The following is a 122844-nucleotide window of genomic DNA, read 5'->3' as shown; positions in this document are numbered from 1 at the left end:
TGTTATGTGCATTCACATTCAGGCGCTTGAGACAGATCTGCAGTGCTGATTTAACAGGAAAAGTATAAAAGCCTCCTTCATCATGCTGTCCACCATTGCCTAACCCCTTTCCAGGTTTGGAATGCCCCAAATGTTGCACTGGCATGTCTATGATGTAGTTACCCAGATGGTCATACAACTCTGCAGCCACCAGAGAGTGGGTTGGGTGACTTAAGTTTTGAAGATGGTCTCCAGTCTTGGTCTTCTACCTCCCTGTAATTGAGACAATCTTGATTTAGGGGCCCAGCCATCAGGTGGAGATGGGCAACATACTGACAGGATTTTTCTGAAAACTTGCCCCAGGAGTCTCCTGCTGCCTCGGAGTGATTTTCTATATCGTGATGAGACAACCTGAAACACTTAGTGATCTGAGAAGGCTTTGAGAAGTGTTTGTTTAACTTTGCTTAGAAGAAACCCACTCACTTGGAAGAAAAGATTCAGAGATGTTTTCAACATCCATAAACAAAGCCAAATATTTTGACTGTGGCAATGTAGTGACTGCCATGCATTCATGCAGACTCAGAAGCACTTTCTGCTAAGCACATGATCAGGCTGGGGGATATTTGGTCTGCCTGCTGTTTGTTGCTTCATTCAGAATAAAGTACCAGTGCTCTGAATCTAAATTGTGAATACATTATACTATTTTGAGCACAGGAAATGTTTTAATCTTTTCTGATTTTTAGCATACTTGAGAAGGACCATGTGCAGACATTCTTGCCTGTATTATTTATTGAGGAAAGAAACCATTAGCTGCAGCAAGAACTGTGTCTCGGCTATGCAGTTACACTTCTGGCCTGTCATCTGCCACTAATGCCTAGGGGAAAAAGAGCTTCTATTGCAGAATTATGCTGAAAAAGAAACAAAGCACCTGTCTGCCAGGGAAATCCTGACTTGGCTTGCTCAGCAATAGTGGCCAGGTCTACTGGCTCCATCTCTTGTTAAACATTCTTGTTATGGGCTAGTTCTGGTTTGTGGCTCTCTGCTCAGGTTTCTATAGCTCACCTGTGAATAAATTCTGTGAATGTTGATGCTTGCAGCCTAGCACACTGCTTCTCTGCATGACTTGCAAGAGCCCTGGCCCCAGATTTACAACCTGATCAGCACCAGCTCTCTCTTCTCAAAAGCAGAGTATAGAGTGAGTTCAGCAGTTTCCATCCAGGCCAGAAGTGTCCCCACCTTGCCTTTTATATCATCCACTCTCTGCATTAAAATTCCATGCTGAGTATCCATAAAGAGTATAAACATATTTTGGAAATATATGTGAGACCATAAAATCTCAGGTGATGCTCTGCACTTTTTAGTTCTCTGCTTTAAAGGGGTCTCACAAGATACTTTACTGGCTAAGTTACTGGATAGGGAACGGCTTGTGGATGGAGCTAAGATCTTCCTGGAAATTTTTTCCAAAGCAGGCAAGTCTTCTCTGAGCCCCTTTGATCTTCAGGAAGAAAACCTCCCAGGAGACCTACAGCTCTTCCTGTCTACTTCCAGGCTAAACAGAACAGTATTTTTTTTCTCCCTTTTTTCTCTTATTGAAGCATTTTGCCTTATGGGCACAGCTTCCCTCCACAACAACCTGATTTTAATTGTCTTTTAAAAGAAGGGAGAGATGGACTGGATTAAAAAAAAAAACAAAAAAAACCCCAAAAAACCAAAACAAAACAGCAAAAACTGAGTCCAGCCAAATCTTTGTCAGAGCAGAACCAACCTGAAGGGAGATTAAGGTTGTGTCACGTCCTGCTCAGAAAAGGGAGACAAGTGTCTTAGGTTTGTAAACCCTCAACAGAGTTGACAACTGTGAGGCAAGTCTCAAAGTCCATACATAAGCATTTATTAATTTCCCACAATGTATTAATTGGATACATAATAATTGACTAAGTATATGATGAATTATGGCAGGTGGTATGATATGCATGCATTACTTAATGATAACAAGGGGGAAAAGAGAAGAGAGATAGAAATGGAGATGGGGACAAAAATAGAGATTGCTGGTCTGGGTTTCTGCACTGGTCCCTGCCAATAAGTGTTCAAGAATGCATTCATCTTCTTCGCTTCACTTCTGTTATTCTTGCCCCCCCCTCAATTTATACATACTTTCCTTGGGTTGCTCCCCTAGGTCGACCTACATATCTATGTATCGCATGTATGGGGAGGAGTAAGGTGCTTCATGGGATGATGTAACTAGCATGATCTTGTTAATTTCATTAGCATATGCAAGGACATCTGTTTTAATATGAATTTCATGGATAATGAAGCAAAGGTCATTCACCAGACAGATGGCGCTTGAAACTTTACAAGATGCATCAGAGCAAAACCATCCTGTGTCCACAGGGCCCCCTCCTCCCACTGTATCCTGTGCTTTACAGGCAACCTTATCAGCTCCAGCCTCCACATTATCCACCCTGTGACTATAGTTTCATTACTTGCAAGTGCTTGAGACATTCCTTGGCTTGGAGGGACTTTGCTCCCCCCCCACCCCTTATCTTTCTCTCATCCTTGTTCATGCTTCTCTCAGGCTGATTTTCTCAATCCTTGTTTTCGGGGAGTTCCAAGTCATCCCTTAAGTGATGAGAAGGTGTCCCTAATTAGCCACGTGCAGAGAGGAAGAGCCAGGGAGAGGCAGAGTGGCTGTGCACCCCACTGTGCAGCATGAGCCAGCACCTATATGCACAATACAGGGCTCCTAAATCCACAACACATGCCCCTGACTGGGAGCACAACACCTACAGCATCAAACAAGCTATCAGACCTGCCGCAGCACGTCCAACTTCAATAACTGTGTTACACTAAGTTGTGTGTGTGTAGGCTCACAAACAAAGGTGGCCTTTTCTGCAAAGCTGATTTTGCAGCTACATGTAAGACAAACTCTTGACGGTGTTCTCTGCAAAACCAGGGGCAGCATTAAACTTGTGCATGTTGTGCCAGCACGGGTTGTATCTTCTCTGTATCCACAGCCTGCTCCCTTGCTTCTGCCTGCCCAGCAATATAGACTTCAGTGCTTGTAGAGAAGAGGCCTTCCCTTGGCATAAACGAGCCAAACAGTGCTGAGGTTCTTTTTTCCAAGATCACTCAGGCTAGTGTTTAACCTGTGGCAAGTAAGAAACTGGACGTTGTCGTTGTTTTCAAAGTATTTGTTTTGTACATACGGAATTGGGTATTTAAGGCATTGCAGAATTCGGTGGGACATCAGTTAGGTTCCTGCAAGCTACTTTGGCCTGTGCATCCAATGCAGAGCAAATCAACTGCAACCCTGAGAGCTGGGAGAAACTGCTTGAAGCAGAACTAGAGGAAAAAGAAGCAGCAATATCAAGGCAAGAAAACTCCCAAGCAGAGGGGTGAGGTACTTGTCTGCTTTGGAAAGGACACTTTCAGGCACTGCACTGTATACCTTATAAGATCTCGATAGCAGGACTATTGTATGACGATAATATGACTTTATTGACAAACCATTTAATCAATGGAACGATATAACTCAACTCCCATCAGCTGTTTTCCACGAGAGAAAGCAGAAAAGCTGCAGTGATTCTGTTCTGAATGCAGCACAGGCAGCTCTGGCATCCCTTGGAGTGATGCTGGGCCAAATGGGAGCTCTTCATCTTGCTTTCCTGCTTTCTTCCAGAGCTGTTACTAAGCAGACAACAGACACCCACGATAAGCACAGAAGCATGGACTGCCCTGTCCCCCACCAGCCATGATCCTTCTAGCCCATATAAGCCCAGGGCATCGATTTCCATGGCACTCATGAACTGACCAAGAGTACACAGCTCCACAAAGCAACAACAAGTTGCCATGCCCAAAGCAGAGGTCTTGTTTACTTTGCTTTGCTCTTGGCTCACAGAAGTTTTCTCCCAACCCTGGCCAAATTCTAACTTCCAAGCCAGGGCACAGCTTGTGGCAAATAATTTTGAATTAAGTTTCAGCTCACTACGTATTGCCAACATAAATCAGCCTCTGCACAGAGAGGCTTATAAAGGCTCATGCGAAGCGTGATTTGAAGTTGTGTGTTAGTTTTAGCTTGTACAGAAAGTAATTTGTGTCAGTGTTCAGGGAAAAAGAAAGGCCCGTGTTTTGACAGAGAAGGGAGAAAATACTTAAGCATTGCAAGGGCCAATATTTTGTTTTACAGGATTTTTTTTAGACACTGTAACTGCTAGTTTGGCTGCCGTCCTTACGACTCTACGTAGTAATGCTCACTCGGATTGCTAACCCAAAGCATATTGCTGATGTGAGCTTCCCGAGAGTCTAAGTGAACAATTATCCTGTTTCTCTTAGTGGTTAGCCAGACCCGTAGTGACTGAATAATACTGCTGTCTTAATCTGTAGTTTTTGATTGACATTTCAGACCTTGAATTTTTTGAAGAAATCTGGTCCTTTAATACGTGAAGCCATTCATGATAGCTGCAAGAGGTGTCTTGCAGCTGGCTGGCTGTCTCCCAGGCCAGCTGATGTCCAGCCACCCAGTTTGGGTCAGGTGAGTGCCTATGAGGGAATCAAGGGGGAAATACATCCATCTTGCCTGACAGGGCTGTAGAGGCCACAAGACGTGGTAACCTGATGTTCCCATTATTTGCGAGTTGCACTGAGCTGCAGGTGTTGGCTTTAGTCAGCAGAAGTGATAGTACTCTTAGATCCAAACTAGGGAGTTTGACGGGGAACAGCCCTGATAGGCCTGTCTCTAGAGACCCGTCTATAAATTCTGTGCCACAGATACGCGCAAGGAAGCGTGCAGGCCGTGCTGGTCATGCACAACACAAAGCATCTTTGCCTCAGACCCCCCGTGGCCCCCGTCGGTGTCTCCGAGCGTTGGGCTCAGTGCAGCAGCTGACGACGGGGGGGTCTCACTGGGATGCGAGCTGTTGCAAACATCAGCTGGCTGCACCAGACATGATCACCTGCTCCCAAGGAAGTGGGCTGTGGTAAACAATTACTGCTGCCAGCTCCAGTACAGCCGGCACGTCGTCCCGTAACTTCATGAATTACTTGCTGCTGTTCTGTGCAGTGCACTCGCTGTAATTAGTTAACTGCTTTACGCTTTTTATTCATCAGAATGATCGCCATCCTCGCTTCAGAGAGGGGGCAGGTGCCAGAAAGTCTGAATTACGCCCATATCGGAAGATCCTTCCTAGAGTTCAAAGGCAGCTGGCTGCAGAGAGAGCCAGGCCTTACCATTTGCCTTCGTCGGCCTTGAAATGCAGGTGAATTTCTCTTTGACGTGAGAATTACATCCCTTGGTCAACTTAAAATGGGATTTCTCTTCCCTAGGAGGCAGTGATTTAGGAAATTAAGCTTGAAATGTACAGAAATAACTAAGAAAAAAGGAAATGGCGGTAACTTGTGCGTGGACCTGATACATCCCCCCAACAGTGAGGGCTCACCTCTATTTCTCGTTCATTGAATGTCTTTCTTACATCTCATCTCAAGATTTCTTGAACGCCGTGTGATTTTCTTCCTTAGTTTATTTATGTTCATATTTTAAATTGGGTATCTTAACAGGTTGCTGGGTTTGGTGGATCGTCCTGTCCCTTCATGTTCTGCAGCACAGGGTGGTAGCTGGCAGTCACCATTGTTACAAAAGAATTCTTCAAGAGCACCAGAGTTCAATTTGCTACAGACTCCTCTTGTGGTTAAGGTTTGTATTTGGAAAAACAGTAAGAACCGACCAAACAAATGGCCTGTAAACTTTGTTTAAAATGAAACCACCAGAATGTTTGACACAAACACTGCTGGATTCAAACTGTGTCAAATTTTCAGAGCATGTGGGGTGGTAGTACATACAGTCCTTTTGGAAGCAGGAAGTTGGGAAAAGCCTTGAAGAGGGCAAGTTTAGTTCTAAGCTAATTGCAGTAGGCACGTTGTCCCATAACTTCATGAATTGTGCAGAGCAAAGGAAGTTAAAATTGGGCTTTTCAATATGCTTAGACCCTTAAAGATGCAGTTTGTGGCTTAACCGTCTCGTTATGCAAGCGCTCAGCAGCTCTGCCCAGTTTGACTTGCATAGCCACCAGCAAGAACGTGCATGCTTCAGTTTCTTAATCCGGTGAAGTGAGTGACAGCTAAGTGATGTCTGTTAAGGGATGTCAGTCTCTGTCCAACTCAGTGATGGCTTTTGGCAGTAATTGTACTGGTTAATTGTTTGCGCTAAACTGTGTGTCCATTCAGTGCCTTCAAACTCTTCTCCTGTAAGGAAGTAACAACATTTGACCTGTCTTCTTGGTGCGGGTCTCTTTGCCTTTGCCTGCCTGAACAAAGTAGTTGTGATCTCTCTGAATGACAGCCTTTTTCTTCTCATTGAATATCGTCTCTCTCATTGAGCTAGTTTCCTTCTCCCCCTTTCAAGCCCTTTCCATACTGTAAATTCTTCTTCCAAGCCGAGGTAAGAAGACCTGGATGCTTCTAGGTGAAGATGGGTAGGTATTTGTACAGCAGCCCCTTAATTTGGCGTAGCGTGCGAATGGATTCATCAGTGAAGCAATAAGCTCTCGCTGTTGTTTTGCTGATTGCCATTTTGCATGGCAGTGTGTTCAGTGGCAGTAGCTGGGGTAACATTTGAAGTGGTACGCCTTTTAGAGAGCAGAGTAGGAATTGCAAAAATTACTGGGAAGGGAGAGAACAATGCAGAAATCAAGACGCCATATCCTTGTTTCCTCAGGAAATTAATTTGAAAAATCACATTTTAGTTGATGTTGGTGGGAAAAACCAACCAACCAACCAACATACCAAAAGAAAACCAAAAATCCACAAGATCCTGGGGGGTTTTATCGTTAAGATTTTCATACCTTTGGAGAAAGAGCAGTGCAGAGGTTAACTTTGTCCTCCCTGCCTCTGCAACCTCAGTTTGTAATGGAAACTAATGCTTTGGAGAAGTGGAGTCTTCCGTTTTGAAGGTACGAATTGGTTTTCAATTAAATATTTTTCTTTCTTTTCATAGAAAGCTGAAGTTTTGGCCACATCTGCTTCTGGTTTTCCCGGCTTTACTCCTCGGTCTATCCTCAGATCCAGCGTTCGCAGCACACCCCAGGCAACTCCCTCTGCGTTTCCAGGAGAATCAGTTACTCCTCCTCCCAGAGCAAACAAACACAGAGTGTCTTTCAAGGAAGGGAACTCAGATGAGAAATGGACTGTTGGGGTAAGCTGGGCTGTAGTTAGTGGATTTTACAGTCAAAGGCTTTCTAGTCTGTTATTTGGTTTAGAATTTTGGACAGTTTACCAGAACTCCTTATATTGAGACCTGGACCTGCGATCCGGAATGGCAGACTTGAATTTGGTCAAAAAAGGTTCCGCTAGACCTTCTGTAACATCACCCGTCGGCAGGCAGATATTCAAAATGCATGTCGGTGTCCTTGGCGGTTTCGCTCAAGCGTTGTTAGGAGCTGTGGTTGTTCCAAATTGTTAGCTCAGCTTCCCGCGATGCCTTTTCAAGCGGTGGTATGGCAGGAAGGTGAGGAATACAGCTTGAGCCATTGTTTGGGCTTGTTAAGGTTTGTGCATCTGAAAGCAGCAGAAGTCATGAGCTGCATTTACTTTTGATCTCTCTTTCTGCGAGGCTGAGTTTGCTTAAGTTACGGTAAAAACAGACTCGGGATGAAGAGAGCTGGTCTGTCGCCTGTTCTCTAGCCCCAAAGTTCTGGGGTTTGCTTCTTGCCTCGCACTGGGCGTAGCATTCATACTGCTGTCAAACGAAGTTGGTCCACCTGCTAGTTGCCCCCTTCTACTCGGCCTTTGGTCCCGTCGGTTGGATTCTCTGACCCAGCTCATCAGGCAGTTGCGGAAGGACCGTGCCAAGACCAGGGGCAGAACAGGGCCGTGTGCTCGTGTCTACATGTCGGAGCTCTCTGCAGGGTACAAACAAGTTGTCAGGATCTGGTTTTGTTACACCTCTTACTGCCTGTTGTAAAGGGCTCCTCAAAGGTAACAAGAGGTGTATCGGAATAAGGTTCTGCTGAGTGCCAGAACTGTTTTAACTGACAGTTGTCGGTTCTGTTACTGATCTAGTCTGCCTTCCACTTTGCTAAAATTACCGGGTGAAGTTGGCGTGTGCTGATGGGTAGAACTTGCTGCTGTTCTGTGCAGTGCACTCGCTGTAATTAGTTAACTGCTTTACGCTTTTTATTCATCAGAATGATCGCCATCCTCACTTCAGAAAGACTGAATTATACCCATGTCGGAAGATCCGTTCTAGAGTTCAAAGGCAGCTGGCTGCAGAGAGAGCCAGGCCTTACCATTTGCCTTCGTCGGCCTTAAGAGGAGGTAATTTTTAGCGCGGGGAATACAGCGGTCAAGAAACGCTCACTTTGATAACACAAGGCTGATAGGTTTTCCCTTGTGCTTTACAGTTGCGAGACCAAAGCCATTATCAGGAGCAACAAAACCAGCCAATTCAGGATATTTGGGTGTCATAGCAACTTTCATGAGTAATGTGTTATCCAGAATTGGAGCAGCTTTGGGCAGGAAATGAGCAGAAAACCATTTCCTCATGATATGATAGGTAAGCAGCCTTTTAACAAAGTTCAGTTTTGAGCTACGTGTGTGGAGAGGAATAGTGAAAAATCAATTTGGATTATGTTAGTTTTCTGGAAGGAAGGTGTACCTGAATAAATTTTGATTGGTGCCGCGATTGAGAGACGGAGACCCAGCTCGATGCAAGGCAGGATCCACTTTATTGAACACAACAACCGCTTTTATATTCCAAACAGACAAAGAGAGACGTGTGTTTTAAGCTGATTGGCACAATGGTTAATCACCTAATACATATTGCAAAAATTGAGCTCATAATTGGCTAATGTCTAAGGTCAGCTTGACTTTTTCTGCAGTTAATTTTCTGCTAGCTCACAGCATTCTTCCTCTTGTTTAACTTCTACTCCTACATCTTGTTTCTATAGCACAAGCTTATCTTTAGTTACGAAACCAGCCCTCCAGGAATAAATCGTCCTTGGCTTCAGGGTTGTGACAGTCTGTTTACAGATTGTGCAAGTTACGAGATGCCAAGTTGAGCACGTCCTTCCTAATCAGCTCTGTCTCGCTGCAAGAAGGAGAGACCAGGCTGCCCCCAACAGATTGGCTTTTTTGTAATCAGTTCATCCAAAGTAATATTTGGAGAGAGAGTTTTTCTGCTATGATAATCTTATTTATGCCAAGACCTATACTGACACGATGGTAAATGTGTTTTCAAGAATTTAAGACAGCTGAAACTAGAACTGTGGTTGCCACCAAGCTCTTGGTGTACTGCTTTTGAGACACTTGGTTATGTGGCCAAACAGGGATCTTTGACCACTTCCTGCCCAGTGTCTGCTTCGTTTCTGCCTTTCCTTCTTAACATCGGGTGGAATTGTAACGAGCGGAAAAGAGGCTGGTGGTTGTCAGATGATTTTCCTTCAGGGGCGATGGTCAAATAAACCTGAATTCCGGTATGTTTGGACTTCAGGGGAGTGAAAGTCAGTTACCTTTCCCTGTTTGTTCTAGTCCTAGAGTTGCAGAGCCACCAGCTGTACCTCGTCCTCCACCTGAGGCAGAGTTGCACAGTGTGGTTTTTGGGACACCAGGGACACAAATATCAGTATATGTTGGGGGGGTTTTTTGTCTTCCCTTTACAAAAACCACCTGCATGTTATTGACTGTGAGGTTTTGTTGGCTTTTTTTTTGTATTTTAATAAAGGTAACCGACGATGATATAGCACTGCCTGGGGATTCATGGGAGCATCATCATGGAATGGTGGAGGATGCATCGTCTGAGACTAGAGATAAGGCAACTCTGTTTACTCTGAGCAATCCTGAGGAGGATCGTGCTGAAGTGGAAGCGTTTTCAAAAAGCATACCTGGAGATGGTTTGGAGAAAATGGATGTCAGCAAAGAAAACAGCAACTTCTCTGCCCGTTCAGACCAAACTACTTTGGAGTATCACGATGCAAAATCACCTGGCGGTTTTTCATCTGTTCCCATGTGCCGAATCGCAAATAGCTTAGCTGTTGATTTCTGGTGGCGAAAAAACAAGCTACAGGCAGCAGCCAGCCCGTGTTTTCTCATGAGTTGATAGGCAGTGCTTTTCACCTCTTAGTCTAGGCCAATCTGAAAATACTATGAAATTGTAGACTCTCAAGTAAGAAGGTAGCAGTTTTTTCTTATTTTGTTGGTACTTTTGTCTTCTGTGCAAAACTTGCAGGTTTCCAATCCAGGAATGCTTTTTTTTTTCTCGGCAAAGTAGTCCAGGTAACGAGTCTCTTGGATGTGCTTGGAGATAAATGTTCTGTGGTTCCTGTTGAATTCAAGCCGTTCCTAAAATAAAATGTGTTTTTCAAAGCCCTCTGCCGTGTGGATGACCAGTATGCGAGGGAGAGGGAAAAATGCAAGTTACAGTTACCGACGTGTCCGTTGGTTCAGGTCGCTTACTCCTTGGCTGTGTATCCCCTGGCATAGTTTAAGAGCAGGCTTATCCCACAGCAGTCCTTGCTGTGGTGTGCCTTGCTGTTCAACTTGGCTTAAATGCAGACAAAAGCAGGAGCTATCGCTGCGTGACCGATCGCTTGCCTTTTGGTGCTACAACCGTATTTTCAGTACACAGAGAAGGGTGCAGGGAAGTAGTGTGTGATTTCTGTGAGCACCAACAGCACAAGCATATGTGGCCCTCAGAATCCAGGGCGCTGGAAGGCCTTTACGTTTCATCTAGCCTAGTGATCTCGTAGTGGCTTCCGAAAGGGCGAGAACGGTATGCTCGTCTCAGCCGGATCCAACAGCTATGCAGGCCAGGTAAGATTTTACTCAAAGAACCAACTACAAGCAGTTGTAGCTAATACACGGTCGTAGACTGCTCATTTAGTTTATCTCCCATTATTAACGTTCATGTAAGCGTACTGCAGGTGACTGGCACGGGTCGGTTTACTGGTTGGAAGCCTTACCTAGCTTTTGCCTACGCTCCCGTCATCCCGGAACTCGGTATTACTTTCAAGCACGTTTGCAAATCTTGATTCAACCTGTTAGTGGGGGCACGCGTCCCGGGCAGCAGTGCTTGTGTATGCGTTTGCTTGCTCATCTGTGAAGAGGATGCACTCGATCGTCGTTTAGAGCGAGGTGTTGTGTGATCTGGCCCAAGGAGCGCTGGAGAACGCCTGGCAAGGTTATAACGCTGCTCTGCTGGCGTACGGGCAGGCCGGCTCGGGAAGAGCTGTTGGACGATCGGCTGCGCTGCAAACAGAGGCCCGGTGCCCGTTGTGTGCAAAGAGCTCTTCAAAGCCACCCAGCATTGGGAAAAGTACAAGCAGTGCCAGGTGGGATTAGCGCAAAGTGTCACTTCTTTCCAACACCTTTCCAGGCGGTACTTTAAAAGGCTGGGTTACTCTCAAATCGGAAAAATGGGAACCGTGACTCTGGAGCAGCTTCCGGTACAAGACAGAGTGGATCCTCTAAAATACTGTGGGAAACAAAGTTGAGGTAGTACAGCTGGATTTACAGATGGGTATGCATGAGAAAGTCTTCCCAGCACCTCGGTAAGGCAAATTAATGCCGCCTTCTGTACAGCTTCATAGGGTACAGAAGCTTTACAGTGCTGCGCCTCTCCGCTACAGCAGGAGCCAAGTTTTCAGCCATGCAGTACAGCTTTTGTAGCTGCTGGATGCTCCCACTCCATCAGCATCCTGCGCTGGTTGTCCAGCGGATTCGAGCACTGCTGGAAGCAGAAAGCTTCACGCCCGTGCAGCAGGGCCGTCTGTCTGTGAGAGTACTGCCCTGGTTACTGAGGGCTGCTTGCGATTTACTCCTGTGTTCCTTCCCCTTCAGAAAGTGCTTTGTCCTCCCAAACCAGCCTCCCCCGCTGTGTGCCAGCAGGAACGACGCAGGGATGCCGTTTGTGAACGTGTTTCTGTGGAAACTCATTCCTTCCCATCTCGCTTGCCGTACCAATGTGGAAATGAAATCCCTATCTGTAGTCGAGTGTTGGAGAATGGCTCAGAGACAAGGGTCCTGAGCCCACCGAGCAATTGTATGATCAGAGCCTGCTCTAGCTGCTGATGCTGGGCCTCACTAGGGTTTGCTTGCAGCTGCTCGCAGCTGCTGATACCTGAGGAATGTCAAGGACACTTCAGCCTTGTGTACCGTGGTGTGTCGAAAACAGGTTGAGAGGAATTAGGAATAGTGGTCTAAGAAACCTAGTGTTATGATAACGGTGGTCTGAGAAACATTGTGTTACGGTACTGTTGTGTATCGAAAACAAGTAAACAGGAATCAGAAATAGTAGCATGAGAAACTTAGTGTTATGAGAAACTTGTGCTGTAAGCTAACTGCAAGTAGGTGGACCGTGAGAATACGACCCTTAGAGCTTAAGCCAATCAGCTAGTGACTAGTAGGCATAATTAGTAGAAGGATTATAAAAGGCTGTAATGAAAATCAATAAACTGAAGCACACTTTATCACTCATACTGAGTCGGCTACGTTCTTCCTCCTTGGCCTGAGTCCTCGGCTCGCCCAGCCCGGCAGTCGAGTTACTCCTATTACGCACAGTTCTTGGACAGAGATAAAAAAGCATGTCGTGGCTCTTTATTTTTACGTTTGATTTTGAACCATAGCCTTGCTGCTACTGACTGACCAGATTTTGTTTTGAAGTCAGCAGATTGAGGCCTCCTCTGCGGCTTGTTGCGATTCAAGCTCGCGAGTGACACCGCGGGCGTGCTGTCACTCCGGGGGTTCCCACGCACGCCCTTCGTTTACAGAGCCCCAGAAGGTCAGCATGGCCTCAAGCCCAGCTATCTTCTGTGCCCCCACCCTGGGCTCCCTCCCTCACCGCTGGCTGAGACACCCGGTCTTCCCAGAGACGGGTTTTCCTCCTGCTCACTGGCTAGCCCACCCTCGAGTCTGCCAGCAGTTTAGTCCCCGCTGTACTAAAAAGATGTGGGCAGGCTGGAGAGGGTCCAGAAAAGGGCCACAAAGATGATCAAAGGACTGGGAAGCCTGCCAAGTGAGGAAGGGCCGAGAGAAGGGACTGACAAGTACAAATGCAAAATAACAAAGGTGTTAATTTTCAGATACATTCCTTGAGGATTTCAACGGGTGGCTTTAACTACTTGACCGGAATCGGGCGGGTTGGTCTTCCTCTGCTCGGTACTTTTACTGAAGGAAAGGGCGGTGACTGTGACTTCTCGGCAGTTTTCAGTCTTCTGCTGGACCTTTGCTTAAGTCCTCTTGCGTTTCTCTTCCAGGGAGCCATGGCCTGGCGTGGCAGGCGTGTGGTCCTCAACTCGAGGCGGTGAGCTCTGTGACAGGAGCGCGGCTCCCTGCGTACCGTTTCCAGGGAGCAAATAAACAGCCTCCCACTGTGCGTGTGGTAAAGGAGTTTTCCTGGCAGAAGAGAACTGGGCTGCTGGTTGGCTTGGAAGAAGCAGAGGGAAGCGTTCTCTGTCTGTACGACCTGTGGATTTGTGGTCAGTCCAGAAAGTTCTGCAGCGTGACGATTGCTGCCGGTCGTGTGTGCAGCTTGTGTTGTAAAACTGCTCACGTTGTTCACGGGTGGTGGCAAATCGTTATCCAGGAACAGAAAGAGCAGAAATGGAGCGTGTCATTGCATAAATGGAATAGTCTGTTCTCTGTCCCTTAAACGCATGAACTGTTATCTGTAGCAGGGAGTAGATTGTATGTTTCCCACTTTAAACGTGGTGGTGGTCTGAAAGGAAAAGCAGCATTTCACTGTCCTCAGTTTCACCAAGCTCAGCTTGAAGTTAGTCTGTCTGGTAATTAAGAATGCATTAACAGACATTTTTTACCTTCAGGTTATTGAAGATAGTGTGGGTACGGCAGAAACCTCAGAAGCAGCTCCTGAAACATCGCCGTGTAGTGAGCTCCATCCACCAGGCAATCTTCAACACAGCTGTGCTGCTTCAGAGCAACAGATTGAACGTGAATTGCCAGCTAGTGACGATGGTGAATGTGATGCAGCTGAGGGACACCGAGAGCTCTTTATATCTCAGAGTCATTTTCAGAGCTTCAAAAACCTGGGAAACTGTTTTGTGAAACTGCTTAACAGCCTTCTCCTCACGTATCTTTTTCTGTTTTACTGATCACTTCTGAAATCAAACCCGAAAGTTTGCCCTGTCACTTCAAGGCTCTTAGAACAAGTTAACCTTGAGACTCAGTGAGTGCTGGGACATGTTCTTTTTTCAGTAACATAGGAACGAATCGGTAAAGCTGAACTTGTCTTCCATTCCACTAGACGAGCAGCTCTCTGTTCACATCATACTGACGTGCTAAATACATCTTTTCAGGGTTTAAGAAGCGGTTAACAACCACGCAGCCGCTCGGCCTCCCTCCCCCACCTGGGAACGGGGGAGGGAATTGGAGGGGCAAAGGGAGACTTGCAGGTTGAGATAGAAACAGTTTACTAATGGTAATAAAATAAAACGGTGACAGTAATAGAAATTAGAAACGGGCAATGCACCGTGCAGTTGCTCACCACCCGCTGACCGACACCCAGCCCCTTCCCGGCTAGTGATCCCGAAATACTAAGACCCCGCGATTGCAATCCCGGAAGCGAGAGAGAGCCCCTTCCCGCCCACCCCTCCTTTACATAGCGAGCGTGATGTTACATGACGTGGAATAGCCCGTTGGCCAGTCCGGGCCCGGTGCTTCAGCCGTGTCCCATCCCTGCTTCTTTTGTGCCTGCGCAAAGGCAGGACATAGGGATTTGGAGAGTCCTTGAAAGCTCAGTGTGCTGGCAGCATTCTTCTCGCTCCCGAAAAGGAACATGAACTCAATTCCAGCCCGAACCAGGACAAAGGTCACTAGATTCCAGAAGGCAAAGGCTCCCTTAATCACCTGTGACGGGAGTGGAAGATGAAACCAGGAGGCATCAAGTAGAGTATGGCATCACTGCTAGAACACACACAAGGGGACAACTGAGTGGAAGTCCAGGCATTCCCTCGGAAGGCACTCATCAACTGCTGCAGACAGACAGACCGGTTCTGTTTGAATGTCTCCTGGGAGAAGTACCAAGCGAACAAAAGGAGCACCTGAGACTTGTAGACTTGAAACGGGAGGAAATACTCGAGATGAGCAAATACCTGTGATGCCTGTTCCTCCTAGGAGAGGTAGGAAGCCTAAACTGACTAATTCAGAAAAAGTAGAAAGCAGCCATTCTGATGGACAAGCGTTGTCCGTCAGCAGGCTGCCCATAGCTGTTACTCCAAGAGGAGGATTAAGGAGAGCAGAGGAAGCTGCTTCTGAAGTCTCGCAAGAGGCTAGCGAGGAAAGTTCTCCTGCTGAAGGTAGCGTTATTGCTTCTGCTCCTTCCAAAAGGACTAGAGGAAGAAAAAGTTCAGCAGGAGGTCAAGAAGCTGGCCAGAGTGCCACCGATCAGAAGATTAAACAGGCAGTCAGTCCCAGCAGAAGTGCAAGAAAACCGAAACTCATTGATTGACAATTTACTGGCAGTATTGTCAAGGATCAGGAGGGGCTGCCTAGTGACCAACTCCTCTTACCTGTGCCAACTAAAAGAGGCAGAAGGAGGAAGATGAGTTCATCAGAAGTTTTGGAAAATTCTGCCCTTGATCTGTCTAAATCATCGCTTCCTCGGGCAGGATTTAAACTTCCTGTCACTCCTAGAAGACGCGCGAGGAAGGGGGCACAAATTTTCTTGGCAGGCAAAGAATCTGCCTGTACTCAGGAAGGCATACGTGCAGGTGGGAGAGTGGAAATCCTTGGTTCTCCTAGGGGCAGAAGAAGAGTTCCACATGCCAAGCGAGAAAAAACGGATACTCGTGAGCAAGAACTTCCACAGGCAAATGAGGAATCAGCCACACCCGGGAGTCTGGTTTGCCAATTGACGGGGTTAACACAAAGGACACAGACACCAAGCTAAAGAAATAGGCTTATTTTACCTTAAAGCAGCAGAAAGAATAAGCAAGGTAATGCACCTAGACATTACTGTTTAAAGCAGCAGAAAGAATAAGCAAGGTAATGCACCTAGTCGTTACTACATAAAGCTGGCTATAGTGATTAAGAAAGATCCATCACCAATTGCCCTCATACTTTACCATCACCCCGACCCGTGCATCAGCTGGGGAGCCCCGTCACAGCGAAGGATCAGAGAGCCTTTCCCAGAAATTGGGAAGTCCTACGCAGTGTGTCCACTCGTAGGTGAGGTCTCCGTCTGTGCTGTGAGAGGGTCTGGCTTTTATACAGTTTAACAAACAAGTCTAAACGAAATGCACAGGAGATACCTGGTAGATTGACATGCCTCACTCAGGCGTGTCCGGATCTGGCCAGGATCCGGGCACGTCTGAGGAGTTTCTGTTTTTCTTTACATTTGGGATTTATAGTTACTTCCTATTGTTTACTTACAGTTCCCAGGGATTGTTCCCAGGGTTGCATTTTCATGCTGATAAGATGCTGGTTGCTTCATTCTGCTGCTAAGATGCTGATTGCTGGTGGGGGAATGCACTCAGAAGTCAACTTTGGTTTGAGGCCTGTTGTTTGGGCCTTTTCTGTTTCAGAGTCCAGTAAGGAGAGCCCGTCGGGGCAGAAAGAGACGATCGTTATTGAAGGAGAGCACAGGGGAGGAGGCCTTCTGCCGAGGACCTGATGGCAGTCCTTTGCTGCTTGAAGACATAAACCTGTCAGGACGTGATGAAGGATCAAGAACTTCAACAGATCCTGTTTCAAGAACCAGATCCTGCAGAACTGCCATGCATCAGAAACGGCCTGTTGAGGAAAAGGAGTCCTTCCTTTTCTCTCCTCCTCTCACAAAGCTGACAAAGAAATTTAAAGGTGGGTGCGCTACGATTATACCCAAAACAGGGCGTATTTATTGCTGTTTTGCAAACCAGAGAAGACAGACCGTGAGGACGGCTTTAGGTATTGTAAGGAATGTAACCGTGCAAAATCAAAAATCCTGCAAGAGGCCATTCATCTTTTTTCTGAACTCTGTATGAGTGGGTGGCTAGTTGAGGTGGAAACAGATGAGGGGACTGCTCTGAGTAGAGTGAAATGAAATTTACGCTGAATTTTTGTTAGGAGCTCATTTTCTCTCAGTTTCAAAGCCCAAAGGGTATCTGTTATATGTATGTTTATGATATGTGCTTATATATGTTTTATAGATATGTATTTTATATATATATATGTATATGATAGCCATCCTTTCCCCCCAGTGGGGAAACAGAGGAGACACGCTTCCAAGTTCCGTTCAGTTTTTAACTTAAAATGAGCTGCATCTTGCCACAAACTACACAGCTGTTTAATTAATTAGGTGATAGTTTCTCATGGGCATATACTTTGCTAGGGAGGTTATTGTGCATAGGCTTCTTTTGATTAGAGTGCGTGGTAAAAAAAAGTTAGGCTTTGCTGGTGTGGCGTTGTTTCCCTCGCGTGGGGAGAACATACTTAAATCTGTAGGAGAGAGTCACCAAAAACCCAGGCCTGTTGCCCATGTTGCAGATGTCCCCGCAGTTCAGCTTGTCAGGTTGCTGTTTGTAAAAGTATGTTTCAGCATTCGGGATTGAACAGCTGTCTGGCCAGGGTGCTGGGCAGCCTGCCCTGGGGGACCCTGCTTGAGCAGGGGGGCTGGGCCGGGTGACCTCCAGAGATTCTGGAAGGCCTTTGTCTTCAGTGTGATGCTGTGATTCTGGAATCTGTGATGCGAGGGGCAAGCGGTGAGATGTCACTGGGGGGTGGCGCGCTGGAGGTGTCCTGCTGACTACGGTCTCCCTCTGCCAGGAAGGCTGCGTGTGTGTTCTGTGCTGAGGCACTCAGCACCTACGTCCGTCTGTCCAGGTACACCAAGCGGTGTGAAAAAGAGCATCATTTCAGAACTGACGTCGGGAGCTTTTGCAAACTCTGCCGCGTTAGGCAGGGACTGCACCCCTTGGATGACAGCGGAGTTTTGTCAGGGAATAGCCACAGGAGGTAGCTGGGTAAACTGGCTCTAGCGTCAAGTTCTGGGGTGGTTTGGCTTGTTTTTTCATTTAAAGGGAAGTCAAAGCTGTGGGCTGCATCAGCTCCGGGATCTTCTCTGCTGGGGGTTGTTGGGCTAGAGAGCTGAAACTCTTTCTTCTTCTCACCTGCTGCTGTAGATTCGTGCTTATGGAGCAGCCGCACAGACTCTGCAGGAGAATCTGTAGGCTGCGCTTGAGTGAGATAAGCCTGATTGTAGAATTCCGAGGCAGACGGTCTCCGATATGCTCGTGGCCTTTTAGAGTAAAACTCCTGTTTTGGTCTGAGTGGAGAGGTGATACCCCGGTGGGTCACGCTGCCACGCGGAGGGACTTTGACAGGCTGGAGAAATGGGCTGACGGGAACCTCAGGCAGTTCAACAAGGGGAAAGGCCAAGTCCTGCACCTGGGGAGGAACAACCCCATGCACCAGCATGTGTTGGGGGCTGCCCAGCTGGAAAGAGGCTTGGCAGAGAGACCCTGGGAGCCTGCTGGGCACCAAGCTGACCGTGAGGCAGAAGTGGCCCCCGTGCAGAGAAGGCTCTTGGTGTCCTGGGCTGCGTAAGGCGGAGCTTTGCCAGCGGGTGGAGGGAGGTGAGGGCTTTTGACTCTCTGGAGCCCCCGGATGCAGTGCAAAAGGCTGTCCCGCTGTTTACTTTGAAACGCTGACAAGCACCAAAAAGCAAATGCAGCAAAACTGCTGCAAAGAAGTTGTCCCAGTTGGAACTTGATCTGTGCTAGCTGTGAATGCTGGCAGAGTGGTCAGGCTGGCTGGCTGCAGCAGCGTCCTGCGATACTGGCTTTGCCATTGGCAACGCTTTTTTCAACGTGTTGACTTGTGCTTAGTGCAGGCCCCTGACTTACACTTCCTGCCTTTCCCACACTGCTTGGTTTTGCGCTGGCAGAAGATACTGGACATATTCTCAACCCAAGTGCTTGTGACTGGACATGTAGTGGATTCCAGTGCACAGGCTTCAGAGCATGAACTTTCTTACGGTGCCATTTTCAATAGCGCAGAGAACTTGCAGAACGTAGTAACTTGAAGTAGTTTGCATTCCCATGTGTATGGAATATCTCTTGTTTAGCCACCTATTTAACCCTGTAAATCAGTTCAGCTCTCAAGTTTTGCCACCAGCACCTCTGTTTTGACATAGTGAAATACGAACTCCTTGTGGAGCACCTGTAGAAGTGTGGACACCGTCTGAAGGGCCTAGAAATTTCTGTAGTAGACTGCAGGGATGTGATGAGGGCAGGCAGTAGGAAGGAAGGGACTGGAATAAGGAATACGAGGATCTCAGAACAGGAAAATATCAGTGTTTTAAAGTGCTGTATTCTGTTTCCATCGTAAGTGTATGGGAAACTACTTTCTGAATGATGAACTGTGGAAGTCTGTATTGCTTGCAATGTGAAATACGATTTTTCTCAGCTCGCATCTTATTAGCCTATGTGAGCAGACGTGAACTCAGGGTATTGGGTTTTTTCCTGTTATTTATCTTGTCCATACGTCTGTGTCACTTTTTGTTTGTGATCCCACAGGCATCAGAGAAGGGAAAGGATTCTCGCTTTGCTCTGCTGTGAGATTGAAAACTGTCCCGAGTGCCGCTTTTTTAAGGGAAAGAACTACAGGTGATGTACAGGAGATGATTCGCTGCATCCCGATGGAACTTGTGTCAATCTCAAAAATAGTTAGGGCTGACGTGGGTCATTTTTTTTTTTTTTTTTCTTTACAGTGAAGAGTGCGAGACCTGATGGCTCGGGTAACGAGCAGTCTGCTGCAGTTTCCCGAGGTGACTGTTCAGGCACTTGGGGAAGATGAGACAACCCTAGATTCTGTGCTGAGCGGGAAGTTTTCTGGAGGTGAGCATTTTCCTTTAAATTTGGTCTTGGTGCAAAGATGTTATTGCCTGGAGGTTACCTGAAGCACCGGGGCACCGTAGCAACTGTGTCAGGTTGGTGCTGTTAAGATGAGTCGGGTTTGCCGAGAACAGAAAGGATGTTTTAACTATTAAACGTGTTCATATTAAAACGTTAGTGTAGCTCAGCTTTGAAACTACAGCAGCCTGCACCCATCTTGTGCCATCAGAACAATTTCCGTAAGCGTTGCTGGGTCGGTGGCCCTCCTCAAATTCTAATTCAGTAAGAGGCAGTTTTCCAAAAAGTAATAGTGTTGTTTGGGGCCGTATTGATTTGTACCAGCTCAATCTCTGTGACCGTCACATGCCGAAATGTTACAGAGGCAAACCCCCCTGGTTTTACTTTTCTAGTGTGAATAAAAACAGAAGGAGGGGGAGAAGGCTGTTGAGCGCTGCATCCGTATTTCCCAAGAATCTGACAGGACGCAGATGAGTACCCAGTGAGAGTTGCTGAAAGTGGCTGAGCAGATTAGGTCATTGACTTTCTAGGTGATCTGAAAGTAGAGCTGGGTGCCTGCCCGGATGCCTGGGCTTCTGTTTAGACCAGCTAGAGTCCACCTGCCTGACTGGAAGTGCAGTGGTTGAGTTGAGTTACTCCTTGCTTTGAGTTTGAGGAAGTTCAGTGAAACAGCACGTGTTAAATTCTTCCTGTGCTCAGCACGTGTAACAGTTTGAAGTTTACTCATGTGGTGCCCATTTTAAGATAAATTCTTGCTGAAGTCTAAATCCCTGCCCAAAGTAGGCATGTGGCAAGTAAAATGAATACACTAGAAACGAATTGGTTTAGATTTGCTCTACTCAAAGTAGGCTTTAGGACTTGTATTCCCCTATGTATTTAGAAGGATTCTAGCAAAACCTAGCTGAATATGGTAAACAGACTAGAGATCAATATCTCGTAATCTTTATCCCAAACAATCAGAACTCTTCAGTGCGGGAGTGACAAGTACAAATGCAAAATAACAAAGGTGTTAATTTTCAGATACATTCCTTGAGGATTTCAACGGGTGGCTTTAACTACTTGACCGGAATCGGGCGGGTTGGTCTTCCTCTGCTCGGTACTTTTACTGAAGGAAAGGGCGGTGACTGTGACTTCTCGGCAGTTTTCAGTCTTCTGCTGGACCTTTGCTTAAGTCCTCTTGCGTTTCTCTTCCAGGGAGCCATGGCCTGGCGTGGCAGGCGTGTGGTCCTCAACTCCGAGGTGGTGAGCTCTGTGACAGGAGCGCGGCTCTCTGCGTACCGTTTCCAGGGAGCAAATAAACAGCCTCCCACTGTGCGTGTGGTAAAGGAGTTTTCCTGGCAGAAGAGAACTGGGCTGCTGGTTGGCTTGGAAGAAGCAGAGGGAAGCGTTCTCTGTCTGTACGACCTTGGAATATCAAGAGTGGTTAAAGGCGTGGCTCTTCCAGGAAGGGTACGTGCTTTTTAATTGGAGAAACGAAGCTTTTATGTTGTTAGGTGCTGCACGATCCTGTTTCCGGAAAAGCTTTGGAGCGTCTCTTTGCAGGAGGTATTTTTTCTGTATTGCGTTAGCATTCTGTCGCTTCAGAGTATCCAGTCAAGGCAGCCTTGATCCTGGGCCTAACGGTACCATTATCTTTGGAGTTGACTGATCGTAAGGTAAGTTTTGTGGTTTTACTGCAGAGCACATAGTTACCTAACTCTCCGCTTCCACAAAAAAGGGCATTGAAAACTATGCTTTTTGGGGCAGAGTGAAAAGGGAAACCCCCCCAGTCTTTAAAGTCTCTGTAGCATACATTTCCTGAATGGTTTATTCTGTCAGAAATACTGTCTTTAACATATCTCAGAGGTCTGTAGTTGTGCTGTAAATGACTTAGACCCAGTCCCATGAGTCTCAGACAAGCAAGCCGGTGACTTCAGAGCAGAACAGATTCTTTCTGTTGCCTTAGGTTAGAAAAAAGAGCCTTTAGTAAGTTATCTGACAGACTGTTGAAAGATCAACTTTCCGTGTGTGGCCCTTGAACCTCTGATTATTGAAATTGTGTTTGTGTGGAGGGGATACAGTGTTGTGATGTTGCCAATTTTTTCTGTCTTGTATAAGCCCTGGGCTCAAATGATGTGATGACCCCTAGTCTCATTGTCTTAATGCAAACAAGAATCAGCGTAAGTTAATTGAACATCAAGGTGCATTCTGGTTTTATCCTCCCAGAATCTGCAACAAGTAAATACTTCTTTATTACCCAGCTTTCCGTAAAGTGATTTGGCTTGACTTGCTAGAACACGGGTGGCATTTTGCTTGTTTGTTTGTAATGCTACAGTGTGATTACTAGTAGTAAGCATTTGTACTGTGGTAATTTCAGAAGATAGGAGTTGGGTTGCCGCTCCACTGTGTTAGTTTGCCTATCACCTTGAGAAATCCCGGAGTTTCAGACGGAAGGGCATGCTGTGTGCTGACATCAGCATATAATCAGTAAGCAAATGACATTTGTGGAAAATGACATTGCTTTTTATAGTTTTATTTGTTAAATCTAAGTGAACTGGGAATAGGAGAAGGAAAGGTTAAGAAGGACCATGTCACCTACCGCCTCTGTGTCTACAGAAGTGACTTGAGGTCGAATGTAGTTCTCGGTTGTATTAGGGAGTTTTTCTATAGCACGAAGAAATGCCTCAGGAGAAAATGTGAAGAAACGTTGTGGGGGAAAAGTTGGCTGTTGTGTGATGAAGGTTGTGGATTTCGGAATAAAGTCACAGCTTATTTGAGTGTTTGCTCTTACACCCTAGTGCTCTGGATTATAAGCATGTTTGGTCTGTTGCTTTCATTTTGCTTCCTATCTTTTTGCGACTAGATGAGGCAGACGGGCATAGACAGGGCAGAGGTATTGCCAGTTGGACTGTTAGCTTTGAAGTTGTGAGTGTGGGAGTAAGGGTAAGCAAAACCAAGTAGATAAAACTTGTACTTGGCCACGGTCCATAGGTTTTGAATTTCTTCGGTAACTCGTACTTCCAAATTATAAGTTACGTCATACGCGTTTTGAGTCTGCTGGAATGTTTCTCTGGTCTTCACGCTGATGATCTTTAAACGTAAAATGCAGATCTGTTCTTAACATCACTTTCCACAGTACTAACAGTCGTTACTGTTTTAAGGCTTTAATGAGCACCTTTGTTTCTGGACTCTTTTCCACGTGGGTATATCTTCTGTGGACAGCTAAGCTGTAGAGTTTAACACTAGCTTAGAGTAACTGTGGTCCAAGGTGTGAAGCCCTTAGTGTTTTAATACAGGGTATTTATAGTGACCGTATAACTGCCTTCTAGAGTAAGAGTAGGTGTGTAGTCACTCAGAGAATTAAAAAAACAAACTCTCAGCTTCGACAGAATATTGGTGTAATTCTGTGTGTGTGTGTGTGAGCATCTCTCACTGCCCTCTGGATATACACGTGAAGCACAGCAGAAAACTCAGAGTGTCAGTGGAGTATTATTTGAATGGGATTCTTGGAAAAGCGAATCTGAATGTAAGGCATTAATTATCTAAAATTGGTTTATAATGGTTGCATGTTTCAGAACTATTGAACGGTATTTTGACAAATGTTCCTGGTCTATAGGCTTCTTCCGTAGTTGGAGTTAGCTTTTTATCCCACAAGCTGCTGTTCTTTTTGCTGCTGTTTTAGTCTGGCCTTTCAAATTTTTGTTCCCATTCACAAAAGTGCTGGTGTGCATGGAAAACTTTTTAGTTTATCTGGTTGTTACCTTTACCCTCCATGAGGACGAGCGTAAATTTTACTGAGCCAGTATCTCCCTTGAACACTGTGTAAAAATGTGTAATTCCCATGCAGATGGTGCGTCTACCATGCGACTTGACCGCTGCCTCGTGTGACTTACAGCCATGATTTATCGTAATACCTGTTTGGCAAAGGAGGCGTAGCCGGTGTCCCAGTGCCGATGGGCTGTGAGCAGTGGGAGAAGGCGATTTAGTTTTGTCTGTCTTCCTTCGGTCCCTTAATTACGGTCAAGTTTCTTGCATACGTCTGATTTTCTGTGTTTTCTTAGACTTAATTATTTCCAGGTAGCAAAGGGAGGTTGGTGAGCTGTAATAACAGAATGCGCCATGTGAGCGGAAGGTAATTCCGTTAAGTAACTGCGGGAGATCTAGTGAATGGGAAGAAGTACCAGGTGTTTGTAGAGGGCTTTATTTTATTATTTTTTCTTGATAAAATTGGATATTGTCTGTAAGCCTAATGATCCTGTATTTACCTTCTTGTTTCTGATGTGCTAATTCTGGTTTCACCTTCGAATGATTTCCGTTTAGCTTGTCAAGCAGCTTAAATACTGACTTGCACTCTCCCTGTAGGTAACTGCTGTAGAGCTCATAACTAATCACGGAGGCATCACCAGTGCGAGCGCTCGGCACCTACATCCGAGCCTGCAATGGCTCTTTGGCGTGGCAGCAGTGGCTACAGATGTTGGCCACCTACTTCTGGTTGACCTTTGCTTGGATAATTTATCTTGCAGTCAGAATGAAAGAGAAGCATCGGGTAAGCGTGCGCTTTTTAAACTTGAATTTAAAAGGAAGAAACCTGGTGTCTTTTTAACAAACAGTATGCGTGCCACTTTGCAGATACTCGTGTGCAGACATTGATGAGTGCTGATTACAGGTGGCAGTTTGACATCACCTAGTCCTGAACTGATGAAAAATGGGAGTGGCCCAGTGCTCCCGCTAATGCTGTAAACGCCCCCCTCCCACCACGATCCCCATGTCCCCGTGATTCTTGCCGGTGAGCTGTAGGGATTTCACCGTCTGAGTCGGTGCAGCTGCCTGGCAGGAAGTTGTGCCGGAGGTGCCCTATTTCTTGGGAACGTTGTTCTGCTTCTCTTAGCTGACTTGGGGCAGATCTTAAGCTTGCTTTTTGAAACAAATCCGACTTTCCAAAATTCATGCATGTGGGTGAATGAGATCTCCGGTTGGTGTATTCAGATGGCATACGCTGTTCCAGCTAATACAGCAGTGGCTTTGGGAGTTGATGGCACTTCAGATAGCTTCACCGTGAAGCCCCAACTCCTGATTTCCAAAGTCCAAGCCGAATTTGTCGCTGAAGGTTACGCTTTTACCTGGTTTTGCCATACGAGGGAGAATACCCGTCCGATCGGAGAGTTCTTATGTTCTCTGAATACACAGAAGACGGCAGTAGCAAAAGAAGCGTTGCATAAATGGGTATTTTGCCTGGGCTGGTAGAATTAGGTTACCCGTGTAGTCACGTCAGTGTTGAAAATGCAACGTGAATGGCATAACACATTCATTCCTTGTGTGGTTTTGTGTGTGTAGATCTGGAAGTTGCCAGTGGAATTCCTGTGGGAGTTCCAAAGAGAAGAAAAACTGTGGCCAGAGAAGGGAGACATCTCTGTTTTCAATTACAAAATCCTTCGGGAACAGCAGTATCAACCCTGAGCTACATAAGCAGAAGCAATCATCTCGTCGTGGGTTTTTCCGATGGCTACCTGTCACTGTGGAACATGAAAACGTTGAAGAGGGAGTAAGTAGGCCTTTACACTTGGCTGTGCCTGGCGGTGCACCGGTCTCCATGTTTTGCCTAAGGAAGGACGTTAATTACAAGAGAACTGTTTCCGGGACTGAAATTTTGCATGTAATCTTGGAAGAATGCTCAGAAATCCTCTTCTGACAGAGCTGTGAAGTCACACAAGGCCCGAGCGGACCGCCTTCTCCCCAGTGGACCGGGATTGTTTTCCTTACTGTGCCTGTGGATTGAGGCATTGTGGAAAGCGTGCTTCTTTGGGTTATGGCAAGCAGTTAGGACGTGATAGAGCTGATTTTTATCAGACAGTTTCTTCTTTCGGTGGCATTTGGTGAAACCAGGAAATGTGTGTATTTCGATGAAACAGATCTTAGAAATGCTTTTTCTGAAGAAGTTACTGCAATTAGGGCATGCATTGAAAGGCATAATTATGTTGCTAGTGTGATTTTGGTGGTGATATTCTTTAAAGTGTCCCGGATGATACTAGTGAGACATGAAGAATCAATAGCTGGTCTGTGCCTGAAAACATATTCTTTCTTACGTGTCAGCCTCGACCGAAACAGGGGAGTGAGCCATTCTGAGGCAGCAATGCACGTGAATGAGAGTTTGCGTGGAACACTTGGAGATGAGAATAAGGGACATGTGAACTCACGAGGAATAGAAAAATTAAGAGATGATTTTAAATCTGCCAGAGAGCAATCTCGCTCGAAATATTTGTCCAAATTCGGGTAGGGATTCACTTCAGCAAATCTGCAGTGCCTCTCCGGAAACTGTTGGATGCCTAAATAGACAGTGGAGGGATAATTAGACGGCAAGAAGCGACTGTGAAGGTACAGATAAGGTTCAGAAGTCTGGAAGAAAGGGGCTTTACGTAGTCCAAGTAAAGAAACGAGGAACTACTTCTGTTTGGCACTGGTTTACATTTGTTCAGAAGATACGCTGCGTTTTAAGTTCAATCTTGAAGTAGGCTACAGCAGCCAGAACAGTCATTTGCCTGGCAGCTGCAGTAATCGTCTGTGTTCCTCCCCCTCAGGCAGAGAAGGGCATAAACCCAGGCTGTTCCATTGGATGGACAGTAATTTCCTCACCCTTTGACAGTTGCATAAAAAGTAGTTGCTTCCTTGACTCACTTGTTTGAGAGGGAATTATGACCTCTGTACTTTGAGGATAAGCACAGAAGGTGCTCTTTTCTCAGGAGATGCTTCTAGCCCTCTACAAACTGTTAGGGCCAGTAGGATCACCTCTTAATTTCTTTTCTTTTCTTTTTCTTTTAAATTTCTTTAAACCTGTAGGGACCACTCTCAGCTTGCAGGAGGAAGGATTCCTGTCTATGCTGTCACTTTTCAAGAGCCTGAAAAGGATCCTCGCAACTGTTGCTACTTGTGGGCTGTTCAGTCTACCCAAGAAAGGTGAATAAACACTTACTATAAGCCACTGATTATTATTATTTTTTTTCAATATTTGTCCGCATACAGTTGATATATACGTGCATATATGTTTCGTTTGTTCAGCTGTGCAGACGATTCTCTCAGGTACGGAAGCCGTTAAGCTTATAATGCAACCTTGTCAGGATTTAGCAGAAGTGAAGAGGGACCTACTGGTTCCTGCCTCCCGAAAGGAGGCAAAGCAACAGCGGCTGTATTGTTGTGCTCGCTTTCTTAAACGCTTGCTTTGTTTCTTGATGACTGCTTCATGATTTCTTTGATATTCGCACCGTGGTATGAAACTGCCGCTGAAAGGAGCCGAGGCTGCAGACCTGGAACACTAAACGTGCCGCTACCGCAGCCTGCTGCCCCGGAAGGAGGGAGGTGACAGTATTGCCTGTCACCTCGTGCCAGCTTCAGCAGCCTCTGGAGCCTTCACGAGCCGGTTCAGCTCACCTGGCACAAAACGCTCACTGTTGAGCAGAGAGGGCGATGGTTTCCTGCCGGGCTAATGAATCAGATCAGAAGGTGGAAGGGTGCAGCGTATGCAAGAGAGGGACGGGAAGTTTGGTGGGGAGGGGAGGGGAGGGGAGAAAGAAAGACCTCTCTCTTTCAGCATCAGCAAGCTACTTGATCAGCCCAGCTGTCCAGAGAGTGTCAATCTTTTTGGGTGTGACTGTAAAGCAGTTTTGCTGGAGAACGCTTCACGGTGAAGAACCGTTTCCAAGAAACGTTAGTCCATACAGCATATTAAAGCTTTCAGACTGCATGGTTGGCATTTGTCCCCAAAGCTGTTAGTGCCAGCATTTCCTCCTTTGTGTTTTAGCCGCTAAATGTGACCGGTTGTCATGTTTTGGGCAGTGGGTTTTTCTTTTCAGCAAGAGCATGCTATTAAGAAGGCTTTGGTCTAGCTCTGATGAGGTGATGACAAGGACTATAAAGCAGCTTTGTAATCACATGTCATAATTTGTACCTTTTTCAGTGAAGGTGACGCTGTGAGTTTACATCTGTTGCAGTTACTATTTCATGAGAGAAAACGCCTGGCATCAGGACAGGTCATGTACGAGGTAAGACGTGCACGTATGTCAAAAGCTGAAAACAGTAATTTCCTCTTCGTGAGTAGCAGTTGAGTTGGCTGGGCTAATACTTGCCGTCAAAACTCAGAGCTGACTAAAAAAAAAATGTTTTGCCGAGTCTTCTTGGGCGTGGCCTTTGTCCGTACTTCTTGAGAACAAGTCATACAACTTCACACTGCAGTGTCGTGTGTTCCAACTAGATTCGTCTGCAAAGAGCCCATATACATGCAACTCCCGAAGAGGCAGCAGCTTTTCCAAATAAAATTCTTCTTAACTGAAGATGTGAGTAGCACCAGATTTCACCTCAGAGAGCTGAGGTCCTTCAGCAGCCTTTAAGAATGGGTCTACTAGAAATTCTGCTTGGCACCGTTTTTAAAAAAGCACACCAAAGGATTGAATAATGTTGTTGTGTTTGTGACCTGAGAAAGCTGTGGTGTAATTACTGTAAGACTTCCTGACCCTCTGCAGACTGTCCAATCAGTAGTACATTCACAGGCTTCCAGCAGGTGTCAGGCACCAGTCTCTGGGTTTGAGATATTTTACTCCCTCTGCTTCCCTGTGCTGAGTGCTGTGGAAGATTGAAACAGGAACCAATCTCGGGAGGGAGTTGAAGAAGGAACTAAACAGCTGGAGCCTCCGGGGAGAAAAGATGGGTTCTTCAGCTCGCTTCCAGATGAGCCGTGTAGCTTCGTACTGAGACCTGATGATACCTACTGCCCCCCAAAACAACTCCCAAGCCCCCCTCCCCAAACCCCAAAGATGCATTAAGCCAGGCCCTGTGCTCGACGGTGGACACTTTCAGTCTCAGAATACTTCCTTGTAGTCAGAGATTGGTCAGTACCACATGGCTCTCTGCCTATATGACTGGCTGAGTCAAGATCCTTGTCCATCTTCCATGGCAGAAAGTGTAAGAGTTGTTCCCGATTGCCAGGCCAAGTTTGAGTAAACAAAGAGGAAGCTAGCGTTGACCCTCGTTCATTGAATAGAATTCAGAGGAAGTTGAAAGACTTGTGTCTACTACAGCAGTGCTTTACTTTCCAGGAATCAGACTTGAGGCTATGAGACAGTGCAACTGACTTCTTACCATGGTAAAAAGTCACAAATAGGAGTTTTGGAACATGTGGCACTGTAGTTTTGTAAATAAGCATCAGAGTTGTGTCTCCACTGCCTTCAGGGCTGGTTTAAGCCTGTGCTCAAGCAATTAATGTAACGGAATGTTGAAGTTATGCTTACAAAGATCATTTTTATGCCATCTCGGGAGTTGGTAAATCTAGTGCCCCCAGGCGTGGCCATGCAGCACATCTTGGCCCTTGTCCTACACAGTGCCTGCGGCTGGACAGAGTATAGAGGCTCTGCTTTCATATCCGAGTCTGACCAGCGCATCTCGTTTGAAAACTGTCCTTGTAGTTTACTGGTCCACAAAGTAATTACTTAACACCTTCCATACAGCGGAGTTGCTCAGCTTAGATTTGCTTGCCCCAGTGGAAAATGTAAAATACAGTGGTTTGCTTCAGAAGGTGTCTCAGGCAGGAACTGGTATCTTCTTTCCCTTCCCCTCTGCCCCAACTCTGTGGCTGTTCATAGATGAATAAGAGAGGAAATTGATAGCCGTTCAAATTAATCTCCAAAAGGCTTATGGAGTTTGAGGACTTTATCTGATGCAACGGTCTTTTGGAATGATGGACTTCTCATTCTGGACAACATCATTTATTATAAACTGGTTTTAGTGATCGTTCCTTCTGTAATGAAAACGGGATCGGTTGCTTGGGCTTCATGCTAGTTTTTCAAAGAGGTGGTTTTGGCTTCTCTACTCTGCACGTGTCTGGTGGTGTCTGTTATTGCAGAAGTTACTTGATAAAATAGAATGAACTGTGCGTGCTTCAGAGCATAATTCAGCATTTTTCTTTTCAGTAATGAAAGACCCTTTTTTTTTTTTTTTTTTAAAGCCAGCCTTGATACTTATTAGTAGTATTTCCTAGAACGGTTAAGAGGAGGTTTGTCTCTTCTCAGATTAGGTGATTTAGGTGTATCATATCAAATCCTATGGGAGTGTACTGTGTCGTACCAGTTCATTTTAGAGCTCTGAAAGTTTAGGAAACTTCGGTAGAGTGTGGTACAATTGATTGTTGTGTTGGTTTTTCCTTGGTGGTAGTATTTTGTGTGTTAGGTGGGAGGGGGTGTTGGTGAGTTGTTTTTTTGTTTTTGTTTTTGTTTTTGTTTTAAATTGTAGAGCTGCTATTTGTCAATACACACAATGATGTGTTGCATGGTAGACAGCCTGAACAAATTCTGTATTTGGAAAGACAGTATTTCAATTAATGCTTCCCTAGGAAAAGGTGGTATCAGAGGTTCAGCACAATCCTGCTGGGGTTTCGGTATATCTCAAAGTAGTTTGCTGGCTCTGTAGTAATTCATGATCCTAAACGCCTTGGCCGCGTGCCTCCCACATCCTCTCTGCTTCCCCTTTTGCTGGTGGCCGTGCTTGATGAAGGAACCGGGGGATATTTCACCCATTAGTGTGACAAGATTAGAGGAGGAGCTGGTAAAAGCTTATGTGGTTTGAAAGGAGACGGTTACTCGGTAAGAAGTCCTCACAGCTACTACAGAGGGATGTGTTTTCGCTCTGGTGGTGTGCCAGTAGATAACACCTCTTGACAGAGCTTCAGCTGCTGTAGTGCCAAGACTTCTCTAACATCCTCAGTCCTGTAATCAAGAGCAAAGAGCTTTGCATGCGTATGTATCGCCTGATTTCAGATACCTCTTTGTAGATCTGTCCTCCGGTTTGTAAAGAAACCCTGGTGTTGCAAGGATTTCTGCAAAACATGATTAGAACCGAATAATGATAGGGGAATGCTAAATTTTGAAAACGTGCAAAGCCTTTACAGCCAAAGATACCCCTTAGGATTTGACGCTTGATTCTCTTGCGTGCCAGATGTTGTTTCTGTTTGCCATCAGAAAGAAGCTCATGGGAAATACACAGTATAAGGTGCATATTATGTTACATTCTGGTACATAGATTCTTTCATATTTAGGAATAAGGCATGTTTTTACGCCAAAGTGACCTTTTGTCTCTCCTTTTTTCCCCAGGGTTTGGAATACTGTGACGAAAGGTTCAGTTTAGATCTCACGTGTGGAGTCTTTCCCTGGAGAGGGCCGACCGGCAATACCAAATTTCTGAGCTGCCAGACTGTAGAAAAATTTCCCAAGCCGGTTGACGGAGAGGATAGCGTTAATGAAGGTTTGTTCTGATGTCCGTGCTTGGTTATTCTAAAAAAGTAGTTTGGGAATCTAAGCAGTGAATGTTGTTCTGTACCCACAGAAAGTCAGAAAGTCTTGAGTATCTGTAGAGACGAGCTTGTTGGGCTTATTTAAATAGACAAAAGGGTTGCTTGAGTTTTGTGGGACTTCCTTAAGGGGGAAATTGGGGTTTATTTTGTGCTTGCTGACATGCTATAGCACTGTATAGTAGGGCCATCTCTGCAACGTTTGTCAGTCATTTTATTCCTCCAGCTGTCTTCTTGGAAAAAGAAGATCATTCTCTGCGTTGCTTAGGAATGTGATCTGAATATTTTTTTTTTTCCCTGTTCACACCTATGTCTGTATCTGCACCCAGCTGGCGGCCACTCACAAGTGGTGTTCCCCAGGCCTCAGCATTGGGGCCAGTTCTGTTTAAGATCTGTATCAGCGATCTGGATGAGGGGATCGAGTGCACTTGGGTCACAACAACCCCACGCAACGCTACAGGCTTGGGGCAGAGTGGCTGGAGAGCTGCCCAGCGGGAAAGGACCTGGGGGTGTCGGTCGGCAGCCGGCTGAATGTGAGCCAGAGGTGTGCCCAGGTGGCCAAGGCGGCCAAGAGCATCCTGGCTTGTATCAGCAATAGTGTGGCCAGCAGGACTGGGGCAGTGACCGTCCCCCGGTACGCAGCCCCGGTGAGGCCGCACCTTGAAGTTGAAGGTTCTGGAGAACAAGTCTTAGGAGGAGCGACTGAGGGAGCAGGGGTTGTTTAGCCAGGAGAAAAGGAGGCTGAGGGGAGAGCTTGTCGCTCTCTACAGCTACTTGAAAGGAGGTGGGAGCAGGGTCGGGGTTGGTCTCTTCTCCCAGGTGTCATGGATGGGTATACTAACACGGTAATAGTTTGGCAGCAAATTGAGATTTATTAATGAGTAGCAGCACTTAATCATTAACCACTTGAATGATTTACAAAATAATTCAGTAAAATACGTTATGATTAAAATAGTGACTTAACTGTACAGATTCAAAAATGACAAGAATCGCAATGACTTACTGTGTGGTATCCTAAATCTATCTCTCCATCTCTCTATCTCTCTCTCTCTATCTCTCTCTCTCTCTATCTGTCTATCTATCTGTCTGTCTATCTGTCTGTCTGTCTATCGATCTATCTACGTATCTATCTATCTATCTAAGTACATATGTTTATTCATAAACACAAGATGTACAAACACACAGACAGACAAAAATATTTGGATCCAGTGAAATATGTATGTACCCACACTCGTAAAAACAGCTGTGTATACCCAAACACATAGATAAGTAGAGAGGCGGGTGAAGAAAAGCTAGCCTACGGTTAAAATTTCCCTCTTCTCAAGCTTAGAGCAAATACTTGCAAAGCATCATCATTCCTCAACAGCCAATAACTGAGACCCGAGGGGGGCGACTTTGCCCAGCCCATCATTGGCTTCGACAGCAGACGGTGCCTCGAGGAGTTGATAGCTGAGAGGCGTCCCAACTCAGGGGAGATGCTGGTCACAGGCCCACTGCGATCCAGGAGAAGAGCTCAGAGGGTCTCACCTGGGGTCACTGTTTATGGGCTCCAGGATAACTGACTTTCGTTAGGGACTTTTCCACTCTGGCCCAGCTCCCGTGATGAGCTATTTGGGTGTTTTCCACCAGTTGCGCAGGCCCAGAACTTGCTGGATGCGCAGTGCTGTTATTGCCCTCCCTCGGCCACTTGCCAGGTACAGAGGTACTAGTCTGTCAGGAGGTGATGGACTGTTACTCCTGCTCCCAGGTGATAGGGAGAGCAGGATCCAGGATGCAGCGGTAGCTTTCCTTGACCATGTACACAGTTAAAACTCTTATGGTGTCTTTCATTATCTTGCAGTAATTAAATATACCTCTCTGGGTTTACAAATCCAGTTACGCTCTGACCATATCTTCGAGCCTGCTGCAGTGATAACTTGCATAGCCGTTTGTTTTGACTGCGTTAGTCACCTTCCCCCGCTTCTTACGGGCCTTGACTTCTGTCTGGTGTCACAAAGACACTTGCATGACCTTTCTAGGCTATTTCTGCTGATTGTCTTTGACTTAGTCCTGAAGCGGCAACTTCCGTGTCTTTTGTGATGCCATCCTCGAGCAACGGTGTGTCAAAATCTAATCAAAGCACCTTTGGATTTTCTCCACTTGTGCCATGTTTCTGAGAGGAGTGCCTTCTAAAAACCTGTTGGAAACAAAAAAGAACACCACTCCCCCAACACCCCCAAGAAAACCAAAAAAAACCCAAACGGCAACAAAAAAACCCCTTTCTGCCTCCTTTTTCTGAAGTATGAGGCATGGAAAAAATACCTGTAACTTTTGTTTCTGTATTTGTTTTGTGTGATAATTGTGTTCTTTCGGTGCGGACATGCAGGAGAGGAGCTGTTCTGAAAATGTGTGGTTGAGACAAAGCTGGAAATTAGTAATGCTGGCTAAGTGATACAAGTGTATACGATGACTATTTGTGTGCTTTCTAAAAGAAGCAGTGTCTGTGTTCCTAGCATATTTTTTTTTTGCTCAGCTGTTCATCTAGCTAAATGTCTTGTTCAACTCTTAATGCGTGGAAAACTTAATAAGCTACTAATTATGTATCTGATTTGGCTTGGAACGGATACAATCCGAACAAGAAAAAGGGGCAGGATGCCTGGAACCTGTCACAGAGGTGTTTGCTACTCCGTGAATTGTTTTTCTTATTCTTAGTCAGTGTTGTTTTTGCATGAGTGGTAGAACAGAATTAAACCAAACTAGGAAGCGGTGCTTTAAAAATATCGGATACGGCATGTTTTCTACAAATAAGAAACAACGTCTTGTCTTTTACAGTAATATCTCCTGAGACCAGTGTATCAGTCTTCAGCTGGCAAGTGAATACGTATGGTGAGGGAAAGCCATCTACTTACTTGGGTGTATTTGACATTAACCGCTGGTATCACGCTCAAATGCCAGATTCACTGAGGTAGATTTTTCTTAGCTTCTTTTCAGTGTCCCCCCAGATAATTCATCTGAAAGTTGGCATTTAGCTTATGCACTTGTTTTCTTTAAGGCCGGAAGAACTCCTTCACGACTGCCCCTATTTTGCGCTGTGGTCACTGGATACTGGACTAAGTATGACTTCTCCAAGCCTCGTTTTGGATATTCGAGTACGTGAGCAGAGTCTCTGTCGCGGAGTGCCTCCTTCCTATCCACCACCTGATCAGTTTTTTAATCCAAGCTCCTATAATTTTGGTAGGTATTTCACTGCTTTTTATAGTGATAAGCTCAAACTGAGGTCAGATGACATGAAATAGTTCTCTTGTTCTCTGTCACTCGAAAACCAAACCCAAACCCCCAAACCCCCAGCTCCCACAAACCCAACTCAAATTACGTTGCACTAAGGTGGGATTTAAAATTGTGAAACACATCCGAGAGTGTGCTGAGTTTTGGGGTTTGGTGCTTTTATGATAGAGCCTGCGAAGAGGTGATGGTTATAAAATGAAATGACTTTGAACTGAAGCTCAAAGCACAGCACCTCGATTGCGCTAGAGATGAAAGTTCTAGACGCAGTAATTATTTTTTTAAAAAGTCTGTAAGTGATCTGGTGAGGAAGATGGGCACTGAGATCTGTCTTTCCAGATACTGCTGTTTAAAAACTGTAAACTGGTCATAACGTAACTGTGAGCGTATGGAAGCTTGTCAAATGTTGGTTGTTTCTGCAGATGGTACGTGCTTGCTGAACTCCGGAGTTGTCCATATGACTTGCACCAGCTTCCAGAAGGAGGTGATCATTTACCGAATCTTTATTGAGAATGTGAAGAGATGGACCTTTTCCAAGTTTTCTCCTGCACTGCTTTCACTGTCAGAGATGGGTTTATGCTCGTCCTGCCCATCCACACGCATAATTGCAGTTGTACCCTGCCAGTTTTATGCAAATGAGAATGTTTTCAGTCTGCTCTTGGAACTGTAAAGTGAGCACTGCCTCCTGATGAAGCGCGATCCGAGACTGAACGTCTAGAAGGGAATACAACGTTGCTCTAGGAGCAAGAACAAAAGCGTTCCTAAGAAGAAAGCTGTTTCTTCTCTATTACCCTTCAGTCGCACTGCCTGTGTAGTCTTGAGTTAGGGTTTTGATCCCTGGTCTGCTTGAAAAAGGAGGACAGAATGGAGAAAGTGAAAAACTGTGTTTGAGAAGTATTTGAGAAGAAATTTTTTTTTTTTTTTTCCCGACCCTGGCCAAATTCTAACTTCCAAGCCAGGGCACAGCTTGTGGCAAATAATTTTGAATTAAGTTTCAGCTCACTACGTATTGCCAACATAAATCAGCCTCTGCACAGAGAGGCTTATAAAGGCTCATGCAAAGCGTGATTTGAAGTTGTGTGTTAGTTTTAGCTTGTACAGAAAGTAATTTGTGTCAGTGTTCAGGGAAAAAGAAAGGCCCGTGTTTTGACAGAGAAGGGAGAAAATACTTAAGCATTGCAAGGGCCAATATTTTGTTTTACAGGATTTTTTTTTAGAAACTGTAACTGCTAGTTTGGCTGCCGTCCTTACGACTCTACGTAGTAATGCTTACTCGGATTGCTAACGCAAAGCATATTGCTGATGTGAGCTTCCCGAGAGTCTAAGTGAACAATTATCCTATTTCTCTTAGTGGTTAGCCAGACCCTTAGTGACTGAATAATACTGCTGTCTTAATCTGTAGTTTTTGATTGACGTTTCAGACCTTGAATTTTTTGAAGAAATCTGGTCCTTTAATACGTGAAGCCATTCATGATAGCTGCAAGAGGTGTCTTGCAGCTGGCTGTCTGTCTCCCAGGCCAGCTGATGTCCAGCCACCCAGTTTGGGTCAGGTGTCTGCCTATGAGGGAATCAAGGGGGAAATACATCCATCTTGCCTGACAGGGCTGTAGAGGCTACAAGACGTGGTAACCTGATGTTCCCATTATTTGCGAGTTGCACTGAGCTGCAGGTGTTGGCTTTAGTCAGCAGAAGTGATAGTACTCTTAGATCCAAACTAGGGAGTTTGACGGGGAACAGCCCTGATAGGCCTGTCTCTAGAGACCCGTCTATAAATTCTGTGCCACAGATACGCGCAAGGAAGCGTGCAGGCCGTGCTGGTCATGCGCAACACAAAGCATCTTTGCCTCAGACCCCCCGTGGCCCCCGTCGGTGTCTCCGAGCGTTGGGCTCAGTGCAGCAGCTGACGACGGGGGGGTCTCACTGGGATGCGAGCTGTTGCAAACATCAGCTGGCTGCACCAGACATGATCACCTGCTCCCAAGGAAGTGGGCTGTGGTAAACAATTACTGCTGCCAGCTCCAGTACAGCCGGCACGTCGTCCCGTAACTTCATGAATGACTTGCTGCTGTTCTGTGCAGTGCACTCGCTGTAATTAGTTAACTGCTTTACGCTTTTTATTCATCAGAATGATCGCCATCCTCGCTTCAGAGAGGGGGCATGTGCCAGAAAGTCTGAATTACGCCCATATCGGAAGATCCTTCCTAGAGTTCAAAGGCAGCTGGCTGCAGAGAGAGCCAGGCCTTACCATTTGCCTTCGTCGGCCTTAAGAGGAGGTAATTTTTAGCGCGGGGAATACAGCGGTCAAGAAACGCTCACTTTGATAACACAAGGCTGATAGGTTTTCCCTTGTGCTTTACAGTTGCGAGACCAAAGCCAGTATCAAGAGCAAGAAAACCAGCCAATTCAGGATATCTGGATATCATAGCAACTTTCATGAGTAATGTGTTATCCAGAATTGGAGCAGCATGGGCAGGAAATGAGCAGAAAACCTTTTCCTCACGATATGATAGGTAAGCAGCCTTTTCACAAAGTTCAGTTTTGAGCTACGTGTGTGGAGAGGAATAGCGAAAAATCCATTTGGATTATGTTAGTATTCTGGAAGGAAGGTGTACCTGAATAAACTTTGATTGGCTTTTTTGTAATCAGTTCATCCAAAGTAATATTTGGAGAGAGAGTTTTTCGGCTATGATAATCTTATTTAGGCCAAGACCTATACTGACACGATGGTAAATGTGTTTTCAAGAATTTAAGACAGCTGAAACTAGAACTGTGGCTGCCACCAAGCTCTCGGTGTACTGCTTTTGAGACACTTGGTTATGTGGCCAAACAGGGATCTTTGACCGCTTCCTGCCCAGTGTCTGCTTCGTTTCTGCCTTTCCTTCTTAACATCGGGCGGAATTGTAACGAGCGGAAAAGAGGCTGGTGGTTGTCAGATGATTTTCCTTCAGGGGCGATGGTCAAATAAACCTGAATTCCGGTATGTTTGGACTTCAGGGGAGTGAAAGTCAGTTACCTTTCCCTGTTTGTTCTAGTGCTAGAGTTGCAGAGCCACCAGCCGTACCTCGTCCTCTCCCTGAGGCAGAGTTGCGCAGTGCGGTTGTTGGGACACTGGTCACAAGATTTTCACAAAAATCTTCCAGGTATAGTAGATCTAGAGAGTGAATATTTCAAAATGGTGTTGCTTTTCTTATGTCTGTGTATATGTATGTGTGTGTGTGCGTGTGTGTATATACTTTCTGTGTTTGCAAAGTGCTCTGTTTGCATTTAGTTTTGTATCTGGTAAAGAAAAGGGCAATTTAAGGACACAACTCGGTGGAGAATTTGAAGTGGTCCCAGCATTGAAATGCAGGTGAATTTCTCTTTGACGTGAGAATTACATCCCTTGGTCAACTTAAAATGGGATTTCTCTTCCCTAAGAGGCAGTGATTTAGGAAATCAAGCTTGAAATGTACAGAAGTAACTAAGAAAAAAGGAAAAGGCGGTAACTTGTGCGTGGACCTGATACATCCCCCCAACAGTGAGGGCTCACCTCTATTTCTCGTTCCTTGAATGTCTTTCTTACATCTCATCTCAAGATTTCTTGAACGCCGCGTGATTTTCTTCCTTAGTTTATTTATGTTCATATTTTAAATTGGGTATCTTAACAGGTTGCTGGGTTTGGTGGATCGTCCTGTCCCTTCATGTTCTGCAGCACAGGGTGGTAGCTGGCAGTCACCATTGTTACAAAAGAATTCTTCAAGAGCACCAGAGTTCAATTTGCTACAGACTCCTCTTGTGGTTAAGGTTTGTATTTGGAAAAACAGTAAGAACCGACCAAACAAATGGCCTGTAAACTTTGTTTAAAATGAAACCACCAAAATGTTTGACACAAACACTGCTGGATTCAAATTGTGTCAAATTTTCAGAGCATGTGGGGTGGTTGTACATACAGTCCTTTTGGAAGCAGGAAGTTGGGAAAAGCCTTGAAGAGGGCAAGTTTAGTTCTAAGCTAATTGCAGTAGGCACGTTGTCCCATAACTTCATGAACTGTGCAGAACAAAGGAAGTTAAAATTGGGCTTTTCAATATGCTTAGACCCTTAAAGATGCAGTTTGTGGCTTAACCATCTCGTTATGCAAGCGCTCAGCAGCTCTGCACAGTTTGACTTGCATAGCCACCAGCAAGAACGTGCATGCTTCAGTTTCTTAATCCGGTGAAGTGAGTGACAGCTAAGTGATGTCCGTTAAGGGATGTCAGTCTCTGTCCAACTCAGTGATGGCTTTTGGCAGCAATTGTACTGGTTAATTGTTTGCGCTAAACTGTGTGTCCATTCAGTGCCTTCAAACTCTTCTCCTGTAAGGAAGTAACAACATTTGACCTGTCTTCTTGGTGCGGGTCTCTTTGCCTTTGCCTGCCTGAACAAAGTAGTTGTGATCTCTCTGAATGACAGCCTTTTTCTTCTCATTGAATATCGTCCCTCTCATTGAGCTAGTTTCCTTCTCCCCCTTTCAAACCCTTTCCATACTGTAAATTCTTCTTCCGAGCCGAGGTAAGAAGACCTGGATGCTTCTAGGTGAAGATGTGTAGGTATTTGTACAGCAGCCCCTTAATTTGGTGTAGCGCGCGGATGGATTCATCAGTGAAGCAATAAGCTCTCGCTGTTGCTTTGCTGATTGCCATTTTGCATGGCAGTGTGTTCAGTGGCAGTAGCTGGGGTAACATTTGAAGTGGTACGCCTTTTAGAGAGCAGAGTAGGAATTGCAAAAATTACTGGGAAGGGAGAGAACAATGCAGAAATCAAGACGCCATATCCTTGTTTCCTCAGGAAATTAATTTGAAAAATCACATTTTAGTTGGTGTTGGTGGGAAAAACCAACCAACCAACCAACCAACCAACCAACCAACATACCAAAAGAAAACCAAAAATCCACAAGATCCTGGGGGGTTTTATCGTTAAGATTTTCATACCTTTGGAGAAAGAGCAGTGCAGAGGTTAACTTTGTCCTCCCTGCCTCTGCAACCTCAGTCTGTAATTGAAACTAATGCTTTGGAGAAGTGGAGTCTTCCGTTTTGAAGGTACGAATTGGTTTTCAATTAAATATTTTTCTTTCTTTTCATAGAAAGCTGAAGTTTTGGCCACATCTGCTTCTGGTTTTCCCGGCTTTACTCCTCAGTCTATTCTCAGATCCAGCGTTCGCAGCACACCCCAGGCAACTCCCTCTGCGTTTCCAGGAGAATCAGTTACTCCTCCTCCCAGAGCAAACAAACACAGAGTGTCTTTCAAGGAAGGGAACTCAGATGAGAAATGGACTGTTGGGGTAAGCTGGGCTGTAGTTAGTGGATTTTACAGTCAAAGGCTTTCTAGTCTGTTATTTGGTTTAGAATTTTGGACAGTTTGCCAGAACTCCTTATATTGAGACCTGGACCTGCGATCAAGAATGGCAGGCTTGAATTTGGTCCAAAAAGGTTCCGCTAGACCTTCTGTAACATCACCCGTCGGCAGGCAGATATTCAAAATGCATGTCGGTGTCCTTGGCGGTTTCGCTCAAGCGTTGTTAGGAGCTGTGGTTGTTCCAAATTGCTAGCTCAGCTTCCCGCGATGCCTTTTCAAGCGGTGGTATGGCAGGAAGGTGAGGAATACAGCTCGAGCCATTGTTTGGGCTTGTTAAGGTTTGTGCATCTGAAAGCAGCAGAAGTCATGAGCTGCATTTACTTTTGATCTCTCTTTCTGCGAGGCTGAGTTTGCTTAACTTACGGTAAAAACAGACTCGGGATGAAGAGAGCTGGTCTGTCGCCTGTTCTCTAGCCCCAAAGTTCTGGGGTTTGCTTCTTGCCTCGCACCGGGCGTAGCATTCATACTGCTGTCAAACGAAGTTGGTCCACCTGCTAGTTGCCCCCTTCTACTCGGCCTTTGGTCCCGTCGGTTGGATTCCCTGACCCAGCTCGTTAGGCAGTTGCGGAAGGACCGTGCCAAGACCAGGGGCAGAACAGGGCCGTGTGCTCGTGTCTACATGTCGGAGCTCTCCGCAGGGTACAAACAAGTTGTCAGGATCTGGTTTTGTTACACCTCTTACTGCCTGTTGTAAGGGGTTCCTCAAAGGTAACAAGAGGCGTATCGGAATAAGGTTCTGCTGAGTGCCAGAACTGTTTTAACTGACAGTTGTCGGTTCTGTTACTGATCTAGTCTGCCTTCCACTTTGCTAAAATTACCGGGTGAAGTTGGCGTGTGCTGATGGGTAGAACTTGCTGCTGTTCTGTGCAGTGCACTCGCTGTAATTAGTTAACTGCTTTACGCTTTTTATTCATCAGAATGATCGCCATCCTCGCTTCAGAGAGGGGGCATGTGCCAGAAAGTCTGAATTACACCCATATCGGAAGATCCTTCCTAGAGTTCAAAGGCAGCTGGCTGCAGAGAGAGCCAGGCCTTACCATTTGCCTTCGTCGGCCTTAAGAGGAGGTAATTTTTAGCGCGGGGAATACAGCGGTCAAGAAACGCTCACTTTGATAACACAAGGCTGATAGGTTTTCCCTTGTGCTTTACAGTTGCGAGACCAAAGCCAGTATCAAGAGCAAGAAAACCAGCCAATTCAGGATATCTGGATATCATAGCAACTTTCATGAGTAATGTGTTATCCAGAATTGGAGCAGCATGGGCAGGAAATGAGCAGAAAACCATTTCCTCACGATATGATAGGTAAGCAGCCTTTTCACAAAGTTCAGTTTTGAGCTACGTGTGTGGAGAGGAATAGCGAAAAATCCATTTGGATTATGTTAGTATTCTGGAAGGAAGGTGTACCTGAATAAACTTTGATTGGCTTTTTTGTAATCAGTTCATCCAAAGTAATATTTGGAGAGAGAGTTTTTCAGCTATGATAATCTTATTTAGGCCAAGACCTATACTGACACGATGGTAAATGTGTTTTCAAGAATTTAAGACAGCTGAAACTAGAACTGTGGTTGCCACCAAGCTCTCGGTGTACTGCTTTTGAGACACTTGGTTATGTGGCCAAACAGGGATCTTTGACTGCTTCCTGCCCAGTGTCTGCTTCGTTTCTGCCTTTCCTTCTTAACATCGGGCGGAATTGTAACGAGCGGAAAAGAGGCTGGTGGTTGTCAGATGATTTTCCTTCAGGGGCGATGGTCAAATAAACCTGAATTCTGGTATGTTTGGACTTCAGGGGAGTGAAAGTCAGTTACCTTTCCCTGTTTGTTCTAGTGCTAGAGTTGCAGAGCCACCAGCCGTACCTCGTCCTCTCCCTGAGGCAGAGTTGCGCAGTGCGGTTGTTGGGACACTGGTCACAAGATTTTCACAAAAATCTTCCAGGTATAGTAGATCTAGAGAGTGAATATTTCAAAATGGTGTTGCTTTTCTTATGTCTGTGTATATGTATGTGTGTGTGTGCGTGTGTATATACTTTCTGTGTTTGCAAAGTGCTCTGTTTGCATTTAGTTTTGTATCTGGTAAAGAAAAGGGCAATTTAAGGACACAACTCGGTGGAGAATTTGAAGTGGTCCCAGCATTGAAATGCAGGTGAATTTCTCTTTGACGTGAGAATTACATCCCTTGGTCAACTTAAAATGGGATTTCTCTTCCCTAAGAGGCAGTGATTTAGGAAATCAAGCTTGAAATGTACAGAAGTAACTAAGAAAAAAGGAAAAGGCGGTAACTTGTGCGTGGACCTGATACATCCCCCCAACAGTGAGGGCTCACCTCTATTTCTCGTTCCTTGAATGTCTTTCTTACATCTCATCTCAAGATTTCTTGAACGCCGCGTGATTTTCTTCCTTAGTTTATTTATGTTCATATTTTAAATTGGGTATCTTAACAGGTTGCTGGGTTTGGTGGATCGTCCTGTCCCTTCATGTTCTGCAGCACAGGGTGGTAGCTGGCAGTCACCATTGTTACAAAAGAATTCTTCAAGAGCACCAGAGTTCAATTTGCTACAGACTCCTCTTGTGGTTAAGGTTTGTATTTGGAAAAACAGTAAGAACCGACCAAACAAATGGCCTGTAAACTTTGTTTAAAATGAAACCACCAAAATGTTTGACACAAACACTGCTGGATTCAAACTGTGTCAAATTTTCAGAGCATGTGGGGTGGTTGTACATACAGTCCTTTTGGAAGCAGGAAGTTGGGAAAAGCCTTGAAGAGGGCAAGTTTAGTTCTAAGCTAATTGCAGTAGGCACGTTGTCCCATAACTTCATGAACTGTGCAGAACAAAGGAAGTTAAAATTGGGCTTTTCAATATGCTTAGACCCTTAAAGATGCAGTTTGTGGCTTAACCATCTCGTTATGCAAGCGCTCAGCAGCTCTGCACAGTTTGACTTGCATAGCCACCAGCAAGAACGTGCATGCTTCAGTTTCTTAATCCGGTGAAGTGAGTGACAGCTAAGTGATGTCCGTTAAGGGATGTCAGTCTCTGTCCAACTCAGTGATGGCTTTTGGCAGCAATTGTACTGGTTAATTGTTTGCGCTAAACTGTGTGTCCATTCAGTGCCTTCAAACTCTTCTCCTGTAAGGAAGTAACAACATTTGACCTGTCTTCTTGGTGCGGGTCTCTTTGCCTTTGCCTGCCTGAACAAAGTAGTTGTGATCTCTCTGAATGACAGCCTTTTTCTTCTCATTGAATATTGTCCCTCTCATTGAGCTAGTTTCCTTCTCCCCCTTTCAAACCCTTTCCATACTGTAAATTCTTCTTCCGAGCCGAGGTAAGAAGACCTGGATGCTTCTAGGTGAAGATGTGTAGGTATTTGTACAGCAGCCCCTTAATTTGGTGTAGCGCGCGGATGGATTCATCAGTGAAGCAATAAGCTCTCGCTGTTGCTTTGCTGATTGCCATTTTGCATGGCAGTGTGTTCAGTGGCAGTAGCTGGGGTAACATTTGAAGTGGTACGCCTTTTAGAGAGCAGAGTAGGAATTGCAAAAATTACTGGGAAGGGAGAGAACAATGCAGAAATCAAGACGCCATATCCTTGTTTCCTCAGGAAATTAATTTGAAAAATCACATTTTAGTTGGTGTTGGTGGGAAAAACCAACCAACCAACCAACCAACCAACCAACCAACCAACATACCAAAAGAAAACCAAAAATCCACAAGATCCTGGGGGGTTTTATCGTTAAGATTTTCATACCTTTGGAGAAAGAGCAGTGCAGAGGTTAACTTTGTCCTCCCTGCCTCTGCAACCTCAGTCTGTAATTGAAACTAATGCTTTGGAGAAGTGGAGTCTTCCGTTTTGAAGGTACGAATTGGTTTTCAATTAAATATTTTTCTTTCTTTTCATAGAAAGCTGAAGTTTTGGCCACATCTGCTTCTGGTTTTCCCGGCTTTACTCCTCGGTCTATCCTCAGATCCAGCGTTCGCAGCACACCCCAGGCAACTCCCTCTGCGTTTCCAGGAGAATCAGTTACTCCTCCTCCCAGAGCAAACAAACACAGAGTGTCTTTCAAGGAAGGGAACTCAGATGAGAAATGGACTGTTGGGGTAAGCTGGGCTGTAGTTAGTGGATTTTACAGTCAAAGGCTTTCTAGTCTGTTATTTGGTTTAGAATTTTGGACAGTTTGCCAGAACTCCTTATATTGAGACCTGGACCTGCGATCAAGAATGGCAGGCTTGAATTTGGTCCAAAAAGGTTCCGCTAGACCTTCTGTAACATCACCCGTCGGCAGGCAGATATTCAAAATGCATGTCGGTGTCCTTGGCGGTTTCGCTCAAGCGTTGTTAGGAGCTGTGGTTGTTCCAAATTGCTAGCTCAGCTTCCCGCGATGCCTTTTCAAGCGGTGGTATGGCAGGAAGGTGAGGAATACAGCTCGAGCCATTGTTTGGGCTTGTTAAGGTTTGTGCATCTGAAAGCAGCAGAAGTCATGAGCTGCATTTACTTTTGATCTCTCTTTCTGCGAGGCTGAGTTTGCTTAACTTACGGTAAAAACAGACTCGGGATGAAGAGAGCTGGTCTGTCGCCTGTTCTCTAGCCCCAAAGTTCTGGGGTTTGCTTCTTGCCTCGCACCGGGCGTAGCATTCATACTGCTGTCAAACGAAGTTGGTCCACCTGCTAGTTGCCCCCTTCTACTCGGCCTTTGGTCCCGTCGGTTGGATTCCCTGACCCAGCTCGTTAGGCAGTTGCGGAAGGACCGTGCCAAGACCAGGGGCAGAACAGGGCCGTGTGCTCGTGTCTACATGTCGGAGCTCTCCGCAGGGTACAAACAAGTTGTCAGGATCTGGTTTTGTTACACCTCTTACTGCCTGTTGTAAGGGGTTCCTCAAAGGTAACAAGAGGCGTATCGGAATAAGGTTCTGCTGAGTGCCAGAACTGTTTTAACTGACAGTTGTCGGTTCTGTTACTGATCTAGTCTGCCTTCCACTTTGCTAAAATTACCGGGTGAAGTTGGCGTGTGCTGATGGGTAGAACTTGCTGCTGTTCTGTGCAGTGCACTCGCTGTAATTAGTTAACTGCTTTACGCTTTTTATTCATCGGAATGATCTCCATCCTCGCTTCAGAGAGGGGGCATGTGCCAGAAAGTCTGAATTACGCCCATATCGGAAGATCCTTCCTAGAGTTCAAAGGCAGCTGGCTGCAGAGAGAGCCAGGCCTTACCATTTGCCTTTGTCGGCCTTAAGAGGAGGTAATTTTTAGCGCGGGGAATACAGCGGTCAAGAAACGCTCACTTTGATAACACAAGGCTGATAGGTTTTCCCTTGTGCTTTACAGTTGCGAGACCAAAGCCAGTATCAAGATCAACAAAACCAGCCAATTCAGGATATCTGGATATCATAGCAACTTTCATGAGTAATGTGTTATCCAGAATTGGAGCAGCATGGGCAGGAAATGAGCAGAAAACCTTTTCCTCACGATATGATAGGTAAGCAGCCTTTTCACAAAGTTCAGTTTTGAGCTACGTGTGTGGAGAGGAATAGCAAAAAATCCATTTGGATTATGTTAGTATTCTGGAAGGAAGGTGTACCTGAATAAACTTTGATTGGCTTTTTTGTAATCAGTTCATCCAAAGTAATATTTGGAGAGAGACTTTTTCGGCTATGATAATCTTATTTAGGCCAAGACCTATACTGACACGATGGTAAATGTGTTTTCAAGAATTTGACAGCTGAAACTAGAACTGTGGTTGCCACCAAGCTCTCGGTGTACTGCTTTTGAGACACTTGGTTATGTGGCCAAACAGGGATCTTTGACCGCTTCCTGCCCAGTGTCTGCTTCGTTTCTGCCTTTCCTTCTTAACATCGGGCGGAATTGTAACGAGCGGAAAAGAGGCTGGTGGTTGTCAGATGATTTTCCTTCAGGGGCGATGGTCAAATAAACCTGAATTCCGGTATGTTTGGACTTCAGGGGAGTGAAAGTCAGTTACCTTTCCCTGTTTGTTCTAGTGCTAGAGTTGCAGAGCCACCAGCCGTACCTCGTCCTCTCCCTGAGGCAGAGTTGCAGTGTGGTTTTTGGGACACTAGGGACACAAATATCAGTATATGTTGGGGGGGTTTTTTGTCTTCCCTTTACAAAAACCACCTGCATGTTATTGACTGTGAGGTTTTGTTGGCTTTTTTTTTTGTATTTTAATAAAGGTAACCAACGATGATATAGCACTGCCTGGGGATTCATGGGAGCATCATCATGGAATGGCGGAGGATGCATCGTCTGAGACTAGAGATAAGGCAACTCTGTTTACTCTGAGCAATCCTGAGGAGGATCGTGCTGAAGTGGAAGCGTTTTCAAAAAGCATACCTGGAGATGGTTTGGAGAAAATGGATGTCAGCAAAGAAAACAGCAACATCTCTGCCCGTTCAGACCAAACTACTTTGGAGTATCACGATGCAAAATCACCTGGCGGTTTTTCATCTGTTCCCATGTGCCGAATCGCAAATAGCTTAGCTGTTGATTTCTGGTGGCGAAAAAACAAGCTACAGGCAGCAGCCAGCCCGTGTTTTCTCATGAGTTGATAGGCAGTGCTTTTCACCTCTTAGTCTAGGCCAATCTGAAAATACTATGAAATTGTAGACTCTCAAGTAAGAAGGTAGCAGTTTTTTCTTATTTTGTTGGTACTTTTGTCTTCTGTGCAAAACTTGCAGGTTTCCAATCCAGGAATGCTTTTTTTTTTCTCGGCAAAGTAGTCCAGGTAACGAGTCTCTTGGATGTGCTTGGAGATAAATGTTCTGTGGTTCCTGTTGAATTCAAGCCGTTCCTAAAATAAAATGTGTTTTTCAAAGCCCTCTGCCGTGTGGATGACCAGTATGCGAGGGAGAGGGAAAAATGCAAGTTACAGTTACCGACGTGTCCGTTGGTTCAGGTCGCTTACTCCTTGGCTGTGTATCCCCTGGCATAGTTTAAGAGCAGGCTTATCCCACAGCAGTCCTTGCTGTGGTGTGCCTTGCTGTTCAACTTGGCTTAAATGCAGACAAAAGCAGGAGCTATCGCTGCGTGACCGATCGCTTGCCTTTTGGTGCTACAACCGTATTTTCAGTACACAGAGAAGGGTGCAGGGAAGTAGTGTGTGATTTCTGTGAGCACCAACAGCACAAGCATATGTGGCCCTCAGAATCCAGGGCGCTGGAAGGCCTTTACGTTTCATCTAGCCTAGTGATCTCGTAGTGGCTTCCGAAAGGGCGAGAACGGTATGCTCGTCTCAGCCGGATCCAACAGCTATGCAGGCCAGGTAAGATTTTACTCAAAGAACCAACTACAAGCAGTTGTAGCTAATACACGGTCGTAGACTGCTCATTTAGTTTATCTCCCATTATTAACGTTCATGTAAGCGTACTGCAGGTGACTGGCACGGGTCGGTTTACTGGTTGGAAGCCTTACCTAGCTTTTGCCTACGCTCCCGTCATCCCGGAACTCGGTATTACTTTCAAGCACGTTTGCAAATCTTGATTCAACCTGTTAGTGGGGGCACGCGTCCCGGGCAGCAGTGCTTGTGTATGCGTTTGCTTGCTCATCTGTGAAGAGGATGCACTCGATCGTTGTTTAGAGCGAGGTGTTGTGTGATCTGGCCCAAGGAGCGCTGGAGAACGCCTGGCAAGGTTATAACGCTGCTCTGCTGGCGTACGGGCAGGCCGGCTCGGGAAGAGCTGTTGGACGATCGGCTGCGCTGCAAACAGAGGCCCGGTGCCCGTTGTGTGCAAAGAGCTCTTCAAAGCCACCCAGCATTGGGAAAAGTACAAGCAGTGCCAGGTGGGATTAGCGCAAAGTGTCACTTCTTTCCAAGACCTTTCCAGGCGGTACTTTAAAAGGCTGGGTTACTCTCAAATCGGAAAAATGGGAACCGTGACTCTGGAGCAGCTTCCGGTACAAGACAGAGTGGATCCTCTAAAATACTGTGGGAAACAAAGTTGAGGTAGTACAGCTGGATTTACAGATGGGTATGCATGAGAAAGTCTTCCCAGCACCTCGGTAAGGCAAATTAATGCCGCCTTCTGTACAGCTTCATAGGGTACAGAAGCTTTACAGTGCTGCGCCTCTCCGCTACAGCAGGAGCCAAGTTTTCAGCCATGCAGTACAGCTTTTGTAGCTGCTGGATGCTCCCACTCCATCAGCATCCTGCGCTGGTTGTCCAGCGGATTCGAGCACTGCTGGAAGCAGAAAGCTTCACGCCCGTGCAGCAGGGCCGTCTGTCTGTGAGAGTACTGCCCTGGTTACTGAGGGCTGCTTGCGATTTACTCCTGTGTTCCTTCCCCTTCAGAAAGTGCTTTGTCCTCCCAAACCAGCCTCCCCCGCTGTGTGCCAGCAGGAACGACGCAGGGATGCCGTTTGTGAACGTGTTTCTGTGGAAACTCATTCCTTCCCATCTCGCTTGCCGTACCAATGTGGAAATGAAATCCCTATCTGTAGTCGAGTGTTGGAGAATGGCTCAGAGACAAGGGTCCTGAGCCCACCGAGCAATTGTATGATCAGAGCCTGCTCTAGCTGCTGATGCTGGGCCTCACTAGGGTTTGCTTGCAGCTGCTCGCAGCTGCTGATACCTGAGGAATGTCAAGGACACTTCAGCCTTGTGTACCGTGGTGTGTCGAAAACAGGTTGAGAGGAATTAGGAATAGTGGTCTAAGAAACCTAGTGTTATGATAACGGTGGTCTGAGAAACATTGTGTTACGGTACTGTTGTGTATCGAAAACAAGTAAACAGGAATCAGAAATAGTAGCATGAGAAACTTAGTGTTATGAGAAACTTGTGCTGTAAGCTAACTGCAAGTAGGTGGACCGTGAGAATACGACCCTTAGAGCTTAAGCCAATCAGCTAGTGACTAATAGGCATAATTAGTAGAAGGATTATAAAAGGCTGTAATGAAAATCAATAAACTGAAGCACACTTTATCACTCATACTGAGTCGGCTACGTTCTTCCTCCTTGGCCTGAGTCCTCGGCTCGCCCAGCCCGGCAGTCGAGTTACTCCTATTACGCACAGTTCTTGGACAGAGATAAAAAAGCATGTCGTGGCTCTTTATTTTTACGTTTGATTTTGAACCATAGCCTTGCTGCTACTGACTGACCAGATTTTGTTTTGAAGTCAGCAGATTGAGGCCTCCTCTGCGGCTTGTTGCGATTCAAGCTCGCGAGTGACACCGCGGGCGTGCTGTCACTCCGGGGGTTCCCACGCACGCCCTTCGTTTACAGAGCCCCAGAAGGTCAGCATGGCCTCAAGCCCAGCTATCTTCTGTGCCCCCACCCTGGGCTCCCTCCCTCACCGCTGGCTGAGACACCCGGTCTTCCCAGAGACGGGTTTTCCTCCTGCTCACTGGCTAGCCCACCCTCGAGTCTGCCAGCAGTTTAGTCCCCGCTGTACTAAAAAGATGTGGGCAGGCTGGAGAGGGTCCAGAAAAGGGCCACAAAGATGATCAAAGGACTGGGAAGCCTGCCAAGTGAGGAAGGGCCGAGAGAAGGGACTGACAAGTACAAATGCAAAATAACAAAGGTGTTAATTTTCAGATACATTCCTTGAGGATTTCAACGGGTGGCTTTAACTACTTGACCGGAATCGGGCGGGTTGGTCTTCCTCTGCTCGGTACTTTTACTGAAGGAAAGGGCGGTGACTGTGACTTCTCGGCAGTTTTCAGTCTTCTGCTGGACCTTTGCTTAAGTCCTCTTGCGTTTCTCTTCCAGGGAGCCATGGCCTGGCGTGGCAGGCGTGTGGTCCTCAACTCGAGGCGGTGAGCTCTGTGACAGGAGCGCGGCTCCCTGCGTACCGTTTCCAGGGAGCAAATAAACAGCCTCCCACTGTGCGTGTGGTAAAGGAGTTTTCCTGGCAGAAGAGAACTGGGCTGCTGGTTGGCTTGGAAGAAGCAGAGGGAAGCGTTCTCTGTCTGTACGACCTGTGGATTTGTGGTCAGTCCAGAAAGTTCTGCAGCGTGACGATTGCTGCCGGTCGTGTGTGCAGCTTGTGTTGTAAAACTGCTCACGTTGTTCACGGGTGGTGGCAAATCGTTATCCAGGAACAGAAAGAGCAGAAATGGAGCGTGTCATTGCATAAATGGAATAGTCTGTTCTCTGTCCCTTAAACGCATGAACTGTTATCTGTAGCAGGGAGTAGATTGTATGTTTCCCACTTTAAACGTGGTGGTGGTCTGAAAGGAAAAGCAGCATTTCACTGTCCTCAGTTTCACCAAGCTCAGCTTGAAGTTAGTCTGTCTGGTAATTAAGAATGCATTAACAGACATTTTTTACCTTCAGGTTATTGAAGATAGTGTGGGTACGGCAGAAACCTCAGAAGCAGCTCCTGAAACATCGCCGTGTAGTGAGCTCCATCCACCAGGCAATCTTCAACACAGCTGTGCTGCTTCAGAGCAACAGATTGAACGTGAATTGCCAGCTAGTGACGATGGTGAATGTGATGCAGCTGAGGGACACCGAGAGCTCTTTATATCTCAGAGTCATTTTCAGAGCTTCAAAAACCTGGGAAACTGTTTTGTGAAACTGCTTAACAGCCTTCTCCTCACGTATCTTTTTCTGTTTTACTGATCACTTCTGAAATCAAACCCGAAAGTTTGCCCTGTCACTTCAAGGCTCTTAGAACAAGTTAACCTTGAGACTCAGTGAGTGCTGGGACATGTTCTTTTTTCAGTAACATAGGAACGAATCGGTAAAGCTGAACTTGTCTTCCATTCCACTAGACGAGCAGCTCTCTGTTCACATCATACTGACGTGCTAAATACATCTTTTCAGGGTTTAAGAAGCGGTTAACAACCACGCAGCCGCTCGGCCTCCCTCCCCCACCTGGGAACGGGGGAGGGAATTGGAGGGGCAAAGGGAGACTTGCAGGTTGAGATAGAAACAGTTTACTAATGGTAATAAAATAAAACGGTGACAGTAATAGAAATTAGAAACGGGCAATGCACCGTGCAGTTGCTCACCACCCGCTGACCGACACCCAGCCCCTTCCCGGCTAGTGATCCCGAAATACTAAGACCCCGCGATTGCAATCCCGGAAGCGAGAGAGAGCCCCTTCCCGCCCACCCCTCCTTTACATAGCGAGCGTGATGTTACATGACGTGGAATAGCCCGTTGGCCAGTCCGGGCCCGGTGCTTCAGCCGTGTCCCATCCCTGCTTCTTTTGTGCCTGCGCAAAGGCAGGACATAGGGATTTGGAGAGTCCTTGAAAGCTCAGTGTGCTGGCAGCATTCTTCTCGCTCCCGAAAAGGAACATGAACTCAATTCCAGCCCGAACCAGGACAAAGGTCACTAGATTCCAGAAGGCAAAGGCTCCCTTAATCACCTGTGACGGGAGTGGAAGATGAAACCAGGAGGCATCAAGTAGAGTATGGCATCACTGCTAGAACACACACAAGGGGACAACTGAGTGGAAGTCCAGGCATTCCCTCGGAAGGCACTCATCAACTGCTGCAGACAGACAGACCGGTTCTGTTTGAATGTCTCCTGGGAGAGGTACCAAGCGAACAAAAGGAGCACCTGAGACTTGTAGACTTGAAACGGGAGGAAATACTCGAGATGAGCAAATACCTGTGATGCCTGTTCCTCCTAGGAGAGGTAGGAAGCCTAAACTGACTAATTCAGAAAAAGTAGAAAGCAGCCATTCTGATGGACAAGCGTTGTCCGTCAGCAGGCTGCCCATAGCTGTTACTCCAAGAGGAGGATTAAGGAGAGCAGAGGAAGCTGCTTCTGAAGTCTCGCAAGAGGCTAGCGAGGAAAGTTCTCCTGCTGAAGGTAGCGTTATTGCTTCTGCTCCTTCCAAAAGGACTAGAGGAAGAAAAAGTTCAGCAGGAGGTCAAGAAGCTGGCCAGAGTGCCACCGATCAGAAGATTAAACAGGCAGTCAGTCCCAGCAGAAGTGCAAGAAACCGAAACTCATTGATTGACAATTTACTGGCAGTATTGTCAAGGATCAGGAGGGGCTGCCTAGTGACCAACTCCTCTTACCTGTGCCAACTAAAAGAGGCAGAAGGAGGAAGATGAGTTCATCAGAAGTTTTGGAAAATTCTGCCCTTGATCTGTCTAAATCATCGCTTCCTCGGGCAGGATTTTAAACTTCCTGTCACTCCTAGAAGACGCGCGAGGAAGGGGGCACAAATTTTCTTGGCAGGCAAAGAATCTGCCTGTACTCAGGAAGGCATACGTGCAGGTGGGAGAGTGGAAATCCTTGGTTCTCCTAGGGGCAGAAGAAGAGTTCCACATGCCAAGCGAGAAAAAACGGATACTCGTGAGCAAGAACTTCCACAGGCAAATGAGGAATCAGCCACACCCGGGAGTCTGGTTTGCCAATTGACGGGGTTAACACAAAGGACACAGACACCAAGCTAAAGAAATAGGCTTATTTTACCTTAAAGCAGCAGAAAGAATAAGCAAGGTAATGCACCTAGACATTACTGTTTAAAGCAGCAGAAAGAATAAGCAAGGTAATGCACCTAGTCGTTACTACATAAAGCTGGCTATAGTGATTAAGAAAGATCCATCACCAATTGCCCTCATACTTTACCATCACCCCGACCCGTGCATCAGCTGGGGAGCCCCGTCACAGCGAAGGATCAGAGAGCCTTTCCCAGAAATTGGGAAGTCCTACGCAGTGTGTCCACTCGTAGGTGAGGTCTCCGTCTGTGCTGTGAGAGGGTCTGGCTTTTATACAGTTTAACAAACAAGTCTAAACGAAATGCACAGGAGATACCTGGTAGATTGACATGCCTCACTCAGGCGTGTCCGGATCTGGCCAGGATCCGGGCACGTCTGAGGAGTTTCTGTTTTTCTTTACATTTGGGATTTATAGTTACTTCCTATTGTTTACTTACAGTTCCCAGGGATTGTTCCCAGGGTTGCATTTTCATGCTGATAAGATGCTGGTTGCTTCATTCTGCTGCTAAGATGCTGATTGCTGGTGGGGGAATGCACTCAGAAGTCAACTTTGGTTTGAGGCCTGTTGTTTGGGCCTTTTCTGTTTCAGAGTCCAGTAAGGAGAGCCCGTCGGGGCAGAAAGAGACGATCGTTATTGAAGGAGAGCACAGGGGAGGAGGCCTTCTGCCGAGGACCTGATGGCAGTCCTTTGCTGCTTGAAGACATAAACCTGTCAGGACGTGATGAAGGATCAAGAACTTCAACAGATCCTGTTTCAAGAACCAGATCCTGCAGAACTGCCATGCATCAGAAACGGCCTGTTGAGGAAAAGGAGTCCTTCCTTTTCTCTCCTCCTCTCACAAAGCTGACAAAGAAATTTAAAGGTGGGTGCGCTACGATTATACCCAAAACAGGGCGTATTTATTGCTGTTTTGCAAACCAGAGAAGACAGACCGTGAGGACGGCTTTAGGTATTGTAAGGAATGTAACCGTGCAAAATCAAAAATCCTGCAAGAGGCCATTCATCTTTTTTCTGAACTCTGTATGAGTGGGTGGCTAGTTGAGGTGGAAACAGATGAGGGGACTGCTCTGAGTAGAGTGAAATGAAATTTACGCTGAATTTTTGTTAGGAGCTCATTTTCTCTCAGTTTCAAAGCCCAAAGGGTATCTGTTATATGTATGTTTATGATATGTGCTTATATATGTTTTATAGATATGTATTTTATATATATATATGTATATGATAGCCATCCTTTCCCCCCAGTGGGGAAACAGAGGAGACACGCTTCCAAGTTCCGTTCAGTTTTTAACTTAAAATGAGCTGCATCTTGCCACAAACTACACAGCTGTTTAATTAATTAGGTGATAGTTTCTCATGGGCATATACTTTGCTAGGGAGGTTATTGTGCATAGGCTTCTTTTGATTAGAGTGCGTGGTAAAAAAAAGTTAGGCTTTGCTGGTGTGGCGTTGTTTCCCTCGCGTGGGGAGAACATACTTAAATCTGTAGGAGAGAGTCACCAAAAACCCAGGCCTGTTGCCCATGTTGCAGATGTCCCCGCAGTTCAGCTTGTCAGGTTGCTGTTTGTAAAAGTATGTTTCAGCATTCGGGATTGAACAGCTGTCTGGCCAGGGTGCTGGGCAGCCTGCCCTGGGGGACCCTGCTTGAGCAGGGGGGCTGGGCCGGGTGACCTCCAGAGATTCTGGAAGGCCTTTGTCTTCAGTGTGATGCTGTGATTCTGGAATCTGTGATGCGAGGGGCAAGCGGTGAGATGTCACTGGGGGGTGGCGCGCTGGAGGTGTCCTGCTGACTACGGTCTCCCTCTGCCAGGAAGGCTGCGTGTGTGTTCTGTGCTGAGGCACTCAGCACCTACGTCCGTCTGTCCAGGTACACCAAGCGGTGTGAAAAAGAGCATCATTTCAGAACTGACGTCGGGAGCTTTTGCAAACTCTGCCGCGTTAGGCAGGGACTGCACCCCTTGGATGACAGCGGAGTTTTGTCAGGGAATAGCCACAGGAGGTAGCTGGGTAAACTGGCTCTAGCGTCAAGTTCTGGGGTGGTTTGGCTTGTTTTTTCATTTAAAGGGAAGTCAAAGCTGTGGGCTGCATCAGCTCCGGGATCTTCTCTGCTGGGGGTTGTTGGGCTAGAGAGCTGAAACTCTTTCTTCTTCTCACCTGCTGCTGTAGATTCGTGCTTATGGAGCAGCCGCACAGACTCTGCAGGAGAATCTGTAGGCTGCGCTTGAGTGAGATAAGCCTGATTGTAGAATTCCGAGGCAGACGGTCTCCGATATGCTCGTGGCCTTTTAGAGTAAAACTCCTGTTTTGGTCTGAGTGGAGAGGTGATACCCCGGTGGGTCACGCTGCCACGCGGAGGGACTTTGACAGGCTGGAGAAATGGGCTGACGGGAACCTCAGGCAGTTCAACAAGGGGAAAGGCCAAGTCCTGCACCTGGGGAGGAACAACCCCATGCACCAGCATGTGTTGGGGGCTGCCCAGCTGGAAAGAGGCTTGGCAGAGAGACCCTGGGAGCCTGCTGGGCACCAAGCTGACCGTGAGGCAGAAGTGGCCCCCGTGCAGAGAAGGCTCTTGGTGTCCTGGGCTGCGTAAGGCGGAGCTTTGCCAGCGGGTGGAGGGAGGTGAGGGCTTTTGACTCTCTGGAGCCCCCGGATGCAGTGCAAAAGGCTGTCCCGCTGTTTACTTTGAAACGCTGACAAGCACCAAAAAGCAAATGCAGCAAAACTGCTGCAAAGAAGTTGTCCCAGTTGGAACTTGATCTGTGCTAGCTGTGAATGCTGGCAGAGTGGTCAGGCTGGCTGGCTGCAGCAGCGTCCTGCAATACTGGCTTTGCCATTGGCAACGCTTTTTTCAACGTGTTGACTTGTGCTTAGTGCAGGCCCCTGACTTACACTTCCTGCCTTTCCCACACTGCTTGGTTTTGCGCTGGCAGAAGATACTGGACATATTCTCAACCCAAGTGCTTGTGACTGGACATGTAGTGGATTCCAGTGCACAGGCTTCAGAGCATGAACTTTCTTACGGTGCCATTTTCAATAGCGCAGAGAACTTGCAGAACGTAGTAACTTGAAGTAGTTTGCATTCCCATGTGTATGGAATATCTCTTGTTTAGCCACCTATTTAACCCTGTAAATCAGTTCAGCTCTCAAGTTTTGCCACCAGCACCTCTGTTTTGACATAGTGAAATACGAACTCCTTGTGGAGCACCTGTAGAAGTGTGGACACCGTCTGAAGGGCCTAGAAATTTCTGTAGTAGACTGCAGGGATGTGATGAGGGCAGGCAGTAGGAAGGAAGGGACTGGAATAAGGAATACGAGGATCTCAGAACAGGAAAATATCAGTGTTTTAAAGTGCTGTATTCTGTTTCCATCGTAAGTGTATGGGAAACTACTTTCTGAATGATGAACTGTGGAAGTCTGTATTGCTTGCAATGTGAAATACGATTTTTCTCAGCTCGCATCTTATTAGCCTATGTGAGCAGACGTGAACTCAGGGTATTGGGTTTTTTCCTGTTATTTATCTTGTCCATACGTCTGTGTCACTTTTTGTTTGTGATCCCACAGGCATCAGAGAAGGGAAAGGATTCTCGCTTTGCTCTGCTGTGAGATTGAAAACTGTCCCCGAGTGCCGCTTTTTTAAGGGAAAGAACTACAGGTGATGTACAGGAGATGATTCGCTGCATCCCGATGGAACTTGTGTCAATCTCAAAAATAGTTAGGGCTGACGTGGGTCATTTTTTTTTTTTTTTTTTCTTTACAGTGAAGAGTGCGAGACCTGATGGCTCGGGTAACGAGCAGTCTGCTGCAGTTTCCCGAGGTGACTGTTCAGGCACTTGGGGAAGATGAGACAACCCTAGATTCTGTGCTGAGCGGGAAGTTTTCTGGAGGTGAGCATTTTCCTTTAAATTTGGTCTTGGTGCAAAGATGTTATTGCCTGGAGGTTACCTGAAGCACCGGGGCACCGTAGCAACTGTGTCAGGTTGGTGCTGTTAAGATGCGTCGGGTTTGCCGAGAACAGAAAGGATGTTTTAACTATTAAACGTGTTCATATTAAAACGTTAGTGTAGCTCAGCTTTGAAACTACAGCAGCCTGCACCCATCTTGTGCCATCAGAACAATTTCCGTAAGCGTTGCTGGGTCGGTGGCCCTCCTCAAATTCTAATTCAGTAAGAGGCAGTTTTCCAAAAAGTAATAGTGTTGTTTGGGGCCGTATTGATTTGTACCAGCTCAATCTCTGTGACCGTCACATGCCGAAATGTTACAGAGGCAAACCCCCCTGGTTTTACTTTTCTAGTGTGAATAAAAACAGAAGGAGGGGGAGAAGGCTGTTGAGCGCTGCATCCGTATTTCCCAAGAATCTGACAGGACGCAGATGAGTACCCAGTGAGAGTTGCTGAAAGTGGCTGAGCAGATTAGGTCATTGACTTTCTAGGTGATCTGAAAGTAGAGCTGGGTGCCTGCCCGGATGCCTGGGCTTCTGTTTAGACCAGCTAGAGTCCACCTGCCTGACTGGAAGTGCAGTGGTTGAGTTGAGTTACTCCTTGCTTTGAGTTTGAGGAAGTTCAGTGAAACAGCACGTGTTAAATTCTTCCTGTGCTCAGCACGTGTAACAGTTTGAATTTACTCATGTGGTGCCCATTTTAAGATAAATTCTTGCTGAAGTCTAAATCCCTGCCCAAAGTAGGCATGTGGCAAGTAAAATGAATACACTAGAAACGAATTGGTTTAGATTTGCTCTACTCAAAGTAGGCTTTAGGACTTGTATTCCCCTATGTATTTAGAAGATTCTAGCAAAACCTAGCTGAATATGGTAAACAGACTAGAGATCAATATCTCGTAATCTTTATCCCAAACAATCAGAACTCTTCAGTGCGGGAGTGACAAGTACAAATGCAAAATAACAAAGGTGTTAATTTTCAGATACATTCCTTGAGGATTTCAACGGGTGGCTTTAACTACTTGACCGGAATCGGGCGGGTTGGTCTTCCTCTGCTCGGTACTTTTACTGAAGGAAAGGGCGGTGACTGTGACTTCTCGGCAGTTTTCAGTCTTCTGCTGGACCTTTGCTTAAGTCCTCTTGCGTTTCTCTTCCAGGGAGCCATGGCCTGGCGTGGCAGGCGTGTGGTCCTCAACTCGAGGTGGTGAGCTCTGTGACAGGAGCGCGGCTCTCTGCGTACCGTTTCCAGGGAGCAAATAAACAGCCTCCCACTGTGCGTGTGGTAAAGGAGTTTTCCTGGCAGAAGAGAACTGGGCTGCTGGTTGGCTTGGAAGAAGCAGAGGGAAGCGTTCTCTGTCTGTACGACCTTGGAATATCAAGAGTGGTTAAAGGCGTGGCTCTTCCAGGAAGGGTACGTGCTTTTTAATTGGAGAAACGAAGCTTTTATGTTGTTAGGTGCTGCACGATCCTGTTTCCGGAAAAGCTTTGGAGCGTCTCTTTGCAGGAGGTATTTTTTTCTGTATTGCGTTAGCATTCTGTCGCTTCAGAGTATCCAGTCAAGGCAGCCTTGATCCTGGGCCTAACGGTACCATTATCTTTGGAGTTGACTGATCGTAAGGTAAGTTTTGTGGTTTTACTGCAGAGCACATAGTTACCTAACTCTCCGCTTCCACAAAAAAGGGCATTGAAAACTATGCTTTTTGGGGCAGAGTGAAAAGGGAAACCCCCCCAGTCTTTAAAGTCTCTGTAGCATACATTTCCTGAATGGTTTATTCTGTCAGAAATACTGTCTTTAACATATCTCAGAGGTCTGTAGTTGTGCTGTAAATGACTTAGACCCAGTCCCATGAGTCTCAGACAAGCAAGCCGGTGACTTCAGAGCAGAACAGATTCTTTCTGTTGCCTTAGGTTAGAAAAAAGAGCCTTTAGTAAGTTATCTGACAGACTGTTGAAAGATCAACTTTCCGTGTGTGGCCCTTGAACCTCTGATTATTGAAATTGTGTTTGTGTGGAGGGGATACAGTGTTGTGATGTTGCCAATTTTTTCTGTCTTGTATAAGCCCTGGGCTCAAATGATGTGATGACCCCTAGTCTCATTGTCTTAATGCAAACAAGAATCAGCGTAAGTTAATTGAACATCAAGGTGCATTCTGGTTTTATCCTCCCAGAATCTGCAACAAGTAAATACTTCTTTATTACCCAGCTTTCCGTAAAGTGATTTGGCTTGACTTGCTAGAACACGGGTGGCATTTTGCTTGTTTGTTTGTAATGCTACAGTGTGATTACTAGTAGTAAGCATTTGTACTGTGGTAATTTCAGAAGATAGGAGTTGGGTTGCCGCTCCACTGTGTTAGTTTGCCTATCACCTTGAGAAATCCCGGAGTTTCAGACGGAAGGGCATGCTGTGTGCTGACATCAGCATATAATCAGTAAGCAAATGACATTTGTGGAAAATGACATTGCTTTTTATAGTTTTATTTGTTAAATCTAAGTGAACTGGGAATAGGAGAAGGAAAGGTTAAGAAGGACCATGTCACCTACCGCCTCTGTGTCTACAGAAGTGACTTGAGGTCGAATGTAGTTCTCGGTTGTATTAGGGAGTTTTTCTATAGCACGAAGAAATGCCTCAGGAGAAAATGTGAAGAAACGTTGTGGGGGAGAAGTTGGCTGTTGTGTGATGAAGGTTGTGGATTTCGGAATAAAGTCACAGCTTATTTGAGTGTTTGCTCTTACACCCTAGTGCTCTGGATTATAAGCATGTTTGGTCTGTTGCTTTCATTTTGCTTCCTATCTTTTTGCGACTAGATGAGGCAGACGGGCATAGACAGGGCAGAGGTATTGCCAGTTGGACTGTTAGCTTTGAAGTTGTGAGTGTGGGAGTAAGGGTAAGCAAAACCAAGTAGATAAAACTTGTACTTGGCCACGGTCCATAGGTTTTGAATTTCTTCGGTAACTCGTACTTCCAAATTATAAGTTACGTCATACGCGTTTTGAGTCTGCTGGAATGTTTCTCTGGTCTTCACGCTGATGATCTTTAAACGTAAAATGCAGATCTGTTCTTAACATCACTTTCCACAGTACTAACAGTCGTTACTGTTTTAAGGCTTTAATGAGCACCTTTGTTTCTGGACTCTTTTCCACGTGGGTATATCTTCTGTGGACAGCTAAGCTGTAGAGTTTAACACTAGCTTAGAGTAACTGTGGTCCAAGGTGTGAAGCCCTTAGTGTTTTAATACAGGGTATTTATAGTGACCGTATAACTGCCTTCTAGAGTAAGAGTAGGTGTGTAGTCACTCAGAGAATTAAAAAAACAAACTCTCAGGCTTCGACAGAATATTGGTGTAATTCTGTGTGTGTGTGTGTGAGCATCTCTCACTGCCCTCTGGATATACACGTGAAGCACAGCAGAAAACTCAGAGTGTCAGTGGAGTATTATTTGAATGGGATTCTTGGAAAAGCGAATCTGAATGTAAGGCATTAATTATCTAAAATTGGTTTATAATGGTTGCATGTTTCAGAACTATTGAACGGTATTTTGACAAATGTTCCTGGTCTATAGGCTTCTTCCGTAGTTGGAGTTAGCTTTTTATCCCACAAGCTGCTGTTCTTTTTGCTGCTGTTTTAGTCTGGCCTTTCAAATTTTTGTTCCCATTCACAAAAGTGCTGGTGTGCATGGAAAACTTTTTAGTTTATCTGGTTGTTACCTTTACCCTCCATGAGGACGAGCGTAAATTTTACTGAGCCAGTATCTCCCTTGAACACTGTGTAAAAATGTGTAATTCCCATGCAGATGGTGCGTCTACCATGCGACTTGACCGCTGCCTCGTGTGACTTACAGCCATGATTTATCGTAATACCTGTTTGGCAAAGGAGGCGTAGCCGGTGTCCCAGTGCCGATGGGCTGTGAGCAGTGGGAGAAGGCGATTTAGTTTTGTCTGTCTTCCTTCGGTCCCTTAATTACGGTCAAGTTTCTTGCATACGTCTGATTTTCTGTGTTTTCTTAGACTTAATTATTTCCAGGTAGCAAAGGGAGGTTGGTGAGCTGTAATAACAGAATGCGCCATGTGAGCGGAAGGTAATTCCGTTAAGTAACTGCGGGAGATCTAGTGAATGGGAAGAAGTACCAGGTGTTTGTAGAGGGCTTTATTTTATTATTTTTTCTTGATAAAATTGGATATTGTCTGTAAGCCTAATGATCCTGTATTTACCTTCTTGTTTCTGATGTGCTAATTCTGGTTTCACCTTCGAATGATTTCCGTTTAGCTTGTCAAGCAGCTTAAATACTGACTTGCACTCTCCCTGTAGGTAACTGCTGTAGAGCTCATAACTAATCACGGAGGCATCACCAGTGCGAGCGCTCGGCACCTACATCCGAGCCTGCAATGGCTCTTTGGCGTGGCAGCAGTGGCTACAGATGTTGGCCACCTACTTCTGGTTGACCTTTGCTTGGATAATTTATCTTGCAGTCAGAATGAAAGAGAACCATCGGGTAAGCGTGCGCTTTTTAAACTTGAATTTAAAAGGAAGAAACCTGGTGTCTTTTTAACAAACAGTATGCGTGCCACTTTGCAGATACTCGTGTGCAGACATTGATGAGTGCTGATTACAGGTGGCAGTTTGACATCACCTAGTCCTGAACTGATGAAAAATGGGAGTGGCCCAGTGCTCCCGCTAATGCTGTAAACGCCCCCCTCCCACCACGATCCCCATGTCCCCGTGATTCTTGCCGGTGAGCTGTAGGGATTTCACCGTCTGAGTCGGTGCAGCTGCCTGGCAGGAAGTTGTGCCGGAGGTGCCCTATTTCTTGGGAACGTTGTTCTGCTTCTCTTAGCTGACTTGGGGCAGATCTTAAGCTTGCTTTTTGAAACAAATCCGACTTTCCAAAATTCATGCATGTGGGTGAATGAGATCTCCGGTTGGTGTATTCAGATGGCATACGCTGTTCCAGCTAATACAGCAGTGGCTTTGGGAGTTGATGGCACTTCAGATAGCTTCACCGTGAAGCCCCAACTCCTGATTTCCAAAGTCCAAGCCGAATTTGTCGCTGAAGGTTACACTTTTACCTGGTTTTGCCATACGAGGGAGAATACCCGTCCGATCGGAGAGTTCTTATGTTCTCTGAATACACAGAAGACGGCAGTAGCAAAAGAAGCGTTGCATAAATGGGTATTTTGCCTAGGCTGGTAGAATTAGGTTACCCGTGTAGTCACGTCAGTGTTGAAAATGCAACGTGAATGGCATAAACACATTCATTCCTTGTGTGGTTTTGTGTGTGTAGATCTGGAAGTTGCCAGTGGAATTCCTGTGGGAGTTCCAAAGAGAAGAAAAACTGTGGCCAGAGAAGGGAGACATCTCTGTTTTCAATTACAAAATCCTTCGGGAACAGCAGTATCAACCCTGAGCTACATAAGCAGAAGCAATCATCTCGTCGTGGGTTTTTCCGATGGCTACCTGTCACTGTGGAACATGAAAACGTTGAAGAGGGAGTAAGTAGGCCTTTACACTTGGCTGTGCCTGGCGGTGCACCGGTCTCCATGTTTTGCCTAAGGAAGGACGTTAATTACAAGAGAACTGTTTTCCGGGACTGAAATTTTGCATGTAATCATGGAAGAATGCTTAGAAATCCTCTTCTGACAGAGCTGTGAAGTCACACAAGGCCCGAGCGGACCGCCTTCTCCCCAGTGGACCGGGATTGTTTTCCTTACTGTGCCTGTGGATTGAGGCATTGTGGAAAGCGTGCTTCTTTGGGTTATGGCAAGCAGTTAGGACGTGATAGAGCTGATTTTTATCAGACAGTTTCTTCTTTCGGTGGCATTTGGTGAAACCAGAAAATGTGTGTATTTCGATGAAACAGATCTTAGAAATGCTTTTTCTGAAGAAGTTACTGCAATTAGGGCATGCATTGAAAGGCATAATTATGTTGCTAGTGTGATTTTGGTGGTGATATTCTTTAAAGTGTCCCGGATGATACTAGTGAGACATGAAGAATCAATAGCTGGTCTGTGCCTGAAAACATATTCTTTCTTACGTGTCAGCCTCGACCGAAACAGGGGAGTGAGCCATTCTGAGGCAGCAATGCACGTGAATGAGAGTTTGCGTGGAACACTTGGAGATGAGAATAAGGGACATGTGAACTCACGAGGAATAGAAAAATTAAGAGATGATTTTAAATCTGCCAGAGAGCAATCTCGCTCGAAATATTTGTCCAAATTCGGGTAGGGATTCACTTCAGCAAATCTGCAGTGCCTCTCCAGAAACTGTTGGATGCCTAAATAGACAGTGGAGGGATAATTAGACGGCAAGAAGCGACTGTGAAGGTACAGATAAGGTTCAGAAGTCTGGAAGAAAGGGGCTTTACGTAGTCCAAGTAAAGAAACGAGGAACTACTTCTGTTTGGCACTGGTTTACATTTGTTCAGAAGATACGCTGCGTTTTAAGTTCAATCTTGAAGTAGGCTACAGCAGCCAGAACAGTCATTTGCCTGGCAGCTGCAGTAATCGTCTGTGTTCCTCCCCCTCAGGCAGAGAAGGGCATAAACCCAGGCTGTTCCATTGGATGGACAGTAATTTCCTCACCCTTTGACAGTTGCATAAAAAGTAGTTGCTTCCTTGACTCACTTGTTTGAGAGGGAATTATGACCTCTGTACTTTGAGGATAAGCACAGAAGGTGCTCTTTTCTCAGGAGATGCTTCTAGCCCTCTACAAACTGTTAGGGCCAGTAGGATCACCTCTTAATTTCTTTTCTTTTCTTTTTCTTTTAAATTTCTTTAAACCTGTAGGGACCACTCTCAGCTTGCAGGAGGAAGGATTCCTGTCTATGCTGTCACTTTTCAAGAGCCTGAAAAGGATCCTCGCAACTATTGCTACTTGTGGGCTGTTCAGTCTACCCAAGAAAGGTGAATAAACACTTACTATAAGCCACTGATTATTATTTTTTTTTTTCAATATTTGTCCGCATACAGTTGATATATACGTGCATATATGTTTCGTTTGTTCAGCTGTGCAGACGATTCTCTCAGGTACGGAAGCCGTTAAGCTTATAATGCAACCTTGTCAGGATTTAGCAGAAGTGAAGAGGGACCTACTGGTTCCTGCCTCCCGAAAGGAGGCAAAGCAACAGCGGCTGTATTGTTGTGCTCGCTTTCTTAAACGCTTGCTTTGTTTCTTGATGACTGCTTCATGATTTCTTTGATATTCGCACCGTGGTATGAAACTGCCGCTGAAAGGAGCCGAGGCTGCAGACCTGGAACACTAAACGTGCCGCTACCGCAGCCTGCTGCCCCGGAAGGAGGGAGGTGACAGTATTGCCTGTCACCTCGTGCCAGCTTCAGCAGCCTCTGGAGCCTTCACGAGCCGGTTCAGCTCACCTGGCACAAAACGCTCACTGTTGAGCAGAGAGGGCGATGGTTTCCTGCCGGGCTAATGAATCAGATCAGAAGGTGGAAGGGTGCAGCGTATGCAAGAGAGGGACGGGAAGTTTGGTGGGGAGGGGAGGGGAGGGGAGAAAGAAAGACCTCTCTCTTTCAGCATCAGCAAGCTACTTGATCAGCCCAGCTGTCCAGAGAGTGTCAATCTTTTTGGGTGTGACTGTAAAGCAGTTTTGCTGGAGAACGCTTCATGGTGAAGAACCGTTTCCAACAAACGTTAGTCCATACAGCATATTAAAGCTTTCAGACTGCATGGTTGGCATTTGTCCCCAAAGCTGTTAGTGCCAGCATTTCCTCCTTTGTGTTTTAGCTGCTAAATGTGACCGGTTGTCATGTTTTGGGCAGTGGGTTTTCTTTTCAGCAAGAGCATGCTATTAAGAAGGCTTTGGTCTAGCTCTGATGAGGTGATGACAAGGACTATAAAGCAGCTTTGTAATCACATATCATAATTTGTACCTTTTTCAGTGAAGGTGACGCTGTGAGTTTACATCTGTTGCAGTTACTATTTCATGAGAGAAAACGCCTGGCATCAGGACAGGTCATGTACGAGGTAAGACGTGCACGTATGTCAAAAGCTGAAAACAGTAATTTCCTCTTCGTGAGTAGCAGTTGAGTTGGCTGGGCTAATACTTGCCGTCAAAACTCAGAGCTGACTAAAAAAAAAATGTTTTGCCGAGTCTTCTTGGGCGTGGCCTTTGTCCGTACTTCTTGAGAAGAAGTCATACAACTTCACACTGCAGTGTTGTGTGTTCCAACTAGATTCGTCTGCAAAGAGCCCATATACATGCAACTCCCGAAGAGGCAGCAGCTTTTCCAAATAACATTCTTCTTAACTGAAGATGTGAGTAGCACCAGATTTCACCTCAGAGAGCTGAGGTCCTTCAGCAGCCTTTAAGAATGGGTCTACTAGAAATTCTGCTTGGCACCGTTTTTAAAAAAGCACACCAAAGGATTGAATAATGTTGTTGTGTTTGTGACCTGAGAAAGCTGTGGTGTAATTACTGTAAGACTTCCTGACCCTCTGCAGACTGTCCAATCAGTAGTACATTCACAGGCTTCCAGCAGGTGTCAGGCACCAGTCTCTGGGTTTGAGATATTTTACTCCCTCTGCTTCCCTGTGCTGAGTGCTGTGGAAGATTGAAACAGGAACCAATCTCGGGAGGGAGTTGAAGAAGGAACTAAACAGCTGGAGCCTCCGGGGAGAAAAGATGGGTTCTTCAGCTCGCTTCCAGATGAGCCGTGTAGCTTCGTACTGAGACCTGATGATACCTACTGCCCCCCAAAACAACTCCCAAGCCCCCCTCCCCAAACCCCAAAGATGCATTAAGCCAGGCCCTGTGCTCGACGGTGGACACTTTCAGTCTCAGAATACTTCCTTGTAGTCAGAGATTGGTCAGTACCACATGGCTCTCTGCCTATATGACTGGCTGAGTCAAGATCCTTGTCCATCTTCCATGGCAGAAAGTGTAAGAGTTGTTCCCGATTGCCAGGCCAAGTTTGAGTAAACAAAGAGGAAGCTAGCGTTGACCCTCGTTCATTGAATAGAATTCAGAGGAAGTTGAAAGACTTGTGTCTACTACAGCAGTGCTTTACTTTCCAGGAATCAGACTTGAGGCTATGAGACAGTGCAACTGACTTCTTACCATGGTAAAAAGTCACAAATAGGAGTTTTGGAACATGTGGCACTGTAGTTTTGTAAATAAGCATCAGAGTTGTGTCTCCACTGCCTTCAGGGCTGGTTTAAGCCTGTGCTCAAGCAATTAATGTAACGGAATGTTGAAGTTATGCTTACAAAGATCATTTTTATGCCATCTCGGGAGTTGGTAAATCTAGTGCCCCCAGGCGTGGCCATGCAGCACATCTTGGCCCTTGTCCTACACAGTGCCTGCGGCTGGACAGAGTATAGAGGCTCTGCTTTCATATCCGAGTCTGACCAGCGCATCTCGTTTGAAAACTGTCCTTGTAGTTTACTGGTCCACAAAGTAATTACTTAACACCTTCCATACAGCGGAGTTGCTCAGCTTAGATTTGCTTGCCCCAGTGGAAAATGTAAAATACAGTGGTTTGCTTCAGAAGGTGTCTCAGGCAGGAACTGGTATCTTCTTTCCCTTCCCCTCTGCCCCAACTCTGTGGCTGTTCATAGATGAATAAGAGAGGAAATTGATAGCCGTTCAAATTAATCTCCAAAAGGCTTATGGAGTTTGAGGACTTTATCTGATGCAACGGTCTTTTGGAATGATGGACTTCTCATTCTGGACAACATCATTTATTATAAACTGGTTTTAGTGATCGTTCCTTCTGTAATGAAAACGGGATCGGTTGCTTGGGCTTCATGCTAGTTTTTCAAAGAGGTGGTTTTGGCTTCTCTACTCTGCACGTGTCTGGTGGTGTCTGTTATTGCAGAAGTTACTTGATAAAATAGAATGAACTGTGCGTGCTTCAGAGCATAATTCAGCATTTTTCTTTTCAGTAATGAAAGACCCTTTTTTTTTTTTTTTTTTAAAGCCAGCCTTGATACTTATTAGTAGTATTTCCTAGAACGGTTAAGAGGAGGTTTGTCTCTTCTCAGATTAGGTGATTTAGTGTATCATATCAAATCCTATGGGAGTGTACTGTGTCGTACCAGTTCATTTTAGAGCTCTGAAAGTTTAGGAAACTTCGGTAGAGTGTGGTACAATTGATTGTTGTGTTTTTCCTTGGTGGTAGTATTTTGTGTGTTAGGTGGGAGGGGGTGTTGGTGAGTTGTTTTTTTTGTTTTTGTTTTTGTTTTTGTTTTAAATTGTAGAGCTGCTATTTGTCAATACACACATGATGTGTTGCATGGTAGACAGCCTGAACAAATTCTGTATTTGGAAAGACAGTATTTCAATTAATGCTTCCCTAGGAAAAGGTGGTATCAGAGGTTCAGCACAATCCTGCTGGGGTTTCGGTATATCTCAAAGTAGTTTGCTGGCTCTGTAGTAATTCATGATCCTAAACGCCTTGGCCGCGTGCCTCCCACATCCTCTCTGCTTCCCCTTTTGCTGGTGGCCGTGCTTGATGAAGGAACCGGGGGATATTTCACCCATTAGTGTGACAAGATTAGAGGAGGAGCTGGTAAAAGCTTATGTGGTTTGAAAGGAGACGGTTACTCGGTAAGAAGTCCTCACAGCTACTACAGAGGGATGTGTTTTCGCTCTGGTGGTGTGCCAGTAGATAACACCTCTTGACAGAGCTTCAGCTGCTGTAGTGCCAAGACTTCTCTAACATCCTCAGTCCTGTAATCAAGAGCAAAGAGCTTTGCATGCGTATGTATCGCCTGATTTCAGATACCTCTTTGTAGATCTGTCCTCCGGTTTGTAAAGAAACCCTGGTGTTGCAAGGATTTCTGCAAAACATGATTAGAACCGAATAATGATAGGGGAATGCTAAATTTTGAAAACGTGCAAAGCCTTTACAGCCAAAGATACCCCTTAGGATTTGACGCTTGATTCTCTTGCGTGCCAGATGTTGTTTCTGTTTGCCATCAGAAAGAAGCTCATGGGAAATACACAGTATAAGGTGCATATTATGTTACATTCTGGTACATAGATTCTTTCATATTTAGGAATAAGGCATGTTTTACGCCAAAGTGACCTTTTGTCTCTCCTTTTTTCCCCAGGGTTTGGAATACTGTGACGAAAGGTTCAGTTTAGATCTCACGTGTGGAGTCTTTCCCTGGAGAGGGCCGACCGGCAATACCAAATTTCTGAGCTGCCAGACTGTAGAAAAATTTCCCAAGCCGGTTGACGGAGAGGATAGCGTTAATGAAGGTTTGTTCTGATGTCCGTGCTTGGTTATTCTAAAAAAGTAGTTTGGGAATCTAAGCAGTGAATGTTGTTCTGTACCCACAGAAAGTCAGAAAGTCTTGAGTATCTGTAGAGACGAGCTTGTTGGGCTTATTTAAATAGACAAAAGGTTGCTTGAGTTTTGTGGGACTTCCTTAAGGGGGAAATTGGGGTTTATTTTGTGCTTGCTGACATGCTATAGCACTGTATAGTAGGGCCATCTCTGCAACGTTTGTCAGTCATTTTATTCCTCCAGCTGTCTTCTTGGAAAAAGAAGATCATTCTCTGCGTTGCTTAGGAATGTGATCTGAATATTTTTTTTTCCCTGTTCACACCTATGTCTGTATCTGCACCCAGCTGGCGGCCACTCACAAGTGGTGTTCCCCAGGCCTCAGCATTGGGGCCAGTTCTGTTTAAGATCTGTATCAGCGATCTGGATGAGGGGATCGAGTGCACTTGGGTCACAACAACCCCACGCAACGCTACAGGCTTGGGGCAGAGTGGCTGGAGAGCTGCCCAGCGGGAAAGGACCTGGGGGTGTCGGTCGGCAGCCGGCTGAATGTGAGCCAGAGGTGTGCCCAGGTGGCCAAGGCGGCCAAGAGCATCCTGGCTTGTATCAGCAATAGTGTGGCCAGCAGGACTGGGGCAGTGACCGTCCCCCGGTACGCAGCCCCGGTGAGGCCGCACCTTGAAGTTGAAGGTTCTGGAGAACAAGTCTTAGGAGGAGCGACTGAGGGAGCAGGGGTTGTTTAGCCAGGAGAAAAGGAGGCTGAGGGGAGAGCTTGTCGCTCTCTACAGCTACTTGAAAGGAGGTGGGAGCAGGGTCGGGGTTGGTCTCTTCTCCCAGGTGTCATGGATGGGTATACTAACACGGTAATAGTTTGGCAGCAAATTGAGATTTATTAATGAGTAGCAGCACTTAATCATTAACCACTTGAATGATTTACAAAATAATTCAGTAAAATACGTTATGATTAAAATAGTGACTTAACTGTACAGATTCAAAAATGACAAGAATCGCAATGACTTACTGTGTGGTATCCTAAATCTATCTCTCCATCTCTCTATCTCTCTCTCTCTATCTCTCTCTCTCTATCTGTCTATCTATCTGTCTGTCTATCTGTCTGTCTGTCTATCGATCTATCTACGTATCTATCTATCTATCTAAGTACATATGTTTATTCTTAAACACAAGATGTACAAAACACAGACAGACAAAAATATTTGGATCCAGTGAAATATGTATGTACCCACACTCGTAAAAACACTGTGTATACCCAAACACATAGATAAGTAGAGAGGCGGGTGAAGAAAAGCTAGCCTACGGTTAAAATTTCCCTCTTCTCAACTTAGAGCAAATACTTGCAAAGCATCATCATTCCTCAACAGCCAATAACTGAGACCCGAGGGGGGCGACTTTGCCCAGCCCATCATTGGCTTCGACAGCAGACGGTGCCTCGAGGAGTTGATAGCTGAGAGGCGTCCCAACTCAGGGGAGATGCTGGTCACAGGCCCACTGCGATCCAGGAGAAGAGCTCAGAGGGTCTCACCTGGGGTCACTGTTTATGGGCTCCAGGATAACTGACTTTCGTTAGGGACTTTTCCACTCTGGCCCAGCTCCTGTGATGAGCTATTTGGGTGTTTTCCACCAGTTGCGCAGGCCCAGAACTTGCTGGATGCGCAGTGCTGTTATTGCCCTCCCTCGGCCACTTGCCAGGTACAGAGGTACTAGTCTGTCAGGAGTGATGGACTGTTACTCCTGCTCCCAGGTGATAGGGAGAGCAGGATCCAGGATGCAGCGGTAGCTTTCCTTGACCATGTACACAGTTAAAACTCTTATGGTGTCTTTCATTATCTTGCAGTAATTAAATATACCTCTCTGGGTTTACAAATCCAGTTACGCTCTGACCATATCTTCGAGCCTGCTGCAGTGATAACTTGCATAGCCGTTTGTTTTGACTGCGTTAGTCACCTTCCCCCGCTTCTTACGGGCCTTGACTTCTGTCTGGTGTCACAAAGACACTTGCATGACCTTTCTAGGCTATTTCTGCTGATTGTCTTTGACTTAGTCCTGAAGCGGCAACTTCCGTGTCTTTTGTGATGCCATCCTCGAGCAACGGTGTGTCAAAATCTAATCAAAGCACCTTTGGATTTTCTCCACTTGTGCCATGTTTCTGAGAGGAGTGCCTTCTAAAAACCTGTTGGAAACAAAAAAGAACACCACTCCCCCAACACCCCCAAGAAAACCAAAAAAAACCCAAACGGCAACAAAAAACCCCTTTCTGCCTCCTTTTTCTGAAGTATGAGGCATGGAAAAAATACCTGTAACTTTTGTTTCTGTATTTGTTTTGTGTGATAATTGTGTTCTTTCGGTGCGGACATGCAGGAGAGGAGCTGTTCTGAAAATGTGTGGTTGAGACAAAGCTGGAAATTAGTAATGCTGGCTAAGTGATACAAGTGTATACGATGACTATTTGTGTGCTTTCTAAAAGAAGCAGTGTCTGTGTTCCTAGCTATTTTTTTTTTGCTCAGCTGTTCATCTAGCTAAATGTCTTGTTCAACTCTTAATGCGTGGAAAACTTAATAAGCTACTAATTATGTATCTGATTTGGCTTGGAACGGATACAATCCGAACAAGAAAAAGGGGCAGGATGCCTGGAACCTGTCACAGAGGTGTTTGCTACTCCGTGAATTGTTTTTCTTATTCTTAGTCAGTGTTGTTTTTGCATGAGTGGTAGAACAGAATTAAACCAAACTAGGAAGCGGTGCTTTAAAAATATCGGATACGGCATGTTTTCTACAAATAAGAAACAACGTCTTGTCTTTTACAGTAATATCTCCTGAGACCAGTGTATCAGTCTTCAGCTGGCAAGTGAATACGTATGGTGAGGGAAAGCCATCTACTTACTTGGGTGTATTTGACATTAACCGCTGGTATCACGCTCAAATGCCAGATTCACTGAGGTAGATTTTTCTTAGCTTCTTTTCAGTGTCCCCCCAGATAATTCATCTGAAAGTTGGCATTTAGCTTATGCACTTGTTTTCTTTAAGGCCGGAAGAACTCCTTCACGACTGCCCCTATTTTGCGCTGTGGTCACTGGATACTGGACTAAGTATGACTTCTCCAAGCCTCTTTTGGATATTCGAGTACGTGAGCAGAGTCTCTGTCGCGGAGTGCCTCCTTCCTATCCACCACCTGATCAGTTTTTTAATCCAAGCTCCTATAATTTTGGTAGGTATTTCACTGCTTTTTATAGTGATAAGCTCAAACTGAGGTCAGATGACATGAAATAGTTCTCTTGTTCTCTGTCACTCGAAAACCAAACCCAAACCCCCAAACCCCCAGCTCCCACAAACCCAACTCAAATTACGTTGCACTAAGGTGGGATTTAAAATTGTGAAACACATCCGAGAGTGTGCTGAGTTTTGGGGTTTGGTGCTTTTATGATAGAGCCTGCGAAGAGGTGATGGTTATAAAATGAAATGACTTTGAACTGAAGCTCAAAGCACAGCACCTCGATTGCGCTAGAGATGAAGTTCTAGACGCAGTAATTATTTTTTTAAAAAGTCTGTAAGTGATCTGGTGAGGAAGATGGGCACTGAGATCTGTCTTTCCAGATACTGCTGTTTAAAAACTGTAAACTGGTCATAACGTAACTGTGAGCGTATGGAAGCTTGTCAAATGTTGGTTGTTTCTGCAGATGGTACGTGCTTGCTGAACTCCGGAGTTGTCCATATGACTTGCACCAGCTTCCAGAAGGAGGTGATCATTTACCGAATCTTTATTGAGAATGTGAAGAGATGGACCTTTTCCAAGTTTTCTCCTGCACTGCTTTCACTGTCAGAGATGGGTTTATGCTCGTCCTGCCCATCCACACGCATAATTGCAGTTGTACCCTGCCAGTTTTATGCAAATGAGAATGTTTTCAGTCTGCTCTTGGAACTGTAAAGTGAGCACTGCCTCCTGATGAAGCGCGATCCGAGACTGAACGTCTAGAAGGGAATACAACGTTGCTCTAGGAGCAAGAACAAAAGCGTTCCTAAGAAGAAAGCTGTTTCTTCTTCTATTACCCTTCAGTCGCACTGCCTGTGTAGTCTTGAGTTAGGGTTTTGATCCCTGGTCTGCTTGAAAAGGAGGACAGAATGGAGAAAGTGAAAAACTGTGTTTGAGAAGTATTTGAGAAGAAATTTTTTTTTTTTTTTCCCGACCCTGGCCAAATTCTAACTTCCAAGCCAGGGCACAGCTTGTGGCAAATAATTTTGAATTAAGTTTCAGCTCACTACGTATTGCCAACATAAATCAGCCTCTGCACAGAGAGGCTTATAAAGGCTCATGCAAAGCGTGATTTGAAGTTGTGTGTTAGTTTTAGCTTGTACAGAAAGTAATTTGTGTCAGTGTTCAGGGAAAAAGAAAGGCCCGTGTTTTGACAGAGAAGGGAGAAAATACTTAAGCATTGCAAGGGCCAATATTTTGTTTTACAGGATTTTTTTTAGAAACTGTAACTGCTAGTTTGGCTGCCGTCCTTACGACTCTACGTAGTAATGCTTACTCGGATTGCTAACGCAAAGCATATTGCTGATGTGAGCTTCCCGAGAGTCTAAGTGAACAATTATCCTATTTCTCTTAGTGGTTAGCCAGACCCTTAGTGACTGAATAATACTGCTGTCTTAATCTGTAGTTTTTGATTGACGTTTCAGACCTTGAATTTTTTGAAGAAATCTGGTCCTTTAATACGTGAAGCCATTCATGATAGCTGCAAGAGGTGTCTTGCAGCTGGCTGGCTGTCTCCCAGGCCAGCTGATGTCCAGCCACCCAGTTTGGGTCAGGTGAGTGCCTATGAGGGAATCAAGGGGGAAATACATCCATCTTGCCTGACAGGGCTGTAGAGGCACAAGACGTGGTAACCTGATGTTCCCATTATTTGCGAGTTGCACTGAGCTGCAGGTGTTGGCTTTAGTCAGCAGAAGTGATAGTACTCTTAGATCCAAACTAGGGAGTTTGACGGGGAACAGCCCTGATAGGCCTGTCTCTAGAGACCCGTCTATAAATTCTGTGCCACAGATACGCGCAAGGAAGCGTGCAGGCCGTGCTGGTCATGCACAACACAAAGCATCTTTGCCTCAGACCCCCCGTGGCCCCCGTCGGTGTCTCCGAGCGTTGGGCTCAGTGCAGCAGCTGACGACGGGGGGGTCTCACTGGGATGCGAGCTGTTGCAAACATCAGCTGGCTGCACCAGACATGATCACCTGCTCCCAAGGAAGTGGGCTGTGGTAAACAATTACTGCTGCCAGCTCCAGTACAGCCGGCACGTCGTCCCGTAACTTCATGAATGACTTGCTGCTGTTCTGTGCAGTGCACTCGCTGTAATTAGTTAACTGCTTTACGCTTTTTATTCATCAGAATGATCGCCATCCTCGCTTCAGAGAGGGGGCATGTGCCAGAAAGTCTGAATTACGCCCATATCGGAAGATCCTTCCTAGAGTTCAAAGGCAGCTGGCTGCAGAGAGAGCCAGGCCTTACCATTTGCCTTCGTCGGCCTTAAGAGGAGGTAATTTTTAGCGCGGGGAATACAGCGGTCAAGAAACGCTCACTTTGATAACACAAGGCTGATAGGTTTTCCCTTGTGCTTTACAGTTGCGAGACCAAAGCCAGTATCAAGATCAACAAAACCAGCCAATCAGGATATTGGGTATCATAGCAACTTTCATGAGTAATGTGTTATCCAGAATTGGAGCAGCATGGGCAGGAAATGAGCAGAAAACCATTTCCTCACGATATGATAGGTAAGCAGCCTTTTCACAAAGTTCAGTTTTGAGCTACGTGTGTGGAGAGGAATAGCGAAAAATCCATTTGGATTATGTTAGTATTCTGGAAGGAAGGTGTACCTGAATAAACTTTGATTGGCTTTTTTGTAATCAGTTCATCCAAAGTAATATTTGGAGAGAGACTTTTTCGGCTATGATAATCTTATTTAGGCCAAGACCTATACTGACACGATGGTAAATGTGTTTTCAAGAATTTAAGACAGCTGAAACTAGAACTGTGGTTGCCACCAAGCTCTCGGTGTACTGCTTTTGAGACACTTGGTTATGTGGCCAAACAGGGATCTTTGACCGCTTCCTGCCCAGTGTCTGCTTCGTTTCTGCCTTTCCTTCTTAACATCGGGCGGAATTGTAACGAGCGGAAAAGAGGCTGGTGGTTGTCAGATGATTTTCCTTCAGGGGCGATGGTCAAATAAACCTGAATTCCGGTATGTTTGGACTTCAGGGGAGTGAAAGTCAGTTACCTTTCCCTGTTTGTTCTAGTGCTAGAGTTGCAGAGCCACCAGCCGTACCTCGTCCTCTCCCTGAGGCAGAGTTGCGCAGTGCGGTTGTTGGGACACTGGTCACAAGATTTTCACAAAAATCTTCCAAGTATAGTAGATCTAGAGAGTGAATATTTCAAAATGGTGTTGCTTTTCTTATGTCTGTGTATATGTATGTGTGTGTGTGCGTGTGTATATACTTTCTGTGTTTGCAAAGTGCTCTGTTTGCATTTAGTTTTGTATCTGGTAAAGAAAAGGGCAATTTAAGGACACAACTCGGTGGAGAATTTGAAGTGGTCCCAGCATTGAAATGCAGGTGAATTTCTCTTTGACGTGAGAATTACATCCCTTGGTCAACTTAAAATGGGATTTCTCTTCCCTAAGAGGCAGTGATTTAGGAAATCAAGCTTGAAATGTACAGAAGTAACTAAGAAAAAAGGAAAAGGCGGTAACTTGTGCGTGGACCTGATACACCCCCCCAACAGTGAGGGCTCACCTCTATTCTCGTTCCTTGAATGTCTTTCTTACATCTCATCTCAAGATTTCTTGAACGCCGCGTGATTTTCTTCCTTAGTTTATTTATGTTCATATTTTAAATTGGGTATCTTAACAGGTTGCTGGGTTTGGTGGAGTCCTGTCCCTTCATGTTCTGCAGCACAGGTGGTAGCTGGCAGTCACCATTGTTACAAAAGAATTCTTCAAGAACACCAGAGTTCAATTTGCTACAGACTCCTCTTGTGGTTAAGGTTTGTATTTGGAAAAACAGTAAGAACCGACCAAACAAATGGCCTGTAAACTTTGTTTAAAATGAAACCACCAAAATGTTTGACACAAACACTGCTGGATTCAAACTGTGTCAAATTTTCAGAGCATGTGGGGTGGTTGTACATACAGTCCTTTTGGAAGCAGGAAGTTGGGAAAAGCCTTGAAGAGGGCAAGTTTAGTTCTAAGCTAATTGCAGTAGGCACGTTGTCCCATAACTTCATGAACTGTGCAGAACAAAGGAAGTTAAAATTGGGCTTTTCAATATGCTTAGACCCTTAAAGATGCAGTTTGTGGCTTAACCATCTCGTTATGCAAGCGCTCAGCAGCTCTGCACAGTTTGACTTGCATAGCCACCAGCAAGAACGTGCATGCTTCAGTTTCTTAATCCGGTGAAGTGAGTGACAGCTAAGTGATGTCCGTTAAGGGATGTCAGTCTCTGTCCAACTCAGTGATGGCTTTTGGCAGCAATTGTACTGGTTAATTGTTTGCGCTAAACTGTGTGTCCATTCAGTGCCTTCAAACTCTTCTCCTGTAAGGAAGTAACAACATTTGACCTGTCTTCTTGGTGCGGGTCTCTTTGCCTTTGCCTGCCTGAACAAAGTAGTTGTGATCTCTCTGAATGACAGCCTTTTTCTTCTCATTGAATATTGTCCCTCTCATTGAGCTAGTTTCCTTCTCCCCCTTTCAAACCCTTTCCATACTGTAAATTCTTCTTCCGAGCCGAGGTAAGAAGACCTGGATGCTTCTAGGTGAAGATGTGTAGGTATTTGTACAGCAGCCCCTTAATTTGGTGTAGCGCGCGGATGGATTCATCAGTGAAGCAATAAGCTCTCGCTGTTGCTTTGCTGATTGCCATTTTGCATGGCAGTGTGTTCAGTGGCAGTAGCTGGGGTAACATTTGAAGTGGTACGCCTTTTAGAGAGCAGAGTAGGAATTGCAAAAATTACTGGGAAGGGAGAGAACAATGCAGAAATCAAGACGCCATATCCTTGTTTCCTCAGGAAATTAATTTGAAAAATCACATTTTAGTTGGTGTTGGTGGGAAAAACCAACCAACCAACCAACCAACCAACCAACAATACCAAAAGAAAACCAAAAATCCACAAGATCCTGGGGGGTTTTATCGTTAAGATTTTCATACCTTTGGAGAAAGAGCAGTGCAGAGGTTAACTTTGTCCCTGCCTCTGCAACCTCAGTCTGTAATTGAAACTAATGCTTTGGAGAAGTGGAGTCTTCCGTTTTGAAGGTACGAATTGGTTTTCAATTAAATATTTTCTTTCTTTTCATAGAAAGCTGAAGTTTTGGCCACATCTGCTTCTGGTTTTCCCGGCTTTACTCCTCGGTCTATCCTCAGATCCAGCGTTCGCAGCACACCCCAGGCAACTCCCTCTGCGTTTCCAGGAGAATCAGTTACTCCTCCTCCCAGAGCAAACAACACAGAGTGTCTTTCAAGGAAGGGAACTCAGATGAGAAATGGACTGTTGGGGTAAGCTGGGCTGTAGTTAGTGGATTTTACAGTCAAAGGCTTTCTAGTCTGTTATTTGGTTTAGAATTTTGGACAGTTTGCCAGAACTCCTTATATGAGACCTGGACCTGCGATCAAGAATGGCAGGCTTGAATTTGGTCCAAAAAGGTTCCGCTAGACCTTCTGTAACATCACCCGTCGGCAGGCAGATATTCAAAATGCATGTCGGTGTCCTTGGCGGTTTCGCTCAAGCGTTGTTAGGAGCTGTGGTTGTTCCAAATTGCTAGCTCAGCTTCCCGCGATGCCTTTTCAAGCGGTGGTATGGCAGGAAGGTGAGGAATACAGCTCGAGCCATTGTTTGGGCTTGTTAAGGTTTGTGCATCTGAAAGCAGCAGAAGTCATGAGCTGCATTTACTTTTGATCTCTCTTTCTGCGAGGCTGAGTTTGCTTAACTTACGGTAAAAACAGACTCGGGATGAAGAGAGCTGGTCTGTCGCCTGTTCTCTAGCCCCAAAGTTCTGGGGTTTGCTTCTTGCCTCGCACCGGGCGTAGCATTCATACTGCTGTCAAACGAAGTTGGTCCACCTGCTAGTTGCCCCCTTCTACTCGGCCTTTGGTCCCGTCGGTTGGATTCCCTGACCCAGCTCGTTAGGCAGTTGCGGAAGGACCGTGCCAAGACCAGGGGCAGAACAGGGCCGTGTGCTCGTGTCTACATGTCGGAGCTCTCCGCAGGGTACAAACAAGTTGTCAGGATCTGGTTTTGTTACACCTCTTACTGCCTGTTGTAAGGGGTTCCTCAAAGGTAACAAGAGGCGTATCGGAATAAGGTTCTGCTGAGTGCCAGAACTGTTTTAACTGACAGTTGTCGGTTCTGTTACTGATCTAGTCTGCCTTCCACTTTGCTAAAATTACCGGTGAAGTTGGCGTGTGCTGATGGGTAGAACTTGCTGCTGTTCTGTGCAGTGCACTCGCTGTAATTAGTTAACTGCTTTACGCTTTTTATTCATCAGAATGATCTCCATCCTCGCTTCAGAGAGGGGGCATGTGCCAGAAAGTCTGAATTACGCCCATATCGGAAGATCCTTCCTAGAGTTCAAAGGCAGCTGGCTGCAGAGAGAGCCAGGCCTTACCATTTGCCTTCGTCGGCCTTAAGAGGAGGTAATTTTTAGCGCGGGGAATACAGCGGTCAAGAAACGCTCACTTTGATAACACAAGGCTGATAGGTTTTCCCTTGTGCTTTACAGTTGCGAGACCAAAGCCAGTATCAAGAGCAAGAAAACCAGCCAATTCAGGATATCTGGATATCATAGCAACTTTCATGAGTAATGTGTTATCCAGAATTGGAGCAGCATGGGCAGGAAATGAGCAGAAAACCTTTTCCTCACGATATGATAGGTAAGCAGCCTTTTCACAAAGTTCAGTTTTGAGCTACGTGTGTGGAGAGGAATAGCGAAAAATCCATTTGGATTATGTTAGTATTCTGGAAGGAAGGTGTACCTGAATAAACTTTGATTGGCTTTTTTGTAATCAGTTCATCCAAAGTAATATTTGGAGAGAGAGTTTTTCGGCTATGATAATCTTATTTAGGCCAAGACCTATACTGACACGATGGTAAATGTGTTTTCAAGAATTTAAGACAGCTGAAACTAGAACTGTGGTTGCCACCAAGCTCTCGGTGTACTGCTTTTGAGACACTTGGTTATGTGGCCAAACAGGGATCTTTGACCGCTTCCTGCCCAGTGTCTGCTTCGTTTCTGCCTTTCCTTCTTAACATCGGGCGGAATTGTAACGAGCGGAAAAGAGGCTGGTGGTTGTCAGATGATTTTCCTTCAGGGGCGATGGTCAAATAAACCTGAATTCCGGTATGTTTGGACTTCAGGGGAGTGAAAGTCAGTTACCTTTCCCTGTTTGTTCTAGTGCTAGAGTTGCAGAGCCACCAGCCGTACCTCGTCCTCTCCCTGAGGCAGAGTTGCGCAGTGCGGTTGTTGGGACACTGGTCACAAGATTTTCACAAAAATCTTCCAGGTATAGTAGATCTAGAGAGTGAATATTTCAAAATGGTGTTGCTTTTCTTATGTCTGTGTATATGTATGTGTGTGTGTGCGTGTGTGTATATACTTTCTGTGTTTGCAAAGTGCTCTGTTTGCATTTAGTTTTGTATCTGGTAAAGAAAAGGGCAATTTAAGGACACAACTCGGTGGAGAATTTGAAGTGGTCCCAGCATTGAAATGCAGGTGAATTTCTCTTTGACGTGAGAATTACATCCCTTGGTCAACTTAAAATGGGATTTCTCTTCCCTAAGAGGCAGTGATTTAGGAAATCAAGCTTGAAATGTACAGAAGTAACTAAGAAAAAAGGAAAAGGCGGTAACTTGTGCGTGGACCTGATACATCCCCCCAACAGTGAGGGCTCACCTCTATTTCTCGTTCCTTGAATGTCTTTCTTACATCTCATCTCAAGATTTCTTGAACGCCGCGTGATTTTCTTCCTTAGTTTATTTATGTTCATATTTTAAATTGGGTATCTTAACAGGTTGCTGGGTTTGGTGGATCGTCCTGTCCCTTCATGTTCTGCAGCACAGGGTGGTAGCTGGCAGTCACCATTGTTACAAAAGAATTCTTCAAGAGCACCAGAGTTCAATTTGCTACAGACTCCTCTTGTGGTTAAGGTTTGTATTTGGAAAAACAGTAAGAACCGACCAAACAAATGGCCTGTAAACTTTGTTTAAAATGAAACCACCAAAATGTTTGACACAAACACTGCTGGATTCAAACTGTGTCAAATTTTCAGAGCATGTGGGGTGGTTGTACATACAGTCCTTTTGGAAGCAGGAAGTTGGGAAAAGCCTTGAAGAGGGCAAGTTTAGTTCTAAGCTAATTGCAGTAGGCACGTTGTCCCATAACTTCATGAACTGTGCAGAACAAAGGAAGTTAAAATTGGGCTTTTCAATATGCTTAGACCCTTAAAGATGCAGTTTGTGGCTTAACCATCTCGTTATGCAAGCGCTCAGCAGCTCTGCACAGTTTGACTTGCATAGCCACCAGCAAGAACGTGCATGCTTCAGTTTCTTAATCCGGTGAAGTGAGTGACAGCTAAGTGATGTCCGTTAAGGGATGTCAGTCTCTGTCCAACTCAGTGATGGCTTTTGGCAGCAATTGTACTGGTTAATTGTTTGCGTTAAACTGTGTGTCCATTCAGTGCCTTCAAACTCTTCTCCTGTAAGGAAGTAACAACATTTGACCTGTCTTCTTGGTGCGGGTCTCTTTGCCTTTGCCTGCCTGAACAAAGTAGTTGTGATCTCTCTGAATGACAGCCTTTTTCTTCTCATTGAATATCGTCCCTCTCATTGAGCTAGTTTCCTTCTCCCCCTTTCAAACCCTTTCCATACTGTAAATTCTTCTTCCGAGCCGAGGTAAGAAGACCTGGATGCTTCTAGGTGAAGATGTGTAGGTATTTGTACAGCAGCCCCTTAATTTGGTGTAGCGCGCGGATGGATTCATCAGTGAAGCAATAAGCTCTCGCTGTTGCTTTGCTGATTGCCATTTTGCATGGCAGTGTGTTCAGTGGCAGTAGCTGGGGTAACATTTGAAGTGGTACGCCTTTTAGAGAGCAGAGTAGGAATTGCAAAAATTACTGGGAAGGGAGAGAACAATGCAGAAATCAAGACGCCATATCCTTGTTTCCTCAGGAAATTAATTTGAAAAATCACATTTTAGTTGGTGTTGGTGGGAAAAACCAACCAACCAACCAACCAACCAACCAACATACCAAAAGAAAACCAAAAATCCACAAGATCCTGGGGGGTTTTATCGTTAAGATTTTCATACCTTTGGAGAAAGAGCAGTGCAGAGGTTAACTTTGTCCTCCCTGCCTCTGCAACCTCAGTCTGTAATTGAAACTAATGCTTTGGAGAAGTGGAGTCTTCCGTTTTGAAGGTACGAATTGGTTTTCAATTAAATATTTTTCTTTCTTTTCATAGAAAGCTGAAGTTTTGGCCACATCTGCTTCTGGTTTTCCCGGCTTTACTCCTCAGTCTATTCTCAGATCCAGCGTTCGCAGCACACCCCAGGCAACTCCCTCTGCGTTTCCAGGAGAATCAGTTACTCCTCCTCCCAGAGCAAACAAACACAGAGTGTCTTTCAAGGAAGGGAACTCAGATGAGAAATGGACTGTTGGGGTAAGCTGGGCTGTAGTTAGTGGATTTTACAGTCAAAGGCTTTCTAGTCTGTTATTTGGTTTAGAATTTTGGACAGTTTGCCAGAACTCCTTATATTGAGACCTGGACCTGCGATCAAGAATGGCAGGCTTGAATTTGGTCCAAAAAGGTTCCGCTAGACCTTCTGTAACATCACCCGTCGGCAGGCAGATATTCAAAATGCATGTCGGTGTCCTTGGCGGTTTCGCTCAAGCGTTGTTAGGAGCTGTGGTTGTTCCAAATTGCTAGCTCAGCTTCCCGCGATGCCTTTTCAAGCGGTGGTATGGCAGGAAGGTGAGGAATACAGCTCGAGCCATTGTTTGGGCTTGTTAAGGTTTGTGCATCTGAAAGCAGCAGAAGTCATGAGCTGCATTTACTTTTGATCTCTCTTTCTGCGAGGCTGAGTTTGCTTAACTTACGGTAAAAACAGACTCGGGATGAAGAGAGCTGGTCTGTCGCCTGTTCTCTAGCCCCAAAGTTCTGGGGTTTGCTTCTTGCCTCGCACCGGGCGTAGCATTCATACTGCTGTCAAACGAAGTTGGTCCACCTGCTAGTTGCCCCCTTCTACTCGGCCTTTGGTCCCGTCGGTTGGATTCCCTGACCCAGCTCGTTAGGCAGTTGCGGAAGGACCGTGCCAAGACCAGGGGCAGAACAGGGCCGTGTGCTCGTGTCTACATGTCGGAGCTCTCCGCAGGGTACAAACAAGTTGTCAGGATCTGGTTTTGTTACACCTCTTACTGCCTGTTGTAAGGGGTTCCTCAAAGGTAACAAGAGGCGTATCGGAATAAGGTTCTGCTGAGTGCCAGAACTGTTTTAACTGACAGTTGTCGGTTCTGTTACTGATCTAGTCTGCCTTCCACTTTGCTAAAATTACCGGGTGAAGTTGGCGTGTGCTGATGGGTAGAACTTGCTGCTGTTCTGTGCAGTGCACTCGCTGTAATTAGTTAACTGCTTTACGCTTTTTATTCATCAGAATGATCGCCATCCTCGCTTCAGAGAGGGGGCATGTGCCAGAAAGTCTGAATTACGCCCATATCGGAAGATCCTTCCTAGAGTTCAAAGGCAGCTGGCTGCAGAGAGAGCCAGGCCTTACCATTTGCCTTCGTCGGCCTTAAGAGGAGGTAATTTTTAGCGCGGGGAATACAGCGGTCAAGAAACGCTCACTTTGATAACACAAGGCTGATAGGTTTTCCCTTGTGCTTTACAGTTGCGAGACCAAAGCCAGTATCAAGAGCAAGAAAACCAGCCAATTCAGGATATCTGGATATCATAGCAACTTTCATGAGTAATGTGTTATCCAGAATTGGAGCAGCATGGGCAGGAAATGAGCAGAAAACCTTTTCCTCACGATATGATAGGTAAGCAGCCTTTTCACAAAGTTCAGTTTTGAGCTACGTGTGTGGAGAGGAATAGCGAAAAATCCATTTGGATTATGTTAGTATTCTGGAAGGAAGGTGTACCTGAATAAACTTTGATTGGCTTTTTTGTAATCAGTTCATCCAAAGTAATATTTGGAGAGAGACTTTTTCGGCTATGATAATCTTATTTAGGCCAAGACCTATACTGACACGATGGTAAATGTGTTTTCAAGAATTTAAGACAGCTGAAACTAGAACTGTGGTTGCCACCAAGCTCTCGGTGTACTGCTTTTGAGACACTTGGTTATGTGGCCAAACAGGGATCTTTGACCGCTTCCTGCCCAGTGTCTGCTTCGTTTCTGCCTTTCCTTCTTAACATCGGGCGGAATTGTAACGAGCGGAAAAGAGGCTGGTGGTTGTCAGATGATTTTCCTTCAGGGGCGATGGTCAAATAAACCTGAATTCCGGTATGTTTGGACTTCAGGGGAGTGAAAGTCAGTTACCTTTCCCTGTTTGTTCTAGTGCTAGAGCTGCAGAGCCACCAGCCGTACCTCGTCCTCTCCCTGAGGCAGAGTTGCAGTGTGGTTTTTGGGACACTAGGGACACAAATATCAGTATATGTTGGGGGGGTTTTTTGTCTTCCCTTTACAAAAACCACCTGCATGTTATTGACTGTGAGGTTTTGTTGGCTTTTTTTTTTGTATTTTAATAAAGGTAACCAACGATGATATAGCACTGCCTGGGGATTCATGGGAGCATCATCATGGAATGGCGGAGGATGCATCGTCTGAGACTAGAGATAAGGCAACTGTGCTTACTCTGAGCAATCCTGAGGAGGATCGTGCTGAAGTGGAAGCGTTTTCAAAAAGCATACCTGGAGATGGTTTGGAGAAAATGGATGTCAGCAAAGAAAACAGCAACTTCTCTGCCCGTTCAGACCAAACTACTTTGGAGTATCACGATGCAAAATCACCTGGCGGTTTTTCATCTGTTCCCATGTGCCGAATCGCAAATAGCTTAGCTGTTGATTTCTGGTGGCGAAAAAACAAGCTACAGGCAGCAGCCAGCCCGTGTTTTCTCATGAGTTGATAGGCAGTGCTTTTCACCTCTTAGTCTAGGCCAATCTGAAAATACTATGAAATTGTAGACTCTCAAGTAAGAAGGTAGCAGTTTTTTCTTATTTTGTTGGTACTTTTGTCTTCTGTGCAAAACTTGCAGGTTTCCAATCCAGGAATGCTTTTTTTTTTCTCGGCAAAGTAGTCCAGGTAACGAGTCTCTTGGATGTGCTTGGAGATAAATGTTCTGTGGTTCCTGTTGAATTCAAGCCGTTCCTAAAATAAAATGTGTTTTTCAAAGCCCTCTGCCGTGTGGATGACCAGTATGCGAGGGAGAGGGAAAAATGCAAGTTACAGTTACCGACGTGTCCGTTGGTTCAGGTCGCTTCCTCCTTGGCTGTGTATCCCCTGGCATAGTTTAAGAGCAGGCTTATCCCACAGCAGTCCTTGCTGTGGTGTGCCTTGCTGTTCAACTTGGCTTAAATGCAGACAAAAGCAGGAGCTATCGCTGGGTGACCGATCGCTTGCCTTTTGGTGCTACAACCGTATTTTCAGTACACAGAGAAGGGTGCAGGGAAGTAGTGTGTGATTTCTGTGAGCACCAACAGCACAAGCATATGTGGCCCTCAGAATCCAGGGCGCTGGAAGGCCTTTACGTTTCATCTAGCCTAGTGGTCTCGTAGTGGCTTCCGAAAGGGCGAGAACGGTATGCTCGTCTCAGCCGGATCCAACAGCTATGCAGGCCAGGTAAGATTTTACTCAAAGAACCAACTACAAGCAGTTGTAGCTAATACACGGTCGTAGACTGCTCATTTAGTTTATCTCCCATTATTAACGTTCATGTAAGCGTACTGCAGGTGACTGGCACGGGTCGGTTTACTGGTTGGAAGCCTTACCTAGCTTTTGCCTACGCTCCCGTCATCCCGGAACTCGGTATTACTTTCAAGCACGTTTGCAAATCTTGATTCAACCTGTTAGTGGGGGCACGCGTCCCGGGCAGCAGTGCTTGTGTATGCGTTTGCTTGCTCATCTGTGAAGAGGATGCACTCGATCGTTGTTTAGAGCGAGGTGTTGTGTGATCTGGCCCAAGGAGCGCTGGAGAACGCCTGGCAAGGTTATAACGCTGCTCTGCTGGCGTACGGGCAGGCCGGCTCGGGAAGAGCTGTTGGACGATCGGCTGCGCTGCAAACAGAGGCCCGGTGCCCGTTGTGTGCAAAGAGCTCTTCAAAGCCACCCAGCATTGGGAAAAGTACAAGCAGTGCCAGGTGGGATTAGCGCAAAGTGTCACTTCTTTCCAAGACCTTTCCAGGCGGTACTTTAAAAGGCTGGGTTACTCTCAAATCGGAAAAATGGGAACCGTGACTCTGGAGCAGCTTCCGGTACAAGACAGAGTGGATCCTCTAAAATACTGTGGGAAACAAAGTTGAGGTAGTACAGCTGGATTTACAGATGGGTATGCATGAGAAAGTCTTTCCAGCACCTCGGTAAGGAAAATTAATGCCGCCTTCTATACAGCTTCATAGGGTACAGAAGCTTTACAGTGCCGCGCCTCTCCGCTACAGCAGAGGCCAAGTTTTCAGCCATGCAGTACAGCTTTTGTAGCTGCTGGATGCTCCCACTCCATCAGCATCCTGCGCTGGTTGTCCAGCGGATTCGAGCACTGCTGGAAGCAGAAAGCTTCACGCCCGTGCAGCAGGGCCGTCTGTCTGTGAGAGTACTGCCCTGGTTACTGAGGGCTGCTTGCGATTTACTCCTGTGTTCCTTCCCCTTCAGAAAGTGCTTTGTCCTCCCAAACCAGCCTCCCCCGCTGTGTGCCAGCAGGAACGACGCAGGGATGCCGTTTGTGAACGTGTTTCTGTGGAAACTCATTCCTTCCCATCTCGCTTGCCGTACCAATGTGGAAATGAAATCCCTATCTGTAGTCGAGTGTTGGAGAATGGCTCAGAGACAAGGGTCCTGAGCCCACCGAGCAATTGTACGATCAGAGCCTGCTCTAGCTGCTGATGCTGGGCCTCACTAGGGTTTGCTTGCAGCTGCTCGCAGCTGCTGATACCTGAGGAATGTCAAGGACACTTCAGCCTTGTGTACCGTGGTGTGTCGAAAACAGGTTGAGAGGAATTAGGAATAGTGGTCTAAGAAACCTAGTGTTATGATAACGGTGGTCTGAGAAACATTGTGTTACGGTACTGTTGTGTATCGAAAACAAGTAAACAGGAATCAGAAATAGTAGCGTGAGAAACTTAGTGTTATGAGAAACTTGTGCTGTAAGCTAACTGCAAGTAGGTGGACCGTGAGAATACGACCCTTAGAGCTTAAGCCAATCAGCTAGTGACTAGTAGGCATAATTAGTAGAAGGATTATAAAAGGCTGTAATGAAAATCAATAAACTGAAGCACACTTTATCACTCATACTGAGTCGGCTACGTTCTTCCTCCTTGGCCTGAGTCCTCGGCTCGCCCAGCCCGGCAGTCGAGTTACTCCTATTACGCACAGTTCTTGGACAGAGGAAAAAAAGCATGTCGTGGCTCTTTATTTTTACGTTTGATTTTGAACCATAGCCTTGCTGCTACTGACTGACCAGATTTTGTTTTGAAGTCAGCAGATTGAGGCCTCCTCTCCGGCTTGTTGCGATTCAAGCTCGCGAGTGACACCGCGGGCGTGCTGTCACTCCGGGGGTTCCCACGCACGCCCTTCGTTTACAGAGCCCCAGGAGGTCAGCATGGCCTCAAGCCCAGCTATCTTCTGTGCCCCCACCCTGGGCTCCCTCCCTCACCGCTGGCTGAGACACCCGGTCTTCCCAGAGACGGGTTTTCCTCCTGCTCACTGGCTAGCCCACCCTCGAGTCTGCCAGCAGTTTAGTCCCCGCTGTACTAAAAAGATGTGGGCAGGCTGGAGAGGGTCCAGAAAAGGGCCACAAAGATGATCAAAGGACTGGGAAGCCTGCCAAGTGAGGAAGGGCCGAGAGAAGGGACTGACAAGTACAAATGCAAAATACCAAAGGTGTTAATTTTCAGATACATTCCTTGAGGATTTCAACGGGTGGCTTTAACTACTTGACCGGAATCGGGCGGGTTGGTCTTCCTCTGCTCGGTACTTTTACTGAAGGAAAGGGCGGTGACTGTGACTTCTCGGCAGTTTTCAGTCTTCTGCTGGACCTTTGCTTAAGTCCTCTTGCGTTTCTCTTCCAGGGAGCCATGGCCTGGCGTGGCAGGCGTGTGGTCCTCAACTCCAGGCGGTGAGCTCTGTGACAGGAGCGCGGCTCTCTGCGTACCGTTTCCAGGGAGCAAATAAACAGCCTCCCACTGTGCGTGTGGTAAAGGAGTTTTCCTGGCAGAAGAGAACTGGGCTGCTGGTTGGCTTGGAAGAAGCAGAGGGAAGCGTTCTCTGTCTGTACGACCTGTGGATTTGTGGTCAGTCCAGAAAGTTCTGCAGCGTGACGATTGCTGCCGGTCGTGTGTGCAGCTTGTGTTGTGAAACTGCTCACGTTGTTCACGGGTGGTGGCAAATCGTTATCCAGGAACAGAAAGAGCAGAAATGGAGCGTGTCATTGCATAAATGGAATAGTCTGTTCTCTGTCCCTTAAACGCATGAACTGTTATCTGTGGCAGGGAGTAGATTGTATGTTTCCCACTTTACACGTGGTGGTGGTCTGAAAGGAAAAGCAGCATTTCACTGTCCTCAGTTTCACGAAGCTCAGCTTGAAGTTAGTCTGTCTGGTAATTAAGAATGCATTAACAGACATTTTTTACCTTCAGGTTATTGAAGATAGTGTGGGTACGGCAGAAACCTCAGAAGCAGCTCCTGAAACATCGCCGTGTAGTGAGCTCCATCCACCAGGCAATCTTCAACACAGCTGTGCTGCTTCAGAGCAACAGATTGAACGTGAATTGCCAGCTAGTGACGATGGTGAATGTGATGCAGCTGAGGGACACCGAGAGCTCTTTATATCTCAGAGTCATTTTCAGAGCTTCAAAAACCTGGGAAACTGTTTTGTGAAACTGCTTAACAGCCTTCTCCTCACGTATCTTTTTCTGTTTTACTGATCACTTCTGAAATCAAACCCGAAAGTTTGCCCTGTCACTTCAAGGCTCTTAGAACAAGTTAACCTTGAGACTCAGTGAGTGCTGGGACATGTTCTTTTTTCAGTAACATAGGAACGAATCGGTAAAGCTGAACTTGTCTTCCATTCCACTAGACGAGCAGCTATCTGTTCATATCATACTGACGTGCTAAATACATCTTTTCAGGGTTTAAGAAGCGGTTAACAACCACGCAGCCGCTCGGCCTCCCTCCCCCACCTGGGAATGGGGGAGGGAATTGGAGGGGCAAAGGGAGACTTGCAGGTTGAGATAGAAACAGTTTACTAATGGTAATAAAATAAAACGGTGACAGTAATAGAAATTAGAAACGGGCAATGCACCGTGCAGTTGCTCACCACCCGCTGACCGACACCCAGCCCGTTCCCGGCTAGCGATCCCGAAATACTAAGACCCCGCGATTGCAATCCCGGAAGCGAGAGAGAGCCCCTTCCCGCCCACCCCTCCTTTACATAGCGAGCGTGATGTTACATGACGTGGAATAGCCCGTTGGCCAGTCCGGGCCCGGTGCTTCAGCCGTGTCCCATCCCTGCTTCTTTTGTGCCTGCGCAAAGGCAGGACATAGGGATTTGGAGAGTCCTTGAAAGCTCAGTGTGCTGGCAGCATTCTTCTCGCTCCCGAAAAGGAACATGAACTCAATTCCAGCCCGAACCAGGACAAAGGTCACTAGATTCCAGAAGGCAAAGGCTCCCTTAATCACCTGTGACGGGAGTGGAAGATGAAACCAGGAGGCATCAAGTAGAGTATGGCATCACTGCTAGAACACACACAAGGGGACAACTGAGTGGAAGTCCAGGCATTCCCTCGGAAGGCACTCATCAACTGCTGCAGACAGACAGACCGGTTCTGTTTGAATGTCTCCTGGGAGAAGTACCAAGCGAACAAAAGGAGCACCTGAGACTTGTAGACTTGAAACGGGAGGAAATACTCGAGATGAGCAAATACCTGTGATGCCTGTTCCTCCTAGGAGAGGTAGGAAGCCTAAACTGACTAATTCAGAAAAAGTAGAAAGCAGCCATTCTGATGGACAAGCGTTGTCCGTCAGCAGGCTGCCCATAGCTGTTACTCCAAGAGGAGGATTAAGGAGAGCAGAGGAAGCTGCTTCTGAAGTCTCGCAAGAGGCTAGCGAGGAAAGTTCTCCTGCTGAAGGTAGCATTATTGCTTCTGCTCCTTCCAAAAGGACTAGAGGAAGAAAAAGTTGAGCAGGAGGTCAAGAAGCTGGCCAGAGTGCCACCGATCAGAAGATTAAACAGGCAGTCAGTCCCAGCAGAAGTGCAAGAAAACCGAAACTCATTGATTGACAATTTACTGGCAGTATTGTCAAGGATCAGGAGGGGCTGCCTAGTGACCAACTCCTCTTACCTGTGCCAACTAAAAGAGGCAGAAGGAGGAAGAGGAGTTCATCAGAAGTTTTGGAAAATTCTGCCCTTGATCTGTCTAAATCATCGCTTCCTCGGGCAGGATTTAAACTTCCTGTCACTCCTAGAAGACGCGCGAGGAAGGGGGCACAAATTTTCTTGGCAGGCAAAGAATCTGCCTGTACTCAGGAAGGCATACGTGCAGGTGGGAGAGTGGAAATCCTTGGTTCTCCTAGGGGCAGAAGAAGAGTTCCACATGCCAAGCCAGAAAAAACGGATACTCGTGAGCAAGAACTTCCACAGGCAAATGAGGAATCAGCCACACCCGGGAGTCTGGTTTGCCAATTGACGGGGTTAACACAAAGGACACAGACACCAAGTTAAAGAAATAGGCTTATTTTACCTTAAAGCAGCAGAAAGAATAAGCAAGGTAATGCACCTAGACATTACTGTTTAAAGCAGCAGAAAGAATAAGCAAGGTAATGCACCTAGTCGTTACTACATAAAGCTGGCTATAGTGATTAAGAAAGATCCATCACCAATTGCCCTCATACTTTACCATCACCCCGACCCGTGCATCAGCTGGGGAGCCCCGTCACAGCGAAGGATCAGAGAGCCTTTCCCAGAAATTGGGAAGTCCTACGCAGTGTGTCCACTCGTAGGTGAGGTCTCCGTCTGTGCTGTGAGAGGGTCTGGCTTTTATACAGTTTAACAAACAAGTCTAAACGAAATGCACAGGAGATACCTGGTAGATTGACATGCCTCACTCAGGCGTGTCCGGATCTGGCCAGGATCCGGGCACGTCTGAGGAGTTTCTGTTTTTCTTTACATTTGGGATTTATAGTTACTTCCTATTGTTTACTTACAGTTCCCAGGGATTGTTCCCAGGGTTGCATTTTCATGCTGATAAGGTGCTGGTTGCTTCATTCTGCTGCTAAGATGCTGATTGCTGGTGGGGGAATGCACTCAGAAGTCAACTTTGGTTTGAGGCCTATTGTTTGGGCCTTTTCTGTTTCAGAGTCCAGTAAGGAGAGCCCGTCGGGGCAGAAAGAGACGATCGTTATTGAAGGAGAGCACAGGGGAGGAGGCCTTCTGCCGAGGACCTGATGGCAGTCCTTTGCTGCTTGAAGACATAAACCTGTCAGGACGTGATGAAGGATCAAGAACTTCAACAGATCCTGTTTCAAGAACCAGATCCTGCAGAACTGCCATGCATCAGAAACGGCCTGTTGAGGAAAAGGAGTCCTTCCTTTTCTCTCCTCCTCTCACAAAGCTGACAAAGAAATTTAAAGGTGGGTGCGCTACGATTATACCCAAAACAGGGCGTATTTATTGCTGTTTTGCAAACCAGAGAAGACAGACCGTGAGGACGGCTTTAGGTATTGTAAGGAATGTAACCGTGCAAAATCAAAAATCCTGCAAGAGGCCATTCATCTTTTTTCTGAACTCTGTATGAGTGGGTGGCTAGTTGAGGTGGAAACAGATGAGGGGACTGCTCTGAGTAGAGTGAAATGAAATTTACGCTGAATTTTTGTTAGGAGCTCATTTTCTCTCAGTTTCAAAGCCCGAAGGGTATCTGTTATATGTATGTTTATGATATGTGCTTATATACGTTTTATAGATATGTATTTTATATATATATATATATATGATAGCCATCCTTTCCCCCCAGTGGGGAAACAAAGGAGACACGCTTCCAAGTTCCGTTCAGTTTTTAACTTAAAATGAGCTGCATCTTGCCACAAACTACACAGCTGTTTAATTAATTAGGTGATAGTTTCTCATGGGCATATACTTTGCTAGGGAGGTTATTGTGCATAGGCTTCTTTTGATTAGAGTGCGTGGTAAAAAAAAGTTAGGCTTTGCTGGTGTGGCGTTGTTTCCCTCGCGTGGGGAGAACATACTTAAATCTGTAGGAGAGAGTCACCAAAAACCCAGGCCTGTTGCCCGTGTTGCAGATGTCCCCGCAGTTCAGCTTGTCAGGTTGCTGTTTGTAAAAGTATGTTTCAGCATTCGGGATTGAACAGCTGTCTGGCCAGGGTGCTGGGCAGCCTGCCCTGGCGGACCCTGCTTGAGCAGGGGGGCTGGGCCGGGTGACCTCCAGAGATTCTGGAAGGCCTTTGTCTTCAGTGGTGATGCTGTGATTCTGGAATCTGTGATGCGAGGGGCAAGCGGTGAGATGTCACTGGGGGGTGGCGCGCTGGAGGTGTCCTGCTGACTACGGTCTCCCTCTGCCAGGAAGGCTGCGTGTGTGTTCTGTGCTGAGGCACTCAGCACCTACGTCCGTCTGTCCAGGTACACCAAGCGGTGTGAAAAAGAGCATCATTTCAGAACTGACGTCGGGAGCTTTTGCAAACTCTGCCGTGTTAGGCAGGGACTGCACCCCTTGGATGACAGCGGAGTTTTGTCAGGGAATAGCCACAGGAGGTAGCTGGGTAAACTGGCTCTAGCGTCAAGTTCTGGGGTGGTTTGGCTTGTTTTTTCATTTAAAGGGAAGTCAAAGCTGTGGGCTGCATCAGCTCCGGGATCTTCTCTGCTGGGGGTTGTTGGGCTAGAGAGCTGAAACTCTTTCTTCTTCTCACCTGCTGCTGTAGATTCGTGCTTATGGAGCAGCCGCACAGACTCTGCAGGAGAATCTGTAGGCTGCGCTTGAGTGAGATAAGCCTGATTGTAGAATTCCGAGGCAGACGGTCTCCGATATGCTCGTGGCCTTTTAGAGTAAAACTCCTGTTTTGGTCTGAGTGGAGAGGTGATACCCCGGTGGGTCACGCTGCCACGCGGAGGGACTTTGACAGGCTGGAGAAATGGGCTGACGGGAACCTCAGGCAGTTCAACAAGGGGAAAGGCCAAGTCCTGCACCTGGGGAGGAACAACCCCATGCACCAGCATGTGTTGGGGGCTGCCCAGCTGGAAAGAGGCTTGGCAGAGAGACCCTGGGAGCCTGCTGGGCACCAAGCTGACCGTGAGGCAGAAGTGGCCCCCGTGCAGAGAAGGCTCTTGGTGTCCTGGGCTGCGTAAGGCGGAGCTTTGCCAGCGGGTGGAGGGAGGTGAGGGCTTTTGACTCTCTGGAGCCCCCGGATGCAGTGCAAAAGGCTGTCCCGCTGTTTACTTTGAAACGCTGACAAGCACCAAAAAGCAAATGCAGCAAAACTGCTGCAAAGAAGTTGTCCCAGTTGGAACTTGATCTGTGCTAGCTGTGAATGCTGGCAGAGTGGTCAGGCTGGCTGGCTGCAGCAGCGTCCTGCGATACTGGCTTTGCCATTGGCAACGCTTTTTTCAACGTGTTGACTTGTGCTTAGTGCAGGCCCCTGACTTACACTTCCTGCCTTTCCCACACTCCTTGGTTTTGCTCTGGCAGAAGATACTGGACATATTCTCAACCCGAGTGCTTGTGACTGGACATGTAGTGGATTCCAGTGCACAGGCTTCAGAGCATGAACTTTCTTACGGTGCCATTTTCAATAGCGCAGAGAACTTGCAGAACGTAGTAACTTGGAGTAGTTTGCATTCCCATGTGTATGGAATATCTCTTGTTTAGCCACCTATTTAACCCTGTAAATCAGTTCAGCTCTCAAGTTTTGCCACCAGCACCTCTGTTTTGACATAGTGAAATACGAACTCCTTGTGGAGCACCTGTAGAAGTGTGGACACCGTCTGAAGGGCCTAGAAATTTCTGTAGTAGACTGCAGGGATGTGATGAGGGCAGGCAGTAGGAAGGAAGGGACTGGAATAAGGAATACGAGGATCTCAGAACAGGAAAATATCAGTGTTTTAAAGTGCTGTGTTCTGTTTCCATCGTAAGTGTATGGGAAACTACTTTCTGAATGATGAACTGTGGAAGTCTGTATTGCTTGCAATGTGAAATACGATTTTTCTCAGCTCGCATCTTATTAGCCTATGTGAGCAGACGTGAACTCAGGGTATTGGGTTTTTTCCTGTTATTTATCTTGTCCATACGTCTGTGTCACTTTTTGTTTGTGATCCCACAGGCATCAGAGAAGGGAAAGGATTCTCGCTTTGCTCTGCTGTGAGATTGAAAACTGTCCCGAGTGCCGCTTTTTTAAGGGAAAGAACTACAGGTGATGTACAGGAGATGATTCGCTGCATCCCGATGGAACTTGTGTCAATCTCAAAAATAGTTAGGGCTGACGTGGGTCATTTTTTTTTTTTTTTTTTCTTTACAGTGAAGAGTGCGAGACCTGATGGCTCGGGTAACGAGCAGTCTGCTGCAGTTTCCCGAGGTGACTGTTCAGGCACTTGGGGAAGATGAGACAACCCTAGATTCTGTGCTGAGCGGGAAGTTTTCTGGAGGTGAGCATTTTCCTTTAAATTTGGTCTTGGTGCAAAGATGTTATTGCCTGGAGGTTACCTGAAGCACCGGGGCACCGTAGCAACTGTGTCAGGTTGGTGCTGTTAAGATGCGTCGGGTTTGCCGAGAACAGAAAGGATGTTTTAACTATTAAACGTGTTCATATTAAAACGTTAGTGTAGCTCAGCTTTGAAACTACAGCAGCCTGCACCCATCTTGTGCCATCAGAACAATTTCCGTAAGCGTTGCTGGGTCGGTGGCCCTCCTCAAATTCTAATTCAGTAAGAGGCAGTTTTCCAAAAAGTAATAGTGTTGTTTGGGGCCGTATTGATTTGTACCAGCTCAATCTCTGTGACCGTCACATGCCGAAATGTTACAGAGGCAAACCCCCCTGGTTTTACTTTTCTAGTGTGAATAAAAACAGAAGGAGGGGGAGAAGGCTGTTGAGCGCTGCATCCGTATTTCCCAAGAATCTGACAGGACGCAGATGAGTACCCAGTGAGAGTTGCTGAAAGTGGCTGAGCAGATTAGGTCATTGACTTTCTAGGTGATCTGAAAGTAGAGCTGGGTGCCTGCCCGGATGCCTGGGCTTCTGTTTAGACCAGCTAGAGTCCACCTGCCTGACTGGAAGTGCAGTGGTTGAGTTGAGTTACTCCTTGCTTTGAGTTTGAGGAAGTTCAGTGAAACAGCACGTGTTAAATTCTTCCTGTGCTCAGCACGTGTAACAGTTTGAGTTTACTCATGTGGTGCCCATTTTAAGATAAATTCTTGCTGAAGTCTAAATCCCTGCCCAAAGTAGGCATGTGGCAAGTAAAATGAATACACTAGAAACGAATTGGTTTAGATTTGCTCTACTCAAAGTAGGCTTTAGGACTTGTATTCCCCTATGTATTTAGAGGATTCTAGCAAAACCTAGCTGAATATGGTAAACAGACTAGAGATCAATATCTCGTAATCTTTATCCCAAACAATCAGAACTCTTCAGTGCGGGAGTGACAAGTACAAATGCAAAATACCAAAGGTGTTAATTTTCAGATACATTCCTTGAGGATTTCAACGGGTGGCTTTAACTACTTGACCGGAATCGGGCGGGTTGGTCTTCCTCTGCTCGGTACTTTTACTGAAGGAAAGGGCGGTGACTGTGACTTCTCGGCAGTTTTCAGTCTTCTGCTGGACCTTTGCTTAAGTCCTCTTGCGTTTCTCTTCCAGGGAGCCATGGCCTGGCGTGGCAGGCGTGTGGTCCTCAACTCCAGGCGGTGAGCTCTGTGACAGGAGCGCGGCTCTCTGCGTACCGTTTCCAGGGAGCAAATAAACAGCCTCCCACTGTGCGTGTGGTAAAGGAGTTTTCCTGGCAGAAGAGAACTGGGCTGCTGGTTGGCTTGGAAGAAGCAGAGGGAAGCGTTCTCTGTCTGTACGACCTTGGAATATCAAGAGTGGTTAAAGGCGTGGCTCTTCCAGGAAGGGTACGTGCTTTTTAATTGGAGAAACGAAGCTTTTATGTTGTTAGGTGCTGCACGATCCTGTTTCCGGAAAAGCTTTGGAGCGTCTCTTTGCAGGAGGTATTTTTTCTGTATTGCGTTAGCATTCTGTCGCTTCAGAGTATCCAGTCAAGGCAGCCTTGATCCTGGGCCTAACGGTACCATTATCTTTGGAGTTGACTGATCGTAAGGTAAGTTTTGTGGTTTTACTGCAGAGCACATAGTTACCTAACTCTCCGCTTCCACAAAAAAGGGCATTGAAAACTATGCTTTTTGGGGCAGAGTGAAAAGGGAAACCCCCCCAGTCTTTAAAGTCTCTGTAGCATACATTTCCTGAATGGTTTATTCTGTCAGAAATACTGTCTTTAACATATCTCAGAGGTCTGTAGTTGTGCTGTAAATGACTTAGACCCAGTCCCATGAGTCTCAGACAAGCAAGCCGGTGACTTCAGAGCAGAACAGATTCTTTCTGTTGCCTTAGGTTAGAAAAAAGAGCCTTTAGTAAGTTATCTGACAGACTGTTGAAAGATCAACTTTCCGTGTGTGGCCCTTGAACCTCTGATTATTGAAATTGTGTTTGTGTGGAGGGGATACAGTGTTGTGATGTTGCCAATTTTTTCTGTCTTGTATAAGCCCTGGGCTCAAATGATGTGATGACCCCTAGTCTCATTGTCTTAATGCAAACAAGAATCAGCGTAAGTTAATTGAATATCAAGGTGCATTCTGGTTTTATCCTCCCAGAATCTGCAACAAGTAAATACTTCTTTCTTACCCAGCTTTCCGTAAAGTGATTTGGCTTGACTTGCTAGAACACGGGTGGCATTTTGCTTGTTTGTTTGTAATGCTACAGTGTGATTACTAGTAGTAAGCATTTGTACTGTGGTAATTTCAGAAGATAGGAGTTGGGTTGCCGCTCCACTGTGTTAGTTTGCCTATCACCTTGAGAAATCCCGGAGTTTCAGACGGAAGGGCATGCTGTGTGCTGACATCAGCATATAATCAGTAAGCAAATGACATTTGTGGAAAATGACATTGCTTTTTATAGTTTTATTTGTTAAATCTAAGTGAACTGGGAATAGGAGAAGGAAAGGTTAAGAAGGACCATGTCACCTACCGCCTCTGTGTCTACAGAAGTGACTTGAGGTCGAATGTAGTTCTCGGTTGTATTAGGGAGTTTTTCTATAGCACGAAGAAATGCCTCAGGAGAAAATGTGAAGAAACGTTGTGGGGGAAAAGTTGGCTGTTGTGTGATGAAGGTTGTGGATTTCGGAATAAAGTCACAGCTTATTTGAGTGTTTGCTCTTACACCCTAGTGCTCTGGATTATAAGCATGTTTGGTCTGTTGCTTTCATTTTGCTTCCTATCTTTTTGCGACTAGATGAGGCAGACGGGCATAGACAGGGCAGAGGTATTGCCAGTTGGACTGTTAGCTTTGAAGTTGTGAGTGTGGGAGTAAGGGTAAGCAAAACCAAGTAGATAAAACTTGTACTTGGCCACGGTCCATAGGTTTTGAATTTCTTCGGTAACTCGTACTTCCAAATTATAAGTTACGTCATACGCGTTTTGAGTCTGCTGGAATGTTTCTCTGGTCTTCACGCTGATGATCTTTAAACGTAAAATGCAGATCTGTTCTTAACATCACTTTCCACAGTACTAACAGTCGTTACTGTTTTAAGGCTTTAATGAGCACCTTTGTTTCTGGACTCTTTTCCACGTGGGTATATCTTCTGTGGACAGCTAAGCTGTAGAGTTTAACACTAGCTTAGAGTAACTGTGGTCCAAGGTGTGAAGCCCTTAGTGTTTTAATACAGGGTATTTATAGTGACCGTATAACTGCCTTCTGGAGTAAGAGTAGGTGTGTAGTCACTCAGAGAATTAAAAAAAACAAACTCTCAAGCTTCGACAGAATATTGGTGTAATTCTGTGTGTGTGTGTGTGAGCATCTCTCACTGCCCTCTGGATATACACGTGAAGCACAGCAGAAAACTCAGAGTGTCAGTGGAGTATTATTTGAATGGGATTCTTGGAAAAGCGAATCTGAATGTAAGGCATTAATTATCTAAAACTGGTTTATAATGGTTGCATGTTTCAGAACTATTGAACGGTATTTTGACAAATGTTCCTGGTCTGTAGGCTTCTTCCGTAGTTGGAGTTAGCTTTTTATCCCACAAGCTGCTGTTCTTTTTGCTGCTGTTTTAGTCTGGCCTTTCAAATTTTTGTTCCCATTCACAAAAGTGCTGGTGTGCATGGAAAACTTTTTAGTTTATCTGGTTGTTACCTTTACCCTCCATGAGGACGAGCGTAAATTTTACTGAGCCAGTATCTCCCTTGAACACTGTGTAAAAATGTGTAATTCCCATGCAGATGGTGCGTCTACCATGCGACTTGACCGCTGCCTCGTGTGACTTACAGCCATGATTTATCGTAATACCTGTTTGGCAAAGGAGGTGTAGCCGGTGTCCCAGTGCCGATGGGCTGTGAGCAGTGGGAGAAGGCGATTTAGTTTTGTCTGTCTTCCTTCGGTCCCTTAATTACGGTCAAGTTTCTTGCATACGTCTGATTTTCTGTGTTTTCTTAGACTTAATTATTTCCAGGTAGCAAAGGGAGGTTGGTGAGCTGTAATAACAGAATGCGCCATGTGAGCGGAAGGTAATTCCGTTAAGTAACTGCGGGAGATCTAGTGAATGGGAAGAAGTACCAGGTGTTTGTAGAGGGCTTTATTTTATTATTATTATTTTTTCTTGATAAAATTGGATATTGTCTGTAAGCCTAATGATCCTGTATTTACCTTCTTGTTTCTGATGTGCTAATTCTGGTTTCACCTTCGAATGATTTCCGTTTAGCTTGTCAAGCAGCTTAAATACTGACTTGCACTCTCCCTGTAGGTAACTGCTGTAGAGCTCATAACTAATCACGGAGGCATCACCAGTGCGAGCGCTCGGCACCTACATCCGAGCCTGCAATGGCTCTTTGGCGTGGCAGCAGTGGCTACAGATGTTGGCCACCTACTTCTGGTTGACCTTTGCTTGGATAATTTATCTTGCAGTCAGAATGAAAGAGAAGCATCGGGTAAGCGTGCGCTTTTTAAACTTGAATTTAAAAGGAAGAAACCTGGTGTCTTTTTAACAAACAGTATGCGTGCCACTTTGCAGATACTCGTGTGCAGACATTGATGAGTGCTGATTACAGGTGGCAGTTTGACATCACCTAGTCCTGAACTGATGAAAAATGGGAGTGGCCCAGTGCTCCCGCTAATGCTGTAAACGCCCCCCTCCCACCACGATCCCCATGTCCCCGTGATTCTTGCCGGTGAGCTGTAGGGATTTCACCGTCTGAGTCGGTGCAGCTGCCTGGCAGGAAGTTGTGCCGGAGGTGCCCTATTTCTTGGGAACGTTGTTCTGCTTCTCTTAGCTGACTTGGGGCAGATCTTAAGCTTGCTTTTTGAAACAAATCCGACTTTCCAAAATTCATGCATGTGGGTGAATGAGATCTCCGGTTGGTGTATTCAGATGGCATACGCTGTTCCAGCTAATACAGCAGTGGCTTTGGGAGTTGATGGCACTTCAGATAGCTTCACCGTGAAGCCCCAACTCCTGATTTCCAAAGTCCAAGCCGAATTTGTCGCTGAAGGTTACGCTTTTACCTGGTTTTGCCATACGAGGGAGAATACCCGTCCGATCGGAGAGTTCTTATGTTCTCTGAATACACAGAAGACGGCAGTAGCAAAAGAAGCGTTGCATAAATGGGTATTTTGCCTGGGCTGGTAGAATTAGGTTACCCGTGTAGTCACGTCAGTGTTGAAAATGCAACGTGAATGGCATAACACATTAATTCCTTGTGTGGTTTTGTGTGTGTAGATCTGGAAGTTGCCAGTGGAATTCCTGTGGGAGTTCCAAAGAGAAGAAAAACTGTGGCCAGAGAAGGGAGACATCTCTGTTTTCAATTACAAAATCCTTCGGGAACAGCAGTATCAACCCTGAGCTACATAAGCAGAAGCAATCATCTCGTCGTGGGTTTTTCCGATGGCTACCTGTCACTGTGGAACATGAAAACGTTGAAGAGGGAGTAAGTAGGCCTTTACACTTGGCTGTGCCTGGCGGTGCACCGGTCTCCATGTTTTGCCTAAGGAAGGACGTTAATTACAAGAGAACTGTTTCCGGGACTGAAATTTTGCATGTAATCTTGGAAGAATGCTCAGAAATCCTCTTCTGACAGAGCTGTGAAGTCACACAAGGCCCGAGCGGACCGCCTTCTCCCCAGTGGACCGGGATTGTTTTCCTTACTGTGCCTGTGGATTGAGGCATTGTGGAAAGCGTGCTTCTTTGGGTTATGGCAAGCAGTTAGGACGTGATAGAGCTGATTTTTATCAGACAGTTTCTTCTTTCGGTGGCATTTGGTGAAACCAGGAAATGTGTGTATTTCGATGAAACAGATCTCAGAAATGCTTTTTCTGAAGAAGTTACTGCAATTAGGGCATGCATTGAAAGGCATAATTATGTTGCTAGTGTGATTTTGGTGGTGATATTCTTTAAAGTGTCCCGGATGATACTAGTGAGACATGAAGAATCAATAGCTGGTCTGTGCCTGAAAACATATTCTTTCTTACGTGTCAGCCTCGACCGAAACAGGGGAGTGAGCCATTCTGAGGCAGCAATGCACGTGAATGAGAGTTTGCGTGGAACACTTGGAGATGAGAATAAGGGACATGTGAACTCACGAGGAATAGAAAAATTAAGAGATGATTTTAAATCTGCCAGAGAGCAATCTCGCTCGAAATATTTGTCCAAATTCGGGTAGGGATTCACTTCAGCAAATCTGCAGTGCCTCTCCGGAAACTGTTGGATGCCTAAATAGACAGTGGAGGGATAATTAGACGGCAAGAAGCGACTGTGAAGGTACAGATAAGGTTCAGAAGTCTGGAAGAAAGGGGCTTTACGTAGTCCAAGTAAAGAAACGAGGAACTACTTCTGTTTGGCACTGGTTTACATTTGTTCAGAAGATACGCTGCGTTTTAAGTTCAATCTTGAAGTAGGCTACAGCAGCCAGAACAGTCATTTGCCTGGCAGCTGCAGTAATCGTCTGTGTTCCTCCCCCTCAGGCAGAGAAGGGCATAAACCCAGGCTGTTCCATTGGATGGACAGTAATTTCCTCACCCTTTGACAGTTGCATAAAAAGTAGTTGCTTCCTTGACTCACTTGTTTGAGAGGGAATTATGACCTCTGTACTTTGAGGATAAGCACAGAAGGTGCTCTTTTCTCAGGAGATGCTTCTAGCCCTCTACAAACTGTTAGGGCCAGTAGGATCACCTCTTAATTTCTTTTCTTTTCTTTTTCTTTTAAATTTCTTTAAACCTGTAGGGACCACTCTCAGCTTGCAGGAGGAAGGATTCCTGTCTATGCTGTCACTTTTCAAGAGCCTGAAAAGGATCCTCGCAACTGTTGCTACTTGTGGGCTGTTCAGTCTACCCAAGAAAGGTGAATAAACACTTACTATAAGCCACTGATTATTATTATTTTTTTTCAATATTTGTCCGCATACAGTTGATATATACGTGCATATATGTTTCGTTTGTTCAGCTGTGCAGACGATTCTCTCAGGTACGGAAGCCGTTAAGCTTATAATGCAACCTTGTCAGGATTTAGCAGAAGTGAAGAGGGACCTACTGGTTCCTGCCTCCCGAAAGGAGGCAAAGCAACAGCGGCTGTATTGTTGTGCTCGCTTTCTTAAACGCTTGCTTTGTTTCTTGATGACTGCTTCATGATTTCTTTGATATTCGCACCGTGGTATGAAACTGCCGCTGAAAGGAGCCGAGGCTGCAGACCTGGAACACTAAACGTGCCGCTACCGCAGCCTGCTGCCCCGGAAGGAGGGAGGTGACAGTATTGCCTGTCACCTCGTGCCAGCTTCAGCAGCCTCTGGAGCCTTCACGAGCCGGTTCAGCTCACCTGGCACAAAACGCTCACTGTTGAGCAGAGAGGGCGATGGTTTCCTGCCGGGCTAATGAATCAGATCAGAAGGTGGAAGGGTGCAGCGTATGCAAGAGAGGGACGGGAAGTTTGGTGGGGAGGGGAGGGGAGGGGAGAAAGAAAGACCTCTCTCTTTCAGCATCAGCAAGCTACTTGATCAGCCCAGCTGTCCAGAGAGTGTCAATCTTTTTGGGTGTGACTGTAAAGCAGTTTTGCTGGAGAACGCTTCACGGTGAAGAACCGTTTCCAAGAAACGTTAGTCCATACAGCATATTAAAGCTTTCAGACTGCATGGTTGGCATTTGTCCCCAAAGCTGTTAGTGCCAGCATTTCCTCCTTTGTGTTTTAGCCGCTAAATGTGACCGGTTGTCATGTTTTGGGCAGTGGGTTTTTCTTTTCAGCAAGAGCATGCTATTAAGAAGGCTTTGGTCTAGCTCTGATGAGGTGATGACAAGGACTATAAAGCAGCTTTGTAATCACATGTCATAATTTGTACCTTTTTCAGTGAAGGTGACGCTGTGAGTTTACATCTGTTGCAGTTACTATTTCATGAGAGAAAACGCCTGGCATCAGGACAGGTCATGTACGAGGTAAGACGTGCACGTATGTCAAAAGCTGAAAACAGTAATTTCCTCTTCGTGAGTAGCAGTTGAGTTGGCTGGGCTAATACTTGCCGTCAAAACTCAGAGCTGACTAAAAAAAAAATGTTTTGCCGAGTCTTCTTGGGCGTGGCCTTTGTCCGTACTTCTTGAGAACAAGTCATACAACTTCACACTGCAGTGTCGTGTGTTCCAACTAGATTCGTCTGCAAAGAGCCCATATACATGCAACTCCCGAAGAGGCAGCAGCTTTTCCAAATAAAATTCTTCTTAACTGAAGATGTGAGTAGCACCAGATTTCACCTCAGAGAGCTGAGGTCCTTCAGCAGCCTTTAAGAATGGGTCTACTAGAAATTCTGCTTGGCACCGTTTTTAAAAAAGCACACCAAAGGATTGAATAATGTTGTTGTGTTTGTGACCTGAGAAAGCTGTGGTGTAATTACTGTAAGACTTCCTGACCCTCTGCAGACTGTCCAATCAGTAGTACATTCACAGGCTTCCAGCAGGTGTCAGGCACCAGTCTCTGGGTTTGAGATATTTTACTCCCTCTGCTTCCCTGTGCTGAGTGCTGTGGAAGATTGAAACAGGAACCAATCTCGGGAGGGAGTTGAAGAAGGAACTAAACAGCTGGAGCCTCCGGGGAGAAAAGATGGGTTCTTCAGCTCGCTTCCAGATGAGCCGTGTAGCTTCGTACTGAGACCTGATGATACCTACTGCCCCCCAAAACAACTCCCAAGCCCCCCTCCCCAAACCCCAAAGATGCATTAAGCCAGGCCCTGTGCTCGACGGTGGACACTTTCAGTCTCAGAATACTTCCTTGTAGTCAGAGATTGGTCAGTACCACATGGCTCTCTGCCTATATGACTGGCTGAGTCAAGATCCTTGTCCATCTTCCATGGCAGAAAGTGTAAGAGTTGTTCCCGATTGCCAGGCCAAGTTTGAGTAAACAAAGAGGAAGCTAGCGTTGACCCTCGTTCATTGAATAGAATTCAGAGGAAGTTGAAAGACTTGTGTCTACTACAGCAGTGCTTTACTTTCCAGGAATCAGACTTGAGGCTATGAGACAGTGCAACTGACTTCTTACCATGGTAAAAAGTCACAAATAGGAGTTTTGGAACATGTGGCACTGTAGTTTTGTAAATAAGCATCAGAGTTGTGTCTCCACTGCCTTCAGGGCTGGTTTAAGCCTGTGCTCAAGCAATTAATGTAACGGAATGTTGAAGTTATGCTTACAAAGATCATTTTTATGCCATCTCGGGAGTTGGTAAATCTAGTGCCCCCAGGCGTGGCCATGCAGCACATCTTGGCCCTTGTCCTACACAGTGCCTGCGGCTGGACAGAGTATAGAGGCTCTGCTTTCATATCCGAGTCTGACCAGCGCATCTCGTTTGAAAACTGTCCTTGTAGTTTACTGGTCCACAAAGTAATTACTTAACACCTTCCATACAGCGGAGTTGCTCAGCTTAGATTTGCTTGCCCCAGTGGAAAATGTAAAATACAGTGGTTTGCTTCAGAAGGTGTCTCAGGCAGGAACTGGTATCTTCTTTCCCTTCCCCTCTGCCCCAACTCTGTGGCTGTTCATAGATGAATAAGAGAGGAAATTGATAGCCGTTCAAATTAATCTCCAAAAGGCTTATGGAGTTTGAGGACTTTATCTGATGCAACGGTCTTTTGGAATGATGGACTTCTCATTCTGGACAACATCATTTATTATAAACTGGTTTTAGTGATCGTTCCTTCTGTAATGAAAACGGGATCGGTTGCTTGGGCTTCATGCTAGTTTTTCAAAGAGGTGGTTTTGGCTTCTCTACTCTGCACGTGTCTGGTGGTGTCTGTTATTGCAGAAGTTACTTGATAAAATAGAATGAACTGTGCGTGCTTCAGAGCATAATTCAGCATTTTTCTTTTCAGTAATGAAAGACCCTTTTTTTTTTTTTTTTTTTAAAGCCAGCCTTGATACTTATTAGTAGTATTTCCTAGAACGGTTAAGAGGAGGTTTGTCTCTTCTCAGATTAGGTGATTTAGGTGTATCATATCAAATCCTATGGGAGTGTACTGTGTCGTACCAGTTCATTTTAGAGCTCTGAAAGTTTAGGAAACTTCGGTAGAGTGTGGTACAATTGATTGTTGTGTTGGTTTTTCCTTGGTGGTAGTATTTTGTGTGTTAGGTGGGAGGGGGTGTTGGTGAGTTGTTTTTTTGTTTTTGTTTTTGTTTTTGTTTTAAATTGTAGAGCTGCTATTTGTCAATACACACAATGATGTGTTGCATGGTAGACAGCCTGAACAAATTCTGTATTTGGAAAGACAGTATTTCAATTAATGCTTCCCTAGGAAAAGGTGGTATCAGAGGTTCAGCACAATCCTGCTGGGGTTTCGGTATATCTCAAAGTAGTTTGCTGGCTCTGTAGTAATTCATGATCCTAAACGCCTTGGCCGCGTGCCTCCCACATCCTCTCTGCTTCCCCTTTTGCTGGTGGCCGTGCTTGATGAAGGAACCGGGGGATATTTCACCCATTAGTGTGACAAGATTAGAGGAGGAGCTGGTAAAAGCTTATGTGGTTTGAAAGGAGACGGTTACTCGGTAAGAAGTCCTCACAGCTACTACAGAGGGATGTGTTTTCGCTCTGGTGGTGTGCCAGTAGATAACACCTCTTGACAGAGCTTCAGCTGCTGTAGTGCCAAGACTTCTCTAACATCCTCAGTCCTGTAATCAAGAGCAAAGAGCTTTGCATGCGTATGTATCGCCTGATTTCAGATACCTCTTTGTAGATCTGTCCTCCGGTTTGTAAAGAAACCCTGGTGTTGCAAGGATTTCTGCAAAACATGATTAGAACCGAATAATGATAGGGGAATGCTAAATTTTGAAAATGTGCAAAGCCTTTACAGCCAAAGATACCCCTTAGGATTTGACGCTTGATTCTCTTGCGTGCCAGATGTTGTTTCTGTTTGCCATCAGAAAGAAGCTCATGGGAAATACACAGTATAAGGTGCATATTATGTTACATTCTGGTACATAGATTCTTTCATATCGCCAAAGTGACCTTTTGTCTCTCCTTTTTTCCCCAGGGTTTGGAATACTGTGACGAAAGGTTCAGTTTAGATCTCACGTGTGGAGTCTTTCCCTGGAGAGGGCCGACCGGCAATACCAAATTTCTGAGCTGCCAGACTGTAGAAAAATTTCCCAAGCCGGTTGACGGAGAGGATAGCGTTAATGAAGGTTTGTTCTGATGTCCGTGCTTGGTTATTCTAAAAAAGTAGTTTGGGAATCTAAGCAGTGAATGTTGTTCTGTACCCACAGAAAGTCAGAAAGTCTTGAGTATCTGTAGAGACGAGCTTGTTGGGCTTATTTAAATAGACAAAAGGGTTGCTTGAGTTTTGTGGGACTTCCTTAAGGGGGAAATTGGGGTTTATTTTGTGCTTGCTGACATGCTATAGCACTGTATAGTAGGGCCATCTCTGCAACGTTTGTCAGTCATTTTATTCCTCCAGCTGTCTTCTTGGAAAAAGAAGATCATTCTCTGCGTTGCTTAGGAATGTGATCTGAATATTTTTTTTTTTCCCTGTTCACACCTATGTCTGTATCTGCACCCAGCTGGCGGCCACTCACAAGTGGTGTTCCCCAGGCCTCAGCATTGGGGCCAGTTCTGTTTAAGATCTGTATCAGCGATCTGGATGAGGGGATCGAGTGCACTTGGGTCACAACAACCCCACGCAACGCTACAGGCTTGGGGCAGAGTGGCTGGAGAGCTGCCCAGCGGGAAAGGACCTGGGGGTGTCGGTCGGCAGCCGGCTGAATGTGAGCCAGAGGTGTGCCCAGGTGGCCAAGGCGGCCAAGAGCATCCTGGCTTGTATCAGCAATAGTGTGGCCAGCAGGACTGGGGCAGTGACCGTCCCCCGGTACGCAGCCCCGGTGAGGCCGCACCTTGAAGTTGAAGGTTCTGGAGAACAAGTCTTAGGAGGAGCGACTGAGGGAGCAGGGGTTGTTTAGCCAGGAGAAAAGGAGGCTGAGGGGAGAGCTTGTCGCTCTCTACAGCTACTTGAAAGGAGGTGGGAGCAGGGTCGGGGTTGGTCTCTTCTCCCAGGTGTCATGGATGGGTATACTAACATGGTAATAGTTTGGCAGCAAATTGAGATTTATTAATGAGTAGCAGCACTTAATCATTAACCACCTGAATGATTTACAAAATAATTCAGTAAAATACGTTATGATTAAAATAGTGACTTAACTGTACAGATTCAAAAATGACAAGAATCGCAATGACTTACTGTGTGGTATCCTAAATCTATCTCTCCATCTCTCTATCTCTCTCTCTATCTCTCTCTCTCTATCCGTATACCTATCTGTCTGTCTATCTGTCTGTCTGTCTATCGATCTATCTACGTATCTATCTATCTAAGTACATATGTTTATTCATAAACACAAGATGTACAAACACACAGACAGACAAAAATATTTGGATCCAGTGAAATATGTATGTACCCACACTCGTAAAAACAGCTGTGTATACCCAAACACATAGATAAGTAGAGAGGCGGGTGAAGAAAAGCTAGCCTACGGTTAAAATTTCCCTCTTCTCAAGCTTAGAGCAAATACTTGCAAAGCATCATCATTCCTCAACAGCCAATAACTGAGACCCGAGGGGGGCGACTTTGCCCAGCCCATCATTGGCTTCGACAGCAGACGGTGCCTCGAGGAGTTGATAGCTGAGAGGCGTCCCAACTCAGGGGAGATGCTGGTCACAGGCCCACTGCGATCCAGGAGAAGAGCTCAGAGGGTCTCACCTGGGGTCACTGTTTATGGGCTCCAGGATAACTGACTTTCGTTAGGGACTTTTCCACTCTGGCCCAGCTCCCGTGATGAGCTATTTGGGTGTTTTCCACCAGTTGCGCAGGCCCAGAACTTGCTGGATGCGCAGTGCTGTTATTGCCCTCCCTCGGCCACTTGCCAGGTACAGAGGTACTAGTCTGTCAGGAGGTGATGGACTGTTACTCCTGCTCCCAGGTGATAGGGAGAGCAGGATCCAGGATGCAGCGGTAGCTTTCCTTGACCATGTACACAGTTAAAACTCTTATGGTGTCTTTCATTATCTTGCAGTAATTAAATATACCTCTCTGGGTTTACAAATCCAGTTACGCTCTGACCATATCTTCGAGCCTGCTGCAGTGATAACTTGCATAGCCGTTTGTTTTGACTGCGTTAGTCACCTTCCCCCGCTTCTTACGGGCCTTGACTTCTGTCTGGTGTCACAAAGACACTTGCATGACCTTTCTAGGCTATTTCTGCTGATTGTCTTTGACTTAGTCCTGAAGCGGCAACTTCCGTGTCTTTTGTGATGCCATCCTCGAGCAACGGTGTGTCAAAATCTAATCAAAGCACCTTTGGATTTTCTCCACTTGTGCCATGTTTCTGAGAGGAGTGCCTTCTAAAAACCTGTTGGAAACAAAAAAGAACACCACTCCCCCAACACCCCCAAGAAAACCAAAAAAAACCCAAACGGCAACAAAAAAACCCCTTTCTGCCTCCTTTTTCTGAAGTATGAGGCATGGAAAAAATACCTGTAACTTTTGTTTCTGTATTTGTTTTGTGTGATAATTGTGTTCTTTCGGTGCGGACATGCAGGAGAGGAGCTGTTCTGAAAATGTGTGGTTGAGACAAAGCTGGAAATTAGTAATGCTGGCTAAGTGATACAAGTGTATACGATGACTATTTGTGTGCTTTCTAAAAGAAGCAGTGTCTGTGTTCCTAGCATATTTTTTTTTTGCTCAGCTGTTCATCTAGCTAAATGTCTTGTTCAACTCTTAATGCGTGGCAAACTTAATAAGCTACTAATTATGTATCTGATTTGGCTTGGAACGGATACAATCCGAACAAGAAAAAGGGGCAGGATGCCTGGAACCTGTCACAGAGGTGTTTGCTACTCCGTGAATTGTTTTTCTTATTCTTAGTCAGTGTTGTTTTTGCATGAGTGGTAGAACAGAATTAAACCAAACTAGGAAGCGGTGCTTTAAAAATATCGGATACGGCATGTTTTCTACAAATAAGAAACAACGTCTTGTCTTTTACAGTAATATCTCCTGAGACCAGTGTATCAGTCTTCAGCTGGCAAGTGAATACGTATGGTGAGGGAAAGCCATCTACTTACTTGGGTGTATTTGACATTAACCGCTGGTATCACGCTCAAATGCCAGATTCACTGAGGTAGATTTTTCTTAGCTTCTTTTCAGTGTCCCCCCAGATAATTCATCTGAAAGTTGGCATTTAGCTTATGCACTTGTTTTCTTTAAGGCCGGAAGAACTCCTTCACGACTGCCCCTATTTTGCGCTGTGGTCACTGGATACTGGACTAAGTATGACTTCTCCAAGCCTCTTTTGGATATTCGAGTACGTGAGCAGAGTCTCTGTCGCGGAGTGCCTCCTTCCTATCCACCACCTGATCAGTTTTTTAATCCAAGCTCCTATAATTTTGGTAGGTATTTCACTGCTTTTTATAGTGATAAGCTCAAACTGAGGTCAGATGACATGAAATAGTTCTCTTGTTCTCTGTCACTCGAAAACCAAACCCAAACCCCCAAACCCCCAGCTCCCACAAACCCAACTCAAATTACGTTGCACTAAGGTGGGATTTAAAATTGTGAAACACATCCGAGAGTGTGCTGAGTTTTGGGGTTTGGTGCTTTTATGATAGAGCCTGCGAAGAGGTGATGGTTATAAAATGAAATGACTTTGAACTGAAGCTCAAAGCACAGCACACCTCGATTGCGCTAGAGATGAAGTTCTAGACGCAGTAATTATTTTTTTAAAAAGTCTGTAAGTGATCTGGTGAGGAAGATGGGCACTGAGATCTGTCTTTCCAGATACTGCTGTTTAAAAACTGTAAACTGGTCATAACGTAACTGTGAGCGTATGGAAGCTTGTCAAATGTTGGTTGTTTCTGCAGATGGTACGTGCTTGCTGAACTCCGGAGTTGTCCATATGACTTGCACCAGCTTCCAGAAGGAGGTGATCATTTACCGAATCTTTATTGAGAATGTGAAGAGATGGACCTTTTCCAAGTTTTCTCCTGCACTGCTTTCACTGTCAGAGATGGGTTTATGCTCGTCCTGCCCATCCACACGCATAATTGCAGTTGTACCCTGCCAGTTTTATGCAAATGAGAATGTTTTCAGTCTGCTCTTGGAACTGTAAAGTGAGCACTGCCTCCTGATGAAGCGCGATCCGAGACTGAACGTCTAGAAGGGAATACAACGTTGCTCTAGGAGCAAGAACAAAAGCGTTCCTAAGAAGAAAGCTTTTCTTCTTATTACCCTTCAGTCACTGCCTGTGTAGTCTTGAGTTAGGGTTTTGATCCCTGGTCTGCTTGAAAAGGACAGAATGGAGAAAGTGAAAAACTGTGTTTGAGAAGTATTTGAGAAGAAATTTTTTTTTTTTTTTCCCGACCCTGGCCAAATTCTAACTTCCAAGCCAGGGCACAGCTTGTGGCAAATAATTTTGAATTAAGTTTCAGCTCACTACGTATTGCCAACATAAATCAGCCTCTGCACAGAGAGGCTTATAAAGGCTCATGCAAAGCGTGATTTGAAGTTGTGTGTTAGTTTTAGCTTGTACAGAAAGTAATTTGTGTCAGTGTTCAGGGAAAAAGAAAGGCCCGTGTTTTGACAGAGAAGGGAGAAAATACTTAAGCATTGCAAGGGCCAATATTTTGTTTTACAGGATTTTTTTTTAGAAACTGTAACTGCTAGTTTGGCTGCCGTCCTTACGACTCTACGTAGTAATGCTTACTCGGATTGCTAACGCAAAGCATATTGCTGATGTGAGCTTCCCGAGAGTCTAAGTGAACAATTATCCTATTTCTCTTAGTGGTTAGCCAGACCCTTAGTGACTGAATAATACTGCTGTCTTAATCTGTAGTTTTTGATTGACGTTTCAGACCTTGAATTTTTTGAAGAAATCTGGTCCTTTAATACGTGAAGCCATTCATGATAGCTGCAAGAGGTGTCTTGCAGCTGGCTGCTGTCTCCCAGGCCAGCTGATGTCCAGCCACCCAGTTTGGGTCAGGTGTGCCTATGAGGGAATCAAGGGGGAAATACATCCATCTTGCCTGACAGGGCTGTAGAGGCACAAGACGTGGTAACCTGATGTTCCCATTATTTGCGAGTTGCACTGAGCTGCAGGTGTTGGCTTTAGTCAGCAGAAGTGATAGTACTCTTAGATCCAAACTAGGGAGTTTGACGGGGAACAGCCCTGATAGGCCTGTCTCTAGAGACCCGTCTATAAATTCTGTGCCACAGATACGCGCAAGGAAGCGTGCAGGCCGTGCTGGTCATGCACAACACAAAGCATCTTTGCCTCAGACCCCCGTGGCCCCCGTCGGTGTCTCCGAGCGTTGGGCTCAGTGCAGCAGCTGACGACGGGGGGGTCTCACTGGGATGCGAGCTGTTGCAAACATCAGCTGGCTGCACCAGACATGATCACCTGCTCCCAAGGAAGTGGGCTGTGGTAAACAATTACTGCTGCCAGCTCCAGTACAGCCGGCACGTCGTCCCGTAACTTCATGAATACTTGCTGCTGTTCTGTGCAGTGCACTCGCTGTAATTAGTTAACTGCTTTACGCTTTTTATTCATCAGAATGATCGCCATCCTCGCTTCAGAGAGGGGGCATGTGCCAGAAAGTCTGAATTACGCCCATATCGGAAGATCCTTCCTAGAGTTCAAAGGCAGCTGGCTGCAGAGAGAGCCAGGCCTTACCATTTGCCTTCGTCGGCCTTAAGAGGAGGTAATTTTTAGCGCGGGGAATACAGCGGTCAAGAAACGCTCACTTTGATAACACAAGGCTGATAGGTTTTCCCTTGTGCTTTACAGTTGCGAGACCAAAGCCAGTATCAAGAGCAACAAAACCAGCCAATCAGGATATTTGGGTATCATAGCAACTTTCATGAGTAATGTGTTATCCAGAATTGGAGCAGCATGGGCAGGAAATGAGCAGAAAACCTTTTCCTCACGATATGATAGGTAAGCAGCCTTTTCACAAAGTTCAGTTTTGAGCTACGTGTGTGGAGAGGAATAGCGAAAAATCCATTTGGATTATGTTAGTATTCTGGAAGGAAGGTGTACCTGAATAAACTTTGATTGGCTTTTTTGTAATCAGTTCATCCAAAGTAATATTTGGAGAGAGTTTTTCGCTATGATAATCTTATTTAGGCCAAGACCTATACTGACACGATGGTAAATGTGTTTTCAAGAATTTAAGACAGCTGAAACTAGAACTGTGGTTGCCACCAAGCTCTCGGTGTACTGCTTTTGAGACACTTGGTTATGTGGCCAAACAGGGATCTTTGACCGCTTCCTGCCCAGTGTCTGCTTCGTTTCTGCCTTTCCTTCTTAACATCGGGCGGAATTGTAACGAGCGGAAAAGAGGCTGGTGGTTGTCAGATGATTTTCCTTCAGGGGCGATGGTCAAATAAACCTGAATTCCGGTATGTTTGGACTTCAGGGGAGTGAAAGTCAGTTACCTTTCCCTGTTTGTTCTAGTGCTAGAGTTGCAGAGCCACCAGCCGTACCTCGTCCTCTCCCTGAGGCAGAGTTGCGCAGTGCGGTTGTTGGGACACTGGTCACAAGATTTTCACAAAAATCTTCCAGTATAGTAGATCTAGAGAGTGAATATTTCAAAATGGTGTTGCTTTTCTTATGTCTGTGTATATGTATGTGTGTGTGTGCGTGTGTATATACTTTCTGTGTTTGCAAAGTGCTCTGTTTGCATTTAGTTTTGTATCTGGTAAGAAAAGGGCAATTTAAGGACACAACTCGGTGGAGAATTTGAAGTGGTCCCAGCATTGAAATGCAGGTGAATTTCTCTTTGACGTGAGAATTACATCCCTTGGTCAACTTAAAATGGGATTTCTCTTCCCTAAGAGGCAGTGATTTAGGAAATCAAGCTTGAAATGTACAGAAGTAACTAAGAAAAAAGGAAAAGGCGGTAACTTGTGCGTGGACCTGATACACCCCCCAACAGTGAGGGCTCACCTCTATTTCTCGTTCCTTGAATGTCTTTCTTACATCTCATCTCAAGATTTCTTGAACGCCGCGTGATTTTCTTCCTTAGTTTATTTATGTTCATATTTTAAATTGGGTATCTTAACAGGTTGCTGGGTTTGGTGGATCGTCCTGTCCCTTCATGTTCTGCAGCACAGGGTGGTAGCTGGCAGTCACCATTGTTACAAAAGAATTCTTCAAGACACCAGAGTTCAATTTGCTACAGACTCCTCTTGTGGTTAAGGTTTGTATTTGGAAAAACAGTAAGAACCGACCAAACAAATGGCCTGTAAACTTTGTTTAAAATGAAACCACCAAAATGTTTGACACAAACACTGCTGGATTCAAACTGTGTCAAATTTTCAGAGCATGTGGGGTGGTTGTACATACAGTCCTTTTGGAAGCAGGAAGTTGGGAAAAGCCTTGAAGAGGGCAAGTTTAGTTCTAAGCTAATTGCAGTAGGCACGTTGTCCCATAACTTCATGAACTGTGCAGAACAAGGAAGTTAAAATTGGGCTTTTCAATATGCTTAGACCCTTAAAGATGCAGTTTGTGGCTTAACCATCTCGTTATGCAAGCGCTCAGCAGCTCTGCACAGTTTGACTTGCATAGCCACCAGCAAGAACGTGCATGCTTCAGTTTCTTAATCCGGTGAAGTGAGTGACAGCTAAGTGATGTCCTTAAGGGATGTCAGTCTCTGTCCAACTCAGTGATGGCTTTTGGCAGCAATTGTACTGGTTAATTGTTTGCGCTAAACTGTGTGTCCATTCAGTGCCTTCAAACTCTTCTCCTGTAAGGAAGTAACAACATTTGACCTGTCTTCTTGGTGCGGGTCTCTTTGCCTTTGCCTGCCTGAACAAAGTAGTTGTGATCTCTCTGAATGACAGCCTTTTCTTCTCATTGAATATTGTCCCTCTCATTGAGCTAGTTTCCTTCTCCCCTTTCAAACCCTTTCCATACTGTAAATTCTTCTTCCGAGCCGAGGTAAGAAGACCTGGATGCTTCTAGGTGAAGATGTGTAGGTATTTGTACAGCAGCCCCTTAATTTGGTGTAGCGCGCGGATGGATTCATCAGTGAAGCAATAAGCTCTCGCTGTTGCTTTGCTGATTGCCATTTTGCATGGCAGTGTGTTCAGTGGCAGTAGCTGGGGTAACATTTGAAGTGGTACGCCTTTTAGAGAGCAGAGTAGGAATTGCAAAAATTACTGGGAAGGGAGAGAACAATGCAGAAATCAAGACGCCATATCCTTGTTTCCTCAGGAAATTAATTTGAAAAATCACATTTTAGTTGGTGTTGGTGGGAAAACCAACCAACCAACCAACCAACCAACATACCAAAAGAAAACCAAAAATCCACAAGATCCTGGGGGTTTTATCGTTAAGATTTTCATACCTTTGGAGAAAGAGCAGTGCAGAGGTTAACTTTGTCCTCCCTGCCTCTGCAACCTCAGTCTGTAATGGAAACTAATGCTTTGGAGAAGTGGAGTCTTCCGTTTTGAAGGTACGAATTGGTTTTCAATTAAATATTTTTCTTTCTTTTCATAGAAAGCTGAAGTTTTGGCCACATCTGCTTCTGGTTTTCCCGGCTTTACTCCTCGGTCTATCCTCAGATCCAGCGTTCGCAGCACACCCCAGGCAACTCCCTCTGCGTTTCCAGGAGAATCAGTTACTCCTCCTCCCAGAGCAAACAAACACAGAGTGTCTTTCAAGGAAGGGAACTCAGATGAGAAATGGACTGTTGGGGTAAGCTGGGCTGTAGTTAGTGGATTTTACAGTCAAGGCTTTCTAGTCTGTTATTTGGTTTAGAATTTTGGACAGTTTGCCAGAACTCCTTATATTGAGACCTGGACCTGCGATCAAGAATGGCAGGCTTGAATTTGGTCCAAAAAGGTTCCGCTAGACCTTCTGTAACATCACCCGTCGGCAGGCAGATATTCAAAATGCATGTCGGTGTCCTTGGCGGTTTCGCTCAAGCGTTGTTAGGAGCTGTGGTTGTTCCAAATTGCTAGCTCAGCTTCCCGCGATGCCTTTTCAAGCGGTGGTATGGCAGGAAGGTGAGGAATACAGCTCGAGCCATTGTTTGGGCTTGTTAAGGTTTGTGCATCTGAAAGCAGCAGAAGTCATGAGCTGCATTTACTTTTGATCTCTCTTTCTGCGAGGCTGAGTTTGCTTAACTTACGGTAAAAACAGACTCGGGATGAAGAGAGCTGGTCTGTCGCCTGTTCTCTAGCCCCAAAGTTCTGGGGTTTGCTTCTTGCCTCGCACCGGGCGTAGCATTCATACTGCTGTCAAACGAAGTTGGTCCACCTGCTAGTTGCCCCCTTCTACTCGGCCTTTGGTCCCGTCGGTTGGATTCCCTGACCCAGCTCGTTAGGCAGTTGCGGAAGGACCGTGCCAAGACCAGGGGCAGAACAGGGCCGTGTGCTCGTGTCTACATGTCGGAGCTCTCCGCAGGGTACAAACAAGTTGTCAGGATCTGGTTTTGTTACACCTCTTACTGCCTGTTGTAAGGGGTTCCTCAAAGGTAACAAGAGGCGTATCGGAATAAGGTTCTGCTGAGTGCCAGAACTGTTTTAACTGACAGTTGTCGGTTCTGTTACTGATCTAGTCTGCCTTCCACTTTGCTAAAATTACCGGGTGAAGTTGGCGTGTGCTGATGGGTAGAACTTGCTGCTGTTCTGTGCAGTGCACTCGCTGTAATTAGTTAACTGCTTTACGCTTTTTATTCATCAGAATGATCGCCATCCTCGCTTCAGAGAGGGGGCATGTGCCAGAAAGTCTGAATTACGCCCATATCGGAAGATCCTTCCTAGAGTTCAAAGGCAGCTGGCTGCAGAGAGAGCCAGGCCTTACCATTTGCCTTTGTCGGCCTTAAGAGGAGGTAATTTTTAGCGCGGGGAATACAGCGGTCAAGAAACGCTCACTTTGATAACACAAGGCTGATAGGTTTTCCCTTGTGCTTTACAGTTGCGAGACCAAAGCCAGTATCAAGATCAACAAAACCAGCCAATCCAGGATATTGGGTATCATAGCAACTTTCATGAGTAATGTGTTATCCAGAATTGGAGCAGCAGGGCAGGAAATGAGCAGAAAACCATTTCCTCACGATATGATAGGTAAGCAGCCTTTTCACAAAGTTCAGTTTGAGCTACGTGTGTGGAGAGGAATAGCGAAAAATCCATTTGGATTATGTTAGTATTCTGGAAGGAAGGTGTACCTGAATAAACTTTGATTGGCTTTTTTGTAATCAGTTCATCCAAAGTAATATTTGGAGAGAGACTTTTTCGGCTATGATAATCTTATTAGGCCAAGACCTATACTGACGATGGAAATGTGTTTTCAAGAATTTAAGACAGCTGAAACTAGAACTGTGGTTGCCACCAAGCTCTCGGTGTACTGCTTTGAGACACTTGGTTATGTGGCCAAACAGGGATCTTTGACTGCTTCCTGCCCAGTGTCTGCTTCGTTTCTGCCTTTCCTTCTTAACATCGGGCGGAATTGTAACGAGCGGAAAAGAGGCTGGTGGTTGTCAGATGATTTTCCTTCAGGGGCGATGGTCAAATAAACCTGAATTCCGGTATGTTTGGACTTCAGGGGAGTGAAAGTCAGTTACCTTTCCCTGTTTGTTCTAGTGCTAGAGTTGCAGAGCCACCAGCCGTACCTCGTCCTCTCCCTGAGGCAGAGTTGCGCAGTGCGGTTGTTGGGACATGGTCACAAGATTTTCACAAAAATCTTCCAGGTATAGTAGATCTAGAGAGTGAATATTTCAAAATGGTGTTGCTTTTCTTATGTCTGTGTATATGTATGTTGTGTGTGCGTGTGTATATACTTTCTGTGTTTGCAAAGTGCTCTGTTTGCATTTAGTTTTGTATCTGGTAAAGAAAAGGGCAATTTAAGGACACAACTCGGTGGAGAATTTGAAGTGGTCCCAGCATTGAAATGCAGGTGAATTTCTCTTTGACGTGAGAATTACATCCCTTGGTCAACTTAAAATGGATTTCTCTTCCCTAAGAGGCAGTGATTTAGGAAATCAAGCTTGAAATGTACAGAAGTACTAGAAAAGGAAAAGGCGGTAACTTGTGCGTGGACCTGATACATCCCCCCAACAGTGAGGGCTCACCTCTATTTCTCGTTCCTTGAATGTCTTTCTTACATCTCATCTCAAGATTTCTTGAACGCCGCGTGATTTTCTTCCTTAGTTTATTTATGTTCAATTTTAAATTGGGTATCTTAACAGGTTGCTGGGTTTGGTGGATCGTCCTGTCCCTTCATGTTCTGCAGCACAGGGTGGTAGCTGGCAGTCACCATTGTTACAAAAGAATTCTTCAAGAGCACCAGAGTTCAATTTGCTACAGACTCCTCTTGTGGTTAAGGTTTGTATTTGGAAAAACAGTAAGAACCGACCAAACAAATGGCCTGTAAACTTTGTTTAAAATGAAACCACCAAAATGTTTGACACAAACACTGCTGGATTCAAACTGTGTCAAATTTTCAGAGCATGTGGGTGGTTGTACATACAGTCCTTTTGGAAGCAGGAAGTTGGGAAAAGCCTTGAAGAGGGCAAGTTAGTTCTAAGCTAATTGCAGTAGGCACGTTGTCCCATAACTTCATGAACTGTGCAGAACAAAGGAAGTTAAAATTGGGCTTTTCAATATGCTTAGACCCTTAAAGATGCAGTTTGTGGCTTAACCATCGTTATGCAAGCGCTCAGCAGCTCTGCACAGTTTGACTTGCATAGCCACCAGCAAGAACGTGCATGCTTCAGTTTCTTAATCCGGTGAGGTGAGTGACAGCTAAGTGATGTCCGTTAAGGATGTCAGTCTCTGTCCAACTCAGTGATGGCTTTTTGGCAGCAATTGTACTGGTTAATTGTTTGCGCTAAACTGTGTGTCCATTCAGTGCCTTCAAACTCTTCTCCTGTAAGGAAGTAAAACATTTGACCTGTCTTCTTGGTGCGGGTCTCTTTGCCTTTGCCTGCCTGAACAAAGTAGTTGTGATCTCTCTGAATGACAGCCTTTTGTCTTCTCATTGAATATTGTCCTCTCATTGAGCTAGTTTCCTTCTCCCCCTTTCAAACCCTTTCCATACTGTAAATTCTTCTTCCGAGCCGAGGTAAGAAGACCTGGATGCTTCTAGGTGAAGATGTGTAGGTATTTGTACAGCAGCCCCTTAATTTGGTGTAGCGCGCGGATGGATTCATCAGTGAAGCAATAAGCTCTCGCTGTTGCTTTGCTGATTGCCATTTTGCATGGCAGTGTGTTCAGTGGCAGTAGCTGGGTAACATTTGAAGTGGTACGCCTTTAGAGAGCAGAGTAGGAATTGCAAAAATTACTGGGAAGGAGAGAACAATGCAGAAATCAAGACGCCATATCCTTGTTTCCTCAGGAAATTAATTTGAAAAATCAATTTTAGTTGGTGTTGGTGGGAAAAACCAACCAACCAACCAACCAACCAACCAACATACCAAAAGAAAACCAAAAATCCACAAGATCCTGGGGGGTTTTATCGTTAAGATTTTCATACCTTTGGAGAAAGAGCAGTGCAGAGGTTAACTTTGTCCTCCCTGCCTCTGCAACCTCAGTCTGTAATGAAACTAATGCTTTGGAGAAGTGGAGTCTTCCGTTTTGAAGGTACGAATTGGTTTTCAATTAAATATTTTTCTTTCTTTTCATAAAGCTGAAGTTTTGGCCACATCTGCTTCTGGTTTTCCCGGCTTTACTCCTCGGTCTATCCTCAGATCCAGCGTTCGCAGCACACCCAGGCAACTCCCTCTGCGTTTCCAGGAGAATCAGTTACTCCTCCTCCCAGAGCAAACAAACACAGAGTGTCTTTCAAGGAAGGGAACTCAGATGAGAAATGGACTGTTGGGGTAAGCTGGGCTGTAGTTAGTGGATTTTACAGTCAAAGGCTTTCTAGTCTGTTATTTGGTTTAGAATTTTGGACAGTTTGCCAGAACTCCTTATATTGAGACCTGGACCTGCGATCAAGAAGCAGGCGGCTTGAATTTGGTCCAAAAAGGTTCCGCTAGACCTTCTGTAACATCACCGTCGGCAGGCAGATATTCAAAATGCATGTCGGTGTCCTTGGCGGTTTCGCTCAAGCGTTGTTAGGAGCTGTGGTTGTTCCAAATTGCTAGCTCAGCTTCCCGCGATGCCTTTTCAAGCGGTGGTATGGCAGGAAGGTGAGGAATACAGCTCGAGCCATTGTTTGGGCTTGTTAAGGTTTGTGCATCTGAAAGCAGCAGAAGTCATGAGCTGCATTTACTTTTGATCTCTCTTTCTGCGAGGCTGAGTTTGCTTAACTTACGGTAAAAACAGACTCGGGATGAAGAGAGCTGGTCTGTCGCCTGTTCTCTAGCCCCAAAGTTCTGGGGTTTGCTTCTTGCCTCGCACCGGGCGTAGCATTCATACTGCTGTCAAACGAAGTTGGTCCACCTGCTAGTTGCCCCCTTCTACTCGGCCTTTGGTCCGTCGTTGGACCTGACCCAGCTCGTTAGGCAGTTGCGGAAGGACCGTGCCAAGACCAGGGGCAGAACAGGCCGTGTGCTCGTGTCTACATGTCGGAGCTCTCCGCAGGGTACAAACAAGTTGTCAGGATCTGGTTTTGTTACACCTCTTACTGCCTGTTGTAAGGGTTCCTCAAAGGTAACAAGAGGCGTATCGGAATAAGGTTCTGCTGAGTGCCAGAACTGTTTTAACTGACAGTTGTCGGTTCTGTTACTGATCTAGTCTGCCTTCCACTTTGCTAAATTACCGGGTGAAGTTGGCGTGTGCTGATGGGTAGAACTTGCTGCTGTCTGTGCAGTGCACTCGCTGTAATTAGTTAACTGCTTTACGCTTTTTATTCATCGGAATGATCGCCATCCTCGCTTCAGAGAGGGGGCATGTGCCAGAAAGTCTGAATTACGCCCATATCGGAAGATCCTTCCTAGAGTTCAAAGGCAGCTGGCTGCAGAGAGAGCCAGGCCTTACCATTTGCCTTCGTCGGCCTTAAGGAGGTAATTTTTAGCGGGGGAATACAGCGGTCAAGAAACGCTCACTTTGATAACACAAGGCTGATAGGTTTTCTTGTGCTTTACAGTTGCGAGACCAAAGCCAGTATCAAGATCAACAAAACCAGCCAATTCAGGATATCTGGATATCATAGCAACTTTCATGAGTAATGTTATCCAGAATTGGAGCAGCATGGGCAGAAATGAGCAGAAAACCTTTTCCTCACGATATGATAGGTAAGCAGCTTTCACAAAGTTCAGTTTTGAGCTACGGTGTGGAGAGGAATAGCAAAAAATCCATTTGGATTATGTTAGTATTCTGGAAGGAAGGTGTACCTGAATAACTTTGATTGGCTTTTTTGTAATCAGTTCATCCAAAGTAATATTTGGAGAGAGACTTTTTCGGCTATGATAATCTTATTTAGGCCAAGACCTATACTGACACGATGGTAAATGTGTTTCAAGAATTTGACAGCTGAAACTAGAACTGTGGTTGCCACCAAGCTCTCGGTGTACTGCTTTTGAGACACTTGGTTATGGCCAAACAGGGATCTTTGACCGCTTCCTGCCCAGTGTCTGCTTCGTTTCTGCCTTTCCTTCTTACATCGGGCGGAATTGTAACGAGCGGAAAAGAGGCTGGTGGTTGTCAGATGATTTTCCTTCAGGGGCGATGGTCAAATAAACCTGAATTCCGGTATGTTTGGACTTCAGGGGAGTGAAAGTCAGTTACCTTTCCCTGTTTGTTCTAGTGCTAGAGTTGCAGAGCCACCAGCCTTACCTCGTCCTCTCCCTGAGGCAGAGTTGCAGTGTGGTTTTTGGGACACTAGGGACACAAATATCAGTATATGTTGGGGGGTTTTTTGTCTTCCCTTTACAAAAACCACCTGCATGTTATTGACTGTGAGGTTTTGTTGGCTTTTTTTTTTGTATTTTAATAAAGGTAACCAACGATGATATAGCACTGCCTGGGGATTCATGGGAGCATCATCATGGAATGGCGGAGGATGCATCGTCTGAGACTAGAGATAAGGCAACTGTGCTTACTCTGAGCAATCCTGAGGAGGATCGTGCTGAAGTGGAAGCGTTTTCAAAAAGCATACCTGGAGATGGTTTGGAGAAAATGGATGTCAGCAAAGAAAACAGCAACTTCTCTGCCCGTTCAGACCAAACTACTTTGGAGTATCACGATGCAAAATCACCTGGCGGTTTTTCATCTGTTCCCATGTGCCGAATCGCAAATAGCTTAGCTGTTGATTTCTGGTGGCGAAAAAACAAGCTACAGGCAGCAGCCAGCCCGTGTTTTCTCATGAGTTGATAGGCAGTGCTTTTCACCTCTTAGTCTAGGCCAATCTGAAAATACTATGAAATTGTAGACTCTCAAGTAAGAAGGTAGCAGTTTTTTCTTATTTTGTTGGTACTTTTGTCTTCTGTGCAAAACTTGCAGGTTTCCAATCCAGGAATGCTTTTTTTTTTCTCGGCAAAGTAGTCCAGGTAACGAGTCTCTTGGATGTGCTTGGAGATAAATGTTCTGTGGTTCCTGTTGAATTCAAGCCGTTCCTAAAATAAAATGTGTTTTTCAAAGCCCTCTGCCGTGTGGATGACCAGTATGCGAGGGAGAGGGAAAAATGCAAGTTACAGTTACCGACGTGTCCGTTGGTTCAGGTCGCTTACTCCTTGGCTGTGTATCCCCTGGCATAGTTTAAGAGCAGGCTTATCCCACAGCAGTCCTTGCTGTGGTGTGCCTTGCTGTTCAACTTGGCTTAAATGCAGACAAAAGCAGGAGCTATCGCTGCGTGACCGATCGCTTGCCTTTTGGTGCTACAACCGTATTTTCAGTACACAGAGAAGGGTGCAGGGAAGTAGTGTGTGATTTCTGTGAGCACCAACAGCACAAGCATATGTGGCCCTCAGAATCCAGGGCGCTGGAAGGCCTTTACGTTTCATCTAGCCTAGTGTCTCGTAGTGGCTTCCGAAAGGGCGAGAACGGTATGCTCGTCTCAGCCGGATCCAACAGCTATGCAGGCCAGGTAAGATTTTACTCAAAGAACCAACTACAAGCAGTTGTAGCTAATACACGGTCGTAGACTGCTCATTTAGTTTATCTCCCATTATTAACGTTCATGTAAGCGTACTGCAGGTGACTGGCACGGGTCGGTTTACTGGTTGGAAGCCTTACCTAGCTTTTGCCTACGCTCCCGTCATCCCGGAACTCGGTATTACTTTCAAGCACGTTTGCAAATCTTGATTCAACCTGTTAGTGGGGGCACGCGTCCCGGGCAGCAGTGCTTGTGTATGCGTTTGCTTGCTCATCTGTGAAGAGGATGCACTCGATCGTTGTTTAGAGCGAGGTGTTGTGTGATCTGGCCCAAGGAGCGCTGGAGAACGCCTGGCAAGGTTATAACGCTGCTCTGCTGGCGTACGGGCAGGCCGGCTCGGGAAGAGCTGTTGGACGATCGGCTGCGCTGCAAACAGAGGCCCGGTGCCCGTTGTGTGCAAAGAGCTCTTCAAAGCCACCCAGCATTGGGAAAAGTACAAGCAGTGCCAGGTGGGATTAGCGCAAAGTGTCACTTCTTTCCAAGACCTTTCCAGGCGGTACTTTAAAAGGCTGGGTTACTCTCAAATCGGAAAAATGGGAACCGTGACTCTGGAGCAGCTTCCGGTACAAGACAGAGTGGATCCTCTAAAATACTGTGGGAAACAAAGTTGAGGTAGTACAGCTGGATTTACAGATGGGTATGCATGAGAAAGTCTTCCAGCACCTCGGTAAGGAAAATTAATGCCGCCTTCTATACAGCTTCATAGGGTACAGAAGCTTTACAGTGCGCGCCTCTCCGCTACAGCAGAGCCAAGTTTTCAGCCATGCAGTACAGCTTTTGTAGCTGCTGGATGCTCCCACTCCATCAGCATCCTGCGCTGGTTGTCCAGCGGATTCGAGCACTGCTGGAAGCAGAAAGCTTCACGCCCGTGCAGCAGGGCCGTCTGTCTGTGAGAGTACTGCCCTGGTTACTGAGGGCTGCTTGCGATTTACTCCTGTGTTCCTTCCCCTTCAGAAAGTGCTTTGTCCTCCCAAACCAGCCTCCCCCGCTGTGTGCCAGCAGGAACGACGCAGGGATGCCGTTTGTGAACGTGTTTCTGTGGAAACTCATTCCTTCCCATCTCGCTTGCCGTACCAATGTGGAAATGAAATCCCTATCTGTAGTCGAGTGTTGGAGAATGGCTCAGAGACAAGGGTCCTGAGCCCACCGAGCAATTGTATGATCAGAGCCTGCTCTAGCTGCTGATGCTGGGCCTCACTAGGGTTTGCTTGCAGCTGCTCGCAGCTGCTGATACCTGAGGAATGTCAAGGACACTTCAGCCTTGTGTACCGTGGTGTGTCGAAAACAGGTTGAGAGGAATTAGGAATAGTGGTCTAAGAAACCTAGTGTTATGATAACGGTGGTCTGAGAAACATTGTGTTACGGTACTGTTGTGTATCGAAAACAAGTAAACAGGAATCAGAAATAGTAGCATGAGAAACTTAGTGTTATGAGAAACTTGTGCTGTAAGCTAACTGCAAGTAGGTGGACCGTGAGAATACGACCCTTAGAGCTTAAGCCAATCAGCTAGTGACTAGTAGGCATAATTAGTAGAAGGATTATAAAAGGCTGTAATGAAAATCAATAAACTGAAGCACACTTTATCACTCATACTGAGTCGGCTACGTTCTTCCTCCTTGGCCTGAGTCCTCGGCTCGCCCAGCCCGGCAGTCGAGTTACTCCTATTACGCACAGTTCTTGGACAGAGGAAAAAAAGCATGTCGTGGCTCTTTATTTTTACGTTTGATTTTGAACCATAGCCTTGCTGCTACTGACTGACCAGATTTTGTTTTGAAGTCAGCAGATTGAGGCCTCCTCCGGCTTGTTGCGATTCAAGCTCGCGAGTGACACCGCGGGCGTGCTGTCACTCCGGGGGTTCCCACGCACGCCCTTCGTTTACAGAGCCCCAGGAGGTCAGCATGGCCTCAAGCCCAGCTATCTTCTGTGCCCCCACCCTGGGCTCCCTCCCTCACCGCTGGCTGAGACACCCGGTCTTCCCAGAGACGGGTTTTCCTCCTGCTCACTGGCTAGCCCACCCTCGAGTCTGCCAGCAGTTTAGTCCCCGCTGTACTAAAAAGATGTGGGCAGGCTGGAGAGGGTCCAGAAAAGGGCCACAAAGATGATCAAAGGACTGGGAAGCCTGCCAAGTGAGGAAGGGCCGAGAGAAGGGACTGACAAGTACAAATGCAAAATAACAAAGGTGTTAATTTTCAGATACATTCCTTGAGGATTTCAACGGGTGGCTTTAACTACTTGACCGGAATCGGGCGGGTTGGTCTTCCTCTGCTCGGTACTTTTACTGAAGGAAAGGGCGGTGACTGTGACTTCTCGGCAGTTTTCAGTCTTCTGCTGGACCTTTGCTTAAGTCCTCTTGCGTTTCTCTTCCAGGGAGCCATGGCCTGGCGTGGCAGGCGTGTGGTCCTCAACTGGCGGTGAGCTCTGTGACAGGAGCGCGGCTCCTGCGTACCGTTTCCAGGGAGCAAATAAACAGCCTCCCACTGTGCGTGTGGTAAAGGAGTTTTCCTGGCAGAAGAGAACTGGGCTGCTGGTTGGCTTGGAAGAAGCAGAGGGAAGCGTTCTCTGTCTGTACGACCTGTGGATTTGTGGTCAGTCCAGAAAGTTCTGCAGCGTGACGATTGGCCGGTCGTGTGTGCAGCTTGTGTTGTAAAACTGCTCACGTTGTTCACGGGTGGTGGCAAATCGTTATCCAGGAACAGAAAGAGCAGAAATGGAGCGTGTCATTGCATAAATGGAATAGTCTGTTCTCTGTCCCTTAAACGCATGAACTGTTATCTGTGGCAGGGAGTAGATTGTATGTTTCCCACTTTACACGTGGTGGTGGTCTGAAAGGAAAAGCAGCATTTCACTGTCCTCAGTTTCACCAAGCTCAGCTTGAAGTTAGTCTGTCTGGTAATTAAGAATGCATTAACAGACATTTTTTACCTTCAGGTTATTGAAGATAGTGTGGGTACGGCAGAAACCTCAGAAGCAGCTCCTGAAACATCGCCGTGTAGTGAGCTCCATCCACCAGGCAATCTTCAACACAGCTGTGCTGCTTCAGAGCAACAGATTGAACGTGAATTGCCAGCTAGTGACGATGGTGAATGTGATGCAGCTGAGGGACACCGAGAGCTCTTTATATCTCAGAGTCATTTTCAGAGCTTCAAAAACCTGGGAAACTGTTTTGTGAAACTGCTTAACAGCCTTCTCCTCACGTATCTTTTTCTGTTTTACTGATCACTTCTGAAATCAAACCCGAAAGTTTGCCCTGTCACTTCAAGGCTCTTAGAACAAGTTAACCTTGAGACTCAGTGAGTGCTGGGACATGTTCTTTTTTCAGTAACATAGGAACGAATCGGTAAAGCTGAACTTGTCTTCCATTCCACTAGACGAGCAGCTCTGTTCATATCATACTGACGTGCTAAATACATCTTTTCAGGGTTTAAGAAGCGGTTAACAACCACGCAGCCGCTCGGCCCCCCCCCA

General features: G+C 45.9%; 1 protein-coding gene, 2 long non-coding RNA genes and 4 pseudogenes across 3 annotated transcripts; all 7 read left to right on the top strand.

Moving 5' to 3' along the window:
* The first annotated feature begins 5417 nt into the window (after nt 1–5417).
* On the top strand, nt 5418–8168 carry LOC122154312. The gene is made up of 3 exons (XR_006166199.1): nt 5418–5665; nt 6965–7162; nt 8154–8168. It is a non-coding gene; the product is annotated as an uncharacterized LOC122154312 (long non-coding RNA).
* A 6088-nt stretch (nt 8169–14256) lies between these two features.
* Nucleotides 14257–16591, top strand: LOC122154325 (annotated as a pseudogene).
* A 3687-nt stretch (nt 16592–20278) lies between these two features.
* Nucleotides 20279–73003, top strand: LOC122154324 (annotated as a pseudogene).
* Nucleotides 73004–76768: 3765 nt separating this feature from the next.
* Nucleotides 76769–82759, top strand: LOC122154311 (protein ELYS-like). The gene is made up of 8 exons (XM_042801768.1): nt 76769–77005; nt 77092–77242; nt 77765–77872; nt 78380–78515; nt 79827–80024; nt 81016–81163; nt 81250–81400; nt 82115–82759. The coding sequence occupies exons 2-8, from the start codon at nt 77166–77168 to the stop codon at nt 82116–82118; spliced, it is 822 nt and encodes a 273-aa protein (XP_042657702.1). The 5' UTR covers nt 76769–77005; nt 77092–77165; the 3' UTR covers nt 82119–82759.
* A 2129-nt stretch (nt 82760–84888) lies between these two features.
* Nucleotides 84889–88282, top strand: LOC122154310 (annotated as a pseudogene).
* Nucleotides 88283–93020: 4738 nt separating this feature from the next.
* LOC122154323 lies at nt 93021–117482 on the top strand (annotated as a pseudogene).
* LOC122154313 lies at nt 110496–113252 on the top strand. Its single transcript, XR_006166200.1, has 3 exons — nt 110496–110536; nt 111838–112035; nt 113026–113252. It is a non-coding gene; the product is annotated as an uncharacterized LOC122154313 (long non-coding RNA).
* Nucleotides 117483–122844: the final 5362 nt, after the last annotated feature.

The sequence above is a fragment of the Tyto alba genome, unplaced genomic scaffold (genome assembly GCF_018691265.1).
Source record: "Tyto alba isolate M040663 unplaced genomic scaffold, T.alba_DEE_v4.0 Super-Scaffold_100000100052, whole genome shotgun sequence".
In the NCBI taxonomy this organism is placed as follows: domain Eukaryota; kingdom Metazoa; phylum Chordata; class Aves; order Strigiformes; family Tytonidae; genus Tyto; species Tyto alba.
Note: the sequence above shows the minus strand (reverse complement) of the source record. Positions and strands in the feature narration are given on the sequence as shown.

Coding starts and splice junctions, on each gene's coding strand:
- LOC122154311 (XM_042801768.1), top strand. CDS start 77,166: ATGAGTAATGTGTTATCCAGAATTGGAGCAGCATGGGCAGGAAATGAG. Junction 80,025..81,015: donor ATGAGAAATGGACTGTTGGG/GTAAGCTGGGCT, acceptor TTTATTCATCAG/AATGATCGCCATCCTCGCTT. Junction 81,164..81,249: donor TTCGTCGGCCTTAAGAGGAG/GTAATTTTTAGC, acceptor TGTGCTTTACAG/TTGCGAGACCAAAGCCAGTA.